At 38.5% G+C, this 144,179-nt stretch overlaps 1 protein-coding gene across 2 annotated transcripts; it reads right to left on the bottom strand.

Moving 5' to 3' along the window:
• Nucleotides 1-1,552: 1,552 nt before the first annotated feature.
• PLPPR4 (phospholipid phosphatase related 4) lies at nucleotides 1,553-56,714 on the bottom strand. Of its 2 annotated transcripts, XM_061411104.1 has the most exons (7): nucleotides 56,392-56,714; nucleotides 25,214-25,399; nucleotides 17,541-17,670; nucleotides 15,214-15,409; nucleotides 13,096-13,153; nucleotides 12,195-12,368; nucleotides 1,553-5,429 (listed from the first exon to the last, which is right to left on the bottom strand). In XM_061411104.1, the coding sequence occupies exons 1-7, from the start codon at nucleotides 56,467-56,469 to the stop codon at nucleotides 4,101-4,103; spliced, it is 2,151 nt and encodes a 716-aa protein (XP_061267088.1). In that variant the 5' UTR covers nucleotides 56,470-56,714; the 3' UTR covers nucleotides 1,553-4,100. The 2 variants fall into 2 exon arrangements, with proteins under 2 accessions (XP_061267088.1, XP_061267089.1); XM_061411105.1 differs by lacking the exons at nucleotides 17,541-17,670; nucleotides 25,214-25,399; nucleotides 56,392-56,714 and adding an exon at nucleotides 16,076-16,313.
• Nucleotides 56,715-144,179: the final 87,465 nt, after the last annotated feature.

Consider the following 144,179-nt stretch of genomic DNA (forward strand, 5'->3'; position numbering starts at 1 on the left):
AGGAGGTGATTGAGAGAAAGGGAGATTATACATGAATATGATTTCATATTTTTTTTCTTCTTTAAACTCAATCACCTACTTGTCAACTGTACTATTTTTAAAATCTAACCCTAGAGTTTAGATAGGTTTTTCTCTTAGGCTATGACTGAAAATCTTAATGAAGAAGGAGTAAAGGAGACAAAATGAACACTCAATAAGTCTGTTAAATAGAATTGGCGGCAGAACTATAGCTTTGCTCAGTTTGCCCCTCCTTCTCATTGATGATAGTGAATAAACACTAGCAGTTAGGGACTTTTATTGACCATCGTTTGGCCAGTGAAATGAGAATCATTTCTGTATCAGAGGACTCATCTAGACATTTTGTTTTCTTCTTTTTTTTTTTTCTTCTTTTTAACTATTAGGAAGCATTGTCCCTGGGAATCTCCCATTATTGGGTCTCATCTGTAATATCATATGTGCTGTGCTTAGTCACTCTGCTGCTGCTGCTAAGTCGCTTCAGTCATGTCTGACTCTGTGTGACCCCATAGATGGCAGCCCACCAGGCTCCTCTGTCCCTGGGATTCTCCAGGCAAAAACACTGGAATGGGTTGCCATTTCCTTCTCCAATGCATGAAAGTGAAAAGTGAAAGTGAAGTCGCTCAGTCACGTCCAACTCTTTGCGACCCCATGGACTATAGCCCACCAGGTTCCTCTGTCCATGGGGATTCTCCAGGTAAGAATACTAAAGTGGGTTGCCATGCCTTCCTCCAGGGGATCTTCCCAACCCAGGGATGGAACCCAGGTCTCCCGCATTGCAGGCAGATTCTTTACCATGAATCACCAAGGAAGCCTACAATATCATATACTATGACTGAAATCTATATTTCCTTCAAACTGTAGCATTTGATCTTAGAGCATAGTAGAAACTTTCTACAGAATAAAGACAGGAGACATTTAATAAGCAGAGAAAATTAAACACTCAATCACAAACAAACCATTACCCATTTTCCAGGCCACATTTCCCTTTTAGATTAAACCATTTCAATTCCTTTTGATTTCCTTCAATTATTTTAATTAAATTACTTTCTGAATAATGAATTTCCATATTCAATTTGAATTTGAATATGAAATAACCCATAGATATCAAGTAAAGACTTGACCTGTAAAAGGCATAAATGATATGGCTTTAATGATAACTTCTTACGTGTATAACCCAGAAACCACTCACCTGATACCTCATGAGAAATGTATTAGGATCAGGGTTACTTATCCAATCATAGTATAAGGGGTACTTACACAAATGATTCTTTCCCATTTTCTTTTTCAATACTCTGTAACATTGATATGTGAAAAATCTAGGTCTAAATAAATTTAAAAGAACTTCTTTAATAAGCATAAAACCAAAATTCTAAACGATAAGGAAACATTATGTCATAGTTTGAGAAGCTTTTCCTTCTTAGTGCAATACTTTCTTCTAATTATAATCAGTTCTGGGTCATTCTAATTTTTTCAGCTGTTTTCCTATAAAGTATTATCAATTCATACTCTGAAGTAAAAGACCAAAATGCTCCAATTTTGATGAAGAAATCTAATCTTTATTTCTATGATGTTAGCACAATATACTCACACAATAGCTCTGATCTGTACTTAACAAAATACATTATAGCACTTTACAAACTTTATCAGTTTGGAAAACATTGCATAACATTTTATTAAACACAATACTTTATATATATCATATATATCTTCATAATTTTATTTACTTTAAAAAGATAATTAACTCTCTTTATTCAATACTTGGTTTTATCAATAAAGCACAGCCTAACAAAGGAAGAAGTGCTCTCATTAGCAAATAAGATAAATAGAACACTAAGAAGAGATACCACCTGTTAGTCTCATTTGTTTTAAATTAAGGTACCAGTGGAATGTAAACAAATAATTCTTTGTAATCTTTTGTTTACAAAAGATGTGTTATCAAATACACATGCAGAGGTCTGAGTTCTAGCGACCATCATTATATATTTCCTTAACAATGTGGTACAATTTAAGTCATTAAAAACTGTAGCCTTTGGCACTTTGAGTAGAAAAAGAATATATCAATATTCATGTAAAGAAAAAAAAAACTTCAGTGACTAGAGAAGTACTTTAAAATCTTTTGTTAAGAAATAGGAAAGATTAGCAAATATCATACTGCACCTGAAATGCTGCAGCTTTTTTTTTTTTTCTTCAGAGCACTAAAACCAATCCACCTTTCTCTCTATAATTGGCAAAAGCCAGTAGGAGTGTCATAATGGTGGTGGTGGTGAGAAGTGGGGAAGGCAACATTTTACTCCCACTCCCCTCTCTGAGAAGGAAATTACCAGAAGGGATATAGTTGAATCTGTATTTTATTGCCAGAGTTTTCAGTTCTGATGGTTTCAGCTAAATCCCTAATGCCGTAGGAGGTTGGTTACTCTAGAAAGCTCTGCCCTTTTCCAGTAGAAGTTGATTAAGAATGTGGTACTTACTCATCTCTAAACAACTACTTCTGCTCTCAGTGAAAACTGAACTAAGATTAACCAGCATTGTTGTTACCTTTTGTCCCCGTGGCAATCATGAGATGTACATCAGAATTCTTAGGAAATGGTGTAAAAAGGTTAAATGTGAAATTACAAGAACCAAATATTTCTTCATACTTAAAGTTTTATGTTGGAAAAACACCTCAAAATGTTTTGCTTTCACTTTCTTCTTATTGACAATATTGGTTTCCATTGATTTAAGTTGAAGGCTTAATTCAAGATAGGTAGCAAAAACTGTTATTTGTATGTTGAGCACAAAAACTGTGCCTATCTATTTTGAAGAAATACATTCTTAATGTACACTGTGAGATATTTTTACTTATCAATTTTCTTTTTTTTTTTTTTCAGATTCATCCTGTTAGTATACAAATAACAAAATATTTTAGAGAAGATGGCAAAACCCAATCACTGTGACTCTAACTGGTTATCAGGATATCAAAAAATGTTAATAATCTGGAACAAAATGAAAATTTTGGATTACTTAAGTTAGAAGTTTAAGCCAGCTGGCTGGAAACATCTAAGGTTAACATATGATCAACACTGCTGGCAGTGTAACCCACAATGTCAAGTTTCGGTTCATATTTCTTGTTTATAAATTCACAGCAGTATATTTTGCTCAAGGAATATCAACTGTTATTTCTGCATTAAAAATAGAATGTATCTATAACATAAAAATTTAAGTCAATAAATAAAGGAGAAGCCATAAAATGCAAAATATGATCACATCAATTTCAAAAAACTCTAAAATAATATTTTAAATTATGCAAATTTACTCACTAAAAACTGATTTTTCATTAGCAGTAACTTGAAATAAAAAGTAAACAGCAAAAAGCTATGCAGAAAAGTACTGGTTATTCCCTTTCACTGAAAATATCCTTATAAATTTTTGTTGTTGAAGAAAGCAAACTTTTGAAGAAATGCACAATACCTTTTCATTTTTTGACTGTGACTGAGCCACTACAGAGAAGCTGCAGGGTGTCCTATTCTAACACAAAGAAGCCAACATCTTCTTAATAACAGTAGCATTTCTTTGACAAGGAATTGCACACCACTATTTCACAGCTAAATAGAAATTGAGAGTTTACACCATATATGTACTATAATAATCAGCACCACCCATATTGAGCTTTTGGTGCAGATTCTGCAAAATGAATATATAATACTGCATGGCCTCTGCTGCAGGGAAAACGTGTGTTCTGGATTCCCACAGCTAATTATAAAGAAAGAACCCTAAAGTTGGCACATTCAGGAAGTACAATAGTATACACTGAAGGAAACCGCTTTCTTTTGATATTGCCCTCTGCAAACGTTTTGCGCTTGAAGGTAGGTCTTAGGAAGAGTCTTCACATTATCGCATGAGTTAGGTTCTTGCATTGTGCTTTTCCCTTCCCTTGATGTGAAGTCTACAAGCTTGGGTGGAATAGTTCTCGAGAGTCAGTGAATCGCGGGCTGATGGTGGATACTCTAGTTTGGTGAGAAGGTTCCCGATTTGCTGGAACAGAGCACTGGTAGAATCAACACGTTGTCTCTTGGGGTGACTCAAGTGATTTGAATGATTATCACTCAATCCTTATAAGCCCGTGTTGGGGAGGTTCCCTTGTAGAAGATATTCCTCGTGTTTTCGGGGCTGTTGCTCCTTTCAGGGATTAAAATGATGTTGCCCTTTCTCCGCAGGGTGGAGTCGCGGGAGGAAGAAACGGACAGAGTCTCTGAACCGATTTCGCTGCCCTCTACCGGGGTGACGCGGATGGTGGTGATTCCGTGGTGGTGATGCTCACTGTTGTCAATGTTGCTTCTCTTTCGATCTCCGGAACCAAAACTGTCTTTCAGGGACTCACAGCTTTCTGAGTCCCTGTTGAGATCGTTGAGCTCGTACGTTTGGCGAAGGCTGCCCTTTTCAGGGGCTTTCCATTTCCAGGAGCCACTGCCTTCGCCTTCGGTGGACGGGATCTGTATGATGGGCCTGTTGTTCTCCGGGTGGGCCTCAACCCTCACGATCCCACTGGGTTCGTGGTCTGTTAGGGTTTTGTAGCGGATGGAGCCGGTGCAGGAGACTGTGCTGCCTTCAGTGTTCTTGGGGCTGCTTTGGAGGACACCCTGCTGCTTGGACATGGCTATGACTTGCATGATGCGAGGCTGGCTGTTGCTTCTATTACAAGCCACAGTCTTCTCCGCAGCTTTCAGCCACTTGGCCCGAGCAGAGCTGCTTTTGGGGGAGGTGCTTATGTTTTCCTGCGTCTCTTCAGGGATGTGTACTAACTGTGAGGACCCGGGGCGGGATTGAATGGACACTCTTGGTCCCCCAGGCATGCTATTGTTACACCCAGGGACGGTGCCAGGCTGGATCTTGAGATACTGATTGCTGCTGGGAGCGTGGTGGTCTCCATTGACCCCCACCCTGGACGGCTCCGAGCTTGATCTCATTTCAATGGATCTGGGTGGTGACTGTCCCGGCTCGGTCTCTATAACCTGCAGAGACAGCTTGCGGCTTTCATTCTTGTTCTTCCACTGGGTGAGGAGCTGCTTGGATCTAGCAGAATCCATCGAGGCATGAATGCTGGCGTTTCTTCTCACAGGGTCTTCCACGGATGGGGTGTTGGCTCTAGGCAAGGTATTGCTGAAGGTAACCATGTTCTCCTTCCCCATGGGGCTCCGTGGAGTGATGATTTCTACATCTGCATTTGCCCTTTTGAGGTTGGTCAAGGAGCTAGCATCTCTATGGTTTCGGTTCAGGATGCCTTCAGTGTGAGCAATTCCGTCAGTGCTGCTACCATTTTTAGCAGCTAAAACTCGGCTGGGGTCTTGATTGAGGTCTGTCAGAGACCTGAGGGCTTCTCTGTGCTGAAACACACTCTCTTCGCTAGGCAGAAAATTCCCCACAGCATACAGACCCTAGTGTTGGGAGAAACAATAAACATCAGGCACCAGACGACATGGTTACTGAGAGTTTGCATTGGAGGATGTAGTGAGGCACATAAAGATGTGTTCGCTATACCCCACTGACACAAACAACCAAAACTAAAAGTACAGTTACTCAGGAAATAGTTGTAAGTTATATCATCAGCCACTGAACTAACTCTTCAGAACTATAAAGTCCATTATTTTTCATTATTAGTTGGGTTTTCTCTTTCTCCATCCCACCAGATGTTTTGGACAGTCTTATCCTCTGTATTGAGAAGAGAAGTCAGACAATGAGAGAAATAAGGGCATTCTTCTGTTTTTCTTTTTAAAATTTATTTTTCAATTAGATGGAAATTGCTTTACAATGTTGTGTTGGTGTCTGCCATGCAACAACGTGAATCAACCATCTTCTGTTTTTTCAAAGCAATTCATTTTCCTGGATTTATGAACTGCTTGTTGAGTGACACCTCAGATGGCTTAACTGATGTACTTTACCTTCCATTTTCAGTCATACCTCATGATGGTACGATTGAAATCATACCATTCAATCATACCTGCATGTGGAAATGCAGAACAACAAATCATTCATAAAATATGACATAGGTTTTGTATTGAGGTCAGAGACACACATCCTCGCAGCTGACATGGAGCTCAGCACTATGTGTGCAGCATTTTACAGAATGTTCTGGGAAAAGAGGGCAGAAACTGTCCCTATATTGGGTTCTTAGTTTTTTTCCACCTAAAACCTGATCTTAAATTTTGAAAGTTATATTTGATAAGCTCAGTATTATTACACTAAACTTAAGCTGAATTTTATTTAATCTTGTCTTCACACTCAGGTGATCAAAATTTTTTTTTTTTTTAGATTTTGGGGATAAAAATCTGATAAAGGCTAAAGATAAGATTCAGAATTTTTTAACCTTTTGACATGCAAAAGATCTAATACCTGCTGAATTTTCAGTTTTTGAGATGCTTAGTTTAGAGATAAGAGCAAGAAGCAGATAACTATTTGCATGTTAAGCTCAACAGAAGGGAGCCACTGTCTAATTTTCAGACCAAACCAAAGGAATTCCACAGATGTGATATTTTGTAGAGTGCCTAACAATGAACAAGGGCATAGGCTTAAAATAGATAAATTAATAATTTCAAGGCAGAGTGTAAACAGGAACAGAATAAAGTCAGGCTTCTCCCTCTCCAAGTATTTCAATTCCTGGCTAAAATCTTCTTCTAAACAATACCTATCTATGTTCTCACTACAAAAGTTTTCAGGGTAAACAATCTCTACCTCATGTTCCATTAATAATTGTATTTAAATTCATACATCTAGGACCATCTTCCACCAGACTGTACATCAGTTCAGTTCAGTTCAGTTGCTCAGTCGTGTCTGACTCTTAGCAACCCCATGGACTGCAGCACGCCAGGCTACCGTGTACATCACCAACTCCCAGAGTTTACTCAAACTCATGTCCAATGAGTCAGTGATGCCATCCAACCATCTCCTCCTCTATTGTCCCCTTCTCCTCCTGCCTTAAATCTTTTCCACCATCAGGGTCTTCTCTAATGAGTCAGTTTTTCCCATCAGGTGGCCAAAGTATTGAAGTTTCAGCTTTAGCATCAGTCCTTCCAATGAACACTCAGGACTGATTTCCTTTAGGATGGACTGGTTGGATCTCCTTGCTGATCAAGGGACTCTCAAGAGTCTTCTCCAACAACACAGTTCAAAAGCATCAATTCTTCAGTGCTCAGCTTTCTTTATAGACCTATTCTCACATCCATACATGACTACTGGAAAAACTATAGCCTTGACTAGACGGACCTTTGTTAGCAAAGTAACGTCTCTGCTTTTTAATATGCTGTCTAGGTTGGTCATAACTTTTCTTCCAAGGAGCAAGCGTCTTTATTTTCGTGGCTGCAGTCACCATCTGAAGTAATTTTCAGATCAGATCAGATTTTGGAGCCCCCTAAAATAAAGTCTGCCACTGTTTCCACTGTTTCCCCATCTATTTCCCATGAAGTGATGGGACCGGATGCAATGATCTTAGTTTTCTGAATGTTGAGTTTTAAGCCAACTTTTTCACTTTCCTCTTTCACTTTCATCAAGAAGCTATTTAGGTCTTCTTCATTTTCTGCCATAAGGGTGGTGTCATCTGCATATCTGAGGTTATTGATATTTCTCCAGGCAATCTTGATTCCAGCTTGTGTTTCTTCCAGCCCAGCATTTCTCATGATGTACTCTGCATAGGAGTTAAATAAGCAGGGTGACAATATATAGCCTTGATGTACTCCTTTCCTAATTTGGAACCAGTCTGTTGTTCTATGTCCAGTTCTAACTGTTGCTTCCTGACCTGCATATAGGTTTCTCAAGAAGCAGGTCAGGTGGTCTGGTATTCCCATCTCTTGAAGAATTTTTCACAGTTTATTGTGATCCACACAGTCAAAGGCTTTGGCATAGTCAATAAAGCAGAATAGATGTTTTTCTGAAACTCTCTTGCTTTTTCCATGATCCAGCAGATGTTGGCAATTTGATCTCTGGTTCCTCTGCCTTTTCTAAAACCAGCTTGAACACCTCGAAATTCACAGTTCACATATTGCTGAAGCCTGGCTTGGAGAATTTTGAGCATTACTTTACTAGCATGTGAGATGAGTGCAGTAGTTTGAGCATTATTTTGCATTGCCTTTCTTTGGGATTCGGAGAAGGCGATGGCACCCCACTCCAGTACTCTTGCCTGGAAAATCCCATGGATGGAGGAGCCTGGTAGGCTGCAGTCCATGGGGTCGCGAAGAGTCGGACATGACTGAGCGACTTCCCTTTCCCTTTCTTTGGGATTGGAATGAAAACTGACTTTTTCCAGTCCTGTGGCCACTGCTGAGTTTTCCAAATTTGCTGGCATATTGAGTGTAGCACTTTTACACCATCATCTTTTAGGATTTGAAGTAGCTCAACTGGAATTCCATCACCTCCACTAGCTTTGTTCATAGTGATGCTTCCTAAAGCCCACTTGACTTCACATTCCAGGATGTCTGGCTCTAGGTGAGTGATCACACCATTGTGATTATATGGGTCGTAAAGATCTTTTTTGTACAGTTCTTCTGTGTATTCTTGCCACCTCTTCTTAATATCTTCTGCTTGTTAGGTCCATACCATTTCTGTCCTTTATGGAGCCCATCTTTGCATGAAATATTCCTTTGGTATCTCTAATTTTCTTGAAGAGATCTCTAGTCTTTCCCATTCTGTTGTTTTCCTCTATTTCTTTGCATCAATCACTGAGGAAGGCTTTCTTATCTCTCCTTGCTCTTTGGAACTCTGCATTCAGATGGGTGTATCTTTCCTTTTCTCCTTTGCTTTTCACTTCTCTTCTTTTCAGAGCTATAACCTCTACCTACATTGTTCAGAATTCAGTGCCCAGAACTCGGCTTAATAAATATAGTGTTTGAGTCCTTGTTATGATATGAGGCAAATAGTTATTATCCCCATTTTATAGATGAAGAATCAGGCTTCTGAATGGCTACAAAATTGGCCAAATAGCAGAAAAACTGAGATTCGAGCCCAAACCCTTGGGACTCTAAGACACCATGAAAATAAGACATATACAGACAGTGCATGAACTGGAGAGTGACAGTTCTCAGTCTTATTCTCTAACACTTGTTGCCAAAGAACACTCCCAGGACAACCCAGGCTTATGCACAGTTCCTGGCACACATTTTCATTCGATGGCTTTCTCCTTCACTGAAGAAAGTATGAGTAGGAAGTATGAGATCTGAAGTGACAGTCCTGACTATGCTACTAGTATATAAAAATGAAAAAAATAAATCATTGCTCACTTTAATATGTTTCCTTTTTTTAATTAATGCTTTTCACAAGTATTCCAAGATCACAAGATTTAGAACTGCTCCAATAGGCAGTTAATTTTTATTTCTCTGTAGATCCTCTTAGTTTCTTTCATTATGGCCTTTTCCTCTGCATGCTACTTGCATATTGGTGATTTCCTGGCTTCTTTTATTCTTCAGTTCAGTTCATTTCAGTCGCTCAGTCGTGTCTGACTCTTTGCAACCCCATGAATCGCAGCATGCCAGGCCTCCCTGTCCATCACCAACTCCTGGAGTTCACTGAAACTCATGTCCATCGAGTCGGTGATGCCATCCAGCCATCTCATCCTCTGTCGTCCCCTTCTCCTCCTGCCCCCAATCCCTCCCAGCATCAGAGTCTTTTCCAATGAGTCAACTCTTCGCATGAGGTGGCCAAAGTATTGGAGTTTCAGCTTCAGCATCAGTCCTTCCAATGGACATCCACGACCGATCTCCTTTACAATGGACTCTTTGGATCTCCTTGCAGTCCAAGGGACTCTCAAGAGTCTTTTCCAACACCACAGTTCAAAAGCATCAATTCTTCTGCACTCAGCTTTCTTTATAGTCCAACTGTCACATCCATACATGACCACTGGAAAAACCATAGCCTTGACTAGATGGACCTTTGTTGGCAAAGTAATGTCTCTGCTTTTGAATGTGCTATCTAGGTTGATCATAACTTTCCTTCCAAGGAGTAAGCATCTTTTAATTTCATGGCTGTAATCACTATCTGTAGTGATTTTGGAGCCCAAAATAATAAAGTCAACCACTGTTTCCCCATCTATTTCCCATGAAGCGATGGGACCAGATGCCATGCTCTTAGTTTGGAAATTTGGAAGACTCAGCAGTGGCCACAGGACTGGGAAAAGTCAGTTTTCATTCCAAAGAAAGACAATGTCAAAGAATGCTCAAACCACCACACAAATGCACTCATCTCACACGCTAGTAAAATAATGCTCAAAATTCTCCAAGCCAGGCTTCAGTAATATGTGAACTGTGAACTTCCAGATGTTCAAGCTGGTTTTAGAAAAGGCAGAGGAACCAGAGATCAAATTGCCAACATCTGCTGGATCATGGAAAAAGCAAGAGAGTTCCAGAAAAACATCTATTTCTGCTTTATTGACTATGCCAAAGCCTTTGACTGTGTGGATCACAATAAACTGTGGAAAATTCTTCAATAGATGGGAATACCAGACCACCTGACCTGCTTCTTGAGAAACCTATATGCAGGTCAGGAAGCAACAGTTAGAACTGGACATGGAACAACAGACTGGTTCCAAATTGGGAAAGGAGTATGTTAAGGCTATATATTGTCACCCTGCTTATTTAACTTCTATGCAGAGTACATCATGAGAAACGCTGGGCTGGAAGAAACACAAGCTGGAATCAAGATTGCCTGGAGAAATATCAATAACCTCAGATATGCAGATGATACCACCCTTATGGCAGAAAGTGAAGAGGAACTCAAAAGCCTCTTGATGAAAGTGAAAGAGGAGAGTGAAAGAGTTGGGTTAAAGCTCAACATTCAGAAAACTAAGATCATGGCATCTGGTCCCATCACTTCATGGGAAACAGATGGGGAAACAGTAGAAACACTGTCAGACTTTTATTCTTAGGACCTGGCAATTTTATATATTCCCATAACTATAATGGTATTTCCACCTATAATGTTCGTGATTTCCAAATCTATCTTCCACCAGTCATTGCTCCTTTAAGTTCCAGACCCAACTATTCAACTGCCTATTGATCTTTAAATTCAGCTTGTACAAATCCATTCAGTCAGCTCATGAAGTCACCATCTGCCGGTCTTCCAAACTAGAAACGTGGCCATTATCTCTCATTCCTTCTGTTCCCTCACCCTCCACAAAGACTTGATCATTCATATGTCCATCTTTTTTCATATGTAGTTTCTTCAGCTTGAATGCCCTCCTCCTTTCTTAACCCTAAGAAACTCTCATGTTTTAAAAACATGAGTATAACTGTGAAGCCTTCCTTAGCTTTCTTAGGCAGTTTGCTATCCTCAAAGTACTCTGTTTATACCCTATTTTGTCATTTAACATATTGTAACCATTTATACTTTTCTTAATCTTTGCACTATAAACTTATAAATGATAAATCTTATTTATCAGTGCTGTGATGCTCAGTATAGTACCTGGCACAGATCAGATTTTGAATAAATGTTAAGGTAATGAATGCATGAATGAAATGGACAATTTCAGTTCCCTTATGCTGAAGATATTTCCCTTAAAGGAAGATCAGGTTTGGAAATGAAGGTTGCTAAAGAATTCAATGGGACTTCTCAGGTGGCACAGTGGTAAAGAATCCACCTGCCAATACAGGTGGCAAGAGACATGGGTTCAATTCCTGGGTTGGGAAGATACCCTGGAGAAGGAAATGGCAACTCAAGCCAGTATTCTTGCCTAAGAAATCCCATGGACAGAGGAGCCTAGCAGGCTATAGTTCACTGGGTTGCAAAGAGTCAGACATGACTGAGCACAAACACACACAAAGAATTAAATATTAGCTGGATTACAGTTATGTCCAGGTGCCACATTTGTGTTATTGGGCAAAGTATATAATTTTTTCATTATACTTCTACTCTCTTTAACTTACTTTCCTCATCTATAAAATTATACTAGTAATAGCAGTCCTTGACTTTTTTTTTTTGTGGGAGAGTGATAAGGGAAAATGTGATAATCTTTCTAAAATCACCTTTTCTGGCCCAATGTATGAGTTTAACAAATGATTTTACTGAAAGTAGAATATATGTTTTGGCTTAGAATGGAGAAGGAGCCAGGGATTTTCTCATAGATATAAACTACATTGGAAGTAAATTATTATAGTGCAAGACATTTTGTGCATGTTTTCCTTTTTAAACTGTGCTTTGTTGAATAATAGTAAATTATTTACCAAGTACAGAGCAATTCCTCCTCCTATTAAAAAGCCACAGTAGACATCAACTGGGTGATTCTTATACTGAGTTATCCGTGTTAGCCCACAGATGATTCCACAGATGATAAAGGTGAAGACCAAGAGAGGTTTCAGAAGCTTAGAGGAATCCGTTAGTGTGGAATTGAAGTACATCTTTAAAAAATGAAAGGACCAGGGTAAGTATGTTTAAAAGGTCATTTTTTCCATTCCATTTTAATCAAACAAAAAGGTAAACTCAAATCTCTGATACACTTGATGTCAATTTTACTATTCCTTTCCCCCTGCTCTGGCTAATTTCTGTACCTGAAAAAAAAGAGATGCCTGACAAAATCCATCAAATAAATAACAGACCACTTATGTGATTACACAAAAGTCTGGAAAAAAATTAAAGCAGTAGAATTAGCCAGATAACTGGTTAGTCTCCATGTTACTTGTCATTTAATTTCAATCCATTTTTTCACATAAAATCTAATAAACTATTATATTAATAAGATATAGTGACAATTCATTGCAGAGCATTTATCAACTTACACTTACTTAGAATTTGCTGTTACATAATGATTGAAACGAAAGTGTATGCTGTGTGTATATACTTAACGCAATTCTTTCAGTTTTACAGTTTTTAACATTCATGTACTTCACAGTACTCTCTCATGAAGTATAATATCACATTAAAAGAGATACAAGGCTAAATGAATACTATGACTATTTCAAAAATTATCTTACTGTTATATTGTTTATACTAAATTCTATTTTTTATGCCATTATACTCTTCTGTTATTACCCAGCTGTAATATAATCTAATTGGTGTTTGGAGACAACACTCATTTCTCTGATTTTCTCTAGGACACAGTTTGATGAAAAAGACCCAGTTACTTACCGAAACGTACACAGCTGCAAAGGCAGCAAGGGTCGCATGTTGAGAAGGGAATGATTTTCTGCCAAAGGAAGAAGTCAAATTATGCCTTCTATTTCTGATACACTGCTAACAATTATCTCAAGAACACTGAGTGGTTAAAATGTTCAACTAAAAAGCTGCAAGGTAATAAGCAATAACTTTAATTTCTGTTTGATTTTCTGCAGAAAGATCTGAGTGATAAAATAAACACTGTTAATCACCATTAGTATTAAAGAAGGGTAGTGATACACTTTCCAGTATAAAGTGTTAGCTTTCTAAGGGATCACTTCTCTACACTATTGGAATGCTGGTTGAAAGCAGAAATGGGGTGGAAAGCATTATAACTGTTTATTGGTGTTATAATTATGTCAGGTTAAAGTAAAAGCCTATAAAACCTAAGATTTTAATGCTTTTAAACTTTCTCTATGCTCCTAAATATATGGTTTCATTTACATAAATATTTAAAAGAATAATTACATTCTCACAGTAGTGGGTCTAGAAGTGTTTTTTACACTTTAGAAAGCATAGGGAAAAAAATCTAATTTTAGCAAAATGTTTCTCTATCCCACTTTAAAATGACTATTATCTCAAGAATCGCAAAGTATATTGTTTAGTTAAATAAGAAGCAAGGTGCGAGAGGTAGAACAGAGGACTGTGAAAGACAGAAGGAGAACAGAGATCTTTTAATGAATAAAAAATGGGAAAAAATTCAGTTTTATTAATGACCTCCTAATTATTTGATACCCAATAAAATAGATTACTATTCAACACAGACAAGATAATGTAGAAAAATTGAGAAAGAATATAGAATACAAGTCTTAAATGTAAGTTCAAAATTAATTGAATTGAATGGACCATATGTATATAATTATATAATATCAGGTTCTGATTCTTCAAGTGTATTTAAATTATTTTTGACCCTTAAATCAATCTTTGGGAACTGACTGAATGAAAAATAAAATTCTTATATCAGTCTTTTGCTGCCTTCACCCTTCCGTAATTTATTTCTTTAGAACTTCTCTTGCCATCTAAGTTTCTGTCTTTTTTTTTATTGATTAAAAACAGTTTAATGCTTTGGTAATTTCTTAAGCTTTTCAGTTTTTATTTTCTGAAATGCAAGGTCAGGAGCTGTACAGACTTTCTGGGTTTATTCAGAGGAGACACATGCAAATGTAGATGCTATTTCTTTTAAAACTCTACCAAAAGGAAATTCATATGATTTCTTTTTTAATAAAATATGTAACGGAGCTGGAAATATCATATATAGTCTTCTACTTAAGTCACTACATGACACACACTGATTATAAGCCATGACTAACTATAAATATCTAAAATAAACCAATTTGTGATAACCTAAACCCATAATTCAGAGAAGGCAATGGCACCCCACTCCAATACTCTTGCCTGGAAAGTCCCATGGATGCAGGAGCCTGGTAGGCTTCAGTCCATGGGGTCGTGAAGAGTCAGACACGACTGAGCGACTTCACTTTCACTCTTCACTTTCATGCATTGGAGAAGGACATGGCAACCCACTCCAGTGTTCTTGCCTTGAGAATCCCAGGGATGGGGGAGCCTGGTGGGCTGCTGTCTATGGGGTCGCAGAGAGTCGGACACGACTGAAGCGACTTAGCAGCAGCAGCAGCAAACCCATAATTCAATCCCTGGGTTGGGAAGAAAGAGCCCCTGGAGAAGGAAATGGCAACCCACTCCAGTACTCTTGCCTAGAAAATTCCATGGATGGAGGAGCCTGGTGGGCTACAGTCCATGGGGTCGCAAAGAGTCAGACACAACTGAGTGACTTCACTTTCTTTCTTTCTAAACCCATAATTAGTATAGAGGAGATTATAGAACATGACTGGGGTTTGGTGATATGAAGTTGAGTGGAATGAATATTTGGCTGAAATTTGGAGAGACAGGAGGAGTTGGAAGGAGCCACCAATGGGTTTCTATGGTATCATCCCTAAAGAGAGCACAGAATTGCAAAGAAAAATAAAATCTAAGTCATTGTGATTGAAAAGAGTATGCCTATGATGATACCCCAAGCTATTAATGAACAATAAAAACACCAACATGGAAGTTTTCATAATCTCCATTTCTAACCTGCCGCTGTTGATAACTGTAAGGTCAGATCCTGAGCAAATGTCTTCTACAATGTAGGAATTCTCTTTGCAAGACACATTCAGAGAGGTGTAGTTTGGCTTGCACACAGTCAGAAAGTACGGTGCCTGGTAGCCTGTGGAGAGCTGGATGATGTCTGTGATAAGAGCTGTAGAGCAGAGTCCAAAGATATGAACACCTATAAGGAAAAGGAAAGAACCTGTTACCAAGCTAGCACTTGATGCCAGTGTGGTGCCATCATCAGTCTTGCGTATTACACATTAACATAACAACCTTGACATCTACTGTGATCATTTTCTCTGAGTTTATTTCAGGAAGATAGTGAAGAAAATTTCTAAACTTCCAAACAGATGCTGAAGGCAATGAGTATCTCCAAAGTTGTCATTTGAAGGATTTTTGTCTGTTTGGTTATATCAGGCCAATTCTTAATATTATTAACTGTAGGTCACTTGACAGATACCTGGAACATGTTAAGATGACAACTGTGTGATTTGAAAAGGATTCAATACGGGGAATGAAGCAAAATTCAAAATCACTACAAACTGCTTAGCAGAATTGTACTCCCAGGTCTCTCTCCCCAGTAGTTCCTCACCCCAGACACAGTAGGCAAACCCTACTGGATTGGTTCCTGGTATGACTACGTACAGATGACTAGCATACCAGGAATGCTAATTAAAACAGAGAAGACAGCAAGCCAGCCCTATGGTGAAAAAAATAATCATACAAGTACCGGGCTGTGGGAGGCTTCCTTCATTTTGGAATACAGAAATGGCATTCTTAAATCTCTTGATTAAGTTCTTTCTTTTCTCTTCTGGGACCAGTTTGAAATCATAAACTGACAAACCCTGATGCAGGCTTGTACATTCGAACTCCATTCTTGCTTCAAGTTCCTTGCCTGGTCTTATCCTTGGGAGTCTAGCCTACCTGCTCCCTCTACACCCTGGAGTCATTCTGACTTGAGATTCTGATTCACGATTTGCTCATAGAAATCACTGTGACAGGCAGCCAGGTAACCCGACAGTGTTCTCCTTCTGGCCTGGCCCCTTTTGCATTTTCCTTCTCTGCCTGTTGTCACCTAACAACCGCTCTCCCAGTTCTTTCTCCACTTATTCACCTCAGATTCGTGACCTTGGACCTTTATTTCTATATTGTGATTCCTAGCAGCATGTAAGATCTTGGGGAGGGGTATGAGTAAGTGAGGAAACCTACCCATCTCTAGGCCCCCAGGGCATGGGCGTGGTTGACTCTGGGACTGGGCTCTCCAGGATAAGATGGAGCATCCTCATAGTCGTGAGGTTTTTCAGAGAGGTTACGTGCCCCTTTGCCACGGCATTGTGTTACATTAGGAAAACTTCCTCTGAGATCAGCTAGATGTCCTAAAGTTTTACTTCGTGGTCTTAGTTCATGATCCTGGTAAGGGGATTATTCTTGCCGTACAGTCTTTGTGGAGCAAAAATGTGCCTTTCTTAGTGGGGCAGAGTCTAGGGCATGATTTAGACCAGATTTTTTTTTTTCTCCAGTGGAAGAGATGATGGTACTTAATTTTCTATTAGGTATTAAATGAAGCTACCTCTTTGAACTGAGAGGTTACAGGTGAAAATAACTTTTTGCTGATTTACTAGGAATGAATTAAAACATTCACAGTGGTGTGATGTAATGTGGCTTGACTTTTCAATTCAGTTAAAAAGAAACGTCTGTGACTCAAATAATATTAAGACAGTCACATGCTAATCAGAAGAGATGAAGGTTTAGATGCTCATTTGACTCTGATACAGGCCTATGGATATTCTGTAGGTCTCATAAAAATAGGAGGTAGAGTTAGATGATATAACCAAGGAAAAATAGCCTTGATGCTGTGCTGCATGGTGACATTTCCATGGACAGTAACTTCTGGATGAAAACACCGCAGGACAATTGAAATGGAATCACTGATGTGGCTAAAGTAATTTCTGAAGGGTTATCCATTTATATGGGTCTGCTGATATTTACTCTCCATTTTAAAAAATGAACCCAGATCCAAGAAACCATTTTAAAGTAAATTCATGATTCTACCAGAGCTAAGACAAAAATAAACTGAAATGCATGGCATACTGGCTCTCAAAACAAGGACCTTAACTATAACACATTGTGGATACAAAACTTAAATTAGGGTGTTTTTAACAGTTTTTTTTTTTTTTTCGTATAATGTAAAATTCATCATGTACCTGACACTGTACATCTAAATTACAGCTTTAAAGATAATATCTGTAATTAAATATAACATTTCTATTTGAAAAACATTTTCTTTCTTTGTGGTTTCCCACACCCACCAACAAATCTGACGGCTCTTCTAAGGAACGAGTTGAAGTTGCAGCCTCCAGCATTAATGTTGGGCTCCAGGCCAACCCCATTCCTTCTTTTGGACAGGCAACAGTAGAGGATTCCTTCCCCTACCATAATCTGTGAAGACAAGAGGGTATTCAAAATGGATTCAACGGGTGCAGATGAATTATATAAGTTATCTCTTACATATGTATGCTCAGTTGCTCAGTCGTGTCTGACTCCTTTGAGACCCCATGTACTGTAGCCGCTAGGCTCCTCTGTCCATGGGATTTTCCAGGCAAGAATACTGGAGTGAGTTGCCATGCCCTCCTGCAGGGGAAGTTATCTCTTAACATGCCATCAATTAAATTAAGTAAAGATGTACCTTTTGTAGGCACTTTAGAGATGGGAGGATTTCTCCTGAGTATTTGCAGAAGCAGTGAAAAGTAATCAGGGCATCGTAACTAGCGTAGTTGGATCTTCTGTGCTCCTACATACTGGTCAAAATTGTGATAGCATCCTGGCATTGCAATGTGGTTGCAGCATCCAGACTTTGGCCCTATGCCCAACAATACCCAGTGTTACTTAGCTGATTAATCACATGGTGACTGATTCTGCTCTGACGCCTAGAATCTTAACATTTTATCCTTAAAACTATGAAAACAAGATGCCCAAGGAGAGAATAAAATAAGTACCAGAGTTAGAATCAGGAATATTTTATTAGCATATTATTTCAATAAAATTTGGAATTGGGCAGAAGGATCACCCATGTAAAGCAGACATGAAAGTAGAAAGATTCAATCTAAAGCAGAGCTATCTGCTAAAATTTTCTGTGATGATGGACATATTTTCTGCTTTGTCCAATATGGCAGCCACTATTGAGCACTTGAAATAGCACTGTTGGCTATTGAGCACTTGAAATTTTTTTGCTACTGCAATCGAGGAGCTGAAGTTTTAATTTCATTTTATTGTACTTAGTTAATTATTTAAAATGTAAATCAATCAGATTTAAAATGAAATAGTCACATGTGGCTAGTAACTATCCTATTGGAGAATGTAGATTATAAGAGAATCTATCTAGGTAAGCAGTAACATTTGGATGAAAATGCTCCAGGACAACTGAAATAGAATTTGATAAGGTTGATTTCTGAAGAGTTATCCATTCATACTGAGTAATGTTGAGTAATAGTGGTTCGGCAGTAAAAAATACTCCTGCAATGCAGGAGACTGCCTACAATGTAGGAGACATGGGTTCAATCCCTGGGTAGGGAAGGTCCCCTGGAGAAGGAAATGGCAACCCACTCCAGTTGCCTGGGAAATCCCATGGACAAAGGAGTCTGGTGGGCTATAATCCATGGGGCCCAAGAATCAGACACATCTTAGCAACTATACCAACTACCACTACCAGTGAGTAATGTGTCTTAAGAATGAAATATTTAGCAAATGTGTTTTCAGTAAACAGAGGACCATACTTATGATAAGGAACAGCACACTTGCTGTCGGATTCTAAGACGCAGGACATCAGTGACAAACTCAATACATTTAGGCATCATTTCCGTCAAGAACTTTCCCTTGAAATCCCTTACTATATCCTAAACTGAAGGATGCCCCTTCTGTGTGGCTCCCTTAGTATCTTGTCCTTCCCTCTAGCATAGCTGGATTATTTCTCACTTGACTGTGACCCTCTGCGGGGAAATCATCTTTTTGTTTTACCTTTTATTCTCACTATCTAGCACAGTGCCCTGCATTGCAGGGTTTGCTTTTGTTACCTTCACTGTGGGATTCTCATTGGCTAATTACCTTGGGCATTTGGGCTGGTAGTTATTAAGAAAAGTAAGACTTGAAATAATGTGGCTTTTTAAATGCAAAAAATCAAATATTGGGGGTTACTGTGCCTCAGAGATTATTGTGAAATTAGAATCAGTATGGCTAAAAATGTGGAAGTGAGAAACTGGGAACAGGCAGTCCCTTAGGTATAAGTGATCATGTCACTTTAAAGATTATCACCGTGACTGGGAACTGAAATATATTTTCCAAGGAATAGTTCCCAGTTCTCAACACCTACTTAACATTTATTTTATAAAGTACTTAAATTTATGATTTTTAAAACTCATGACTAAATCTATGACCTTATGCTTCAAATGTTCTGTCTGATCTATTTAGTTCCATATGGTGTATGTACAATTATAAGGAACCTTTATGTGTATAAAAACAATTTTCTTAATAAAATTCTACCAATAACCTTACAAGCATGAAAATCTTGTGGTATACACTGATAAACTCCTTTATGGATAACTATATAAATAATCAGAAGGGATTTTTTTTCAAATCATTGAATACTAAGTTAATTATACTGTTTGAAAAATACCATACTACATTATCACTTCAAGTTAGACATAGAAACACAAAAGATTCTATAATATTCTGCACAGATAGATGTGACATGTTGCACCATGCAAGTAGAATAATATCATAATTATCCCAAATTCATCATTTCAAGAAAATTAACCACTCATTTCTGAAATGTGTCCTGAAATGCATTGAGAGGCTCATTTCATTTTCATTTCTTTAATAATAATTCTGTGAATAATTTTGATTCTTTTTAATTATACATGTAAATAGTGATTCACATATTATCCTTGAATGCTAAAGTATGCAAGAATTTATTTGTTTAGTGTCATTAGGGAAATGCTTCTTGTCATGTAACACAGCAGTCATTATCTCAAGTGACCTTGAAATTTCAAGAGTTTTCATTTATTTGCTTAATAAGCTAAAAACTCATATGTCAGGAGAGTGCTTTCATACCCTGGCTTGATTATGGATGGAAGTTTCTTGTCAGTATTTTGACATTATCCAACTCTCCCACTCTTGAAGGAGCACATTAATTTTCTCTTCACACTACTATTCATTTAACCTTGACCTACATGTCACTGTATGCATTTTCACAATGATTTAATTTGCTTTAAAGATAGAATTGTCCTCAGGGAAAGGATAGATGTTTCCTGATGTATTTTCAAATATGCCTGCTTGTCTCCCCATTCTGAATGACATGCTGTTGTGATGCAATATGGTTTCAAGGATTAGGTGTTGACAACAGAATTATTTGTTGCTGTTGTCATTTGGAAATAGAAAACAGTATATGACAAGTATCTTCTCACAATATTCTGTTTATGCCGTACACAATCCTGAAAAAAACAATACCATTTTGTGCATGTCAGATATCATGGACAGGTTTTTGAAAGAGATTCTAAAGTGACTGTTTCAGGGGAGATGCAGAGAGGAAATACATTGCTTATTATTATACGGACACTGCCCTTGGAAAAGCCACTTAAAGGAGAGTATATACTCTCCTAAAGCTAAGGTTACCTCCCAGAAACAATAATAAATTTCAATACAATTCTTCTATAAAACTGGATATGCTTACTCTTTAATCCCTTTACTTCCAGGGAAGAGAACATACACATGTTTTCTATTCATATAGATTTCGGAAAGATTTATGAAATGCCTTAATATTCTGTGCTATTTTCCTTGAGAATCTCCAAAGGACTAAACAAAATGCTTGTTTCATTATCACTTAAAAGTAAGTTAAAAGTTAATGTTAAAGATGAAAATTTAAAGACAGTTTCAAAAAATAAGAATATACATTTCACAGACACAAAAGAAGTTTTATAATTTTCTGTGTAACAATACAAAGGCAGGTAATTTTTAAAATATCTTTCACAGCATTAAAAAAAAATCTGAGGGGCTTCCTTGGTCCAGTGGTTATGAGTCCACCTTGCAATTCAGGGGACACTGGTTTGATCCCTGGTCTGGGAAGATCCCATATGCCATGAAGCAACTAAGCCCATGTCCCACAGCTACTGAAGTTCGTGCACTCTAGAGCCTGTGCTCTGCGATAAGAGAAGCCACCACAAGGAGAAGCCTGCATACCACAATGAAGAGTAGCCCCCTGCTTGCTTGCTCCAACTAAAGAAAGCCAGCACACAGCAACAAAGACCAAGCACAGCCAAAAATAACTAAATAAATTAAAAAAAAAATTTAAACCTGAGCAGCAAACATCACATGAGTTATATGTAAATGCCTGTATAAAAAATATCAGTTGATCTTCCTTTTGTAAAGAATATAAACCTCCTTTTAAAGAATACTACCCATGTGTGGTCTTTTGTTTTGCTTTGCCTTCTCTTCATATGAATGGGTGAAAATAAGAAGCACCTCTGCTTACACCAATGGACTATGAAAGTGATTTTCAAAGGAGAATTCATCCTGCCTCTCTGGCTCCCCCACCATTCCATTTTGGAACAGATTAATACTGCCAAAAAAGAAAAAAAAAGAAAATGGCATCCTTGAACATAGGGAATTAGAGTCTGTTATTTTCACTTTCAGGAAGAGTAGGGAAAGAAGTTGGAGCAGTAACATACGTAGTAAGTTTAGAGACAGAATCATGGCTCTGGCATAGCAGTCCCCAACCTTCTTGGCACCACAGACTGGTTTTGTGGAAGACACTTTTTCCACAGATGGGGGGAGGGATGGTTCCAAGAGGATTCAAGCACACTACATTTATTGTGCACTTTATTTCTATTATTGTTACACTGTGGTATATAAGGAAATCACTATATACCTCACCATGATGTAGAATCCGTGGGGGCCCTGAGCTTGTTTTCCTGCAACTAGGTTTGGGGGTGATGAGAGACAAGTGGCAGCCACTCCCACCCAGCTTGCCTCACCACCTCAGCTCCACCTCAGATCATCAGGCATTAGATTCTCATAAGAAGCGAGCAACCTAGATCCCTCACGTGCACAGTTCACAGTAGGGTCCATACTCCTATGAGAACCTAATGTTGCCAATGATCTGCCAGGAGGTGAAGCTCAGGGGGTAATGTGAGTGATGGGGAGTAGCTGTAAATACAGATGAAGCTTCGCTTGGTTCCTAACGGGCCATGGATTGGTACTGGTCCATGGCCCTGGAGTTGGTGACCCCTATTTTACGACTATAGTGACATACAGACACAATAAAAACCAATGTTTTGGGAAAAGGCTTTAAAACAAGGGAAAATGAAATTAGAAATTTAGAGAAGATATATGTTTAGAGAGTAAGATGTAAAAGACAGTTATTTGATGTCCATGAAGTCAAGATTAATTTTACCATCAAGTTGTTTACTCAAAATCCATGAAGGAAGTGTGGAAGAAAAGAATCACTGACATCTTGGAATATCCTGAATGATAAGGGGAAGATCAGGGACCTAGCAGTGTAAATATTTCCCTAGTTTGCCTCTCCTCCCATAAAGAGGCATGCAACAGCTTATGGAGGAGGCCCAGGGGCAACCTGGGAATTCAGGCAGTCTTTGCCGAAGGAGTTGGCACTGGGTTCCCCAGGTCAACTTGGTAGAGGTAGTCAGAGCAAACTTGTTCTTCCACTTCTCAAGGCTCAAGAAAGAAAGTGTTGACTCAGAATCTCCCAGAAAGCATCCTTAATTGCATTTCGAGAATTTATTACTGGAAATGAGGGAGTCAGAAAAGCAGGAACACAATAATGAGGCCAAGGTCATTGACAGGACCTGTAACAGTGTCAGCAAAGGGATCAGTGTGAAATAAATGACGCTGGCAGGAAAAGCCACAATTAGATGTGTTCTCCTAGCCACTTAGTCTAAGACCCAGGGAAGAAAGACGTCTGGGTATATAAAGAAGAAATTATGTAACTGATGAAATGTCATCATAGTCTCTTCAGTAGAGTCACAAGCATTTGTATTTTACAATTGTACTTCAAATATATTAATTACAATAAATTTCTGCATTATATTCCAATTAGGAGAAATGCTTTCTGGTCTACTAGATTTAAAACATGTATATTTTTTGCTTTTGTCAAATAACTGGATGATAATAGATTTTTTGGTAAGTCATTAGAGAAATGACCAGAAAATACTGTTACTCTGAACAATAGCGAAAGTGAAGTCATTCAGTCATGTCTGATTTTGTGACTCCACAGACTGTAGCCCACCAGGTTCCTTGTCCATGGGATTTTCCTGGTAAGAGTATTGGAGTGGGTTGCCATTTCCTTCTCCAGGGGATCTTCTCAACCCAGGGATCAAACCTGGGTCTCCGGCATTGCAGGCAGACGCTTTACCGTCTGAGCCACCAAAGAAGCCCACTCTGAACAATATTGCATGTTAAATATGCTTTTAGTCAGAGTCTCAGCTACTTCCAAGTACATCATTAACAGTTCCAATCATCCTGGAGTTACTGAAGTTCAGATAACTCATTTCTTAAAACTTACAAAGTGTTTTGAGACCAAAAGGTCTCAAAATTCATCTTTTAAGTATGATGAAGTTCTAGGAAAATTTAAATTTCAGTTTTATCTTCTGATAATATTTCATGTAATTTATAGTGTAAATAGAATGCTGTTGTTTAATGTGAGGAAATTAAAAAAGAAACAAATCCAAGGGTATACAAAAGGTCAATGCAGAGACTTTTCTAAAACTGCCATATAATGAACCAGAATAGACCAGTTCTTTAGGGGATCCTATAAAAACTTCACTCAAATACAACCTTTTATTTAATGACCACTTCCTCTGACATTCATTAGCATCATAAAAGTAAAGAGTTCCTGCTGTTAGAAATAAATATTATTAACCCTGAAACATGATTCTTGTCCTTTTAGGTAGGTTTTGGGGGCCAAAGAGACGCTATAAAGACTATGTTTGTGTTATTTATTAATAAATTTATTGAAAAATATCTAATTCCCAATTTGTATGTTAGCAAACTAAAAATAACTAGATTTCTAATTCAATTTCAATAGGTTACATCATTTCTTTAGGTTAAACATTTTAAAATCCAAATGCTTATTCTGAATCTAAATTATTTTATTTTGTGGTGGACAGGAATGTGAGTTGTACCCTCTTTTCTGTACAGTTGTGCATGCTCAGGGCTAAGAATCAATAAAAAGTGCTAATCTGCTAAAATTGATAGCAACATGCACTTTGGAGAACAAAGTCTGTTGGCTATAGAATTATTTGTTTCTTTCCCATAGTTTCTAAGACTTGAGACATGGTATGAATGCATGCTGCTGCTGCTGCTAAGTTGCTTCAGTCGTGCCCAACTCTGTGCGACCCCACAGACAGCAGCCCCCAGGCTCTTCTGTCCATGGGATTCTCTAGGCAATGAATACTGGAGTGGGTTACCATTTCCTTCTCCAATGCATGCATGCATGCTAAGTCGCTTCAGTCGTGTCCAACTCTGTGCAACCCCATGGACAGTAGCCCACCAGGCCCCTTTGGCCATGGGATTCTCCAGGCAAGAACACTGGAGTGGGTTGCCATTTCCTTCTCCATGAATGCATGAGAAATACATTAATGAGGAAGTGTATCAGAAACTTATTGTTTGTTTTTAACCCATTTATTACATGAAAGTGAAAATTAGTTGCTCAGTCCTTCCGACTCTGTGCGACCCCATGGACAGCGGCCCACCAGGCCCCTCTGTCTAGGGAATTCTCCAGGTGAGAATACTGGAATGGGTTGCCATTCCCGACTCCAGGGGATCTTCTCAACCCAGGGATCAAACCCAGGTCTCCCGCATTGTAGACAGATTCTTCACCATCTGAGCCACCAGGGACACCTCATTTATTACATAAATGTGGTCATTCTTAGTCTTCTGGGGCTGACAAACACAATTTGGGGGCAATTCTTACCGTAATTGCAGGTCCAGCAAAAGCCAAGCTAAGCAACATGAGGAAAGGAATTGCCTCCTGGGTGGGTTCAATGTATGGCATGCTAAGACTCCGGTCATAGCAGCTGAATCCAGAGTGCACGGGTTTGAAGACATCCGTGAGTTCAAGGAAATACAGGCTAACCACCGATGATGCCAATATAGGCAACTGAGAATGAAGGACAGAGAAGATAAATTTATTTTTCTACACAGGTCATACATAGAATCAGTACATATTGAAATTAGAAACACAAATGTTTTCCATTTTCTCTTACCACTCCTCTCTGATCTCAGAATTAAAGTCATTCGTACTTACTATTGCTTCTGCCTTCAAAATAAACTCTAATTCATCCACCTCTGTCACCAGCCTTCTCTGAACCCACGGCATGCCTCACCTTTGCTCTTGGATTACTCCTAAATGCTGCTCCACTTTCACACTTACCCTCCCCATCCCATCTATCCAATTTCTACCCAGCATCCTAAATATTCTGAAAATATTTTATTTTAGGTCATATTGCTTCTGATTTTAACTACTCCAGTGGGTCCCATTTTGCTTGAATAAAATTCAAATTTTACACCATTGAATGCATGACCTGGCTCTTGCTTCAGTTTCTTACATCTTTTTATACCATATTTATACTATTCCCCAGCCCCCCACTGTAGAATCTGCCTACAATGCAGGAGACCTGGGTTTGATTCCTGGGTCAGGAAGATCCCCTGGAGAAGGAAATGGCAACCCACTCCAGTATTCTTGCCTTGAGAATCCCATGGACAGAGGAGCCTGGCAGGCTACCGTCCATCGGGTTGCAAGAGTTGGACACAACTTAGTGACTAAACCACCACTACCAGTCCCCTTGGGCTTTACAGGTGGATCTGTGGTAAAGATCTGTGCCTGTCAGGCAGGAGAGGTGGGTTCCATCCCTGGGTCAGGAAGATCCCCTGGAGAAGCAAATGGCAACTCATTCCAGTATTCTTGCCTGGAGAACCCCATGGACAGAGGAGACTGAAGGGCTACAGACTATGGGATAGCACATAGTTGGACACAACTTAGTGACTAAACAGCAGCAGTAGCAACCAGCCCCCTAAGCACTATAAGCCAATGGGTCGCCCCTTTTGATTGAGACATAATTGACATATATCAACATATAACATTATATTAATTTCAGGTATGCAACATAAGATTTAATATTTTTATATATATTACAAAATGATCACCACAATAAATTTAGTCAACATCCCACTACACATACTTAACAATTTCTTTTTTATGATTAGTACTTTTAAAATCAACTCTTTTAGCAACTTTTAAACATAGAATACAGTATTATTACCTATAGTGTCTATATGAACATCACAACCCCAGGACTTACTTGCCTTATAACTGAGCATCTGTGACTTTCAACCCCCTTTACCCATCTTGCCCACTGTCATTCCCCACCTCTGGCAACCACCAATCTGTTCTCTATTTCTATGAATTTGATTTTTTATTGCTGTTGTTTCTTTGATTCTACATATAGATGAAATCATATGATATTTATCTTTCTCTGGCTGACTTATTTCACTTGGCATAATGCCTTAAAAATCCATCCATGTTGTCTCAAATGTCAGTATTTCCTTCTTTTTGAAGGCTGAATAATATTCCATAGTATATATGTACCACATTTTCTTTACTTCTTCATCCATCAGTGGACACTTAGGTTGAATCCATGTCTTGATTACTGAAAACTATGCTGCAATGAATACAGTGGGGCATATATCTTTTCCAGTTGGTGTTTTAGTTTTCTTTAGATAAATACCTGGAAGTGGAACCATGGGATCATATGGCACTCTTATTTTTAATTTTTTTAAGAAAACTACTGTTTTCCACAGTGGATGCACAGGTTTCCATACCCAAACAGAGCACAATGGTTCCCTTTCCACCACATCCATGTCAACACTTGTTATTTCTTGTCTTTTTGAGGATAATCATTCTAATAGGTGTCAGGTGATACCTCATGTGGTCTTGATTTACATTTCCTTCATGATTAGTGATATGAGCATCTTTTCCTATATCTATTGCCCATTGTATATCTTCTTTGGAAAACTGTCTATTCAGATCCTCTGCTCATTTTATAATCAAATTGCTTGGGTTTGCTTGTTTTGGGGGAGGTTTTTGTTTTTTTTTTCTGGCTATTAAGGTGGTGTTGTTGTTTAGTCAGTAAATCGTCCCTGACTCTTTGCAACCCCATGGACCATAGCCCACCATGTTAGCCTCTGTCCATGGGATTTCCCAGGCTAGAATACTAAAGTGGGTTGCCATTTCCTTCTCCAGGGGATCTTCCCAACCCAAAGATCAAACACACGTATCCTGTATTGCAGGTGGATTCTTTACCACTGAGTCACTGAAGAAGGCCCTATTAAGCAGTATGAGTCCCTTATATGTACTTTGGACATTGGCCCTAATTATAATAGATTTTGTTGTTCAGTCGCTAAGTCATTTCTGACTCTTTGCAACCCCATGGACTGCAGCACAACACTATCTCCTGGAGTTTGCCCAAGTTCATGTCCACTGAGTTGGTGATGCCATTATAATAGATAAATGATTTATAAATACTTTTTTACATCTGATTGGGCTTCCCTCATAGCTCAGTTGGTTAAGAATCTGACTGCAATGTGGGAGACCTGGGTTCAATCTCTGGGTTGGGAAGATCCCCTGGAGAAAGGAAAGGCTACCCACTCCAGTATTCTGGCCTGGAGAATTCCATGGACTTAGTCCACGGGGTAGCAAAAAGTCGGACACGACTGAGCAACTTTCGCTTTCACTACATCTGATTGGCTGTCTTTTCATTTTTTGATGGTTTCCTTTGCTGTGTAGAAGCTTTTTAGTTTGCTATAGTCCTATGATTTTCACTCTTACCCTGCAGCAGTCAAATTCATTTCTACCTAGGGTTTTTCCATGTGCCATTTCTTCTTTCTTTTGTGCTCTCCCCCAGCTCTTTGTCTGAATGGCTTTTCCTTATCATTTAATGATGACTTCTGTATCATCATTAAGAAGGTAGTCATTGATCCATCTTTCCCTCTACCCCCATCATCATCTTTTCATTTCTTCATGACGTTTATCATTAACTGAAATTGTCTTGTTGATTTAACACTTCACTTATTTATTTTTCTTCTCCCCTCATCTCCCACTGAAATACATGCTCCATGAAGTGAGTCTGCCAGTGTTATTTATTGCTGAGTCCCCAAGGTATAGAATTATTCCTGGCACATGGTAGGCATGCAATATATCATTTCATAATTTAATAAAACAATAAATGCCTGTTGATAAATGACTAATTGAATAAACAAGCAAATATTAATTCATTACAATAACTAGACTAGAGTTACCAGATTTAGCAAATGAAAATACATCACTCAGTGAAATTAGAATTTCAGATAAGCAATAAATCACTTTTAGAGTGGTACCCATGTAATATTTGGGAAATACCAACGTTAAAAATTGTTAAAATTTTACTGGATGTCCTCCAGTTTGTCTGCTAAACCTAAACTAGGCACAATTTACTTTCTACACTTTGTGTCATAGATTGAATTATTCATTCGTTCAACCTACAATGTGCCAGGTACTATGTGGGTCCTTACTATGATATGGCAAACAAGACATGGGCTTGGTGATTAAGGATCATAAGCTTACTTAGACACCTGTTCTCAGCTAGAGAAAACTACTTCAAGTACAATGTCCAATGCTAGGTCTTTCAGAATCTGAAGACACAGATTTCTACAACATTGAAAAAATTATCTATCTTAAGGCTTACTTACTAGTGGAGGATACAATATTTATTTAACAAAGCAGACCAAGTTTTGTTTAAAAAAATATTATTGACCATCCACAATATCTGGTCATCTGGTTTAAAAATAAATAAATTTACAAGACAGTATTATGTCTTCTATTCCCAATATAGTTTTTGTAATGAGGTGAGAATTAAGTTTATTGGAAAAATTAATAATGTATGAAACTAATCTGGCATTGTCTTTCTGTTTTTCAGATGGGTGTTTTTCAATAGAGAGAACAAAAGCCTGTAAAAACCCTTACATTTTTCTTATTAAAATCCATGACCATTTGACCACTCTAACTATCTGGTCATTCCTCCTCACCATTTCCCTCTCCTGTAAGAAGTAGTAGCTTCCAGACTCAACCAATAAATCAACACTTTATGGTCTATGTGCACAATTAAGGTTTTTCCATTTAAATTAAGTTAAATATATTCTATCTTTAATTCAACAAATACTTTAAATATCACTCAATATGACAGATAATTTTCTGTTTTTGAAATTTTAATTAATTTTATTAATTTTAATTCATCTAATTAAAAACTTTCAATTATGACATAAGTGCTATTTGGGAGGTATGTATGCTAAACAATTATTTATACTTTTCGGATAGATAAGCTCAGTATCCTCTAGCAAGTAGAAGTGGTTGGATTTCGAATCCACAAATTGTAGCCACAAGGTCTTCTTTCTTAAACATAGCTCTGTGCTTCATTTCCAAAAATGGGAGTAGAGTTTTAGGATCAGTTCAGTTCAGTTCAGTCATTCAGTCCTGTCCAACTCTTTGCGACCCCATGCACACCAGGCCTCTCTGTCCATCACCGACACCTGGAGTTAACTCAATTTACTAAAACTCATGTCCATTGAATCGATGATGCCATCCAACCATCTCACCTTCTGTCGTCCCCTTCTCCTCCCGTTTTTAATCTTTCCCAGCATCAGGGATTTTTTTATTATTATTATTTTTTTAATTTTATTTTATTTTTAAACTTTACATAATTGTATTAGTTTTGCCAAATATCAAAATGAATCCGCCACAGGCATACATGTGTTCCCCATCCTGAACCCTCCTCCCTCCTCCCTCCCCACACCATCCCTCTGGGTCGTCCCAGTGCACCAGCCCCAAGCATCCAGTATCGCGCATCGAACCTGGACTGGCAACTCGTTTCTTACATGATATTCTACATGTTTCAATGTCACTCTCCCAAATCTTCCCACCCTCTCCCTCTCCCACAGAGTCCATAAGACTGTTCTATACATCAGTGTCTCTTTTGCTGTCTCGTACACAAGGTTATTGTTACCATCTTTCTAAATTCCATATATATGCGTTAGTATACTGTATTTATGTTTTTCCTTCTGGCTTACTTCACTCTGTATAATAGGCTCCAGTTTCATCCACCTCATTAGAACTGATTCAAATGTATTCTTTTTAATGGCTGAGTAATACTCCATTGTGTATATGTACCACAGCTTTAATGAGTCAGTTCTTTGCATCAGGTAGCATCAGGTAGCCAAAGTATTGGAGTTTCAGTTTCAACATCAGTCCTTCCAATGAACACCCAGGACTGATCTCCTTTAGGATGGACTGGCTGGATCTCCTTGCAGTCCAAGGGACTCTCAAGAGTCTTTTCCAACACCACAGTTCAAAAGCATCAATTCTTCAGCACTCAGCTTTCTTTATAGTCCAACTCTCACATCCATACATGACTACTGGAAAAACTATACCTTGACTACATGGACCTTTGTTGACAAAGTAATGTCTCTGCTTTTTAATATGCTGTCTAGGTTGGTCATAACTTTCCTTCCAAGGAGTAAATGTCTTTTAATTTCATGGCTGCAGTCACCATCTGGAATGATTTTGGAGCCCAGAAAAATAAAGTCAGCCACTGTTTCCACTGTTTCTCCATCTATTTGCCAAGAAGTGATGGGACCAATTGCCATGATCTTAGTTTTCTGAATGTTGAGCTTTAAGACAACTTTTCCACTTTCCTCTTTCACTTTCATCAAGAGGCTCTTTAGTTCTTCTTCACTTTCTGCCTTAAGCATGGTGTCATCTGCATATCTGAGGTTATTGATATTTCTCCCGGAAATCTTGATTCTAGCTTATGCTTCCTCCAGCCCTGTGTTTCTTATAATGTACTCTGCATATAAGTTAAATAAGCAGGCTGACAATATACAGCCTTGACGTACTCCTTTTCCTATTTGGAACCAGTCTGTTGTTCCATGTCCAGTTCTAACTGTTGCTTCCTGACCTGCATATAGATTTCTCAAGAGGCAGGTCAGGTGGTCTGGTATTCCCATCTTTTGAAGAGTTTTCCACAGTTTATTGTGATCCACACAGTCAAAGGCTTTGGCATAGTCAATAAAGCAGAAATAGATGTTTTTTCTGGAACTCTCTTGGTTTTTCAGTGATCCAGCAGATATTGGCAATTTGATCTCTGGTTCCTCTGCCTTTTCTAAAACCAGCTTGAACATCTGGAATTTCATGGTTCACGTATTGCTGATGCCTGGCTTGGAGAATTTTGAGCATTACTGTACTAGCGTGTGAGATGAGCATTTTTTGGCATTGCCTTTCTTTGGGATTGGAAAAAGCAGCATATCTGCTTTTTAATATGCTGTCTCGGTTGGTCATTGCTTTTCTTCCAAGGAGTAAGCGTCTTTTAATTTCATGGCTGCAGTCACCATCTGAAGCGATTTTGGAGCCCCCCAAAATAAAGTCTGCCACTGTTTCCACTGTTTCCCCACCTATTTGTCATAAAGTGATGGGACCAGATGCCATGATCTTCGTTTTCTGAATGTTGAGCTTTAAGCCAACTTTTTCACTCTCCTCTTTCACTTTCATCAAGAGGCTCTTTAGTTCTTCTTTGCTTTCTACCCTAAGGGTGGTATCATCTGCATATCTGAGGTTATTGATACTTCTCCCGGCAATCTTGATTCCAGCTTGTGTTTCAGCTCACCGTTTCTCATGATGTACTCTGCATATAAGTAAAACAAGCAGGGTGACAATATACATCCTTGATATAATCCTTTTCCTATTTGGAACCAGTCAGCTGTTCCATGTCTAGTTCTAACTGTTGCTTCCTGACCTGCATACAGATTTCTCAAGAGGCAGGTCAGGTGGTCTGGTGTTCTAAAATACAATTAGCATCAATGAATGGGGGTACTGTTTAATCTGCAGTTCTGTTTAAATAAGAGTTTATATTTGCAAATCTGTAGTTAACAGTAAGTTTCACTTAGCATAAACATTATCTTAGAAATGTGGTTTCAATAAATTTATAAAAAATTTTCCTCCATTAATTTGAATGTCAAATATTTAACCAGATTTGATGATCCACATTCTTCCCTTGATGCCATTAGTTCATATTTTAGGCCTTCACATGTGTTTTAAACAGGAGTCATGTTTGAGATGGTCGTTGCTGTTATACATATTAATAATAATACACTCCTCAAATGTCACCTTTCCCACTTGCCTTACTTGGTAATCCTTTTTGAGAGTAATTTCCTCTTTCTTAATTTCCCACTACTTTGTTTTGGAAATTTCTACACACTGTTCTTTATTACAGTGATCTGGTATAGATTAGTTATAGCCTTTCTCTGCTTCTCCAATGAAAATATCCTTAAGATGGGGCCTAAGCTTATTTTCTTTAATATTTAAACTAATAATATAATATCATAATGTCTTTCAAATATATATGCATATATATTATAAATAAATATATGTGAAAATAATTTCCTTCATTGTTAATATTATGCAGTTTAGCCTTTTAAGACATTAGCCTCCTTGAAATGGCTAATATTTCCAGTTTTTATAATCTGTATATCTTTCTATCCATATGTTAATATCTTTTATATAGTTCTATTGAAGCATGTTTCAAGACTTTCATCTGTCTTCAAAATAAGAATCATATTTTCATTCCCTTTTGATATTTGTTTCTCTGACTTTTTAAAAAAGGTATCTTTTACTCTTTGCCTTTTATATCAATTTTGGTTTTTAAGAAAGATATTTGAACAAAATACTTATTAAAATATTTAGGGTAAAAGTAATTTTAGACATCATTTTCCTATACTGTATTTTACTACTGGACAGTGTAATGGATTAAATGGCAATGTTTGTTTCTAACATACTTATCTTCAAAGATTATTTTTACCTTTTTAAGTACCCAACAATAACTTTCTTTTGAATGTAAGAAATTTAACAGATAGTATGTGCTGACTTTGGCATATAGAATTGATATATATACATAAAATGATATATGTACATAAAATCACACAGACAGCTTTCGGTTGCATTTAAGATGAGATTTAAAAAGACATTTTAAAAGTCTTATACAGTTAAATATTAAGAATTTTATTCTCTAGTTATGTCAGAGCAAAGGAAAAAAGTGTGAACCACACTATTTTTATGCAGCAATATAGAGAAGGGAAATTATCTGAAGATTGGGAAAATGGTTTTCAAAAGGAAAAGATTGATTTTTATAATTATCCTCTGATACAAGTCTTGTGAGTAAAAATAATAGGGCAATTTTTAGAGAGAAAATTATAATAGTTTAGAGAACAGAGCAAACAAAAGAAATGTGTTGCAAAAGATGATGTTTACAAGATAATATTGATTTTTCTGATGCCAACTTGAAAAAGACAAATACAAGATGTACATCAATGTTACTGAAACATTTTATGGAATCTATCATGACATTTTATCTAGGTCAAATAGCTTGCTTGTTTTTAGCATCTTGATAATAACAAACTTTTCTCATTCAGGGAGTTCACTTGCTCTCAGCCTACAGACCTATCAATTCCATTCTTTTCCTTTTACACGGACATGGTAAATTTGGAGTCCACTGAGATATTCATAAACTGGTGGGATTATGGTAACAAAAGGTCAGTTACATACATTGTATCCATGGCTCATTTATTTATTCATTCAACAAATATCTATTGAAGCCTACTAGTTCGAGGCATTGTTCTACATCCTGGGAATACAGCTGCAATAAAAGACAAAGTCCTTATTCTGATGAAGATTTCATTCTTTCTGAAGAATGCAGATAAAAATTAAAAATTACAATATTAGCAAGAAAACATATTATAAAGAAGACAAGACAGGGGGCTGTGGTAATTGCCTGTATTGCTATTTTAGATCAAGGAAGACCTACCTAGGTAAGTATCTTTAAAACAGAGACCTGAGTGGGCAAGAATGAACTAACCATATAAAAACCAGGTAAAAGGCATAGTCAAAAGGAAAGCTAAAGTCAGAGAGGTGGATTTGGGACCAGACTTCGCAGAACATTGACGTTCATGGCAGGCGTTCGTATTTTATTCATTTTCAAAGTACATTTGGAAATAACTTTGGAGTGTTTAAGCAGAGATGTAGTAAGACTCAAAATATATTTTAGGAAGATCACTGTGGCAGTTGAGTTGAGAATGATTGTGATGGGTCAAAGGTAAAAGCAGGGTGAAAATTAGAAGGCTCTTCAAAACCCAACAAATACTTATTGAGTGCTTAATATGTGCTAGGGCTTTCTAGGCAGCACCAGTGGTAAAGAATCCACCTGCAAATGCAGGAGACATGGGTTCTATCCCTGGGTCGGAGAGATCCCCTGGAGGAGGAAATGGCAACCTGCTCCAGTATTCTTGCCTAGGAAATCCCAGGGACAGCAGAGCCTGACGGGCTACAGTCCATGGGGTCGCACAGAGTTGGACACCACTGAAGCGACTTAGCACTACACATAGCACACAACACTGAGACAAAGAGATGCTGGCAGATTCTGGATATAACTTTAGAGACAAAAATGACAGGGCTTGTTGATGAGCTGGTTACTGAAAAGGAAACAATAAAGGTTGATTTTAAGGATTTGAGGCTTGAGTGATTGGGCTAGGGGGTGTCATTTACTAGGATAAGGAAGGCTGGGAGAAGCTTAACTAGGAGGAACCTAAGGTTTTGTTTTGGAAATATTAAAACTGAGATGCCTCTCAGGTATCAAAATACCAAGAAGAGAGTAAGATGCCAATCTGGGTCTAAAGAGAGTCCAAGGTTGCAGGGAGAAAGCTGCATATCATTGATACAGGATGATTTGAACACTATCACCTTCAGTTTTGAAAAACACCACTTGCACAGGAAACTTCAAACTTAAATTAACTTGGTTTTGATACAAATAATGTCACAAGAATCCAAGAATATAATTGAGTATATTCATACCACTTATATGCAGGAGATAATTTAAGAGAAAAAGAACATTTTTTATTTAATAACAAACTTTAAATGTTAGACTCTGAATGAATTCAAGTATCCCCCAATCATACAAAATATGAAACTTAAAACATATATTTATTCAAATGGAATTTAAACTGGAAGAAATATTAGCAGATGAAAGTAATTTTATTAAAACTGGTGGCCAATAAGAACGTGGTCATAGGTCAGCACACAGTGACAGAGTTTTCCATTTCCTATAGCGCAATCTTTAATGATATCCCTCAGAATTTTTGCTGTATAGTTAATAGAGATAAATATTTCCTTTAAATACTGAAAAATAATAATAACTAGTAATATACTATAGGGCTTTATGGTTTATTTTCAACATAGTTGTAGCATATTTAGGTTAACTATAATGAACCTTAAGAATACAGATCATGAAAAGCATACTAACACTTGTAATGTCATTAAGAGTAGGTCAGAATGTGTCTATAACGTATTCAAGGTCTAGAAATCTAAACAAGTTTTCACAAATAGAATGGATGTGGCTTATGTCAATGACATGCATTGATACAAATTAAAACAGGACAGTGTGACTGAGGGAAATTGATGCTGACCGCAGGACCAGAAAAATTCAGTTTCTTCCCTCAATTATTCCACTAGCTTTTGGACTTCCCTGGTGGCTCAGTGGTAAAGAATCCACCTGCAATGCAGGAGACGAAGTTTTGGTCCCTGGGTTGGGAAGATCCCGTGGGGAAGGAAATGGCACCCACTCCAGTATTCCTGTTGGGACAATCACATGAACAGAGGAGTCTGGTGGGCTACAGTCCATGGGGTCCCAAAGAGTCAGACACAACTGAGGAACTGAGCGCATACACAGCTTCTGGGATTTGGAGCAGGTCACTTAACCTTTCTAGGTCTTATTTGTCATCAGTGAAATGGGGGGCTTCTAATATTGTCATCTAGATCTAAAATTTTCTATGTGCTGTCATGATGTAAAAATCATCCCTCACACTTCTCTTACTATGACATATAATGTATGAGATTTTTTTACCTCTATTCTCTATAATTTGTTTCATCCTCCATAATACTTCAAGTCTAATTTTTCTGGAATTCACCTCTAATCATGACTTTCATGATGCCATACTAATTACTAAATAAAATGCAAATTTCCCAGAATAACCTTTTGTATTATACATGATCTTTCATATTACAACTTCCATCTGCCTTCCTTGTTTAATTGTGCTCTGTACCTACTCTTCACTTGCTCAACCACAAACACTTATGACCCCCTTACATTTATGTCCCAGACAGACATGTTCAGGTCTCTGATTTACATTTTCACATTTGCTTCCCATAAAAACTATCCTCGTAGAGGTTGAGATCACGTAATTTTTTCCCCCTGAAACCTCCCTCATAGTCTCCAGCCAGAACTGAAGAGTTTGCCTCATGTGCTCATATATAGCTTTATTGTAGGACCTGTTAGTCTGCCTTGGATTGTAGTTATTTGTATATTATCAGCCTTTGGTAGGCTGCAGTCCATGGGGTCGCTGGAAGTCAGATATGACTGAGCAACTTCACTTTCACTTTTCACTTTCATGCATTGGAGAAGGAAATGGCAACCCACTCCAGTGTTCTTGACTGGAGAATCCCAGGGACGGGGAGCCTGGTGGGCTGCCGTCTATGGGGTTGCACAGAGTCAGATACAACTAAAGCGACTTAGCGGCAGCAGCAGCCTTTGTCTTAAGATCTGGTACTACAAAGTAAGACCTTTGTAATTCACACAGTGCCTTGAAAATTTTGGGTGTCCAATAAAATGCTTGCCGAATTTAATTGAAAGAAATCAGGATATTACTATTAAATAAACAGAAAACATGGGCAGTTTGTTAGTAGTACATAGACTGTGTTGAGGACCTAGGTGAAAGATACTAGGCTAGTTCTATAATAGAGTGCTGCATTCAGTTCTACAGCCCTATATACCATCTATTGGTATTCCCAATTTACAGATGAGAGAACTGAGAGAGGTCACATAAATTGGCCAATGGTCACAAAGCAGGTAAAGGGCATCACCCAGATTCCTACCTAAGTGCCTAGGTGTAGGAAAAATGCTCTAAACTGCTTTGTTCCTAGGTCTCAAACTGCTTTTCTTCTGGATATTGCTGCTGCTGCTGCTGCTGCTGCTGCTAAGTCGCTTCAGTCGTGTCCGACTCTGTGCGACTCCATTGACGGCAGCCCACCAGGCCCTGCCGTCCCTGGTATTCTCCAGGCAAGAACACTGGAGTGGGTTGCCATTTCCTTCTCCAATGAATGAAAGTGAAAAGTGAAAGTGAAGTCACTCAGTCGTGTCTGACTCTTAGCAACCCCATGGAGTGCAGCCTACCAGGCTCCTCCATCCATGGGATTTTCCAGGCAAGAGTACTGGAGTGGGTTGCCATTGCTTTCTCCGCTTGATATTGCTACAATGGCTGAAATTCTCAAATGGGAAGAGGGTGTTGCAGAGGAAATGTGCAGTATGAAAAAGCTCCCCCTTCCTCTTAACTCTTAAATACTCCTAACAGTTTCTCTGTGGACTTTTTATCACTCAAACATGAAAACTGCTTCTTTTGGGCAAATCTAGTATCTATCTTTACTAGAGCTCTCTTCATTTTGTTTCAGAAAGAATATATTGAGCACTTCTTCCTAAAAAAAAAAAAAAAGAAAGACTATATTGACTTTTTATTTAAACATTTCCCCATAAGTTTTCTGGGAACTTAAGATAAACTTTAAGATGAAGACCCTGCTCAAGATAAGGTGAACAGCATGCCTGGATTCTAAGTACAGGCCAATTGTAAGAACCCAATCTGTTAAATTCCTGGAAGCATGAGTCCCATTACACCCTGCTGCCGCTTTGGTATATGTCACCACGGCCATCTGGCACTAGTCTGGTGCTTTTCAGGAAAGAATAGCCCCAGGCTTCAGTGGAAATGCCAAATCAGAGGACAGAAGTTCAAGATGGCCATGTATACAAGAGGTTTAATGACACCCAGAGCAAAGGGGTGCCAGGCACTTTTGAATCATGCTCTTAATTATATGGTATTCTAAGGTCTTGATTATTTTTTTTCCTGTGCTGTTTTCTCCAATGTTATTATTTTTTTAATATTTAAAGAACTTTAATTATATCTTGGACATGGTTGACTTTCATCTTCACTTCTATTTTCCATAGCAAATGACTTCAAGTACAAAATATCAGGAATTGGCACATCTCAAGCTCCCCAGATGCTTTCCTATCGTGTTGCCTTTGGATCACTTTCTCTATCTGCACAGAGATGGCCCGATGAATGCCTCTGACATAGCAATTGTCATTGGGATGGCAGTTGTTCCTTTACTTTTCTCTCTTACTCAATGAAGAGATCTGAGAGCAGGGAAATGATCCCATTCACTTCTCTATCCAAAGGGCCTAGTATTAGGGGAGGACCTGCCCTACTGGGTAAACTTGATGTACAAAATTAATGCATATATGGATGATTTGAATAGAAATGTCAATGTTTACATGGTTCTTATAAATGTAGTTAACTTGACTAAAGAAAAATCCCCAAGTTAAAAGACCCTTGTTTACTTCTACTGTAGAAAATGCTCCTACTGTGAATTTCTAGGATTCTAATAATTTTGTTCAACATTACAGAACACAAGAAGCTCAAATTGAGTGCTTCAAATAGTAATGGTAATTAATAGGAAAGAGAGAACAAACCTAATATATATGTTACGTTTGAGGAGGAAAATGTTTTGTATGTCTTTATGAAAAGTGAAAGTCTGTCACTAAGTTGTGTCTGACTGTTTTCAATCCAATGGACTGTAGCCCGCCAGGCTCCTCTGTCCATGGGATTCTCCAGGCAAGAGTACTGGAGTGGGTTGCCATTTCCTTCTCCAGGGGATCTTCCCGACAGTGACTGAACCTGGGTCTCCTGCTTGGCGGGTGGATTCTTTACCACTCAGCCACCAGGGAAGACCCCTTATATCTTCATGCCCAAATATAAATTACATCTGTACAGATCTAAAAAGACTAGTTAAAATCACCGTGATCTAACAGTGAAGTTTAAATAATGGTATGTGGTTGTTTTATTGGGGTTCCCTGATAGCTCAGTTGGTAAAGAATCTGCCTGCAATGCAGGACACCCCGGTTTGATTCCTGGGTCAGGAAGATCCACTGCAGAGGGATAGGCTATCCACTCCAGTATTCTTGGGCTTCTCTTGTGGCTCAGCTGGTAAAGAATCAGCCTGCAAAGCAGGATTCTTTTATTATGTGGGTTGTTTTATCACCTGAATATTGATCTAGCATTAAGCTTGGAGTACTAAGCTTTGTAGTCATCAGCTTTAACCCAGGGACGGGGGAGCCTGGTGGGCTGCCATTTATGGGGTCGCACAGAGTTGGACACGACTGAAGCAACTTAGCAGCAGCTTTAACCTGAGGTTCTGATTTGCTCCTCTCACATAATTACACAAGTATATGTACCGTCTTGGAAAGCATTTTGTTCTTTAAAGCTAATTTGAGACTAAGATCTGAGGCTGGAGACCTGTCTTTCAATTCTTAAAAGTAATTGCTTTGAAATATTTTCTTCAGTTCAGTTCAGTCGCTCAGTCGTGTCCGACCTCTTGAGACCCCATGAACCGCAGCACGCCAGGCCTCCCTGTCCATCACCAACTCCCGGAGTCCACCCAAACCCATGTCCATTGAGTCGGTGATGCCATCCAACCCATCTCATCCTCTGTCATCCCCTTCTCCTCCTGCCCTCAATCTTTCCCAGCATCAGGGTCTTTTCCAATGAGTCAGCTCTTCACATCAGGTGGCCAAGGTATTGGAGTTTCACTTTCAATATCAGTCCTTCCAGTGAACACCCAGGACTGATCTCCTTTAGGATGGACTGGTTGGATCTCCTTGCAGTCCAAGGGACTCTCAAGAGTCTTCTCCAACACCACAGTTCAAAAGCATCAATTCTTCAGCGCTCAGCTTTCTTCACAGTCCAACTCTCACATCCATACATGACCACAGGAAAAACCACAGCCTTGACAGCTGTAATTTCTTTGCCCATAGAACATATACCTATCTTTTAAAAACATGGGTACAAATCACAACTTAGTGCTACTAATATGTACCAGGTATCATTTAAAGTTCATACTTTTACATTTCTGAATTCATCTGAGCTTCACAACACCTGTCTGATGAAGGTACTATTACTATCCCCATCTTACAGATGAGGTAACTGCAACACAGAAGTATCACATGGTTTATACAATGTTATACAGTTTGTTAACTAGATTATAAAATCAAGAAATTTAGTATTTGAGTTCATGTTTGTATGCCAACTACCTTTTGCTAAAAATGTTTACCACTGACCTTACTCTCCAGCAGAAATTGAGAAATAGCAGAAAATAATATAATGCACATTTTTTCTTTGTATACTATGAATGTCATCCTACAATTTCTGCTGTGAGTGGTACTCCTAAAAAAAGTAAGATATTAATAAACACAGATTAAATAGTAATTTTTTATCAAATAGTATTTTTTGATTCCCTGGTGGCTCAAACGGTAAAGAGTCTGTCTGCAATGTGGGAGACCTGGGTTCGATCCCTGGGTCAGGAAGATCCCCTGGAGAAAGAAATGGCAACCCACTCCAGTTCGTGCTTGGGAAACCCCATGGACGGAGAAGCCTGGCAGGCTATAGTCCATGGGGTCACAAAGAGTCAGACACAACTGACCGACTTCACCTTCACTTTCAAATAGTATTTTAACTATTAGTGTAATTATTTTATTCATATAGAAAAAACATATATATTTGGACCTGAATAGTTTAATAAAAGAACACAGTATTTTGGGATTCAACACATATGTCTTAATATCAAATAAAATAGGAAGTAATGAAAAAGTGGAAAAATATTAAATATGTCAGAGTAATAAAAGTAACTAAAAGTTCTGTATTTGAGATATGGAATAAGAGAAACAAATTTCTGATTTTAATATTTACTGTGACAATCTTAAATTATATACACATAAATTATTGACTTTGAGACATCAATATTTGTAAACTACTTCTTTTGAGTTGTGTACTAAGTTAAGTATCAAATTTATCCTTAAAACATTTTATTTTATGTCATACTAACTTCAAAGTTTATTCAAAATGTAGTTTTTACCACGTTCTTTAACCATTTTTAAAATTGAAGTATAGGTTGTTTATAATATTGTGTTAGTTTCAGATGTACAGCAAAGCGACTCAATTATATATGTGTGTGTGTGTTCTTTTTCAGATTACTTTCCATGCTGAAGAAGCTGAAGTTGAACAAGACCTTTTAAAACTAACACCCAAAAAAAGCCTCTTGATGAAAGTGAAAGAGGAGAGTGAAAAAGTTGGCTTAAAGCTCAACATTCAGAAAACGAAGATCATGGCATCCGGTCCCATCACTTCATGGCAAATAGATGGGGAAACAGAGGAAACAGTGTCAGACTTTATTTTTGGGGCTCCAAAATCACTGCAGATTGTGATTGCAGCCATGAAATTAAAAGACGCTTACTCTGTGGAAGGAAAGTTATGACCAACCTAGATAGCATGTTAAAAAGCAGAGACATTACTTTGCCAACAAAGGTCCATCTAGTCAAGGCCATGGTTTTTCCAGTGGTGATGTATGGATGTGAGAGTTGGACTGTGAAGAAAGCTGAGCACCGAAGAATTGATGCTTGTTAACTGTGGCATTGGAGAAGACTCTTGAAAATCCCTTGGCCTGCAAGGAGATCCAACCAGTCCATTCTAAAGGAGATCAGTCCTGGGTGTTCTTATAATATAATATTATATTATATTATATAATTATATATATAATATATATATATATATAGTGTGTGTGCATCTAATAATCCCAAACTCCTAGTTTATCTCCCTTCACTCAGCTATCCCCTTTGGTAACCATAAGTTTGTTGTCTAAGTCTATGAATCTATTTCTGTTTTGTAAATTAGTCCATTTGTACATTTTTTTAGACTCCACAAATGAATGATGTCATATGGTATTTATCTTTCATTACTTACTTCACTTAAAATGATAATGTCTAGGTACATCCACACTGTTGCAAATAAACCATTTTATTTAAGGACTATAAAAGTTTATGTTTTGTATTATGTAATAACTAATTAGTTTATCTAGCAAATGGTTATTGAGTGTTTACCATGCGCCTGATATATTTCATTCAATCCATAAATTTTCCAGAGAAGGGATCTAATCTACTATGGGAGATGATAATTCAGCAATATATCATTAGCCACTGTCTTTTCAACCTTGTCTCCTATATAATTGTTGTTGTTGCTCAGTTGCTAAGTCGTATCTGACTCTTAGATCATATTTAAATGCACATTATAGGCCCACCTTCAAGATTAAAATCTTTCCAAGGCTGCTTAAGACCTTATTTACTTGAATATATCTATAAAAGGGATTGATGAATAAGATATTGAAGGGGGGCTGTTAATGTGGGGCATTAATAACTTTTTCCAACATCCTAAGGGTATGATTAAATTAAGTATGATTGTTATGTGTTTCATTGTGAGATGCACCAAAAAGTCAAATTATGAACAAAATATATAAAAGAAATAAAACCTAATATGGGATACAAATATATCTCACAAACACATTTTATTACTAACAAATCAAATAATTTATTCTACCATAGCAACAATAAAAAAATGTCTTTGCTGGCATGTGTACTTTATATCAAATAATTTTCTATGAAAATTAAAACTACAAGTTCTTTGTTTAAATATGCCTCTCTTTGAAGTTGCAAATCTCAAATAATTCATAGGTATGCTCCAGATCATAAATGAGCATAAATGTAATTAAGAATGAGGACTTATATATCTTAGAGATTGATTCAATCTTAATCTTCATCACAACTTGTTTTTCATATATAAATGTCTCCACTGGCTGAGAAAAAAAGTTAAGAAAAACAATTATGTTCATAACTGTTAGTCTTATTTTACTCCATCCATTCAATAGAACTTTATTGAAATTCTACCATAGATTAGAAGGTATTCCAGTAATGATTCCATACTATTTCCATTAATTTAACCAAAAGGCATATAATCATCAATATTTATTAAATGAATAAATGAATTTTCATAAAAGTACAAACAGAATACACTCTGCTATTTTACTTTGGCACCCATTTTGGAGTATATTTAATATAAGATTGGTCTCTTTTAGACCATTCATGACGGCCCAGTTTCTGAGGCATGAATAGAACTTAATTAAATGAGGATTTTACCATCAAAGCAGTCCTACAGCATAGGCTTTGGTGAGGACATTAAATTGTAGACAATACATCCATACATATTTCCATGGTTATTACTCACAAACAACTGTCCACTAAATGTACTGATAACTTGTTCACCTTTTCCTGAAAATACATCGATTTTTATTACCTTCATTTCTACTTCTCTTTAATTTGTACCTAAATGGCCTAATGTCAGTTTTAGCAGAATGTACAGAAGCCATCTTGATTTCAAAACCAAGCCCAGGGTGTCCCTGGGAGGCGAGAGCAGGAAGTGTTCCTTGTTGGCATTCAGTTTTTTTGTGGCATAAGATGGCAGAGTAGAAGGGACTGCGCTCATCTTCTGCGAGAACTCCAAAACTACAACTCACTGCTGAACAACCCTCAAATGGAGAATGTTAGATCCCATCAAAAAAAAAAAAAAAAAAAATACTCCACATCCAACGGCAAAGGAATAGCCCCAGAAAGACGATAGGAGGGGCAAAATCGAGTTTAGAATCAAACCCCTTACCCACCAGAGATGCTCAGAGGGCTCAAACAATGCTTATGAGCACAAGGACCAAGAGACCCCACAGAGACTGAGCCAGAACTGTGTTTGAGTGTCTCCTGAGAAGGTCAGCAGTGGCCTGCCACAGGGGCAGGGACTCTGGGTGCAGCAGACCTGGGTATGATATAAGCCTTCTTGGAGGAGGTTGCCATTAAACCCACCATAGAGCTGCCAGAACTTATACAGGACTGGGAAACAGACTCTTGGAGGGCATAAACAGAAACTTGGGTGCACCAGAACTCAGGAAAAAGAAGCAGTGATCCCACATGAGATTGACCCAGACTTGCCCGTGATTGTCCACGAGTCTCTGGTGGAGGTGTGGGTCAACAGTGGCCTGCTGCAGGGCTGACCCTGCACTGAGTGTGACATGCCTCCATGGGACCTTTTCAAGGAGGTAGCCATTATCTTCATTAACTCCACCATAGTTTGGCCTCAGGTCAAACAACAGGGAGGGAACATAGCCCCGCCCAGGAAGCTTCCATAAGCCTCTTATCCTTATCCATCAGAGGGCAGACATATGAAAACCACAATCACAGAAAACTAACCAAATTGATCACATGGACCACAGCCTTGTCTACCTCAATGAAACTATGAGCTATGAAGTGTAGGGTCACCCAAGATGGACAGGTCTTGGTGGAGAGTTCTGACAAAACAAGGTCCACTGGAGAAGGGAATGGCAAACCACTTCAGTATTCTTGCCTTGAGAACCTCATGAACAGCATGAAAAGGCAAAAAGATAGGACAATGAAAGATGAACTCCCCAGGTCAGTAGGTGCCCAGTATGCTACAGGAGATAAGTGGAGAAATCACTCCAGAAAGAATGAAGAGATGGAGCCAAAGCAAAAACAAAACCCAGTTATGGATGTGACTGGTGATGGAAGTAAAGTCCAATGCTGTAAAGAGCAATACTGCATAGGAACCTGGAATGTTAGATCCATGAATCAAGGCAAATTGGAAGTGGTCAAACAGGAGATGGCAAGAGTGAATATCGACATTTTAGGACTCAGTGAACTAAAATGGACTGGAATGGGTGAATTTAACTCAGATGACCATTATATCTACTGCTGTGGTCAAGAATCCCTTAGGAAAAATGGAGTAGCCATCATAGTAAACAAAAGAGTCTGAAATGCAGTACTTGGATGCAGTCTCCAAAATGACAGAATGATCTCTGTTCGTTTCCAAGGCAAACCATTCAGTATCTCAGTAAGCCAAGTCTATGTCCAAAACCAGTAATGGTGAAGAAGCTGAAGTTGAATGGTTCTATGAAGACCTACAAGACCTTCTAGAACTAACACCCCAAAAAGATGTCCTTTTCATTATAGGGGACTGGAATGCAAAAGTAGGGAGTCAAGAGATACCTGGAGTAACAAGCAAATTTGGCCTTGGAGTACAAAATGAAGCAGGGCAAAGGCTAACAGAGTTTTGCCAAGAGAACGCACTTGTCACCGTAAACACCCTCTTCCAACAACACAAGAGAAGACTCTATACATGGACATCACCAGATGGTCAATACCAAAATCAGACTGATTATATTCTTTGCAGCCAAAGATGGAGAACCTCTACACAGCAAAAATAAGACCGGGAGCTCACTGTGGCTCAAATCATGAACTCCTTATTGCCAAATTCAGACTTAAATTGAAGAAAGTAGGGAAAACCACTAGACCATACAGGTATGACCTAAATCATATCCCTTACAATTATACAGTGGAAGCGACAAATAGATTCAAGGGATTATATCTGATAGACAGAGTGCCTGAAGAACTATAGATGGAGGTTTGTGACATTGTACAGGAGGCAGTGATCAAGACCATCCCCAAGAAAAAGAACCACAAAAAGGCAAAGTGGTTGTCTGAGGAGGCCTTAATAGTTCTGAAAAGAAGAGAAGTGAAAGGCAAAGGAGAAAAGGAAAGATATACCCATCTGAATGCAGAGTTCCAAATACTAGCAAGGAGAGATAAGAAAGCCTTTCTCAGCGATCAAAGCAAAGAAACAGAGGAAAACAATAGAATGGGAAAGACTAGACATCTCTTGTGGAGAAGGCAATGGCACCCCACTCCAGTACTCTTGCCTGGAAAATCCCATGGGCGGAGGAGCCTGGTAGGCTGCAGTCCATGGGGTCTCGAAGAGTCGGATACGACTGAGCGACTTACCTTTCACTTTTCACTCTCATGCACTGGAGAAGGAAATGGCAACCCACTCCAGTGTTCTTGCCTGGAGAATCCCAGGGACGGGGAGCCTGGTGGGCTGCCGTCTATGGGGTCGCACAGAGTCAGACACGACTGAAGCGACTTAGCAGCAGCAGCAGCAGCAGCAGACATCTCTTGAAGAAAGTGAGAGATACCAAAGGACTATTTCATGCAAAGATGGGCATAATAAAGGACAGAAATGGTATGGACCTAGCAGAAGCAGAAGTTATTAAGATGAGGTGGCAAGAATATACAGACAAACTATACAAAAAAGATCTCCATGACCCAGATAACCATGATGGTGTGATCATTCACCTAGAGCCAGCCATCCTGAAATGCAAAGTCAAGTGGGCTTTAGGAAGCATCACTTACGAACAAAGCTAGTGGAGGTGATGGAATTCCAGTTGAGATATTTCAAATTCTAAAACATGACACTGTGAAAGTGCTGCATTCAATATGCCAGCAAACTTGAAAAATTCAGCAGTGGCCATAGAAGTGGAAAAGGTTAGTTTTCATTCCAATCCCAAAGAAAGGCAATGCCAAAGAATGCTCTGACTACCACACAATTGCACTCATCTCACATGCTAGCAAAGTAATGCTCAAAATTCTCCAAGGCAGGCTTCCAGAGTACGTGAACAGAGAACTTCCAGATGTTCAAGCTGGATTTAGAAAAAGCAGAGGAACCAGAGATCAAATTGCCAACATCCACTGGATCATCAAAAAAGCAAGAGAGTGCCAGAAAAAAACATCTGCTTTATTGACTACGCCAAAGCCTTTGACTGTGGATCACAACAAACTAGAAAACTTAAAGAGGTAGGAATACCAGACAACCTTACCTGCCTCCTGAGAAATCTGTATGCAGGTCAGGAAGCAACAGTTAGAACTGGACATGGAACAACAGACTGTTACAAATGGAAAGGAGAACATCAAGGCTGTTTATTATCACCCTACTTATTTAACTTATATGCAGAGTACATCATGCAAAATGCCAGGCCAGATGAAGCACAAGTTGGAATCAAGATTGCTGGGAGAAATATCAATAACCATAGATATGCAGATGACACCACCCTTACGGAAGAAAGCGAAGAAGAACTAAAGAGCCTCTTGATGAAAGTGAAAGAGGAAAGTGAAAAAGTTGGCTTAAAGCTCAACATTCAGAAAACTAAGATCATGGCATCTGTACCGTCACTGCAAGGCAAATAGATGGGGAAACAATGAAACAGTGAGAGACTTTATTTTCTTGGGCTCCAAAGTCACTGCAGATGGTGACTGCAGCCATGAACTTAAAGATGCTTGCTGTTTGGAAGAAAAGCTATGACCAACCCAGACATTAAAAAGCAGAGACATTACTTTGCCAACAAAGGTCTGTCTAGTCAAAGCTATGGTTGGATGTAAGAATTGGACTATAAAGAAAGCTGAGCACCGAAGAATTGGTGCTTTTGAACTACGGTGTTGGAGAAGACTCTTGACAGTCCCTTGGACTGCAAGTCCAGGGACCAAACCAGTCAATCTTAAAGGAAATCAGTCCTGAATATTTATTGGAAAGACTCATGCTGAAGGTGAAACTCAAATACTTTGGACCCTTAATGAGAAGAACTGACTCATTTGAAAAGACCCTGATGCTGGGAAAGATTGAAGGTGGGAGGAGAAGGGGGTGACAGAGGATGAGATGGTTGGTTGGCATCACTTCTCAATGGAAATGAATTTGAGTATGTTCCGGGAGTTAGTGATGGACAGGGAAGCCTGGCTTGCTGCAGTCCATGGGGTTGCAAAGAGTCAGCGACGACTGAGCAACGAAACTGAACTGAATTGAATAGAAACCATCTGATGATAAAAAATAAGAAAGCAGTTATCGTCCCCAAAACAACCAAACAACCGACTATATAGCAAAGGAAACTCTACTCAAGCTCTATGGTGACCTAAACGGAAGGAAATCCGAAAGAGAGGTGATATATGTATATATGTATATGTATATACATATACATATATATGTATATATGTATATGTGATATATGTATATATGTATATGTATATACATATACATATGTATATGTATATATGTATATGTATGTATAGCTAATTCATTTTGCTTTACAGAGGAAACTAACACAACATTGTAAAGCAAACACACTCCAATAACAACTAAAAAAACAAAACAAAACAAAATAAAACAAAGACCCAGTGATGGACCTAAGAAGTGATTGATTCAGCGCCTAATTAAAGACTGGAAAAACACATTTACATCACTTTTGTCCAAAGAAAAGACAGCTCATTCCAGTATTCTTGTCTGGGAAATCCCATAGACAGAGGAACCTGAGGGATCACAGACCGTCGAGTCGCAAAAGAGTCAGACACAACTTAGCAACCAATAATAACCTTGGCTTTCACATTCCAAAACCCAGCTCACTGTAAGGAAATGACTCTATTCCATAGTTACATGGAAGTACATGTCTCAATTAATTAATTCTAGAAGAAACTAAAGAAAGCTGAGATGTTTCTTATTAGACATTTTACAGTAAATACAACCATTTTTCTTCTTGTGGTCAACAGAGGAAGATAGCACTACTTGGGCTTTAGACAATTCCTGTACCTGCATGAGTCTCTTAATTTGTTACTTAATTTGTAAAACAGACAATATCTACTCCTCTGTTGTATTAAAAGGATCACATGAAATAATATATGTGAAAAAGTAACATTAAACTATAATGTAAATGGTTTTACCAAAGTGGGCTTCCCTGGTGGCTCAGTGGTAAGGAATTTGCCTGCCAATGCAAGGAGACCTGGGTTCGATTCCTGGGTCAGGAATATCCCCTGGAGAAGAAAATGGCAACCCATTCTGGTATTCTTGCCTGTGAAATCCCATGGACAGAGGAGCCTGATGGGCTACAGTTCATGGGGTCGCAAAGAATCAGACACGTCTTAGAGACAAAAAAACAACAAACTGTAAACAAAACTCAGTTATTTTGTCACTGATATTGTCAATTATATCCTCACTCCTTTCAATGTTTCCACTTTCCTTTCCTGTCTGTCAGAGACCTCATCGTGTCCCAAGAAGTCATTGTGAAATGATAAGTAGACAGTTAGGCAACGAGAAAGAAAAGTATCACTTACAATTTTATGATTTTTAGCTGTAAACATGCTTTTCAACAAGCCTTACAATTTGGAAAAGCAGAAGATCCATTCATAATTGCTCTAACTTGCTAATGCAATGTGACATGAAATATATAAAGGTATTTAGACATAAAGTTCAAAAAGTGAACACAATTTGTTCATGTGTAGAATTATAATGACCTATATTGTATTATAATCCAGAGGGAAACCCTGTAATGTAAGGAATTCTAGAAATAGTATAATTAGAGAGGAGCACTAGAACAGCAGTGGGGAGACAGGCTGTATTCTTGTCTGATATTAACCATAGTGTGTTTTTAGGTAACTCAGTTAACCTTTTCAAGCCACAGTTTTCTTATTTGTGATAGGGGAATCAAACCAAGTGTTCTGGGAGTACATGACTTTATTACACCTAATTCAGCAACGAGACATTTCCTCACATTTTGTTGTTAATACGTTGCATGAGAAATAGCCTGTGATGTATACAAATGCAGGGAAGAAATCTTTGTGATAATATCCGTAACAGATTCCCAAAGTAAATGCTAAAAATTGCACCCTTAATGCTTTTTATTTAACAAGCCAATTTAGACAACTCACATCCCTAGAGGAATGGCCATGGCTTGCTCACAGATTCGATGTCCATTGCCTTCACATGCCTTTTCTCCTAATCCTCCTTGGTCTAACCTCCCTCCATTTCTGTTCTATTAGGAATTCTTTCCTCTGTGCTCTATCATTCTCATAGACATTCACAATCTATTTTTCTAAATTTTTTAAAATTCTGACTCTGCCCTCTCAGTCTACCCAAAGCTCCATGTTCACTCTTTGTTCACAGGACTCTCAAGGGTACCACCTGTGCTTTCCCAAAGGAAGCATCTTTTTGGGTAGAGCCCCTGTGCCGTCTACACATCTGTGTTAGAATTAAACCAGTTGCTCTCAGCAGAAGATAGCACTATCAAAGCCAAATTCAGTAGCTAAATGAAGAGAAAACTCTGTTCCACAGAGTAGAACCCCCACAAGACATCACCCACACACATGACTTCCAAAACCACAAAGCTAGCCAAGTCACGGGAGAGGTCTCCCCAACCCACTCCCTCGTTAAGGTTAGCATTATTCGAGTCATTGTGAGGTAGACTGGGGTAATGGTAATTCAAGAGGGAGATGGACAAGCACCCGAATTGTGGCTCTTCACTTAACTGCTGTGTCCCCAGAAAGACATTTAGCTCTTTGAGTTACAACTTATTGATTTAAAAAATACAGATAATAATGCCTTCTTGATAGTGTGCTGTGCTGTGCTTCATCGCTCAGTCATGTCCGACCCTCTGTGACCTTACAGACTGTAGCCCGCCAGGCTCCTCTATCCATGGGGATTCTCCAGGCAAGAATACTGGAGTGGGTTGTCATGCCCTCCTCCAGGGGATCTTCCCGACTGAGGGATCAAACCCAGGTCTCCTGGATTGCAGGCATATTCTTTACTGTCTGAGCCACCAGGGAAGCCCATGAACACTGGAATGGGTAGCCTATCCCTTCTCCAGGGGATCTTCCTGACCCAGGAATCGAACTGGGGTTTCCTGCATTGCAGGCAGACTCTTTACCAGCTGAGCTACCAGGGAAGCCCCTTCTTGATACTACCTTAATACAAATAATACTACCATTTAAAGTAGTTCTCAGGATTAAAGATAATGTATACATAGTCTGTAATATAAAGGAGGCTTGAAATCGTCTATTCTTTATTATTATTATCATTAACACCCTTTAAGGTTGGTAGAATGCACCCATTTTTTTCCCTACTAGGACAGGGATCACTATGAGTGACTTGACCATGGAGACACAGTAAGACAGTGGAGCAACCTAGGAATAGTATAGAATTCCCTAACAGCTGGTTCTATGTTCAAGACCCGGTTTCAGTATTTGTGGAAATGTCCTCATTTAGTGTCTCTAGAACCCAGGACTCTATTATTGTCTCTATTTCCTTTTTGTTTTTCACCAAAGGACTCTGCACTGTAACTTTAAAACAAGAAGAAAGATTTGTCAGCTTGTCTCTCTAGGTAGGGTTTGGACTTCTTTGAGTGGACCACCTATGCCATGCTGAAAAGGGAAAAACCCTACAACCACTATTTTGGTATGTGCGATGCAGAAATGTTGTCATTTTGTACTTCCTGCTGATGCTAAAATTTATGTAAATGGCAATCAGGTAGATTTCCCAGGAAGATCGTGTGAGTTATAAAATTTTCACATAGATCTTGAGCTAAACAGAAATCTTATGAATTAATGTTTGCTAAAATTAAGATACAGTGGACACTTTCCAGTGAGGAAAAACATAAAAACATATTAAGGTTCTGTCAAGACACAATAATGTACGGGCATGATGTTCAGACTGAACTAACCAGAGTATCTTTGCTTCCTTAAACAAAGGCCTTTTGAACTTCTTCAGGCAAGTCAGTAACAGAGAAATGATGGCTTTTACTCCTGAACGCAATGTCTAGATATTGATTTAAACTATAGTAACTAACCTGCATTAACAAAATCCTGAAACATATCCATTAAGTACAATATTCAATTAGTGAAAATTTTCTATATGATTTCAAGCCTGTCATGTTTAAAATATTTTGAACTGGCTTCAGGTAGTTATTTCACATTCAAAGGCTAGAGAATCTTTTCCCCATTTATTTATTAAGAACTTGCAACTTTTGGTTTCAAGGTTAATTTGTCATTTGTTTATAGTAGATACTGAGTCAGTGTGAACTCATATCTTGGAAAAGGATGACTAATGAGAACAAAATTGTGAGTCTGAGCACAGGTGGAACCATTGTTAAGCTTTGCATAAAGGAAATGTATTAGGCACAGAACCAGCCTTCTCATGGATAATATTGGGTTCTTAGGCTACAACACCTTTTATTAATTTGAGGTGTGCTGCCGGCTGCAATTGCACTGTAAGTGATACAACCATCACTTGGAGAGGGTTTTGGAACTTTAAAGGCAAGAGAAACCTTTTCTTCAGTGGAATGTTCCTTTTCACCCGCTTTTCTGTTTAACCTGATAAGGCCTAGGGTATGCTTGTTTTAAAGTTCCTTTCATAACTCGACTTTTCTCTTCCCAAATTAAACAGTGCAAAATTGAATTGTTGAACATGTTCATAAAGTGAGGTACCATGTTGGAAATCATTTGTGTTTTTCAAATTAACATGTAATATTGATATATTTAATTACTGTCAACCATAAACCCCTTTATCAGCATAAACAATTGGCAGCATAAAGCAAAAATGTAAGAAAAAATTAATTTTATCCATTAATTTACCATTTGTTTATCATCGAGTTTGGACATCACCTAGGACATGATTACTTGATTTTAGTGACTGAGTACCTCAGCCTATATATAGGATATAATTTCTATACCCTGACACCATGCAAAAGCACCTGATACATCCTGAGTGCATATTCTAGCTCAGGTATGATAGCTGGTATATTTCATGCTTTAACTGCATAATATTTTCTAAGATACATGGATATTATAATTGCTAGTACATATGAATAAATATATTTATGTCATATCATATAATTTTTATCACATATGTAGAAATTGAGGATGAGAGAAGTACCTTGGCCAGAATTATCCAAGTAGTATGAAGAACAGGTGGTATATGAACCAGGTCAATCTGTCTATCAGACCAGGTTTTCTGGCCATAATTCAATTTAGCCTGATTTCAGCCCCATCTGGTTGGAATGAATGTTGTTCTTCACTTTCCTAGTTAGTTTCTTCATGTGTTATGCTGTGCTTAGTTGCTCAGTCATGTCTGACTCTTTGTGACCCCATGGACAGTAGCCCACCAGGCTCCTCTGTCCATGGGGATTCTCCAGGCAAAAATACTGGAGTGTGTTGTCATGCCCTCCTCCATGGGATCTTTCCAGCCTAGGGATTGAACCCAGGTCTCCTGCATTTCAGGCAGATTCTTTACCATGTGAGCCACCAGGGAAGCCTGAGAATACTGGAGTGTGTAGCCTTTCCCTTCTCCAGGGGATTTTCCTGACCCAGGAATTGAACCCGGGTCTCCTGCATTGCAGGTGGATTCTTTACCAGCTGAGCTACCAAGGAAGATGTAGTTTCTTCATATTTAATGCCTATCATGAATAGCAATTTTAAACAGCCTGAACTCCAAGAAGAAAGGCAAAGTTTAAATTGTCCGTGGTATCACTGACTTGAGACCCAGAGACTTTTTCTCTAAAATTTCTTTAGAGTATCTTCTGTTATAGAGAAACTTTATTTGGGATGATAGGAAAATGTGTTAGTCTTTTCCTATATTATTTCTGACTTTAGTTATATGTTAAGAAAGGTCTTTCATACTGTAAAATCTAAAAATATATATGGTTATGCTGTTATTACTGTTTCATTTTTAACCATTTCTTAAAATTTAAATTATTGGTCTGTCTGGAATTTATTTTTGTATGGGATATGGTACATGGTTATGGAACCTAACATAGTTACGGAACCTAATTAACTAACTAACAATTCTTAGATCCCATTTTTCTCTTCAAATTCTGGTCTTTTTAACCTTTTTGCTCCTTACATTACTGTCTGACGTAACAGAAAAGACTTGAAGTATGTGCTTTGGGTTGATATGTGGTGAAAGACTCACTCATGTTTCGTTCTTCCATTTTAATTACTAAGGTCTGGGGAAACTATGCTGGAAAGCAAAGTGCCATTAGTCTAGAGCATTTTACTGACATGTTAATTCATGCTATATTTGTTCATCCTCCAAAAGAGATACAAAGCTCATTCTCACTGCCTACAAAATGAGCTATTCCAAAGGAGTACAGTAGTGCATTCTGTCAACTCTTTAAATAATCGGTGTACTAATGTCTCCTCCCATTTTTGAGAGGCTCTTTAGTGGTTCATCATGAATATAAATTTCAGAGAGACCATCTGCAATCCAGTTTTGTGGCTCTTCCCTTGAAGTCTGTTACTCTCAAGACATAATGTCATAAGTGCACATGCAGACTCCATGAATTGTTTTCAAGCAATTGTTCTATAGCTTGCCCTACTAGGGAATCCATAGAGGGTATGTGAATGGGTCAAAGTGAAGGTAATGATTTTGGGCTGTTTCCACTCATGGAAAAGAACAAACATTTGTGAGATGTTTGTTCCTAGAGAACATATTTCAAATGAATTTTAAGGCATTTTTACTTTTAAAATTTTAAATTAAAAGATAATGTACTCCTATTAAAGGCACCTCAAAAGTGCACACATAGATTCTTTTAAGGTGGATCCTTAATTCTCTGGTTTGCATCCTCTTTCATGAAAGTGTTTTCCTCGAAGTCATACAGCTACAATCTAAATGTGGTCAGATTCTAGCTGACTTCAGGTGCACTCTGTTCTGGAGGCAGAAGCCAGCAATTAACTGATTTCTCCTGGACAGATGTAATAGATCCAGAAGGGAATGAACATGCTTTTGCACAAAACCACAGCGGATTAGCAATGCGACAAGTGGCCTGACAGGATTTAACTTGAAGGCAGGGATCTCATCTCTCTATCCCTTAACCCTGTTCATCATGGAATCTTCTGTGCCCACATTTTTTTCCTCTGGAAAACTCTTCATAAGCTTTCAACAAAATTATCTAAACCATGGCCTCAAAATCCCTTGTGAAAAGAGAAAGGACAAAAATAAATGAATCAATTAATTACTTTAAATAAACAGGTCAGTTTTTTCCCTTCTTTTCTATGGGTCATGGATGAAGGAATCACCCATCATTTCTCTGAGACTTATGCAAATCACGTACATCTTTTTTTAACCCTGAAACCATTTTTTTTTTTTAATTTGCAAGACCTAAGGGAAACTTGCAGGTATACTGTTATCTATAAAAACAATCTGACAATGTCACTTCTCCCAAGTTTCAAAACAGTGACTATACCTCAACACAGATAAGCCTCACAATCATCAGATACAGAATCTACTATCTGTACTTGTAAGTGCTAAACCTCCATATTTGGCTGAAAAGACAACCAAGGAAGGATATTTATAATTCAGCAATGGTCTTATACTTCTCTCTGCAATCCAGGCTCTAATTACACAGAATATAGTTTTATGCTTAAAAACCATATGATTTCACTAAACATATCCAACACATCTCTTCTCTACCTATGATTTAATAAACCTCTTGCTTAAAAATGTCTTCCTAATGCAATGGACCACAGTGCATGGAATCACCGGACCTGTCAATCTTTATAACCCTCCCATAAATTGTTCCTCCCTTAAATACCGCATTTTGGTAACTTAGACGCTCATTATGATTATATCTGCATGTTAACTGCTTATCTGTGATACTGCTCAGCGCAGAATAAATGCACATGTACAAACCATGTAAAATCAGATGATGTCATTTATTTTAAAAATATTATACATACATATACATATGTATACATATACATGTATATATGCATTTAATTTTTGTTAACCATGGAAAAAAGCCAATAGATTGATACCTAGAGATGTGGACCCAATTTTAGAAGCAGATGTGAACATCATAGTAATTTTAGTAGGGGAGGGGCTTTTTGTTTTTGTTTTTGTGTAATAAAGCAATCGATATTCCTAATCCTATATAAATATCCCCAGCCCTCAAACACCCAGGGCATGACTGTGTTTATTTGAACTCCCTTAGAAAGCTCACAGAGTTCTAGACAGGTATTTGTAGATTGAGGACACAAATCCTAAAATATCAGCATCATGGCCCTTCCAGGCCAGGGACGACGCTGTGCACACAGGCAGTCCAGGAGGGCCAGGGAACTAGCCCCACACTCACTCACACAGGTACCTCCCCGTCTGCAGGCCACCTAGCAGTGGCAACGCTACTGGCAACCAGCCTGGCTGGCGGGCACTCACAGGCACACTCCGGGGAGATCCCGAGAAACCTAGGGGGGAAAGGGGAGCGTGGGGGCATTTGGGGGCAGCAGCGCGCACCCAGCACGGTCTCTGCGCCTCCAGCATCTTCCGGGACCCGAACTGGCTCCAGAGCCGCCCGGAGGATCTGCATTATGCCAAGGCGCTGGGCCAACTCACCTCCACGAAATAAAAGCAGGGCAGGAGGGTCACGCTGTCCTTGATCACTTTGCCCTTTGGCCTCTCCTTCGCCGACATCCCTGCCGCCTGTCCGGGATGCGTCCTCCCCGGGGCGAGGTGTGCACAGCGCAGCCAAGGCGAGATGCCTCCTCCAGCCGCAAGCGCCCGGCGCCGCTGATGTCACGTTCCCCGCGGGCACCGCTGGAGCCAGAGCGGTGCAGGCAGCGCCCCCGCCTCTCCCCGCCCCTTTTTGCAGCAACCCAGCGGCTCCCAGAGCGAGCAGGTCCTCCGCCTCCCCTACTCTGGCTGCCACCCCCAGTTTTTCTCGGCGGAGACGTCCAGCTCCTTCCTCCAAGCTGTTGCTGCAATGGCTTCCCCTCCCCGCCACCCTCCCTCCGCTCTCCACAGCCCTGGCGAGGCTTCGTGGCGGTCGGGGCTTGACGTCAAGAATCGGCAAAGGGGGACGCACCCCTGGATGCTGCAGCAGCGAGGCTGAGGAGACCAGGCACCCACGGGCCCCCGGGAAGCCTCCTGGATCCGTCTAGGAACTCTAACTTCAGGATTGCTGGAGAGCGGAAGCTCAGCTCTTGCGCACTGACCCGCAGCGCGAAAACCGACCTCCACCTGCGCGAAATTAAAACTTAGATCCCATACTGAAAAGTAGGCCGTGGTGGGAACTCACTGAGAGCTGGCTGCCATCCAGGAATGACTTCCCCGACTGAGGATTCTCTGCCTAGGAGACTCCCTGGCTCCCTAGGACACTGACTTAACCTGCTGATAAACTTTCACTATTGTCTGTCTGGGTATGGTGAGGCACTGGTGGAGGCGGATGTGTGGGCATCCTCATATAGCCCCAAAGCCACGGTATTATGCTCTTACCTCATCATCGCACCCCCGGAACCACGTCAGTATTACAGTCATAACCGTAAAAGGAGGCACTTCTCAGCCATTAACAATCTAAATTAAGTCCTTCACTTTGTTGTTGATGTTCTTGGCTTGTCTCAACTTTATGATGATTTTGGCAACCCAGAGGTGTCAAATGACATAGAGGAAAAAAAAACCTAAAAAATATAAAATACTGTGTTATGCTAAGTAAGATAACCCACTTCTAGGATTACATCGCCCTGGTCATTTCAAAGTCTCCACATTAAGCATCTGAGAGCCAATTCGCACCGAACTTTTCAACTCACTTCAATTGCTAGCCTGTCTTAGTTTGGGCTTCTATAAAACAAACAAACAAGCAAACACATAGACTGGGTAGTTTAGACAACAGATTAGTTTCTCACCATTCTGAAAGCTAGAAGTGCCAGTTCAGGCTGCCAGCAAGATCAGGCTGTGGTGAGGATTCTCTTCTTGGCTGTATGCTTACATAGAGGAAAAAGAGAGCTACTTTTCTGGTCTCTCCTTATGAGGGCACTAATCCCATCATGAGGGAACCACCCTCATTTGTTGTTATTTTTCAGTTGTTCAGTTGTGTCAGACTCTCTGTGACCCCATGGATGCAGCACACCAAGCTTCCCTGTCCTTCACCATCTTCCTGGAGCTTGCTCAAACTCATGTCCATTGAGTCAGTGATGCCATCCAACCCATCTCATCCTCTGTCACCCGCTTCTCTTCCTGCCTCAGTCTTTCCCAGCATCAGGGTCTTTTCAAATGAGTCAGCTCTTTGCATCAGGTGGCCTAATATCGGAGCTTCAGCTTCAATATCAGTCCTTCCAATGAATATTAAGGGTTTATTTCCTTTAGGATTGACTGGTTTGATCTCCTTGAAGTCCAAGGAACTCTCAAGAGTCTTCTCCAACACCACAGTTCTAAAGCATTAATTCTTTAGTGCTTAGCCTTCTTATGGTCCAACTCTCATATCCATACATGACTACTAGAAAAACCATCCTCATGACCTCATCTAAATCTGATTGCCCCTCAAAGATCTCACCTCCAAATACTGTCATCTTGGGGGTTAGGGTTTCAATATATGAATTTTGAGGAGCCACAAATACTCAGTCCATCACATACTCCAGTCGATCTTTGGCAGCATCAAGATAGTCTGATCTACCAATGTCCATATTTCTGATCTACCACTGCCACTACCATCTCATACCGTTACCTTCTACTGGTTTAGGTTCCAGAATTCAACAGTATTATCTCTCAGTTCCTACTTCTTGTTCACCACACTCACCTGGCAAAACCCCAGCTCAGTTAAACCCAATTCTCTGCCTTTACCAGAAGGTGGATGGAGAAGAACTCACAACTATGTGGTTCTGTGCCACATCAGACTCAGGACTACAAACTTCAAATAGTCCCTACTACTTCTCACATAGTCTTACTCTGTTCACTTTCTTATTCTCTAAGGACAAACTCACACCTCTTTTAGTCTCTTCAAACCTTGACATTTTCAGCTAATGACTTTAACTTGTTTTCATTCAGTTCTTTGTTGTTCAGTTGCTCAGTCGTGTCTGACTCTCTGTGACCCCATGGACTGCAGCATGCCAGGCTTCCCTGTCCTTCACCATCTCCCAGAGCTTGCTCAAACTCATGTCCATTGAGTCAGTGATGCCATCCATCTCATCCTCTGTTGTCGCCTCCTCCTCCCACCTTCAATCTTTCCCAGCATCAGGGTCTTTTCCAATGAGTCAGTTCTTTGCATCAGGTGGCCCAAGTATTGGAGTTTCAGCTTCAGTATCAGTCCTTCCAATGAATATTCAGGACTGATTTCCTTTAGGATTGACTGGTTTGTTCCCTGGACTTGCAGTCTAAGGGACTCACAAGAGTCTTCTCCAAATCCATAGTTCAAAAGCATCAATTCTTCAGTGTTTAGCCTTCTTTATGGTCCATCTCTCACATATATACATAACTACTGGAAACACATAGCTTTGACTAGATAGATCTTTGTTGGCAAAGTAGTGTCTCTGCTTTTTAATACACAATCAAGTTTTGTCATGGCTTTTCTTCCAAGGAGCAAGCGACTTTTAATTTCATGGCTGCAGTCACCACCATCTGCAGTGATTTTCGAACCCAAGAAAATAAAGTCTCTCACTGTTTCCATTGTTTTCCCATCTATTTGCCCTGAAGTGATGGGACAGGGTGCCATGATCTTAGTTTTCTGAATGTTGAGTTTTAAACCAGCTTTTTCACTCTCCTCTTTCACTTTCATCAACAGGTTCTTTAGTTCCTCTCCGCTCTCTGCTATTAGGGTGGTGTCATCTGCATATCTGAGGTTATTGATATTTCCCCTCTCAATCTTGATTCCAGGTTATGCTTCATCTAGCCAGGCATTTCACATGATGTACTATGCATATAAGTTAAACAAACAGGTTGACAATATACAGCCTTGATGTTCTACTTTCCCAATTTTGAACCAGTCTGTTTTTCCATATCCAGTTCTAGCTGTTGCTTTTAGACCTGCATCCAGATTTCTCAGGAGGCAGGTGAGGTGGTCTGGTATTCCCATCACTTGAAGAATTTCCCACAGTTTGTTGTGATCCACACAATCAAAGGCTTTAGTGTAGTCAATGAAGCGAAAGTAGATGTTTTCCTGAAATTCTCTTGCTTTTTCTATGATCCAACAGATGTTGGCAATTTGATCTCTGATTCCTGTCTTTTCTAAATCTAACTTGAACATCTGGAAGTTCTTGGTTTACGTACTGTTGTAGTCTCTCTTGGAGAATTTTGAGCATTACTTTGATAGCATATGAAGTGACTACAATTGTGCTACAGTTTGAACATTCTTTGGCACTGCCCTTCTTTGGGATTAGAATGAAAACTGACCTTTTCCAGTCCTGTGGCCACTGCTGAGTTTTCCAAGTTTGCTGGCATATTGAATGCAGCACTTTAACAGCATCATCTTTTAAGATTTGAAATAGCTCAGGTGAAATTCCATCATCCCCACTAGCTTTGTTCATAGTGATGCTTCCTAAGACCCACTTGACTTTACACTCCAAGATGTCTAGCTCTAGGTGAGTGATCACACCATCATGGTTATCTGGATCATGAAGATCTTTTTTGTATAATTTTTCTGTGTATTCTTGCCACCTCTTCTTAATATCTTCTGCTTCTCTTAGGTCCATAACATTTCTGTCCTTTATTGTGCCCATCTTTGCATGAAATGTTCCCTTAGTATCTCTAATTTTCTTGAAGAGTTTTCTAGTCTTTCCCATTCTATTGTTTTTCTCTATTTCTTTGCACTGTTCACTTAGGAATGCTTTCTCATCTCTCCTTGCTATTCTTTGGATCTCTTCATTCAGATGGGTATGTCTTTCCTTTTTTCCTTTGCCTTTTGCTTCTCTTATTTTCTCAGCTATATGTCAGGCCTCCTCAGATGGCCATTTTTTCTTTTTGCCTTTCTTTTTTTTTGGGGTATGATTTTGATTACTGCCTCCTGTACTATATCATGAGTCTCAGTCCATCATTCTTCAGGCACTCTGTCTATCAGATCTAATCCCTTGAATCTATTTCTCACTTCCACTGTACAACCATAAGGGATTTGATTTAGGTCATATCTGAATTGCCTACTGATTTCCCCTACTTTCTTCAATTTAAGTCTGAATTTGGCAATAAACAATTCATGATCTGAGTCATAATCAGCTCCCTGTCTTGTTTTTGCTGACTGTATAGAGCTTCTCCTTCTTCGGGTGCAAAGAATATAATCAATCTGATTTGGGTATTGACCATCTGGTGATGTCCATGTGTAAAGCCATCTCTTGTGTTGTTGGAAGAGCACATTTGATATTACCAGTACATTCTCTTGGCAAAGCTCTGTTAGCCTTTGCTTTGCTTCATTTTGTACTCCAAGGCCAAACTTGCCTATTACTATAGGTATCTCTTGACTTCCTACTTTTGCAGAATGGTCTCTGTTTGCTCCAAGGCAAACCATTCAGTATCAGAGTAATCCTAATCTATGCCCCAACCACTAATGCCAAATAAGCTGGAAAGGAAAGGAAAATGAAGTTGCTCAGTCGTATCCAACTCTTTGCGACCCCATGGACTATAGCCTACCGGGCTCCTCTGTCCATGGCATTTTCCAGACAATAGTACTGGAGTGGATTGCCATTTCTTTCTCCAGGGGATCTTCCCGACCTAGGGATTGAACCTAGGTCTCCCGCATTATAGACAGATGCTTTACCGTCTGAGCCACCAGGAAGCTGGAGTTGAATTTTAATCAGAGAATGAAATTAATCAGAAGAGAATTCTGCCTTCTTCCAAACCTGACTACTTCCCTCCAACCTCCATCCTTCACAGGTACCACTGTCTCCTTCCTGGACTGGCACCATAGCTTCCAGGTGTTCTACCAGCTTCTTCCCTTGCTACCCTTATAACCTACAAACAAGTCCCTATGCAGCAACCAGAAATATTTTGACAAGTAAATCTAATTTTGTCATTCTTCCCAAACCCTGCAAGAGCTTTCCATCACATTCAGGAGAAAATCCAAACTCCCCGTCTCTTCTTCAAAGCCCAGGTACCCTGCCTGACTCATGGACCTCATTCATAGTGCTTTGTGCCTTAGTGGTTTGGCAATCCCAATCTAGCTTTGTATTATCTCAGGGACTTAGATAGTACTATCTCAGGGACTTGGACTCTTTGCAACCCCAGGGATGGTAGCCTGCTAGGCTCTTCTGTCCATGGGGTTTTCCAGGCAAGAATACTGGGGTGGGTTGCCATTTCCTTCTCCAGTTAATCATCCCAGGCCTCCATTATTCTTTACTCTTACACATTATTTTCTTTTTCTTCATAGATCTTATAATTATCTGATAGCTTATGAAGTATTGATTGGCCAGCTTTTTCATTGCCTTCTCTCCTGCTAGAACGTAAGCTCTATAAGATTGAGCACTTTTTTTTTTTTTTTAATCATTAAGTGTCTAGCTAGTGGGACTGTTTCTGGAAAATAATAGATCTTCAGTAAATATTTGTTCAAAAACATGGATGAGTCAGTTAAGTGATGCACATAAAATCATGTAGCAGCTTCTCCCACCTACTAAATGTTCAATAATTGCTAACTGATTCCATTATTAATTATCATGTTATTGACCAGATGTGTTTCTCACTACTACCTAAGCTACTTTGTGTGTGTGAGTATTTTTTCTTCAATTTTCTCAATATCTAGACAGAATTGACAATTCTTGGTAGGTATTGAAAAGTAAGTTAGAACTTTCCTGAATTTATCATCCTGGAAACTCAGCATTTATGTATAAAGGTAAATAAAACACAAGGCTAAAACTATAGCTCCCTAATGTCATTGGCCAGGAGCTGAAAATACATGTCAAAATACCAGAGATACATCCTGACTGCACCTCAATAATTTAGGAAATATATTGAGACATCAGAAAGGCACTCACCTTTCCTCTCTAGGTTATTTGACCAACTTGACCTGATCACATGGTCAGGGATCAAGAAATACTTCAGAATTCAAAGCCAATTCCTATTGCAAATTCTTTATCACTCTCTTACCCAGTTTCTCTTTCTTTCTCTCCCCGTTCTTTTAAAATACTCTTCCCTATGTAAAATCATTTCACTAAGCAATCAAGCTACTCATGCAATCCCTTAAATACTAAACAGAGTAATAATGCCTATATTAGGGTAACAGTTTAATGCATTTTACCTACTTGAACTTTTGATGCTCAAACAAAGCAATAAGCAGGGAAATTTTCCCCCTATTTTTTAGAAAAGTCTTGAAGACAAGATTCAGAGATGAAAAATAAATAAATAAAAGATTGAATCAGAGGAGAAAGAGATTTGGAGTCAGAAGAACTGAGTTCAAGCCCAGGATTTGTTACATTTGAAGTATGCTCTTGAGAAAGTCATTTAATAACTCTAAGCTTCAGTTTACTAACTTGTAAAGTGAGAAAAGTATTTGGTATCACTGACAGCACCATTCTCTAGCTCAAATGTGTGCAAATGAAATTGGTAGATGATCAAATTGGCTCATCCATTCATACATTCATCCATTCAACCTACAAATATTGATTGACCCTCAACTGTGTGAGAGGTATTTTTCCTTCTGAATATCTACTGGAGAGAAGAGATATGGTTCCTGCCCTCACAGAGCTCACAGTCTAATGCAGGTGGAGAGGAGAGAGACACAGATAACACATTAATCACAGCAATAAGAAAACACTTACATGATGCTCACCACAGATGAGGCACTGTTAAAAGTGCTTGGCACATGTTACCTCATTTAATTCTCACCACATCCTTAAGAATGGGTACCACCCTCCCACATTTTTTCAGTAAAAGAAACTGAGAGTTGGAGAGGTTAGTTATGGTTATGCAAGTGCAACGAGTATAATTACTATAATTAGTGAAGCTGAGATTTTGAACTCAGTGGATTTCTTCAGTTCTGTGATCTTAAGGGCTACACATACTGCTCTCTTAGAAAACATATAATTAGGTCTTGTGCTATACACTACTGAGTAAACATTAGAATGCAGTTATAATTACTATGAGAAACTTAAGTATGATGGCCAAGGAAGACCTTAGGAGGAGCTGACATTCAAGCCCGTTTATAGTATTGAGGTTACTACAGGATGGTCCTGAACTGAAAAATATGCTCCATCACACTTTCAAACCATGTAAATCCACCTTTAGGTCAAGGATAGAACTCATATGTTGAATATCGCTTCAGGTATGCCTGCAGGTCCTCATAATTACAGTGGCATTAGAAATAATTTAAGGTGCCTCACAAAACTTGAATATTTTCCATGAAAATCCTGTTTCAGTGCATTCAAATGAAAAATGGCTCCCACTGAAAAAGCTGCACTCTGACATTTTACAAGACAGTGTACTTCCCAGCACAAATAACTTGGAAAAATATGCCTGAAAATGCATTTGACATCATCATTAACACCGTCAGATTCCAGAGATAAGAAAGAAGCAGCTCTTCTATATATCTTTTTTGGTTGCCCACAGCCAAATACAAACCCTTCTTCAGCTTCCTGGCAACTATTCATCCTCAGAATATTTGTCTGACATTTATCTTTAAGGTTATAAAAAGGTGTATTTCATTTAGTAATGTATTTCCCAGATATCAGCTCTCTTCACGGTATTTTGAGGATACACTGTAAGATTTTATTTCATTTTTCTAAGAAACAGAGGTTTAAAAGAACTGAACATCCAGATTGTAAAGGAGGAAAAGTACCGAAATGACGAAGATTCTGGAAGATGGTAAAGGGATTTTCTGGTCCTGGCCTCATCACTGACTAACAGTGAGGTTGTGGAGAAGAACATTTTTACCTCAGGGACTCAAGTTTCCTCACCTGAAAAATGGAGTAGACTTGGTAAATTGAACATCTGTTGTTTCTGTTTGTTCAAGATCTGTCGTTCATTCTTCTTGAGCTTGTTTCTTGAATTTTCCTGATGGACTGTCCTGCTGGTCACAGTCAGGACTGGGCCTGGAATAAAGGTGCTCAGCTCTCTCTGGAGCTGGGAAGGGGGTGGTGAGCCAAGGTAAACAACTGGGCTCTGCTCGCAGGAACTTGAATCTTGAGGAGAGTGGTCCTGAGACAGAAAAGTCTTGGTATCGATTCATGGCAAAAGCAGAGAGAACAGTGATTAATGTTGGTCTTTCAATTTTCAGAATGGCCCTTGACCCATTTCTTTCAGAAGTCTGGCTTTTCTCCTTTTGGTACATCCCATATTCTTTCAAATAAATTCTTCTCTCTGTCTCTATCTCTCTCTTCCTCTCCCCATCTCTCATTTTTCCATTAATTTAGCCAGAGCCCACTTCTGTGACCCCAAACACCTAACTATTACAAAGAATCACAAGACATTCATTTGCTAAATGATTAACTTAAGATCTAAAAAAAAAAAAAAAAAGGCAAACAAATAAAACAAACAGAAAAACCCTTAACAGTATCCTCTGGCAAGAGACATAGGACAGAATTTAAAATTAAATTTTGTATTTACTATCAATGACTTTGGCCCACCGTGGTCTCCTGTGATTCCCTATCAGGGCAGGGTAGAAGGTGATCTGCACAATTCTAGTGAATGTCATTCCCCAGAATATGCCTTTCCTCTGGGGGTAGGGGCTACCCCGAGAAAGTGAAAGTGGCTCAGTTGTGTCCGACTCTTTGCAACCCCACAGACTATACACTCCATGAAATTCTCCAGGCCTGAATACTAGAGAGGGTAGCCTTTCCCTTCTCCAGGGGATCTTCCCAACCCAGGGATCGAACCCAGGTCTCCAGCATTGCAGGTGGATTTGTTACTGGCTGAGCCACAAGGGAAGCCCAAATTCCATAGCAATGATTCGAAGAACAGAACAAAAGTTTGCATTACAGAGCTTTGCTGTGAGTGTGCATTGGCATATTAGTGTGCTGGGAATGGATTACATCTGTCCCACAAAATATTTGTCTCTTCAGGTTGCTTCTGGTTGTGAGCATCCTGGTGGGGAGGTGGAGTATCCTCTGTTAGTATGCCCTGAGGGCTGCTAGCAAGAAAACCAGAGGACTTATATCAGAACTTGCTATTCCAGTGCACTGAACAGAGCCAGGAAGGAGCCCCACCACCTGGAAACCCACTGAGGAGAGCCTGGAATCACTGAACATGCATCTGGACAGCCAGCTGCAGAACATGTTACTGTCACAGCCTCAGGTGTGGCCTGTTGGGGTTGATGAGAGAATGGGCAGATCCAGAAGTCTCCTCGTGGGTATAACTGATATCCCTCTTAGATCTGTTAAGTCTGTCCATGTTTTTTATGGAGTGTCCAACCCACTATGTAGCAACTGCCCCCAAATACATACACTTTCTGCAAATAAGAACATCATTTTTGTTTTGAAACACTTGACATAAAAATACATAATTGGATTTAAAAACATCCAAGTTATCGCAGAAATATAAAGGTTACTTTTATCAATGAAGGCAAATTTATTGGATTTTTTCAATGTAATTTCAAGGGTTGCTGTATTTTTAATGATTACAAAGCAACGATTTTAGATTTTTATTAGCTATGTGTACAGTTTCTCTTTAGTTATGACTATCAAGAAAAAGAATTCAAGTTTTTCTGCCATACAACACCCCTCTGGATAAATATGCCACTCGACTTTCCTTGTCTCAGCTAAACAGCCTTGTTCCCTGCTCTGCAGACTGTCCTCTCCTCTGATGAGCTCGTTTGACCCATACTTGGACCGTGTTCGTTGTTCTGTCCCTGTGCCTCCTCGTATGTGTTCCCCTACCCTGAAATGCATTAACATCTCTCCTTTCTGAATTGTATTCATGCGGCTCCAACGTTCAGTGACCTCTCTCTGAACACCAGTGGTCCTTGTTTTGCACTCTACATTCTAGCTCCTGATTATGAACTCTTTTATTTGATACATTCTAATCTTGTCCTCCCAACTGTAGGAGTGAACTGGGGGAGAGATACTTGCATTTTTCCTTCTGTCCATCTCCCTCCCTTCCACCTCTGCTCTCCCCATTTTGTTCAGCTCTTCATTAGTTCTATGACATTAGAATAGGCTCCAGGCCAGTCTCCCTGGATTCATCTCTTTGTTTTCTGATCAGTTCTTTAATTTTGTAGCAGGATAATTCTCCTAAGCACAATTTTGATTATGCCACTTATCTGCTCAAAATGCTCCATAATTTTCCAGTCTTTATATTGATGTTTATTTAAGGGCTTCCTTGGTCTGGCCTCCACCAATCTGTCTCACTCCTTATTCTCCCCTATTCAGAGCCTACACTCAAGATACCCCAAACTACATGGTATTGCATAAACTATACTCTTCTGCAATGAAGGTTTTTATGTTTGCTTCCTTTTCCACCCTCAAAATTCACAGACAAAAAACAATTTCCTGATGAATCTTACTCAATCTTTTCCAAGTCTAAAAGTCTTTTAAGACTTTCTTTGGACACTGTTTGTAGATCATGTTATTTTCAGCATCAATTGTCTTATTTTTCCTCAAAGATATTTTGCTTCTTGTAAGTATGGGTCATATCTAACTCATCATTCTTTTTCTCTTGAACCTTCAGCATAGTACACATAAAAAGTTCAGTAAATATTTATTGAATGAATGAATGAATTCTATTATTTCTACTCTCCCCGCAGTAGCTAGCACAGCTCTAGAACAATGCAGAGATTCTGAGTACATACTTATTAATTAATTTAGGGTTTTATGAGCCGTGATTCTGTAGGAATAAACACTCTCTCATTCTTTCTCCTTCTCTCTCCCCAACACTTTGAAAATACTGACAATTCTCACAAGAAGTGCAAAAGGACTCTGACACACACCAATGAAAACTTGTTTTAATTAGTCCAGAGTGACTCCTGTTCTCTCAATACTTCAATAATTATTCATTGATTGCACAGTCTGTCTAATGATTAATTCAACACGAGGATGTTGAGTATCTGTCTGGAGCTCCTAAAAAGTGTGCTCCAGTCACCAGATTTTCATCCTCTTCTCTTCTCTGCCCAGTGTCTAGCCAACCAACAGTGATCTCTCTTAAATATTATAGACCAAATTCTCCTAGAGAGACAAGTCCCTTAGGAAGCTACTTTAGGCTGGTCTTCAGGCTCTAACAGATCCAAACATGTTCCATCGTCCATGTGCTAGCTGTCTTCTTTCTCTGAGCACCTGTTCAGTTATGTGGCCCTTGTGTAGATCCTCTGGCCTATTCGGGTCTCCGTAGCTGTTGAACTCCTCTGTGGGCCAAAACTTCTGCTGTGTTTGTCATGCTAAACTACATTTATCTTTATGCTGTCTTAATTTGACTGTCATAATGATAAATATTATGTTTTATTTTTATTGAGGTATAATCAACATGTAATATTACATTGGTTATAGATGTATAACATAAAGATTTGGTATTTGTATACACTGTGAAATGATCACCACAATAAGTCTAGTTCATGCTTGTACCCATGCATAGTTACAGGTTTTTCTTATAATGAGTGTTTTATTATCTACTCTCTTAGCAACTTTCAAATATGCAATATTTCAAATATACCATTCAACACTGTTAACTATAGTCACCATGCTATGTTTCAGAACCAACTATAAGAAAAATTAGAGCAGGAGTTCAGATGATTTTAGAAGGATTTATTGAAGGGAAACATCTTCCTTTATTTATTTATTGAAAGGCACTGTAAAATGATGTAGAAAAGTGGCTCTGAACCTTTGACACCACTCACACCACGTTTATTGTCACAGTATGTGCTCAAAGCACTTATGGAAAGATCAAAAGCAAGACAGCTCTTAAATTAAGATATCTCGTGACTTTAAAATAAAATAGAATTATAGTTTAATTTCTTAGTAATATATAAACTACATGAAAGTTACATATTTAAAACAAACTTTACTCCTTTAGTTATATTTTTGATAAATATTTGTTCACTGATATTTGAAAAATAACCATATTCATGTTGAACTTTATTTTAATGTGCTAAATTAATACAAATTTGATTTCACATAAGTATGGAATCACAAATGGGAGAGGATCTCTTCTGTCTTTGCAGATATATAGATATTGCTCGCTCAAACTCTGGAATTCTCAGATTCATTGACTCAAGTTTTACATGAACTTGTATGTCATTGATTTCTAATCTAGTGAAATATTTTCTCACCCAATTTTATTTTTTATAGGTTCCAGGCATAGGAAACATGTGCTGCTTGGTTTAAAATCACTCCTTCTTCTGAGATAGGACATCTTCTCCATATACAAATTGATATATTATTCTGAAGCATGAGGGCATTTATTGTCATAGAATTCACCATAGTGGTCATGGAGGGAGCACACAACTGAAGTGAAGCCTACCATATGTGACACTCTATCCTCTGGTCTTGAAGATTTACCCAGAGATGGTCATAAAACCAGTGGAAGCCTATCAGAACGTTCTCCCAGGAGTTTTCTAACTAGAGACAGGAAGGAAGGATGCCCTTCCCTTTTTGGTGATAAGACTAAACAAGTGTTAAATCCCAAATTGCCTGTGGTCATGTTTCCTCAACTAAATGAAGAAAGGCTCATAGTAGTAGAAGAGAATAAGGCTGAATCAAGAGAGAATAAAATATCAAAGATAGAGAGAGATTTCTGGGAGTCTTGAGTCCTTGAATTCAATTACCCACAAGATCAGTTGCATAAAAATCTGAGATATTCAATGACATGATTCAATAATCGGACCCTTCCCCAACCACCTGTGCCTGAATTACTTTCCTTTGAATTCCAGTCATTTGTAACCAAAAATCTCTGTGCAATACACACTCTACAAGAATAATACTACTAATGATATTTTAAGAGTTCTTCTCTGGGAATAAAGTATGAGGTGTTCGCAATCAGTGTCTAAATGATGTCAAGCTACAATCTTACAGTGCTGTCATGCTGCAATGTATCACAACAGACTACAAAGTAAACCTCAACACAAGTTATTCATCACTGTATAACTTGTTGGAAGGGATGATGATAAGAGTCTGTGAACCATCATAGGAAGTGATTCTGGTGCTTCATTACTTGTGGGCACACATAGCTTACCCATGTATATAACTCACTGGGACTAACTGAAGTTGGCAAATTTTGATTGGAGGATTGTGCAAGTTGTGTAATGGGCCAGCATGTGTGAGGTGATGACAGAATAAAGATAAGCAGAGTACCAGCAATTTAAAATAACTAAAATATGCAGTGTTCTTGAATTTGCATTTTGGATAATTAACTTTTATTCAATTTAGAAAGCCTAGTCCTTCCAGAAGGAATGACCCAGGAAAATGACCTCACACCGAAATAAGAACTTCTTTTAAATAGGGGTAAACTTTCTTTTTATGATGACAAACTGCTAGTTTATTCTACAGGCAAAGAGAAAAGTCACCTTGGATCAGATCTTTGCTTTGAAAGGTTTCAGTTCAGTTCAGTCGCTCAGTCGTGTCCGACTCTTTGCAACCCCATGAATCGCAGCACGCCAGGCCTCCCTGTTCATCACCAACTCCCGGAGTTCACTCAGACTCACTTCCATCGAGTCAGTGATGCCACCCAGCCATCTCATCCTCTGTTGTCCCCTTCTCCTCCTGCCCCCAATCCCTCCCAGCATCAGAGTCTTTTCCAATGAGTCAACTCTTCACATGAGGTGGCCAGAATACTGGAGTTTCAGCTTTAGCATCGTTCCTTCCAAAGAAATTCCAGGACTGATCTCCTTTAGAATGGACTGGTTGGATCTCCTTGCAGTCCAAGGGATTCTCAAGAGTCTTCTCCAACACCACAGTTCAAAAGTATCAATTCTTTGGTGCTCAGCTTTCTTCACAGTCCAACTCTCACATCCATACATGACCACTGGAAAAACCATAGCCTTGACTAGACGGACATTTGTTGGCAAAGTAATGTCTCTGCTTTTGAATATGCTATCTAGGTTGGTCATACCTTTCCTTCCAAGGAATAAACGTCTTTTAATTTCATGGCTGCAGTCACCGTCTGCAGTGATTTTGTAGCCCAAAAAAATAAAGTCTGACACTGTTTCCACTGTTTCCCCATCTATTTCCCATGAAGTGATGGGACCAGATGCCATGATCTTAGTATTCTGAATGTTGAGCATGAAGGCAACTTTTTCACTCTCCACTTTCACTTTCATCAAGAGGCTTTGTAGTTCCTCTTCACTTTCTGCCATAAGGGTGGTGTCATCTGCATATCTGAGGTTATTGGTGAACTTATTTTATAAAATTTTTTATTGAAAAAAGAGACCCAGACTCTGACACCTATTTAACTGGGTACAGACTACAGGTGACCTAGGATAGCCCTAAACAAGTGGTCTCCTGGTAGGAGGAGACATAGAGACACAAGACGAACACGCTGTAAGGAAAGAGTTTCTGATTCAGTGACCCTGGTCCAAAATAATAGGGCCCAAGCAATGTCAAAGACCAGCTCCCTTTTGGAGGGATATGTAACTAAGCTGGGAAGTCCCTCTGGACTTGACTCTGACATGGTGTGGTGTTTAGAGGAACAATGATGAGCATTTGCAAAACAAGACAGTTCTGACCACGGTATTGTTACAGCCTGTGTGAGATGACACCACCCTTATGGCAGAAAGTGAAGAGGAACTCAAAAGCCTCTTGATGAAAGTGAAAGAGGAGAGTGAAAAAGTTGGCTTAAAGCTCAACATTCAAAAAACTAAGATCATGGCATCTGGTCCCTTCACTTCATGGCAAATAGATTGGGAAACAATGGAAACAGTGGCTGACTTTATTTTTCTGGGCTCCAAAATCACTGCAGATGGTGACTGCAGTTATGAAATTAAAAGACATTTGCTCCTTGGAAGAAAAGTTATAACCAACCTAGACAGCTTATTAAAAAGCAGACAACTTTTACTTTGTTACTTTGCCAACAAAGGTCTGTCTTGTCAAAGCTGTGGTTTTTCCAGTGGTCATGTATGGATGTGAGAGTTGGACTATAAAGAAAGCTAAGTGCCGAAGAATTGATGCTTTTGACTGTGGTGTTGGAGAAGACTCTTGAGAGTCCCTTAGACAGCAAGGAGATCCAACCAGTCAATCCTAAAGGAAATCAGTCCTGAATATTCATAGGAAGGACTGATGCTGAAGCTGAAACTCCAGTACTTTGGCCACCTGATGTGAAGAACTGACTCATTTGAAAAGACCCTGATGCTGGGAAAGATTGAAGGCAGGAGGAGATGGGAACAACAGAGGATGAGATGGTTGGATGGCATCACCGACTCAATGGACATGAGTTTGAGTAAACTCTGGGAGTTGGTGATGGATGGGGAGGCCTGAAATGCTGCAGTCCATGGGGTCATAAAGAGTCGGACATGACTGAGCAACTGAACTGAACTGAGACTCTGAGTCACTGAGGGAATCTGAGCAGCCTTAGACTAACCTGAGTTGGACTGTGGATGATGAAGGTATGGCAGCAAATGGAGCAAAATGTCAGAGGAAGAGTTAGATTTGTGATTCTCTCTTCTGGAGTTGGCAGTGGACTCAGCCTTTTGAGCAACTAATCAGCCCCCTGTGGTCCTTGGTCTCTCCAGAGCAGGGCTCTCACTGACAAGCTCACAGACCAAAGCTAGCCTTCTTTTCTAGTGTCATAGGACACAACTGCCCCCATTCCTTTCTGTATTGTCTGTTACTGCTTTGGTGCTCCTGTGGCAGAGTTGAGGACTTGTGACATAGATTATATCCCCTCACAAAACCTGAAATATTTATTCTTAGGCCCTTTACAGAAACCATTGCTGACTCCTGATATTCAACAACTTTCACAATTTCGCTTTACCTCACCTATTCTTATTCCCAAATTTTGTCTCTGAGTTGACTCTGAGCCCACAAGTTTGCTCTTATCATCTTCAGAATGAACCATGACTTCTTTACGTATCATTTTCACCCATCTCGCTCATGGCTGAGTTCTCAAACAACACCCTGTGTGTGCATGCTGTTGCTTCAGTTTTGTCTGAGTCACTGCAACCCTATGGACTTTAGCCCATCAGGCACCTCTGTCCATGAGATTCTCCAGGCAAGAATGCTGGAGTGCTTTGTTGTGCCCACCTCCAGGAGATTTCCCGACTCAGGAATCCAACCCACATCTCTCGAGTCTCCTGCATTGGCAGGCTAGTTCTTTACCACTAGTGCTATCTGGGAAGCCCAAACAACATCCTACTCCACTACAATATCAAAGTGTTTGATTCTTCAATGTCACATTCTAGGGACATGAAATCACTGAGCGCAGTGAACTTCTGACATGACTTCAAATACACAGAAAAATTTGAACACAAATTTGAGTTTAAAGCTTATGTTTAAAGATTTAAGGGAAATAAAAAATATTTCCTAATATATCACAAAATATAGTCAAGTACTAGTCTTTATAATATATTTAAATTTCAGACATCCATTTGCCTTTGCAGATATTATTCAGAGAAAATGTTAAGCTTTAAATGTCGTAAAATGGCAAGGGCCAAATCAAACGAATATCATTAATTTATTCAATCTGTGCTGAATTCTTTCAGAGGTATTTAATATGGCTTGCAAATTAGAGTAAATCCACCAATTTTTCAGGAAAAACAGATGGGAACTTGGTTTTACTGTCATTTGAACACTGAAACCAATAGTTGTATTGACTAGAAAGGAATATGACTAGATTTAATGGAAATAATATTACAGTTCATTGACTCATTATATTCCAGTTACTTATTGTCATCATACACAATACAATTTTTTAAAGTATATATATTGACTACATACATAGTGAATGTGAAGAAGTAGCTACTCCTGGCATATATCGGCCTCTCTATAATTAACCAAATCAAAATTTAATAATTCAATAACTGCTTATTAAAGAACAACCTTGTTCAAGGTACAGAGATAAATGAACACATTTGTGTTCTCAACAAGTTCATATTATGCTAAGGAAAGTTATGCAAAATCAAATGCTCAGAAAACAGATACTAGTTTTCTAAATTTTTTCTCATCTACCCCTTAAAATGATACAAAAAAAATGCTTTTCCTTGTCCAATTTGTGTTAGTATCAATTTTAAACATATGTTTAAATGATTGCAAAAGATATAATTTTAGCATGTTGTAAATATTTACAACATTGGATAAATCTGTTATATCATTTTAGAACATGTATCCCATGGAACCTAAATGCCATTATGATTTGATACCTACCTTCATTTGCTGGTGGCTCAGACAGTAAAGCATCTGCCTACAGTGTAGAAGACCTGGGTTTGATCCCTGGGTTGGAAAGATCCCCTGGGAAGGAAATAGCAACCCACTCCAGTTCTCTTGCCTGGAAAATCCCATGGATGGAGGAGCCTGGTAGGCTACAGTCCATGGAGTTGCAAAGAGCTGGACATGACTGAGTGATTTCACTTTCTTTCTTTTATTTTCATTCACTAATGATAATAAATGAAAAAGAAATGTTTCCTGTAATGGCAATTTAGGTAGTTGAGACTAACACTCTTGGTAAATGCAACAGACAATATTGAGAAATATCTTCATAACAGCATCAGATACCCAACAAGTCCATGAAGAATAACCAATCTTAGGCCAGTGAGAGTGAATACTACAAAGAGGTGAACTGGAGATGTTGACCTTGGGGACATTTGTCCATGGAGAGCAGGCAACTCATACTTAAGTAAGGAACTAGCGCAACTAGGAGGGAATTCCCCATAGACAGCTTTGGGGCTGGTTTTTGGAGATGAGGGGACTGACCTTAAGCTCAGTGACTGCCAAAGGCAGGAGCCTAACATAACTCACTCTTGTTATGGGCAAATACCTCATAGAGACAACCTGGGTAACTCAAGAGAAACCTCATACCTTGATCCTGTAACTGCAAGTGTCCATGGGTAACTGGGAACAGGAAATAAAATTCTTTCTGAAGAAGATAATAGCAAAAGTGATACATTTTATCACTAATTTTTTCATTTTATTTAACTTTACAATATTGTATTGGTTTTGCCATATATCAAAATGAATCCACCAAAGGTATACATGTTTAAAATTGGCCAGCAAATCATTTAAAATTACAAAGCACATGAGTTTACAAGAATCAGAATGAGCAGCAGTAGACAGAAACTGACCCAAAAGAACTTCAAATACTGGACTTATCAGACATATATGGGAATAAAACAGATACATTCTTTTCATGGACATAAAATTGAAACTCAAAATGTTCATAGAATGTAGTTTTGCAGATTTGAAGAGGAACTATCTAAAAACTATATAATTCAAAATTATATAGATAGATTTAATAGGAGATTAGATCCTTATTAAAGTGTAAAGTGGAGAAGGCAATGGCACCCCACTCCAATACTCTTGCCTGGAAAATCCCATGGATGGAGGAGCCTGGTGGGCTGCAGTCCATGGGGTCGCTAGGAGTCAGACATGACTGAGCGACTTCACTTTCACTTTTCACTTTGATGCATTGGAGAAGGAAATGGCAACCCACTCCAGTGTTCTTTCCCAGAGAATCCCAGGGATGGGGGAGCCTGGTGGGCTCCGTCTATGGGGTCGCACAGAGTCGGACACGACTGAAGCGACTTAGCAGCAGCAGCAGCAGCAGCAAAGTGTAAAGATGAAAAATAAACATGATCAAGAGAGGATCAAATCTATAGTATTTTAAACTTTTAGTTTGTATTACAAGAGAAGAAAAAGAGGAAATAAAGACATATCAGGTGAAGAAAAAATTTTCAGGTAGAACAAGAAAAGCACATAGGAGAATGGAAGATATAAGCATATGATTCATAATGTGAGTGTATAATTCATGGGCTTCCCCAGTGACTCAGTGGTAAGGAATCCACCTGCAATGCAGGAGACATGGATTCGATTCCTGGATTGGGAAGATCCCCTGGAAAAGGAAATGGCAACCCACTCCAGTATTCTTGACTGGACAGAAGAACCTGTAGGGGTACAATCCATGGGATTGCAAAGATCACAACCTAAGTGATTAGACAATAACAACATATAGTACATAATTACATATGTAATTACATGACTTCAAATTGATTAATTTAGCTAAAATATGAGAACTAGCACACAAATTTAAAAATTAATTATACTGTATTTACAGAAGATATTGAAAATTAAAGTATAAAGAAAGGAAATATTACACCATATAAAAACAACCAGAAGAAACTGATGTAGCTCTATTAATTTATAATGGAATAAAAAGTTATCAAGTTGCTGTAGGAATTAATCAAAGGCTTTTCAAGACATCTAGAGTAAAAGTTAAAAAAATTTAATGGTAGAAATTATAGGCCTAAATAAATGGAGAATTATACCATGTTTGTGAAGTAAGACACAATACAAAATTGTCAATTCTGTCTAAAGCCACCCATAAATTCAAAGCAGTCCCAATAAAAATTCCAAAATATTTTTAAAAGGAACTTGATAATCTGATTATAAAATTCATATGGAAAGATTTTGCCTGTCTTGAAAAATAATTTGTTAACTAGGCATTATAATAATTTGTTTTCTCAATTTATTACAGGTACATGAAAATATAGTTCTAAGACATAAATAATCATTCACTTAGAAGCACTCTGTTTATCAAGTGAAATTTATATGATATAGGAAGTTAAAAAAAAACCTGTAAAATCAGAAATTGTTTGTTTTTGGAATTTGCCTTTAACTTCAAGTAAAAACTTATATTTGTGCCAAATCTATTTCAAGTATCACTCAAAGTACTAAAATACAAAACAAATGAACAGAGATAGACAAAAGAATTATTACACATAAATTGACATATTTATGGTTAATAATTATTACATTTACAATTATGAATTGGGCCAGCACATTTGCATTTTCAGAGGATTAATTGATATTAATTAATTAAATTGAGTTGCTTAAATTCAACATATTAAAACCAAGATTGCATTTTCGGGATCTGCTACACTACAATAAGAGTCATAGTGGGTGAGAATTATATCTGTCTTCTGTAAAGTCAAAAGAATGTCACATTCTCATTCCCTTGGAACAATGTGTGGCAAGTATATAGATGAACCCAGGCTAGTCTGCGGGTTGATGGGAATCACACAGCCCTATTGTGTCCTCCATCCATCAGACAACCATCAGAAGCAGAGCCATTTAGCTCATTGGCAATTGATAACAGACCCATAAAGGAACCAGTCTAATTGTCAAACTGCAAAGCTGTAAACTAAACAAATGGTTCCCACTAAAATTTTGGAATGATTTATCACAAGCAAAAGCTATTTCAGCTGGAATGATTTTGCCTCAGTTTTGGGCTGCAAAAGCTTTCTTTTTTCTTTCCCAAGCCTGGTTTTCAGCTTATCTGGTGATGCTGAGATAAGTTCCTTTTCTGCTTAAATCAGCTAGAGACGGTTTCTGTTGCTTGCAACTGAGAACTCTGACAGATACACTTGTAATGAGATAGAATTTGATATTCCAATGCATTTTTATTGCACTGGCAGTAATTTATATCACTTTATAATATTTTTTTTACTCAAAATAGATAATATATATTACATCCTAACTTACTTGGAGAATAGATGAAATATATTGCAGTGAACCAAAAAGGTAGCTCTTGGTATAGAAAAAAACTTAGAATGAAAAAAAAATGTTTATCATTTTCCTTTTCTATTCTACCAGCCTTGGCACCCCACCAACTCTAGAGCAAGATACCACTGTCTTGGAAAAAGAGAACAAATTGTAAGAGGACCAAGTGAGCTTTAAGAAAGGTGGGTTTAAAAAGTAGCATGAATACCAATAATATACTGATATAGATTAGATATAGATCTAAACATAAACATAGACATAAAGATTGATGATATATACACAGACTTAGTGATAGATGATGTAGATATAAATGTAAGGCAATATTTTATGTTTGTAAAACATCTTTTCTTTGAATCCGTTTCAGAGGTGTTTACTGTCAATGGAATATAATAGTTGGAAGAATATTTAAGTTTTACCTAATTCAACCTAAGGATTATTTTTTCTTTAACATCACTAACAGATGTTTACTAGCTTCTGTCTGATCATTTTTCACTTCAGGGTTAGAAAATCTTAAGGTTAATGGATTGCAACATAGCATATTTTCCAGAAAACACACCTGTGAAAAAAAGAACAATGAATTATGGAATAATAAAACCATAAAACATTGAAAAATTTAACAGTGAATCTTTCATTACAACCAGGGATGACTTTCAATTAGTTAAAAAATGTAATCAATGTCTTATTCTTTGTCTCAGGAAATCAAATAATTCTTCTAACCTGAAAGAAGATAGGAAGAAGTTAAATTCCTCTTCAATCAAACGGCCCCTGGCTCAAGCAATAGTTTTCTACAAGCCAGTAAACAGTGCATATTCCTTTTCTTTGAAATTTCTGTTGTTTCTAAAACTATCCCCATATTCCTACTTCATTCAGAGCCTATAATTCCCAAAAACCAGCAGGGAGAGACTTGCAGTGGAACACTGCTTGCTGGGAAGTTAATTCCCCAGAGTAAAATAATTTGAGTTGAAGCAGATGATGTCTGAAAAGCCTTGTAAGAGTGCAAGCCAAGCACTGCAGTTTTTCCTAGATTCCATTACTTTATTAAGAATCAGATAGCAGTCCATGGGGTCACAAAGAGTCAGACACGACTGAGCGACTTCACTTTCACTTTTCACTTTCATGCACTGGAGAAGGAAATGGCAACCCACTCCAATATTCTTGCCTGGAGAATCCCAGGGATAGGAGCCCGGTGGGCTGCCATCTATAGGGTCACACAGAGTCGGACACGACTGATGTGACTTAGCAGCAGCAGCAGCAGGAGTTCAAGAAGTCCCACTTCAGGACAGCAGAACTGCACAAAATGCATGCCTTGTACACACGCGTTGAAAATGATAGAGTAGCCATGTCCCTGTACTACCTTTGCATTCATTCACTCACTCAGCAAATTATTTATACTTGAACAGTCCAGGCATGAAGAATAGAGCAGTAAATGAAAAAGACCAAGTCCCTGCCCTTTAAGGAACTGCATTCTAACAGAAGGGAACAAAGAAATAAAATACGTCTGTGGCTCAGCAGTAAAGAATCCACCTGCAATGCAGGAGACCCAGAGACACAGGTTCAATCCCTGGGTCAGGAAGATCCCCTGAAGGAGAAAATGGCAACCCACTCCAGTATTCTTGCCTAGGAAACCCCATGGACAGAGGGGCCTGGCATGCTACCTTACATGGGGTCGCAAGAGAATCAGGCATGACTTAGCAGCTAAACAACAAACAAAAGTGAACTTAATGAATGAAAAATAAAGAAAGTTAAGCCATATAGGCAAGGTTGTGTGAGGAGTGCTCACTGTTACATACATGAGGTCAGGGAAGGCTATTTGATAAAGTCAGTCTGAAAAGGTGGTCTGTAGGAAGACACCAAGCAGCCCATGTTAGCTTGTGTGCTGAGAGGAAGTCTGAGCATCTGCAGCTGGCATGCCCTTCCTTAAGTTACTTGCATTGTCTCTCCTTCACCTTCTTCAGTATTCTGAAAGAATAGATTATCCATGACAACAAAGAATTAGAGAGCTGCCAATAGACTTCTCAAGGAGAAAGAGTGTCTAATGTCAGTTTTTGTATTTTGAGATAATAATGTCTTTCATAATCATACACTAAGCTTTTGCAACCCAAAGCATTATTGACAGGCCTAAGAAGTGGTAGATCTAAGCCACCACATGGAGGTGTTTGTAAAGGATGGTTTATTTTCTAGGGCTGCCGTGATGCATAACTGCAGAGGACACTCTTCATAGCATATTCTATATCCTGATTAGAATTGTACAGTTGACTACTTTCTGCCCATTGCATCATCTACACAAAGAAAGAAAGAAGAATCCATGGACAATTTGTCTTAAGTTTATGGTTTGCCACTCTCCCCCTTCTCTTCCCATTGCATTGGTATTTATTTCATGGTTTACTCCAGCATCTATTTCATTGTTGTTTTTTATATGCATACTGGTACTTCTCATTAGCTGGTAGATTACTTGAGGACATACATACATATGGGTCAGCTTTGCCTCCTTAGTCTAATATAAATAATTGCTAGATAAATGATTCAGGAAATTAAAAAATATAGAAACTTGTTAAGCTTGTATTCCCTTTTTTGTCTGTGTGTTATTTTCCTCAAATATTTCTGAATCTAAAACATGCAAGGGAATATAATTTAGCGTCAATAGCCAAAACAGCTTCAAAACAGTTGTGTCCACTTATTTAGGGCATGCTTGTGAATGGCCTTTCATCTGGGTTAAGTAGCCATTCTTTTAAGAGAAGATGGCATTGTAATCATAACCATACATCTGGCCAGACACAGATAGTCCATTGTTTTCCTAAGTCCAAATAAAGAGCTTTTCAAGCTGTTTGTCAGATCCATCGGAGGCAGAGTATTTTTAACTGAGTTTTGGCAACAGGAGGGACGTGATAAAGAAAAATTCACCCCAAATTGTAATGATTATTTTCTAGGCATCTTAGCATATAAATTTTGGAGTCAACATATAAATGTTTCAGTCTGATGCATTTGGGTTCACCACAAAGGGTTTACCAACATTAAAAAAAAAGAGAGAGAGAGAGAGCTAGAAAGATATTATCTTTTGGGCCAGTGGGTAGAATTAAGTCAATGCAATTATTATAATCACCGATAGACTGTTAAGGAATATAACAGACTGTAGTTTGAACAGTGTCAGTAAGAATCCAGTTTGATTATGTTACCTAAGGGAAATTTCAAAGTAAAGTTTGAAATTAGAGCAAGGACAGAAATGGAAGAATAAAAGGCAAATAGTTTCCTTCCTAAAAGATTAAAATTTTAGTGACAAGTTTAGAAACTTAGGAGTGACAAGGCTACACAGTCATGAAAGGCAAAAGAAGATGAATTCAAATCTAATAGTTCTTAAAGATGAGACTTCAATAAATGGCAAACTGTGTTCATTAATAAATTGGAAAGGATGGCTAGAATTAAGTATGGCCTAACCTAAGGGAAAAAAGGCAACACTTCAAAGAGTAAATGTCTTTCAAGAGGAACCAGATACAGGAAATTATTGGAGGGTGTAGAATCAATGATAAGAGTGATTGAGGAATTGCCTTTTTTTATTGGAAAACACGGCTGAGAAAAATTTTACGTGGAAAAAAAAATGTTGAATGAATTTTCAGTGTAATTGCAGCATGATTTGGAGTTAATTTTAATAATTTTTTGCCCAATAAGAATTTCTGGAACATATTGTTTTCTCAGAAGGACATAGAATTTTTGCATTTAAGGAGTGGATTTATGAAGATGGACACTGAGCTGCCCTCAGTAAATTTATGAGGTCGAGCACTTTCATTTTTATTTCCATTGATGAAATCTAATTTCCAGAGGAATAGTTCCAGTTCTGAAACATTTCTCTAACTCTGAGTGAGATAAAAAGTGATACCTCTGATGAGACAAGGAGGAAAATACTGAGTGCATATTTTTCTCTCTTTCTCTTTGTCTCTTTCAGATCTTGTAAAGTCACAAGGATAAACTGTATCCCTGGTTACGCAGTTTCCCTGCCAGTGTAATGACTGTGCATGAGGGAAGGGAGCGAAGAATGGAGAAATGGGAAACCCAGTATATCCACATGTCTGCATTCTCTGATTCAGTTTCATCAGCAATAAAGCTAGTATTTCATTTCTCAGTTGATTCTGAGAGGGGGACTGAGCTAAAGCTAACCAACATGCTCAAAGCCCTCAAAGTTCAAAAGCACCCAGAATGAAAAGCAGCAGCTCTCCACCCTGCACCCCACTTCAGCTCCAGAGTTAACCATTTCAGCTTTTAAAATCCTTCTGAGGGTTACTGACATAACCTATGTATCTACTTCTTGATTCACCAACTTTGAATAACATTACTGACCCTTGCTCTTTTCTCTTTTTATTAGTTTTATGTCCATTTCTAGTTCACCTAGTGGTTTTATTTATAAATGATACACTATGTGTCCATTTCTTGAACTATCAAGTTTGTTGTTCTTCAGTCACCAAGTCCTTGGGACCCCATGGACTGCAGCATGCCAGGCCCCTCTGTCCTCCACTATCTCCCGGAGTTTGCTCAGATTCACGCCCTTTGGGTCAGTGATGCTATCCAACCATCTAATCTTCTGCTGTCCTCTTCTCCTTTTGCCTTCAACATTTCTCAGCATCAGGGTCTGGTGGTTTTTGGTTTTTCATCTAGTTTTATTTATAAATGATGCACTTAAATCTCTACTTCTTGAACTACCAAATACAGATAGTATAAAATTGACCTATAATCCTGATTTCATCTTTCATCTTCTGTAACTCTCTTCCCCTTCCAAATTCTGTCAGTTCTATTATTATTGCTTTTACAATGTCAATGTTTACACTATTTATATTTGCATTCTTTTCTAACACTATACCTAAAATGTCAGTTTTTTGTTTATATCTTGATTGCAAAAATTGAACCAGACAGTCCAATGTTATAAACACATAAATCATTATTCAGTGAAGAATAAATAATGTGATTGTGCTTATAAAGCAGAAAATATTACTTTATTTATACTGCTTTAAATTTGCTAATAAAAGGAAAATATTCCAAAGAGCAGTTTCATATGGATTATTTTTTTCTCATTCCCCATTATTTATTCAAAATGTATCCAAAATCTTTATTTTGGTTTTGAGCAGTGGTTACGGTTAGAGCTGTCATTTCCCCCAGCATTTATTTCATATTTTATTAGCTGATAGAATTTAATATATTCCACAGAAAATATATTTTTGTCTTGTCATTAAGAAATTTAAGATTTTTAATTGAATATACTGTTTACATTTTCAAATCTACTTCCTTCTCTATGTCATTCTTCTGAAGATTTTCTGACTTTCTGTTATAATCTAAACTGGCTTCTAGCCTAGCTTCAGAGCTGCTTCTGGGATTTCTTTTTCTCACATTCCTAGGTTATTCCTACTGTTTCTTGTAGTGTACATCCTGCTTTCCAAAAAAGAACAGTTCCCATTTTGTTAGAGCACATCCTTAAATAATTTTTTCTCAGAAAGTGTGTTTCAGAGGTAAACTTTCTATGTAAAATCTTCCAGTAGCTTTCCCCCCCATATTTGAGTTATAGTCTGATTGGATTTAAATTCTAATTTTAAGGGGAAAGTGGCCAAGATGGCAGAGTAGGAAGACCCTGAGCTTACCTCCTCTTATGAGCACACCGAAATTACAATTATTTACAGAGCAACTATGGATGAGAACAAAATGAAGACTAGTTGAAAAGATTTTCCACATCAAAGGATATAAAGAAGAAATCACAATAAAGCAGGTAGGGGGTGGAGACCCACAGCCCTGCATAGGCAACACAAAAATGGGAGGGAAATCACAACTGCCGAGGTTCTCCCCAAGAAGCAAGGGGTCCAAGCCCACAGGGCTAAAAGAAATATAATTTGATAAATGTTATACCTGAGGTTTTGATTCAACAAATATTAATTGAACTATATACTCTGCATTCTAGAGCTGTGTTAAAGAGCTTAAAAGCATTATCTCATTCAATCTTCAATCTCATGATATGAGAAAGGTATTATTAATATTCCTTTTTTAATAGATGAAGCAACTAAACCTAAATACCTAACTCTAAAACTCTTTCTTTTAATTGTGAATTCCTGAGAAATGAAGTGACATTTCCACTGCTCTTTGGAGAATGAATGGCATTTGCAGCATATATTGGGAGTACTAATCTCATTCTGCCTTCAATTTTCTCACATTGTCTTAATTCTCTTTCCTTGTTCTAAACAATGTTTTCATATTTTAGTATGGTTATCATTGCAAACTATGTCAGATATCTTTTTGGAATGAGTGAATAATAATAATCATAGTGTCTGATAAAAATTTTGTCTATATTTTCAAACCTAGGTGTGAATGATTTCCCTAGGTGACATAAATCTATTTCCTTGATAATAATAATTATTATTACCAATAATTACCATAATAATTAATCCATTATGTATCATCATAACTCTAATATTATTTGCTTTTGTTCTTCTGTGTTATTATATCACAGAAAACTGTCCAATGCTTTGCTGACATCTAAAAGTATTAATAATTCCTGCAACATTTCCCTAATCAACAACTTTACTCTTTAGAGAAGAAAAGATATTAGTGTTAAATTGTTTTCTAATAATTCCACAAAGAAAAAAACTATCATTCTATGTGTTTCTAAGATACACAAACCATCTGTTTGTGTTTTAGAGCTTCTTTCAGAAGCATTCATTTGTATGATGATAGTTTTATTTTCAGAATATATGGGATTTTATGCTGCTTTGCACACAATGAACTAGATTATTCTTCCTGGTGAACTTCCCTGAGGACCAAAAGGGGCCTTTTGAGAAGCTCCACTAACTGTCAAGTCCTGTTAGGGCACCACTGATGAACTTGCTTCTCAGATGCTCAGAAATAAAGTCTTAATGACTTACAAAATGATTTCTCGGTAATCCAGAAGTCTTTAACTTTCAGGCAGGGTCAAACTTGCCTACAAGCTCCCAATCTAGGAGTCAACCTTCATGATTTCTAAGCCAGACACTGCTGTTAACTAATTGTTTGCTGTGGCAAATATTTAACCTCTCAAGTTCTCAGTTTCTGTATCTGAAAATAAAAGGGTTGGATTGCATTGACCCCAGGAATACCTTCCTGCTCTGAAAGGAATGGTTCACAAGAAGGGACTCAGCTTTATTATGTAGCAAGATCAAAAGGGTTGCATGGCAGTGCATGACTATGTCTTTGTGTGTGTGTGTAAGGTCCGTCTAGTCAAGGCTATGGTTTTTCCTGTAGTCATGTATGGATGTGAGAGTTGGACTATAAAGAAAGCTGAGCACCGAACAATTGATGCTTTTGAACTGTGGTGTTGGAGAAGACTCTTGAGAGTCCCTTGGACAGCAAGGAGATCCAACCAGTCCATTCTGAAGGAGATCAGCCCTGGGATTTCTTTGGAAGGAATGATGCTAAAGCTGAAACTCCAGTACTTTGGCCACCTCCATGCGAAGAGTTGATTCATTGGAAAAGACTCTGATGCTGAGAGGGATTGAGGGCAGGAGAAGGGGACGACAGAGGATGAGATGGCTGGATGGCATCACTGACTCGGTGGAGATGAGTCTGAGTGAACTCTGGGAGTTGGTGATGAACAGGGAGGCCTGGCGTGCTGCGATTCATGGGGTCGCAAAGACTAGGACATGACTGAGCAACTGAACTGAACTGAAGGTAAAAATAGATCCACAGAAGGAGATTGTAAGAAAGGAACACCTTTCAAAAGGTCTGTCTCAAATAATAATCCACAAATTATGACAATTTATTCCATTATACATATACTGCATTGTACATTACAGCATAATAACATACAAAAGCAACATACTGCGATATATGTATGGCAGTATGTGTGCACTTAGTCATTCGGTCATGTCCGACTCTTTGTGACCCCATGGACTGTAGCCTGCCAGGCTCCTCTATCCATGGGATTTTTCAGTCAAGAATACATGAGTAGGTTGCCATTTTCTTCTCCAGGGGATCTTCCTGACTCAGGGATGTTTGAACCCATGTCTCCTGTGTCTTCTACATTGCAGGCAGATTCATTATCTGCTGAGCCATTGAGGAAGCCATATATATTATATGAGAGAGAGAGAGATGTCTCTCTATATACGGAAATACAATATATTGTATAATACAAAACATACACAACAAAATAAGCACTTCCCAGGTGGTGCTAGTGGTAAAGAACCCAACTGCCAATGCAGAACATATAAGAAACATGGGTTGGATCTCTGGGTCAGGAAGGTCCCCTGGAGGAGGGCATGGCAACCCACTTCAGTAATCTTGCCTGGAGAATCCCATGGACAGAGGTGCGGGCTACAGTCCAAAGGGCCGCAAAGAGTTGGACATGACTGAAGTGACTTAGCATGCACGCACACACACATAACAAAATAAATGCGTCACAATCTGTGGGTTATTGAGGCAGATCCTCTGAAAAGAAAGTCCTTTTTCACAGTATCCCTCCATAGATCTGTTCCCTACTTCTCTGCTTCTTGCCTCTCTAAAGTTCTTTCTACTAAAATTTGCTCTATTGGCTGCAGTGGTAAAACAACTATGCCCAGAAAGTGCTTACGTAGAATCTTTAAAAGAAGAAGGGTTCTTTTTTTCATCATGAGTTTGTTTATTCTGTTTGTTATCACTGATCAAAGACTTGGAAGTTGCAAATGGCAAACAGATTTGAGATCCATGAGATGGGTATAATATATGTAAAAAAAGTGTGGTACAGTCAAGAAATAATCCTATATCTGAACGTAGGGAGTAACTTTAGACTCCTAGGTTTTGAGGACCTCAAGTTGAAGTTCTGAAAAGATTGTCCACACCGAATTTCACTGACATCAAAATTTGTCCTAAGACTCCCATCCAGGAAGTTTCTTGTAAGAGAGTTTAAGTCATTTTGTATACACTCAGGGGACTCCACTACTGGCCTCTCATGCCAGTGAGAGGCCAGTGCAATGCAGTGTGCTTTGCATTGGTCTGTACAGCTGCTGTAATGCAATTGTCCTTCCCTGGATGACTTCTCAGTAACATTAGCTCTGCATGAAAATGTAATGATGCTACTCTGTTCTACAGGTTACCAGAGATATTTTTCAGAAAAGCTAGACTTGACTTTTTTTCCTATTCTTTCTATCACAGGGCAAGGACATCTGAGAATATACCAATCGGGGGATGCTACAAAACTCCTCTTCCCCAAGAGGATACCCCAAGGACTGAATCAGTAAGGGCTTTGCAGAGATTGGCCTTAGTGCTAAACTATTTTCCTGATGTCTCACAGATCAAGTCACATTGCATATAAAGGACCTACGGATTACAGGATGTGTGAAAACACGAAGATGATAATTTTGGGATGAAAAAGTGTGTTTATATGCTTAAACGCTTTATAAAAAGCCTCAGGAATCTCTCAGGTAGTAATTTACAGTAGAAATGTAATAATGGCTTCATGCTTAAATTATTTCCTGCATTTGCTGCTGTTGTTTTTAATATTGAAGGGAAAGATGCTTAAAGTATTTTGCATCAACCATAGCTGAGAACTAATACTGAGGTTAAAATTGTATCTTTCTCTAAGAAGAGATAATACAGACTAGATTTCTTTCTAACCTAGTTTTAAAAAACAATGCATTATTTACGAATGAATTGGAATAAAAGACATTCTTACTGTTTAATTAATGGCTTTAGATTAAAAATATAAGAGAAGGTACCATACAAGCAGAATAACATTTTAACAACATCCCGAAGAGTTGCATAAAACTACAACTTTGGAGAAAATCTATGGTGCTGTGTGAGCTTTTATTCCAAGAGCATAAACTAATGAGTCAACAAGCATATGTGTAGCAAGAATTCCATTAAGCCCTTCCTGTTTTCATGTCAAACTAAAGTTTTCCAAAATGATAATAATCAATCATTGGGTTTTTAATAATATAAAATAAAAGATTTGTCCGAATTCATTCAAATTAGCACTCTGAGAATCCTGGCTCAGTGTCAGTAGATTTGTTGCTGTTGTAATAAAAGTTACCAACCATTACGTTTGCTGGCAATGGGTTAATTCCATAATGGTATTGACTATGATGTCGCTTAAGGGAAATTATGGAGTAAAATCTGTCGGAACAAATCTTGAGTAGGAGGAGTAAATGCTCCACAGCACACTGTGCTTCCACGTCCATCTGGTGTTCTGAAATAAGAAAAGCCAGAGAGGTCTACCAAATGCGCTCCATGGCACATGTGAAAAAGCAAATATCAGAAGAAAATGCAGGTCCATGTTTTTGTTTTATTACAATACCTATTAGCAAAGGACACCAGACTGAATAGGCCATAACTGTGTTTTGCCTGAAACAGAGTTTAGAGATGCTTTCCTTCTCGCTTGATGAAGCAAACATTGCTTCCAGATACATTTTACTTTTTAATGACAAAAAATTTCCAATTCCAAATGAAATTATGACACTAAAGGTGTCCGGTGACCACTTTTCCATACCATTGCCAAAATTCAGATACATGCTTCTCGTGTATATTATACCAGTACTGAATTGTTTAATTCTATCAAATTATTTGTGTATATGGCATTCTGGTGTTAAATATCCTCAATGCAACAACAAAAACCACTTGAAAACAGAAAATCACGAAGGAAAGGTACTTTTATTCCTATTGTCACAAGATTACCACTTTAAACATTTTGATGAGTCCTTCCACAATTAAAAAAAAATGCTACTGACATTTTACTTTGTAGGCTGCTCTCTGTTCATTGAGTAATCTAGCATGAGCATTTTCCCATGACTATAACCATTTAGGTATAGGTTTTAAATTAAATATGTTTAACAATTAACTTTATTTATAACTAGATGTTATAATCCTGATACTCATCCAGTTGTTTGTAAAAAATCATGGGCTTCTTTGCGGGGTGCGATCCTACTGTTTCATCTTTGGATTAGAATAAAGAGATTTAACTTCACGAGATCTCCTTCAGAGATGTCTGATGACATCATATCTCATGGCACCTGATGCACATCAAGAGGGTCTTCTTCTCCATTGTGTCCATTGGCTAACTGATTGGCAGCATGTGGGCAAAACCCTTGTCAAATACTATCCCCTGGGACAAGCTGCTAGAGATTGAAATGTACCCAGAAGCAGTAACAAAATTAGTGGGTTAGGGCTGTATTCATGTCAGGGCTATTAAGGATCAACCAACAGTAGCTGGGAATAGATAGCAATAACACATGCCTATCTGATGCAGCAGGAGTTTGTGTGGAGTATTATGTTTTCATTTCCTCAACAATTCACCACTAGAAATGGTTTTCTCTCAAAAAAGACTGTTTCTGAACTAGCTGACAGCACCTGCAATTTTCACTGCAAGGCTTTTACCCTAATTTTAGTGACTATTCCTTTCCTCCATCAAGCTCAAATTCTGAATGTGATTTGGCTGCCCTAGACTCTCTGGCCACTAGGCACAGGCCGTCTGATGCTTTCATGCCTATAGGAGTAAGACATGAAATATATTGTCTGGCCCAAACACTTTTTAAGTCTCAGCTTAATCACAGTCTTTATCATGTCTTCCCACTTCATTCCTCAGTACCATGAGATCTTTTACCTCTTATTTCAACTAAAGTGCCTAGCTCACAGTAGGATATCAATAAATGTTTGTGGGACTATGCTTAAATGAATGAAAGTGTGACATTTAAAAAGTTGAATTTCCAGTGCTGTGACAGCAGATTTTTTGGTTCAAGTTTCTTTCTGAAATCTGTCAAATCCAACACAGAGTTTGTGTTTTTTTCTAAAATCAGACCTGAGTGGGAAACAAGTTTTGCAATATCACAGATTTGGCAAAAGACCTCAGACAGTTTCTGGGGTATGTTATTGCTTCTGAAGGCTTAAGAAAATCAACTTCATTTTGACTCTTTTTTTTTTTTTAATGTAGGAATTAAAAATCTAAGGCTATTTCACTATTATCTGTCCCATTTCATCTAAGCATGTTAAAATTTGAAGCTCTTGTTCATCTACTAGACAGGAATTCTCAAGGCTTAAGAGCATAGAAATATCCCTAGATTTTCAAATTGCACAAAGCAATGTGATGGCCACATGATGTGAAAAACCAACTCACTGGAAAAGACCCTGATGCTGGGGAAGATTGAGTTCATGAGGAGAAGGGGGTGACAGAGGAGGATGAGATGGTTGGATGGCATCCCTGACTCAATGGATAGAAGTTTGAGCAAACTCCAGGAGATAGTGGAGAACAGGGAAGCCTGGTGTACTGCAGTCCATGGAGTTGCAAAGAGTCAGACATGACTGAGCAACTGAACTGACTAACTGACAGTCACTATGATAGCTCCAAGGCAGACCATAAAGACTTAAAAGTGGGCAGAGGTCCAATTCCTGTAAATCTTTGCCCCTTCCCCAAAATAGTTGGAATAAATCCCCCCACTCATTAGCCTATGAAATCACCCACTTGTATAAAAACTAACCATGCCATGTTTTGAGGCTGTGATCTCCTCCTGAGATGGTCCACACTCTGCCTGTGGAGTGTTTCTCTCTAAATAAATCCAGTTCTTATCTATCACTTTGTCTCTCACTGATCAAGAAATTAAGGTTCATCAAGTGCTGAGGCCTTCTGTAATCTGTCTCATGTCAATTTAATTTCTAGACCAGCCAGAAGAACCTAGAAGGGTAAAGGAAAATTTCTTCCTTCCTGACCCTACTAATACAAATAAGCCATAGTTAGGACTGTGTCTTATTCAGCATTATTCCAACTGATCCTAGAAAAGTACCCAGAATATTCATTGTTACTGTTAGTCGCTAAGTCGTATCCAGCTCTTCTGTGACCCCATGGACTGTAGTCCGCCAGACTCCTTCGTCCATGGGATTTCCCAGGCAAGAATACTGGAGTGGGTTGCCATTTTCTTCTCCAGGGGATCTTTCAAACCCAGAGATCGAACCCAGGTCTCCTGCACTGGAGGCAGATTCTTTACCATCTGACTACCAGGGAAGCCCTAGGTCACCTGGGAATGAGTTAAATAATTTATTTTCCTTAAAAAGTTTGCAGCCTATCTATTTTCTCCACATAAAAGAAGATATCAACTCCAGGGCACTTCTATCAAAAAAATTGCATTTCCTTAGTAGACAAAGAAATTATTCCTGATGTTGCAATATTGTTTTCTAGAAAGAGCTATTATTCTGTTTTAAGAAAATAAACATCATGGCATTCTTTAATAAAAATAACCATTTCATAGTCTTTGTAAAAATGACATTATTATGAGTATAGATCAACCTAACCTCCTTAAAAGAATATTTAGTTATCATTTATATCTGTCTTCTTCCACCCTGAAAATTTTTGCAGATTGTATCTTGTAATTTTTGGACTTTGAAAACATGAGTGAGTAATTATGGATCTAGATCAGACTTCAAGATACAACATGGCAAGAGCTCTGGAGAGGCTCTTGAAGATTCTAGGTTAATGTGTAATCCTAGCAAGGTCTCTTCTGAAGACAGCCAGAAAGGCTGAATGTCTGGGCAAAGTCACAGATTAAGTGGGATAATGGCTACAAAACTAAAGCAGTAGAAAGTATTTTGTAAAATTTGGAAAAAGTGTCATTGGTAGAAAAGTGAAAGAGATGAAGGTAGAAAGGTCTTTTCTTCAATACAACTCAACTCTCACAGAAAACGACGTGTGGAAAACAGCAAAGTTGCCAGAATATCCATGATGATGTGGATTAATCTAGTTTGGCCACCTCATGGGAAGAGTTGACTCACTGAAAAAGACTCTGATGCTGGGAGGGATTGGGGGCAGGAGGAGAAGGGGACGACAGAGGATGAGATGGCTGGATGGCATCACTGACTCAATGGACGTGAGTCTGAGTGAACTCCGGGAGTTGGTGATGGACAGGGAGGCCTGGCGTGCTGCGATTCATGGGGTCGCAAAGAGTTGGACATGACTGAGCGACTGATCTGATCTGATCTGATCTGATACTAATCATCATGCACTTTATAAATAAGATCATCAGTTTGGGTGTCAGAAATACAAATGTAGAAAGAAGCAGACAGATTGAATCCTGGAATCAGAAAATATGACTTTTATTGAAGATGGTAGCTTTCAGTGGTATAGTTACTCTTTAACCTGAAAATTTTCAGCAACTAACATTAATAAGACCTTAGGCACTGTCTCACAAGTTATCACAGCATATGAATAGCTGTTTATCTGATGACAATACTCCTTTATGGTTAGCATTTATGTGAGTGAATTATATCTCTTGAAACAGGTAAATCTCATTGCTTTGTATTTCACTTTGGTGAAAAAAAAATGTTCTTCCTCTCCTGGATTTCATATCTGTCCTCCTAACACGGGAGAAGCCTATATTTCTTTTTGGATTTCTCAATATGCTGCTGTTTTTTCATGAAGAGCTATAAAATTAAAAAAACAAATGATGAAAAATGTTTGAGTGTTAAAGACCACAGGAGACATTTTTGCATTCAATTAACATCCAGATGATGCAATCACATGGACTTTTCTGTGTAATTTTCATGTTGAAGAGTTTACTCAAGCTGATTAGAGAGGATTTTATATAAAAGTTGGAGGGCTTTCATAACAAAGCATTTTATTTTGAATAACACCTTAAGAGCATTCATTAGCAGTACTGATCTCTCAAATGTTTCTTTAACTCAAAGATTTCTGACAAATAGGAAAATCAAACCTTTTTAAAACCCAAGTGGACAATAATCTCCTTATTGCAGCATTGTGTTCACAATTCTTTTATCTAATGAATTGCATGTAAAGAAATTCCCTCCGCAGTAACAATATGTACTCATGGCTTCCTTATTATTGTGTAGGGAATAAATTTAAAATGACTACTGTTTCTATAAAGATGCATTTATTTGTTATAAAAATACAAATGAACAGGGCATTTTGAAGTTATTTGGAAATTCAGGAATGTGTGACTAGAAACAGGTCAGTAGATAAAATCTCTCTTTTTAGTAGATTTCAGATGCTGGCAATTCATAAACACATATCAAGCCAAGCCCATTATAATTTTGGACCCCAGATGGAAGTTGTTTATGAACAACTAGAGAGCATCCAGTTATTTATAGTACAGAAAATCACTAACACTTGAAAAACAAAAAAGCAATTACTGTATGTCTAACCACGTAATGACCATGTTAGAAAGAAGAATCACAAATTTAGCTTCTTCATTCTTGAATCAAAAGCTGGATTGTAGAGATTTTGGCTGTGTTTGGAAAATTATAGAAAAATAACACTTTCAGAATTATAACACAAAAGATAATTAAGTTGCTACCATTATTCTCCAGAACAATAAAGTTCTATTTTGAGAAAGATATAAAAGTCATCAGAGAAATATTAAAATAAAATTAATTAGAAGACAAAACACTCTTCTCTGTTTCTATCTCTCCTTCAATGGCAGATACCTTCATACAGCCTCCCTTTATTTTCAATTTTCCTTTTTCTTCAGTCAAAATTTCCCTCTTTTTAATATTTTTCATTTTTCCTTATACATTCTTTTTAGTTAGCATATGATCTTCCACTATACTTTCTCTCACTTTCTTCTTTTTTTTGTATTTTTTTTCTATTTTCTTTGTTTGTGTCTACAGAAGTACACCATTGGAAGTATTGAAGAGGAAGACATTTTTCCTCTGCCCTTCTAAGTTCTTCTGGTTGCTCTAAGAATTAAACTGACATGATACAGATTAACAGAAAAAAATCAAACGAAAGCTTAGGGGACTTCCCTGGTGATCCAGTGAAGACTTCACCTTCCAATGCAGGGGTTGCTGGTGGATCCCTGGTCAGTAAGCTAAGATCCCACATGCCTCGTGGCCAAAAAAGCCAAAACATAAAACAGAAGCAATATTGTAACAAATTCAATAAAGACTTTAAAAATGGTCCACATCAAAAAACAAAAATCTTGGGGAAAAAATGTTTAATAACGTGTATACATGGGAGAGACCCAGGAAAACTGAGTAACTTTCCAAAGAGCAGAAATCCTTACCTTAAATATCATCTTCAGCTACTGAGGAGGTTAGGAGTAGTGGTTTGGAACTTCAGAGGAGAAGATAATTCACATTGAGATGGAAAAACAAATGTTTGGTAAATAAATGTTTGCTGGGCCCTGCAGAGACAATGGGACAGAGAGAGGACTCTGATGTCTAGACTCTACTGAATGTTCCCTGACAACCAAGCCCAGATTCTTTACTTACATCTGACGGTAATAGCTCTATTCTTGCAACAAGTCCTTTACCTAAATTCTTTTAGGCATTTAAGGAGGAGGTAGCAAGAAAAACTTCCTGAGCCTTTTGCTTCTTAAAAATAATAGCCATTAATTTTCATGCCAAAGAGATGCAGTTTGCAGTGAAAAAACTTTTGGAAATTTTTGGAAGAATTTTTTTTGTTCAAAAGATGGAAGGTCTTTCTAAATCTGAGCATTATCTACAATGGACACAACAACTTGTTAAACAATGACTCCTCACTTTAAATGACCTACCAGAAGACGGTGGAGAGCTACTTATGAAAAGTTGTAGTGAAATCTTATATCAAATAGGAGATTGAATTAAATGCCCTCTAACATCTATTTCTGCTTTATTGACTATGCCAAAGCCTTTGACTGTATGGATCACAATAAACTGTGGAAAATTCTGAAAGAGACGGGAATACCAGAGCACCTGTCCTGCCTCTTGAGAAACCTATATGCAGGTCAGGAAGCAACAGTTAGAACTGGACATGGAACAACAGACTGGTTCCAAATAGGAAAAGGAGCACATCAAGGCTGTATATTGTCACCCTGCTTATTTAACTTCTATGCAGAGTATATCATGAGAAACGCTGGGCTGGAAGAAGCACAAGCTGGAATCAAGATTGCCAGGAGAAATATCAATAACCTCAGATATGCAGATGACACCACACTTATGGCAGAAAGTGAAGAGGAACTCAAAAGCCTCTTGATGAAAGTGAAAGTGGAGAGTGAAAAAGTTGGCTTAAAGCTCAACATTCAGAAAACATAGATCATGGCATCTGGTCCCATCACTTCATGGGAAATAGATGGGGAAACAGTTGAAACAGTGTGAGACTTTATTTTTGGGGCTCCAAAATCACAGCAGACGGTGACTGCAGCCATGAAATTAAAAGACGCTTACTCCTTGGAAGAAAAGTTATGGCCAACCTAAATAGCATATTGAAAAGCAGAGACATTACTTTGCCAACAAAGGTCCATCTAGTCAAGGCTATGGTTTTTCCTGTAGTCATGTATGGATGTGAGAGTTGGACTGTGAAGAAAGCTGAGTGCCGAAGAATTGATGCTTTTGAACTGTGGTGTTGGAGAAGACTCTTGAGAGTCCCTTGGACTGCAAGGAGATCCAACCAGTCCATTGTGAAGGTGATAAGCCCTGGGATTTCTTTGGAAGGAATGATGCTAAAGCTGAAACTCCAGTACTTTGGCCACCTCATGCGAAGAGTTGACTGATGCTGGGAGGGATTGGGGGCAGGAGGAGAAGGGGATGACAGAGGATGAGATGGCTGGATGGCATCACTGACTCAATGGACATGAGTCTGAGTGAACTCTGGGAGTTGGTGATGGACAGAGAGGCCTGGCATGATGCGATTCATGGGGTCGCAAAGAGTCGGACACGACTGAGTGACTGAACTGAAATTCCCTTTCAGGCTTCCCTCGTGACTCAGTGGTAAAGAATCTGCCTGCCAATGCAAAAAAACATGAGTTTGATCCCTGGGTTGGGAAGAACCCCTGGAGAAGAAATGGCAACCTTCTCCCGTATTCTTGCCTGGGAAATCTCATGGACAGAGGAGCCTGGTGGGCTATATACATACAGTCCATGGGGTCGCAGAAGAGTTGGACACAACTTAGCAACTAAACAACAACAAAATTCCCTTTCAGCCCTTGAATAATATGTTCTGATAATTCTTCCCTTGGCCAAAGCAGATCAGGGTACTTCCTATGATGATGTACCACTTGGCAGTGTTCACAGAGATAAATGCTCTTTCATGTCTGTTTTTTTCCCGTTTGGGAAAATCTTCCTCTGAGATTCCTGAACAAGCGCTTGATTATGTTTAGATCAACTCAGTTCCGTTTTCTTACTGTTTTGCTTTTCCATTTGATCATCCTCTTTGTTCTTTCCCTTGCTTTATTCTTTTTCTTGCCATGTGCCCATCTCTCTTGCTTCCTTTTTTTTCTCCTCACTCTGTTCTCTTTTTCATTTTTTTTTCTTTGTTCTTTGTCTCAGTCTTTTTGCATTCCTATTCTTGCCCAGGAAAGGCTTGCTTTAGGCTGTGGCATTCAGTCCCAATGCTCAAAAGCAACTAGTCATGATAGAAGGAAAGATGATACTCTCTGGCCTCTTTCAGAAATGAAATTGACTTCTCAAGCCTCCCTCCCTCTCTCTACCTGTCCCTTTCCCCCTTTAAATATTGATGATATCACACTAGCAGCCTGCTAATGTAACTGTGGTTGGCACTCTGCAGAGGCAAGGGGAGCTGTATGTACAGTCGCAGGTAAGAGACTTTAGCCATCTTTTTCTTCTGTTACTTGTTCTTCCAGCCCTGTGCTGCAGGTTTGCCAAGGGTAAAAAAACCCATGCGCCTGTCAGTAGATTTGCTGCCCAGGGAGAAGTTCTACTTCTCGCCTGAGCTGTAACATTTTCTGATGCTTATCAGCAGATGCACAGGCTACTATGGCAGCAGGAAGAAAGGTCAGGCCTTGTCCATCAGGAGGGGCAGCCAAGATTCTAGGTACTGTACTGATGTGATGCTTCTGTGTAGAGAAAGAAAACACATTTGGTGTAGGGTCCCCTGCTTCTAAATGTTACTTATGCAACGACATCCTGATGAACTAAATCTGTGGCTGCCTTTCTCACTGGTTTGATGGTGCCCAGAATAAGGGCAGTGTATTTTCTGGATTTTCAATGCCGCACCATCAGGTCCTAGAGAATTATGAAACAGCTGAGTGCTTAAATGCGTACCACTTAATTATGTGCCACATGTAATTTCAGAACAGTTCTATTTATAGTGGAACTTTATTTTTAAAAAGCTTATATTTCAGAGTGGGAGGTGATGCAAATCATTTTAGGCCCAGTAATGAAGCTTAAAATGTGACTCAACGGAGCTGTAAAATTGGCCAGCGCTTCAAATGGGTCACATTCAGATCAAGATGGCACGGAGGACATTAATGGCATAACAACAAGCTTGGGATTTGAAAATGTGGTACTCTTCTTGGCCTGTGTATGTGTGTGTGTGTCTGTGTGCCATTTCATGGTGTTTGTATTTCACAGAAAGGTAGTTATTTATTAGTAGTAAAAATAAGGAAGTCAAAAGAAATTCAGGACATCTGATAGAAACTCAAAATTTATGGAAATATCACACAAGGTCATGTATGCATGTGTGCTCCATCATGTCTGACTTTGCGACCCCATGAACTGTAGCCCACCAGGCTCCTCTGTCCATGAAATTTTCCAGGCAAGAATACTGGAGTGGGTTGCCATTTCCTACTCCAGGGGAGCTTCCGACCCAGGGATCGAACCCATGTCTCCTACATTAGCAAGCAGATTCTTTACCATTGAACCACCTTGGAAGCCCCATCAAACAAGGTCAGATTGAGTCAAATGCATATCCAGGGTGCAGTTCCACAAGGGAAGGACAGAAGTGAGACAGGCCAGGGCAGGAGCAGCAAAGCCCAGAGAGCTGAAGTGCTTAGGGGAGGGGCTTGTCTGAGTTGTTATTCATGACACAGCAGCCAGGGCAGAGAGGAGATCCTGATCCTTCTTCTCCACTAAGGCCAAAGTGTGTGTGTATGTGCCTGTGTGTGTGTGTGTGTGTGTGTGTGTATGTGTGTGTTGTAGGGAAACATGACTGCTGGCTTATTAGACGGCTCCTAATCTCTTATAGGCACAGTGACCTAGCTTCTCTGCTTTGATGTGGTGTGGAGAGTGATCAAAACGCAATTTCTTTTTTTTTCCCCTCCACTAAATGAAGACAAGAATGATAGAAGCTTGCAAATAATTTGGTGGGGGTGGGGGGCGGTGGGTAGAAGGGCACCAGAAAGTACATGGGCCTGGTCTAAAAGTGTTGACTAATGAAGCACTGTCCCTCTTTCCCCTTCTGTGTCCCCTCCTGCCCTGCCCTCTGCCCATGGAGACTGATCTGTCTTCAGCAACTCAGCTAGAAATGCAGAGGCAGTGCACAGATTTAGCTTTGGCAGATTGCTTCAAATACCAGGTCTGTGGGGCAAGTGGTGAGCAAAGTTCATTGGTAAAAACAGTCCCAACAGCATGATAATTAGTGGACTGACAGTTTCTAGTTTTCTGGGACTGATTGCCGCACTGAGGAAATACAGCTGCCATATTTCTCATCGTCACCAAGCAGTTCTCCCTTATACTTGTATCCTGCTTGCTTGTGCTTCTCCATTCAGACTTTTCTTATAACAACTTTTAGGCACAAGCACATCTATTTTTGGCTGCACTGGTGCTTCAGTTGCTACTCAAAGGCTTTCTCTAGTTGCAGCGAGGGGGGTCTGTTTTCTGGTTGCAGTTTTGAACTTCTTAGTGTGGCAGGTTCTCTTGCTGCTGAGCACAAGCTCTAGGGCATGTGGGCTCAGCAGCTGTGGCACAAGGGCTTAGTTACCTCTCGGCATGTGGAATCTTCCAAGACCAGGGATCAAGCCCATGTTCTCCGCATTGGCAGGCAGAGTCTTAACCACTGGATCACCAGGGAAGTCCACAGGTACATCTTCTAACCAAGGTTGAAGTAGAACTCTAGCATCTCACCCAGTCTCCACTCCTCTGGTCACTATTCTTCACTCAGACCCTCATCTGCATGTTTGACGAAGCAAATACATGTTCATAGCAAGGGAAATAAATCTCTTGCTACCAAACAATAGCCAAGAGATTAAATAAACATATTTTTAATATCTAGCACAATACACTATGAAAATAATAATGTGAAGATTGAATTTAATCCAAGACTTCACTGCAAAATATCCCCTTTTGAATTAAAAACCCAAAAGCCAGTACCTTTAAATGTGGTTTCAAGGCATAGGGTAATACTTCAAAAAGATCAAATTAAGTCTTGTGGATTGTTATTAACTAGTTAGTTCTTACCGCTGTTTAATACAGATGAAAAAGAATATTAATCTGAATATGAATTTATAAATCAGATTATTGTGATAAATATCACTATTAGCAGTAAATGATAATATGGTAATAATAAGAATTGCTAAAAATTATAATAGTAGCATTTTGCTTATTTAGGGCTTTTAAATTCTATGAGAGCAGGAATTGTGTTCTTGGGCTCCAAAATCACTGCAGATGATGACTGCAGCCATCAAATTAAAAGATGCTTGCTCCTTGGAAGAAAAGCTATGACCAAATTAGACAGCATATTAAAAAGTACTTTGCCAACAAAGGTCCATCTTGTCAAAGCTATGGTTTTTCCAGTAGTCATTATGGATGTGAGAGTTGGACTATAAAGAAAGCTGAGCTCCGAACAATTGATGCTTTTGAACTGTGGTGTTGGAGAAGACTCTTGAGAGTCCCTTGAACTGCAAGAAGATCCAACCAGTCAATCCTAAAGGAAATCAGTCCTGAATAATCACTGGAAGGACTGATGTTGAAGCTGAAACTCTAATACTTTGGTCACCTGATGTGAAGAACTGACTCATTGGAAAAGACCTTTATACTGGGAAAGATTGAAGGAGGGAGGAGAAGGGGACAACAGAGGATGAGGTGGTTGGATGGCATCACTGACTCAATGGACATGAGTTTGCATAAACTCCTGGAGTTGGTGATGGACAAGAAGGCCTGGCATGCTGCAGTCCATGGGGTTGCGAAGAGTCAGACATGACTGAGTGACTGAACTGAACTGAATAAATATTCCTGGGATGCTAAATGATTTTCATATATATGCTCTTTTGGTATTCTTAACAATTAAAGGGTCCTGTTTAATACATGCTTAAATCTTTCACATGCTTGGTACTGCAACTGGTAAATATGGGAGTTTAGCAAATTTTTGTTGATTGAGAGATTGGTGGGGCAGGTGTTAACATCTGCTTTGTGAATTTAGAACATACATCTATGGCCTGACCATCAGCTGACATTACTACAGACTTCCACAGGAAGCAAATATCTCCACACCTAAAGTGAACAGATATAAGATTACGTATTTTACATTAAATACATGTAAACAAGCCAATCTTGGACCATGCTATTGATAAGCCTTTATCTGAAGATTGCTGTAAAGGCAGAGTTTTCCTGTTCTGTCTATGTATTTATGAAGCATTGAGACTGGAGAAGCAATAGTTGGCTGCCAAGAGGAATTCTGCCTAAGGATTGACATCTGACAAATTTGGCATTCACATTTGGCATGGTTAATCGATCTTACCATGGGTTAGTGGGACATTACTTGGTGTTTCTGATATATGCTTAACTAAAGAGTTTCACAGAGAAGGCGATGGCACCCCACTCCAGTACTCTTGCCTGGAAAATCCCATGGATGGAGGAGCCTGGTAGGCTGCAGTCCATGGGGTCGCTAAGAGTCAGACATGACTGAGCGACTTCCCTTTCACTTTTCTCTTTCCTGCATTGGAGAAGGAAATGGCAACCCACTCCAGTGTTCTTGCCTGGAGAATCCTAGGGACGGGGGAGCCTGGTGGGCTGCCGTCTATGGGTTGCACAGAGTGGGACACAACTGATGTAACTTAGCAGCAGCAGCAAAGAGTTTCAAATGCAGTTGAAGTTACCTAAACTATTGTTGATAAACATTTCTCTCATCCTTCAGAGAATTCCTAGAGGAAATAACAGTACACCTGTACGGACAGTGATGGGGCTTTCCAGGTAGCGCTAATGGTAAAAAATCCACCTGCCAATGCAGGAGATGCAAGAGACGGGGTTCGATCTCTGGGTCAAGAAGATCCCCTAGAGGAGAAAACGGGAACTTACTCCAATATTCTTGCCTGGAAAAATCCATGGACAGAGGAATCTGAGGGGCTACAGACCATGAGGTTGCAAAGAGTTGGACATGACTGAGTGCGCGCGCACACACACACACACACACACACACACACAATTGTTGATAAACATTCTTGCATTCTTCAAAGAATTCCTAGAAGGGATAATAGTACACTTGTAGGAGCAGTGACAGAGACAAGTACTTGGGGACTTGCTGTATGAGCAACCTTTTAAGCCCTGGAGTCTTCATCACCAAATCTGAGAAAATAACAAGAGTTCCACCTACCTCAAATGTAACTGTGGAAGACTGTGAAAACACTCTTATTATTTTAATCTATAAAATTGAGGTCACAATTGCTATTCTATCTTAAAATGGTAGTTTGAGAATTAAATAAGATAGTGCGAGAAAATATTTGAGGTGAACAGGATGATTTTCAACTGTATAATGCAACCATTATTAAAATGTCCTCTTCAAGGGCATCAATATCTTTTCCTCATGACTAAAAATGAGGTTTTTCTTTCTACAAAGATTCATGGCATGGGCATCAGTGAAACAGTTATCACTATTATATGCTCTTTGATTGAGTGATACATGCTGAATCTTCAGTGTCAATTCTCTGTGAAGCAATGGACATGATACAAAAAATGCCATCAGAGTCATAAAACCCACATGCCAAAGAAGTTACCTGTTGGCTCAGCATCACTGATGCTTTTTAAAGAGTTGTTAACTGTAAAAGCTGTCTCCTTAGAGCATAAATCATTGTAATTGGAGCTTTGGAAATAGCAAGGTAGCTAGAAGGATGAATAAAGCACAGTCGGAATGTTTCAAGCATGGCAGTTTGTGTTTTCTCTAAGGCCTTTCTTATGAGAAATTGGGAAGCCAGACAATATCTATAGCAAACATAGGTCATAAGAAATCCAATTCCATATCAGAGGGCTTTTTTTTTTTTAGCAGCTAGAAAGATCTTTCATGAATAGATTTCAATTTGCCACAAACATAAACAACAAATTTGGTTTGATTATATGGTATTTTTCCTAAGTCAGACGAACCCTCCAATTTTGAGAAGCAAATATTTGCCACTGTTTTTGTTAAGTAGTGCCTCCATTATCCTCACTGACCCTAAGCATGCCAGCAGTTCTTGCTTTTCTTTTTTACTTTTAATTTCATATTGCAGTACAGTTGATTAACAATATTATGTGAGTTTCTGCTGTACAACAAACTGGTTCAGTTTTATATATATATGCTAAGTCACTTCAGTCGTGTCCGACTCTGTGCAACCCCATAGACGGCAGCCTACCAGGCTCCGCCGTCCCTGGGATTCTCCAGGCAAGAACACTGGAGTGGGTTGCCATTTCCTTCTCCAATGCAGGAAAGTGAAAAGTGAAAGTGAAGTCGCTCAGTCGCGTCCAACTCTTCACGACCGCATGGACTGTAGCCTACCAGGCTCCTTTGTCCATTGGATTTTCCAAGCAAGAGTACTGGAGTGGGGTTATATATATATATATATACACATATACACACACACATTCATACACGTATCTATTCTTTTTCAAATTCTTTTCACAATTAGGGTGTTACAGAATATAGAGTCGAGTTCCCTATGCTAAACAGTAGGTCCTTCTGGTTATTCATTTTTAAATGTAATGTTGTGTACATATCAATCCCACACTCTTTAACTCATTCTGAGGTCTTTGGAAAGAGCCCTTGAAGAATCAAAACCTGTTTTGTTTACTTATTAAGAGGTTCTGCAAGGGATAAAGGGAGAAACAATGTTGCTGACTGCAGCTATAGATCCCTTATGTTACTTTTGCTCATACAGTGTCCCCTCCTTATCAAACTTCTCAATGGAAGAGGTTGACTTTCATACTTTCTTCCTGACACACTCAGTTTTATGGGGAACAATAAAATCTCTTTTGTAAAGGATGGAAATTCTGAAGACAAATGTGGCATAATAAATAATGAGGTCAAGTGTCTGAAAACACTTAAAAAAAGAAACAAAAACAAAACCCTCCAACTCTTGTACTAGTCTCTTCTAAAAGCATCACTGAAGGGACTAAAGACACTTTGCTTCTTCAGATCCCAGGAACAGGGCCTGGATTTTCCTTTTCAATGACTTTTGGGAATCAGCACAATCTTGATTAATTGTATAGTGTACAGAAATTACTTTACAATTGAATAAAGATTCTTTGTGCATAAAATATATGGAAGCAGGCAAAGTTTAGATTGGCAGTATCACTGTAGTCAGTATTACTATGTAAGATTGATTTTCTTTCCTAGGGTTTTACTCTGTTAGGTAATAACTGTTACTGCTCCTTCCCTTCCTCAGGACCCTTGCTGAGTTGCTTCCAGTGGTAACACTTGGTTCGAGGAATAGATAAATCTCATAACCTACCCTTGATATCTCTGCATGGCTATTTTGAATTTAAATCCTTGTTCTGAAAATTTTACTTTTCTGTAGGTATTTCATTGGGTTCAGCAAGATAAACTTTATCAATTCTTTCTTTTCCTTAATTTCAGTTCTTTCCCCAGATTCTTTACTTTCCAGTCCCTTTATCATTTTTCTCCACTGTATCTCTTCAGGTCCTCTGTTTTATATCAAGCCACCCACATAACCTCCTTCATCTAATTCCGAGGTTGCATTTTTACCCACTGACTTTTGTAAAGTGATTCCATTAACATGTAGATGACTGTGGTCAGAGCTGGACGGGCCAAACACTTGTTTGAATATAAGAATTAACCAACATATAGGGTACCAACATGTACCACACAAAAGGGAGAACATTTCTGTCCACTTATTTGTGTCCTCTTTAATTTCTTTCAGCAATGTTTTGTAGTTTTTATTGTACAAGTCTTTCTCTCCCTTAAGTTTATTCCTATATATTTTATTCTATTTGATGCTATTGTAAATGGATTGTTTTCTTCATTTCCCTTTAGGATGGCTTGTTGTTAGTGTAATATAAACACAACTGATTTTTGTATGTTGATTTTGTATCATGCAAATTTTGCTGAGTTCATTTCTTAGTTCCAATGATTTTTTTTTTCTTGATGTAATCTTTACAGTTTTCCACATGTAAAATTTTATGCTATTTACAAACAGAGATAATTTTAATTCTTTTTTTCTGATTTGGATGGCTATTATTTTTTTCCTTGCATAGTTGCTCTAGCTTCGGCTTCCAATATTATGTTGAATACAAGTGGTCCAAGTCAGCATCCTTGACTTGTTCCTGGTTTTAGAGGCAAAACTTTGTTTTTCACTGTTTAGTATCATACTACCTGTATGCTTTTCATAAATGACTCTAATTATGTTGAGGTAATTTCCTCTATTCCAAGTTTGCTGAGTGTTCTTTATCATAAAATAGTGTCAAATTTTATCAAATGCTTTTTCTCCATTTATTAAAATGATCATGTGATTTTTAGCCTTCATTCTGTTAATGTGATGTAACACATGGATTGATTTGCATATGTGAAAACATCCTTGCATCCCAGTGATAAATTTTATTAGACAAGGTGTATGATCCTTTTAATGTGTTGTTGAACTTAAGTTTGTTAGTATTTTACTGAGGATTTTCACATATATTTTCATCAGGAATTTTGGCCAAGAGTTATCTTTTCTTGTAGTGTCTTTGTCTGGCTTTGGGTAATACTGTCCTTACAAAATGAGATTGAAAGTGTTCCCTCCTTTTCAGTTTTTCAGAAAGTGTTTGAGGAGTATTAAATGTCCATATTACCCAAAACAGTCTACACAGTAAATGTAATTTCTATAAGAATTCCAGCAGCATTATTTGAAGAAATAGACAAAACATTTGTAAAATTGATACGAAACTACAAAGGGTCCTGAATAGCCAAGAAATCTTGAAAAACAGAACAAAGCTGAAGATCTCATGCTTCCTAACTGAAAAACATATTACAAAGCTAGAGTAGCCAAAGCAGTATGATATCAGTAAAAAGATATAGACCAATGAAATAGAATTGAGATCCCAGATATAAACTCATGCATTTACAGCTAATGATCTTTGATAAATGGGGACAGAATAATCTTTTCAACAAATTAGATTGGGAATATTCAATGTAAAATAGTTAAATTGGACTCTTACACTATATACAAAAATAAATCCAAAATGGATTAAAGATTTAACAGGAAGACCTGAAACTATAATATTTGAAGAAAACATAAGGGAAACACTTTGTGACAAATTTATTGGTTATGACACAAAAAGTCCAAGCAACAAAAGCAAAAATAAGCAAGTGAAACTTCAGCAACCTATAATTCTTCTGCATAAAGGAAAAGAAAATTAACAGAGTAAAAAGGCAATCTGGTAAGGGGTCAATATTTTAAAAAATGTGAGGAACTCCTACAATTCAGTATCAATCCACCACAAATAACCTAATTTAAAAATAATCAAAACTTGAATAAACATTTCTCAAAGAAGACATACAAGTTGCCACCATGTATATGAAAAGGTAAGCAACATCACCAGTCATCAGGGAAATACAAATCAGAAGCACAATCAGATATTAACTCACAGCTGTTAGGATGACCATTATCAAATCACAGAAATTAAGTGTTAGAAAGGATGTAGAGAAGTTGAAACCCCTGTGCACAGTTGTTAGGAATGTAAAATGTGCAGTCACTATGGAAAACATGATGGAGTTTCCTCAACAAACTAAAAAAATGATCCAACAATCTCACTTGAACACAGGGTCTCAAAGTGCAAAGAGATATTTGCACTTCCATGGGTCATTGCAGCATTTATTTGCAATAGCCAAAAGGTGGAAAAAAACTTAGATGTTCATTTATGGATAAATGGATAAAGAAAATGTGGCATATAAATACAATGGAATATTATTCATGGCTAACAAAGTAGAAAATCTGTCTTATGCTACAACATGGATGAAACTTGAGGACATTATGCTAAATGAAACTAATCAGCAGCAAAAAGACAAATGCTCCATGATTATGCTTATATGGGTGGCTCAGATGGTAAAGAATCCACAGTTACCTACTATGCAGGAAACTCAGGTTCAATTCCTGGGTAGGGAAGATCCGCTGGAGAAGGGAATGTCTACCCACTCCAGTATTCTTGCCTAGAGAATTCCATGGGCAGAGGAGCCTGGAAGGCTATAGTCCATGGGGTTGCAAAGAGTCGGACACTACTAAGTAACTAACATTTTCACTCTCACACTTACATGATCTAAGTAAAGTAGTCATATTATAGAAGCAGAGAGTAGAATAGTGGCCAGAGGTTGAGGGGGAGGGGAGTGGGAAGTTATTGTTTATTGGATATAAAGTTCGTGTCATATAGAATGAAAATATTCTAGAGATCTGCTGTACAACAATATACATGTAGTTAACAACATTGCACTATACACTTAAAAATTATTGTGAGTAGATCTCATTATATATATATATATATATATATATATATATATATATATATATTTAAAACTACAATTAAAAAATAAAGAGAAGGGAGAAAATTTGTCCCCTCATGTGACCAGAAGAATAGATCTGAAACTGGTTGAGGTAGTGGTGGTTGTTGGTATACTTGCTCTGCTGAAAAAATCTGGGGTATTTTAGGATTTATCAAGTATAAAAATTCTATTTTCAAAATCTTTTTAACATTATCAAAGTTTTACTTCAGTTTTTTGAGGGGGCTCATAAATGACTCTGAAAAACCTAACATGTAAGAGGCTAACAGAGTTACTGTCAAAGGGCAGGACCAAGGCCACTGAATATTTGTGTGATTGTAAGATAAAAAAAATAGCTCAAATCTCCTTCACACTGAGGAAGGGAAGATAAGGTGGGTTCAGAAGAGATGAGTAAGTAAACACAGTAGCTCTGTCATCCAGGCTGAGGGCTCCCTGCTGAAACTCCACTTCCCTAGGTGGTCGATTGGACTCTATGTGTGTTTAGGGAAATAAAATCAAAAGCAGATCTCCTCTCAATCCAGAAATCCTCTTCACAAAGATATCTGAGAAAGAAAATACATTTATTATTGAATAAGCATTACACCAGAATGTAATGTGCACCACAGGCAACCTGCTAAAAGATGGCAAAGATAAAAATCTTGCCCCTTTTATACACAACCACATGCAATTCATCACATATATATTTTCAAGATAAACAGTAACTAGTCTTCAAGTAAGAGGATTTAATAGCACAGTTTGTCATGTATAGTTTATCCTAAACTGTCCTAGTAATTGGGGGTGCTGTTAGCTAACTGGCTTTATCCAGAGGAAAAACAAATCTCGTGGTTTTATGACTGTAGGTCGTTTTGCAGCTTCGAGCAAGGGACCCCCTGAAGTTAGATCCCAACAATTCCACAGAAACTGGGAAACAGGGGTGCTAGCTCCCTTGATGTTAACATTTCAAAGAAAAGGTTCCTAGGTCCTTGAGAAAGATGATCTTGGGTTAAAAAGCTGGCAAGAGACCTAACTAGTCTTCAAAAGAATTTTTATTCATTTCAAAGGAATGAGAAAGTATTGATACTTACAACAAAAAAAATTTAAGGTAAATGCTGTAAGAAAAATAAAGGGATGGAACTCTTCCCCATTTTCAAAGGGGAGCATGATGCCTCTTATTTTTAATTTGCATTTGTTGTTTCACTGGAGCTGACAGCTTGGAACTCTCAAGGCAACCTCAGTGTGTGTGGGGTGTCGGGGGGCTGCGGTGGGTGGTGTTGGGAGGACATACTGAGCCTGAGGTTTATGGAGGACCATGTGCCTGAAAGGGTTGGGTGCTAGGTGTCCATGGGGAAGAACCATGCTGAAATGCTGGGTCCTGGGGTGAGAGGAGGCAGCACACCCTCACCTTCACAGCCCATACCTCTCCAAGATGGCTTGTTTGAATCTTATATAGTATCAAGTGCTGAGGTTTGGCTATGCTCGAACAGATTTTTAAATAATAAGTTAATGGTGTGTGTGTGTGTGAGAGAGAGAGAGAGAGAGAGAGTGTGTGTGTGTGTGTGTGTGATTTATATGGGGATAACCCTAGTAGGTCTTTGGTGGACTTTCTATGGACTTTACCTTTGGTTTTGTTTTTTATTTCTGTGGTAGAAATAAAAATATTCTCACCATAGCTTTACATCAAGCCAGTAATGTGAAGGTCTTTTTTAGTGTTTTAATTGTATTGGGTTATAGTTGATTTCCAGTGTTGCGTTAGTTTCAGATGTACAGCAGAGTGATCCAATTACACACATGCATACATTCATTCTTTCTCAGACTATCTCCTCCTGTGGGTTATCACAGGATATTGTGTGGTTCCCTGTGCTATACAGTAGGTCCTTGGTGATTATGTATATTATATATAGTAGTGTGTATATGGTATTATTAAGCTCCTGATTTATCCCTCCCCCCAAAATTTCCCCTTTGGCAACCATAAGTTTGTTTCCAATCTCTCTAAGTGTCTGTTTTGTAAATAAACTCATTCGTATCATTTTTTTTAATTAGATAAATCAGGCAGAGAAAGACAAGTAATGATATCAGCTTTAGCTTTTGATGCATGTGCATCGTGAGTTAATATTTTCATTTCAAAAGGACTAGGTGTAAGTTCTGTGAAGCTATCTTTATCAGAAATTTGCTTTTCCCCCACCAAAGTTATATTTTTTCTAACTGGTTTCTTTTTTAAACTCAATTTAATTAAGCAACTGAGTCTTAGCCAGTAGGTTTTTAAATCACCACTTATTAGAACAGAATCTATTGCTTTTCCAGTTGGTCTGTGAGAATAAACCTAGCTGTCATTTGAAATGAGGGCATATAATGGCCTCGCTCCAGAGATAACTTTCTCTGTTACACAACACTGCACCACCAGATGGGTTGCTCAGTTAAAAGCATTTAACCCAGGCCAAGTGATAATAGCAGGTGTGTGTACCATAAGACAAGATCAAGTTACATCACCCCCATCTCAAACTCTGCTTTACTCTGGCTATCGCCACTATTGATTCTTGATTTTCCACAGATCAGGTGAAGCTGGAGGACAACTGTGTTGGAATTACAATGTACATTGCAATGTGCAAAGCCTACCTGAACAGGAAAAGCTGATGTGAAGGGGACACCCATGATGAAAGCCTCTGCTCTGAACTCGTTTGAATTTCTTAGCATGAAATTAATACATGTTAGTGTAAAAATGCTTAGGGTCTTAACTAGTTTGTACTATCATGTATCAAATTTATTTAGCAAAAGCTTCAAACAGTGAACAGGTATTTAGTTACCAACAGTCTTAAAAGACGATATTGCATTTGCAAATTACTTTAGGTTGGGTCTCAGGAAATGTAATTATATGCTTTACATTATTTCTCTACTGTGAACTCCTTGCATTCTTATTCATTTATAAACTCCATCAATTATTCATTTGCATTTGCTCCCTTTTTAGATATTAATTCTCTCTTCTCAATACCAACTGTGCTTTTTAATCAAGGTACCTTTGACTTCTTACATTATTGAAGAGAAGTTTTAGCAATCTATAGCCTTTAGACACATCTCACTGAACTGGTCTTCTATATTTTATTTCCCTACCTAATAGAGAGTAATAGTTAATTATCAAGTGACGAACCAATACTTTGGTTATTCTCAGACAAGAAATAAAATGTGAAATATGCTTATTATAGGTCCTTCTCTACATTTTGTATCCCCAGATACATTTTAAATTTCCTAAGAAGACATCTTTGTTTTCCACATCCCTCTATCTCTTACAGTGACTAGTGCCTCTTTCAATTTCTTACAGAAACATGGCTTTGTATGGGTATTCACTTCAGTCAGTTCAGTTTAGTCGCTCAGTCGTGTCCAACTCTTTGTGACCCCATGGACTGTAGCATGCTGGGCTTTCCTGTCCGTTACCACTTCCCAGAGCTTGCTCAAACTCATGTCCATCGAATTGGTGATGCCATCCAACTGTCTCAGCCTCTGTCATCCCTTTCTCCTCCTGCCTTGTATGAGTATAAGAACACTTACTCACGCTCAGTCATGTCTCTTTCTTTGTGACCCCGTGGACTGTAGCCCCTCAGACTCCTCTGTCCATGGATTTCCCAGGCAAGAATACTTGAGTGGGTTGCCATTTCCTATTCCAGGGGATCTTCTCGACCCAGGGATCAAACCTGGCAGATTCTTTACCAGTGAACCACCTGGGAAGCCTCAAAAAATATGTGTAGATACTCAGTAAATGCCGTGTTGACTTGAAGAAGAAAAGCATCAGAAGCAGAGGCTCAGCCTAACCCTTCCTTATAAAAGGACGTGACTCTGAATATCAAGGAAATTGAGATGGAAGGTATTGAGATAATTCAATAAGGTTTTTAGAGCCCCTGGCAATGTATTCTATTATGGACATAATACATTTAGTAAATACATCTATTGTCTTGCTTTCTGGGAAGGGTACACATATTTGAATTTTACTCAGCGGATTCTCTGTTTTTGACCCTGTGTTAATGTAGTACTAAAGAGGCGATGGAAATATTCTCATGTGTCTTTTGAGGATAGAAAACATTCAGTTTTTAGGAGAGAAATTGTTTTGTTTTAGATTTAAGGAAGAGTTGAATTACCACTTGGAACTTCTAAAAACTGATGTCCTTATCACATGAGTGATATAACAGATAACCAAGTTTCTTCCTCCACATACTTGCACCAAGGGAAATGCCCATACTATTTATGTGTGACATTTATCTTTATCAGAGAGTGGAAATGAATCTACAAGCCCTTTTGGCTTCCATGAACTTAAAGAAATTGATTTAACTGGTTTTTAAGGGAGATTGAATGAAAAATGTTTTTTCTAGCATCCATTTAAAATCAGTCACATCAAATCATAATTTGGTTTCCAACATTGCTGCCTTATTATTCTAATAAATTAAATGATTGATCAGTATTTCCGGATCTTCACGATATATTATATGACTTTAATGTGGTGTTCATTGCCATCAGTAAAATGGTAGCTCAAAAGCTGTATGTGTTGGTGAATTATTTTTCTCCCTTCTCAGATAGGAGAGTCAGTGGCCAGTGTGCTAGGTGAAAGTTAAGTAGGCCATTGTGAAAAGGAAGGTGAAGGGCACTTGTATTTCTTAGACATCTGCTTTGTGCTCAGGGCTTCCTTTGTGGCTTAGCTGGTAAGGAATCCACCTGCAGTGAGGAGACCTGGGTTCAATTCCTAGGTTCGGAAGATCCCCTGGAGGTGGGAAAGGCTACCCACTCCAGTATTCTGGCCTGGAGAATTCCATGGACTATATAGTCCATGGGGTCACAAAGAGTTAAACACGACTGAGCGATTTTCACTTCACTCACTTGTGCTCGACACTTGCCTCATTTAATTTTCCTCTCTCAAAATAAGTTTTATTGACTACGATGAGGAGACTGGTATTCCAAAACTGTGTCCCAGGCTCCCTACTGTCAACTTTAAAAAATGTACAAAGTGAGGGTTGTTTTATTTGGGGCAAAGTGAGGATAATAGCCTCATTATCTGAGAGCATCTCTGATAGCTCTGAGAAACTGTTCCAAAGAAGCCGAGGGGAAAGTTAGTATTTATGTGATTTTGGTGAAGGGAGAGTACATGAAATCAAGCACATATATTTTGCAAAAGGTTTCTTCTAGTCACAGAGAGCAGCTGTCACATGAAGAATTTTAATGTTTTTCTAGATGTAAGGAGATATAAGAATCGGGCTCATAAAATCAGCTCCTGAAAGTATGTAACTATCTGAAGACCTGTTTTGCCAGTTTTTCCCAGAGCGCACCCTGAACTCCTTTAAGTGGGTTGTTGAAAGTCAGCAGCTGCAGCAGCACATGATTTAATTCTTGGAGGTAGATGGCAAGTGCCAGCAGCAAGTGCCAATTTGTAGGTGACATTACCTAGAAATGTGGGAGACCCAGGATTAGAAACTCGATTTCTCTGGTTCCAAATATTTCTGCTAACTTATGATGGTACAAACATGATTCAACTACGGAAAAGCCATAAGACAGGATTGAAGTAATTTAGGCTGAAAAAGCGAATACAGTGGGAGAAAATCATATTTGACCTAGACAAAGGATACTTAGCGACTGAACCACAGCAACAACGATAGTAGCGCAGAGGGGGAGAAAGAGATGATCGCCAAGGGCAGATTGGAGAACGTTAAAATAGGACGTGAGAATTTTAATTCAATTTATGAAACAAAGGCTTGCATGTGAGGGCTGCTGACACAGTAGTAGATAACTGAGAAGGCAGACTGCCTTATTGGAAGTTCTAAGAACAGAAAAGATTCTCTCCTATTAAATTACATGAAAAAACATGTCAAGGTGTTTACTCCATTGTGAGTCCCTCTGTGTTTAATTGAGCCTCATCCCTGCCTCAGTTGAACTGTCAGTTGGAATAAAAGAGAATAACTTGAAATCTGGGGCAAAACTAGAGTCTACTATTGGTGAAAGGGCGATTCGACATGCGTGCCATGCTCAGTCGTGTCTGACTCTTTGTGACCCCAGGGACTGTAGACCGCCAGGCTCCTCTGTCCTTCAGATTCTCCAGGCAAGAATACCGGAGTAGGTTGCCATTTCCTCCTCCAAGGAAAGAACGACAGATTAGTTCAAATACATGTGTGTGAATATAGATTTGGTAAGATGAAAACAGCCTTAACCTTCCTCACAGCTTGACTCAACTTGAGACAGATTTCTTCCTGACTGAGGCCCTTGACCTTTCTTTTCTTAGATTTTTTTTTTTTAACTACTTTAAAGAAAACCTATAAATTCTTTATTTGCCCCCTCTGAGATTTTGCCAGTTTTATTTCCTAAGGTTGTCTTTCTCAAAGACCTGGGAATCATACCTTTGCAATGTAATTATCATGGCAAAAAGCACCCCGTCTCCTATAGCTTCCAGAGGGTAGAAACCTAACTTTAGTAGGTAGCTTGCATAAAGTTGTACAACTACCTCCTGTCATGAAGATCAGAGGATGTTTACTCTTAGGTAAAGTTTATATTCTAGGTAAAGATAATTAGCAGACACAGATGGCCTACAATTCCTCTTCCAGCTCTTAAAAACTCTCCAGTCCTTTGTTTTATTAATAGTAGATTGAGCTTAGATTTTCTTGCCTCTCTCCTGTATTGCATTCAGTAGCCTTGAATAAAGTCTTCCTTGCCTGTTTAAATTTTTCCAGTGCAATTTTTGCTTTGGCAGATAATTTTTAGAGTGCATATTTATATGTATTAGAGTGTATGTATATATATATATATATAAAAATTTTTTTTAGACTAGCAACACGTGGGATTTTAGTTCCTGACCAAGGATCAAACACACACCCCCCCACACTGGAAGTGAGGAGTCTTAACTGGACCTTTGGCAGATAGAATAAGCATATTCTCAGTCTCACACATGAAGAACTTCTGCAAAAGTGAAAAAAAGTGGCAAATCAAGACAGAAACCATAGTAATTTTCAGCTGATGCAGAGAACATAGTTAAAAATACTTATGTGATTTCTTGGGTCATCTTCACTGACAAATCATTGATATATTCTTCATTACCTGTATTTTATTTTGATTTAGATTTTAAACAGTTAAGTTTATGTGTATTTTAAAAACGTTACCTTGCCATTTTGTCCTGGTTTTGTGCTAAAGATGCATAATTCCATCATGCTTAACATGAGTGGGTTTTTGAGAAATGATGATCTGTTTTCATGCTTTTAAGTTTCTTATATAGTAAGTGGTCTCTTTGGGGGGAGAAAAATCATTGTAGCAGTTAGGTTCACTTATAATGTTAAATATTAATTTATCATTAATCTTTCATGTGATTTACTAATGTAGACATGAGATTAGTTTTGAACTCAGAATCTCCTTGTGAGTTATAGTTTTCAGTATATTATCAGTTTTTCTATTTTAAAGCAAGGAATCAGAATATATTTAAGAATTTCTTTATACGTTATTTAGCTAAATGTCTTGAGTTAAATGACACAGATTATTATTTAGTTCCCTTGGGTTCTTCTCACTTGGGTTTCTAGGAATTCATGCATATTGGTATCACTAGAATATTTTGGAACATCCTTGTTTCCCCAAGTGTATGTTAAGGTAATAGTCTCATTAAATGAGAGAGTCTTTGGCCAAAACTGAGTCTCCCACGCCCCTTTGGGGACAGGGATAAGCTTTTACTAGTCCACATTTCCTAGCACCTTTCATGTATCTATTTTACCAATTACGACAACTAACAAAACTGACTTCTATAAAATAGAAGTTTATACTAGAACTGATTTTGATTTCAGACTTAACTCCCAGACTGTCTTTTCGCAAATAACTCTATTCAAACTATTGCATGTAAGTTAAAATAAATACAGTGATTTGTTGGTCAGATTTACTCAAAGGTTATTTGTTGGTCAAATGATTAACTCAGTTCAAGCCGAACAAATGTCTGTCTCTGAACCTGCACTTTCTTCCTCTGGGTATACCTTAAAACTATGAGGTTTTTAATAATAGCTGGGCATCTCAATGTTGGAATGATAGCCCATTTTAGCCATGTCATGAGACCACTCCAGCAGTCCTATGAAGAGGTTCACATGGGAGGAACTGAGGCCTCCCACCAATACCTGTGTAAGTGAGTCATCTGGGAAGTGGGTCTATCAGTTCCAGTTAAAGCTTTGATAACTGCACCCCTAACCAATATCATGACTGCAACCTTTTACAAAATCACTGAGCCAGAATCATTTGGCTAAGCTGTTTCACAAATTTCTGACTCACAGAAACTCTGAAGGAATAATATTTGTTGTTATTTTTAAGCTGCTAAGTTTATGGATTAAAGTTTTGCTGCAGTAAATGACTAACAGAGCCTGTGTGTGTATGTGTGTGTGTGTGTGTGTGTGTATTTTTCTTTCCTATGGTAGGCTGTCTCCACTACTCCTGGGGTATTTTCCAATTAACTGCCAGGTTGGAGGTGGAGACTGAATTGGGAGAGGGGGATGGGAATACAGACAGCCCAAGGGTTTAGGTTGAACCTGTCAATGAAGATACACAGAAAGTTACAAATAAGAAGAGTTTATCTGGGGCCTTAAGAATTGCAATTTGGGAGGTACAGATTGAAGCAGCAACCGGAATGTGTCCTGAGAGAAGTAAAAATAGTGCAGGTTTATAAAGACAGCAGACAAAGACATCCCAGGGAAGTTACATAGTTGTTTTGTAGAAGGATGATTGGTGCCAGCAGGCATTCAGTTATTTGTGAGCAGCTGATTGGTTGCTAAGCTGCGGTTTCCAGTGAGTGAAGAAAATGAGTTTGGGTAGTTGTGGTTTGCCAAGTCAGAATTTTATGTTGCATTCGGGTGTAGACATATGGAAGTTCTCCTTCCTTAATGGCCTCTTGGCTCCACTTGATCCGTTTGACGTGAGTGACTCCATTTTGTTGTTCATGGTCCACAAAGCACATTTCATTGTCATGTTGTCACAGAAAATGATACCTCCGAAGAGGTGAAGATAATGGTTTCCAATTTAATAGTCATGACACACTCAAATTATTTTTCCATATTGCAGCCAAATAGCTCTTTCCAAAGGGGAAATTCAGCTAACTAATTTCATCGCTTAAAAGCCTTGAAAGGTTAGGGTCAATATTCCATAAATGATTGACAAGACTTTTCCTAATCTGGGCTCTGCTGACTCCTCCAGCCACTCCTACCTACCAAGAACTCTCACCTCTAGACATATGGGGCTTCCTAGGTGGTGCTAGTCATAAAGAACCTGCCTGCCAGTGCAGGAGATATGAGACTCCAGTTCTATCCCTGGGTCGGGAAGACCCCTTGGAGGAGGGCAGGGAAACCCACTCCCGTATTCTTGCCTGGAGAATCCCCATGGACAGAGGAGCCTGGCAGGCTACTGTCCATAGAATAGCAAAAAGTCGGACATGACTGAAGTGACTTAGCACGCATGCATGCACTAGGCATACTGAAAGATGCTCTCTCTGTGACCGCTGCTGCTCTCGCCTGCCAGCTTGGCTTATGTGGTGTTCCCCTCTGCATGGAACTCCACACTCTTTACTCTGATCATTTTTTGACTCCATAAACCACATCCAGCCCTTTGATATTTACTTTATCTTCACAGCATTTTTTATTTGAATTTGAATGAACATTTTAAAAACAGATTTCTTCTTCAGAAAAAATCTGAAGTAGGGCAAAGTGGAATTATCCTCCGGCCCTGGAGATACATAAGTCTTTTTTTTTTTTTTTTAAGTATTTTAAAAATATCATTTTTAGGAACTTCCCTGGTGGTCCAGTGGTTGAGAGTCCACCTTGCAATACAGGAGACAAGGGTTTGATTCCTGGTCCAGGAACTAAGATCCCACATGCCGGGGAGCAACTGAACCAGGTACTGCCACAACTAGAGAATCCATGCATGGCAATGAAAGATCCCCAAAGATCCCAAGGGTCGCAACTAAGACCCAAACCAGCCAAATAAAAAAGTAAATAAACATTTTTTAAAATAAATAAAAACACCAATTTTAGCAAGCAGTTTGATTTAGTCTGGATTTTCAGATATATGGATGCCAAGAGGGGATTAAATATGCAAGGATATTATTAAGGAGATGCCTGTGTGAAGGGAAATGGGAAGATGTTTTAAGAAAACCTGGGATTTATTTTAATCAGGAATGGTAAGACATGCAAAAATGTAAACAATACTTATAATTCTCTAGGAAGAAGAGGTGCATCATGCCACACAGGTGAGCACCAGGGTTGGTCGGAAGACAAAAGGAATGGAGGAATGTGGGCAAAATCCTTGACTGTGGTTTCTATGGGAAAGAATAGGCAGAAGCAATCCTAAATGACTGACTAGTTTGAATAATTTTAGCAGCCTAGAGTTGCCTGGTACCTGGCCTTGGGATAATTAGAGCAAGTAGACAGTGGCCTGGAAGGATCCTTCCTTCCAGGCTTAGCATTAGAATAAAAAGACACAGATGTCAAAGTATTAGAATAAAAATACACAGATAATACAGAAGAGACCTAGCAAAGGCAGGCAAACAGTGGACTGCAATGAGAATATGATCATGAAAGGAGAAAGTAGAAAAGGTTAGATGGAAGTGTCCATGAGTGCCAAGCAGTTTGGGGAAGATTTAGCAAGGCATCTGGGAGTAGAAGATTTGGGCAAGGCATCTGCCCAAGTTTGCCAGCAAAGAGTCCCTAGTCTCCCAGAAACAAGACTCAGTACTGGGTCAGAACACATTTGTTCATTGAATGTTGCTGACCCATGGAAGCACAGACTCCAGGGAAACACAGCCCTGGATATCAAAGCAGGGCAGCAGGACCCTCAGTCTAGTGTGCTTCTTGGGAAGCACATTTTCATGATCATCATAGAGTTCATCCTTATTCAGAGGTGAGGAAATTGCATTTCAGAAAGTTTAGGAAATATTCCAGAGTTACAATGAAATAAATGAAAGAGTTAGATTTCAGCATTAAAAACCTTGCTCATGCTCCCATGCAACACATCCCCCAATCCACAGACAAGCTATCTGCTTTTCAGGCAGGGCTTTTTAAAAGCTGTAGAGACGTGCTGTCTCTGGTAACTTCAGCCAGTTCCTTTTATTAGTGTCAATAATCCTTATATTGTCAATTGGATTCATCACGGAATTGATGAACAGCTTTGAATGATGATTTCCATTTATCAGACAATTAGAATTTAGGTGTGCAACAGATCCCAGAAAACTTTAATATAGTAGGTTTAGGAAATACCTCCCTGAAAGAAAAATTATTGTAAGCTATGTTCTTTATCATTTCTGTATTTTTCAGTCCTTGATGATATATTTTAGTCCTTCCAGTCCATTGACCTGGAAACTGTACAATCATGATGTACTCAGGCATTGTTAGTATTAGGACCAAGCACTCATTTGATCAGGGTTAATGAGGCCAAGGTCATTGGTTTAACCACCCTGAGGTCAAATTAGCTTTAACTAGTCCCAAGGTCATAGACTGCAACTTTTCAGCTAAGTCAATTATACTGCAAAGGTATATACAGGAATATCACTTCTTAGCATCGTATCAAGATAGATTAGCTTCTACCTACCTGCCCACTCAAGCTCAGGATGTAAGCATTTACTACTGACTGAATTTCACACATGTTTATTTCATCTACTGGCAAAAATGTCATCAGACTTTGCTATGGTAAATTTTTTCTACAATACTTTGAAAAATGCAAATTGCAGTTGAAGTATAAGTTATTAACATTCTTGCATGACTATAATAATAATATTTTTTCTTAAATTTGATTTTTATTTTGTCTTGGAAAATAGTTGATTTACAGTACTGTGTTAGTTTCCCAAACTCTTAATTTATGCCCTCGCTCACCTTTCCCCTTTCATAACTATGAGTTTGTTTTCAAAGTTTGTGAGCCTGTTTTTATTCCATAAATAAGTTCATTTGTATCATGATATCTGTTTTTCTCTGTCTGACTTACTTCACTTAGTGTGATCATCTTTAGATCCATGTTTGTTTTATAAGCTAGTGAGTGTACATTTGTGCAGTAGACTACCTCTGCCTCTAAAAAGACCCTGAATGATCTCTGCCTCCTGGTGTTCACAGCTTTATATAATTGCTTCTCCTTGAGTATGCACTGGACCTAGTGACTCAATTTTAAGAAACAAGAGAGATGCGGTAAAACTTTCAATATTAGTTTTCAAAAAGACTGAACTTTCTATCTCACTTGCCATCTTGCACTCTCTCTGGCTTAGTTTGAAAGCCAGAGAAGGTCTGAGTGAAACAAGCTGTCTTGTGGTGGAGAGGACCATGTGGGAAGGAAATGATGCCTCCTTCTAAAAGCCAGTGAGGTTATCAGGCCTGACCAGAGCCACGAGAGTGGCCTTGGAGGTGGATCATATCAGGTCTGCCAACAACCCAGCAATAGAGCTTGAAAAACAGTTCTGTCCAGGGCAAGACTTGAGATGATCATGGTCCTGACCAACACTTTGATCACCCATGGAGAGAGACCCTGAACCAGAGAGCCCAGGCAGCCCAGGTTCCTGACCCACAGAAACTATGAGACATGTGTTGCTTTAGGAGATTTTGCGGTAACTTACTATGCAACAATAGACAACTCATCTATCTGGGAAGGCACATAAAACATTTTGGGTGTGAAGATTTCCTAGAAGTTCCAAAAAAAAAAAAAACTGATGTGAACAGCCTACTCATTGGAAAAGACCCTGATGCTGGGAAAGATTGAAGGTAAAAGGAGAAGAGGGAGACAGAGGATGAGATGGTTGGATGGCATCACCAATTCAATGGACATGAACTTAGATGGACTGTGGGAGAGGGTGCGTGACAGGTAGGTCTGGCATGCTGAAGTCCATGGAGTCACAAAGAGTCAGATATGACTGAGCGGCTGAACGACAACAACAACAAAAATGCAGTTACATTTTCATGGTGCTGCCCTTTCTCAGCATCTCAAGGATTTGCATAGCCGAAGAAGTAGGAACAGATACTGTTCTTCCTTTCGTGTGTTGGTCACTCAGTCGTGTATGACTCCTTGTGACCCCATGTTCTGCAGCCCACCAGGTTCCCCTGTCCACGGGATTCTCCAGGCAAGAATACTGGATTAGGTTGCCATTTTATTCTCCAGTTCTTCCTCATAACTTTTAAAATATTTAGTAACAATTCTCTGAACATTTCATACTAAATTACTCCCATTATTATGTAGTCTTAACTTATGCCATAAATTATTTATGTCAGATAAAACTAGAAAAACTTGAAAAAGGTAAGTGTGTTTATGTTGCTACTGCTAAGTCGCTTCAGTCATGTCCGACTCCATGCGACCCCATAGATGGCAGCCCTCAGGCTCCCTGTCCCTGGGATTCTCCAGGCAAGAATACTGGAGTGGGTTGCCATTTCCTTCTCCAATGCATGAAAGTAAAAAGTGAAAGTGAAGTCGCTCAGTCATGTCTGACTCTTCACAACCCCATGGACTGCAACCTACCAGGTTCCTCCGTCCATGGGAGTTTCCAGGCAAGAGTACTGCAGTGGGGTGCCATTGCCTTCTCCAAGTGTGTTTATGCTCCTATGCAAATCAATAAAAAGTATAAACCACTATTTTAGAGTCACCCATGAAAACATAGGAATAGTTTGGAATTTCATTTGCCTTTGGAGTGTCCAATAAATATTTTTCATGGGAATACATTTGCTCTGTCCCAAAGCATGGCATGGCATAATGCTATGCAAATACTAAATATAGCACCTTGTAAGAAGCCATTAGTGAAATATTCATTCAAAATTCATTGATTTTAACATAAATCAATTTGCACATTTAATGATCTGTTCCACATCTTCTAGGCCCAGAAAAAATAGTTTCCACATTGCTGAAAAAACCTAGGAAAGTTGTAAATCTTCAGTAAGGAGGCAATGTTGTTATTGTTTAGTCCAATTCTTTTGCGACCCCATGGACTGTAGCCCACCAGGCTCCTCTGTCCTTGGGATTTCCCAGTCAAGAATACAACCCAAGGAGTGGGTTGCCATTTCCTTCTCCAGCAGATCTTCCCAACCCAGGGATCAAACCCACATCTCTTGCATTTGGCAGACAGCTTCTTTGCCTCTGGGAAAGAGCCTTTGGGAAAGCCCATGGAGGCAATGAGATATACCAAAAAGACCTTGGAGTCAGATGGACATAAGTTTGAACCCTGGTTCTTCCATTTGACGAGATGTGTGACACTGGGCATGCCACTTCCCTCTCTGAGTCTCAGTTCTATATTTGTAAAGTGGAGATAGTGATTCTGACCCCATGGGGTAGTTAAGAAGTTTGAATAAGACATTTGTGAAGCACAGGACCAGGCACATTGCAAGAATATAAGAAATGGAAGCTAATATTGTGCTATTATTATTCAAAAACTTTCTCAGTATGAAAACTCTCCTAAATTTTTTTTTGAAAATAGTCATCATCCAGCTCAGTCACCTTCACATTTGCACCATTATCTCATTCCTCCTGTCTGTCTATCACTTTTTGTCCACTATTTTAGCCCCTTTTCCACATGTATTACTTGTCAAACTTAAAGGGAATATGAATATCTATCTAGGCTTAACATTCCCATATTGGCCCAGCCTTTTCTATGGAGAGCTTAATTGTCCACCAGAAGACAGAAAAGAAAGATATTTGGCCAGATAATTTCTACACATAGCTTTAGGGTAAGATTTATATACCACTTTAATTTATAAGACATTAATGTACCTATAACTGTGATTAGTACTATTTTACCTCATATTACTAATTAACTACAGATGTGTCATATGTTCCAATTCATATTATTAATTAGAAAGGGGTAGAAATTTTAAATGGCCAAATCATCTTTGGTCTGATTATTATGACATGTATAAGATTTTAAGGTGATTTAAAGAGTGAAACATAATTGGAGTGTCACACATAGAAGTCATAACTAGATGATGGAGTGTCATACATAGAAGTCATAACTAGATGATAATGTCAACATGATAAATCCCAACCAGAGTTTTATTAGAAATCTCTTACTACAAAGATGGGTCAGACAAAACTCTTAAGTCTCCTATGACCACCTCCTGCAATCTAAACTAGGCCTTACTGTGATTCTTTGCAATTGCAGTCTGTTTATTTGCACAACTAATGGTAGAATATAAAATTTTGTGTTTACTCATTGATTTACAATTTTTTATTCTGATCTCCTCCACTAAGCTGTAAAGATAGGGAGTATTTTGTTTAACACACTATAGTCAGCCTTTAGCACAATACTCAAAAAATAGTTGTTAAATGTGGAATTAAAGGGTCAACATATGTGTTCATGGATTAGTTTTTGCTAATTTACTTTTCCATATATTTGACATACTGATGGTGAACATTTTAAAACATTTCCTTACCATAGCCTCTGATAACTACATGTGATTATTATATATGTTAGAATTATAGTTACTATACATATATGTATACACATATACTATATATATATATATATATATATATATATATAATGTTACTGCTAAGTCACTTCAGTCGTGTCCAACTCTGTGCAACCCCATAGACGGCAGCCCACCAGCTCCCCCGTCCCTGGGATTCTCCAGGAAAGAATATTGGAGTGGGTTGCCATTTCCTTCTCCAATGCATGAAAGTGAAAAGTGAAAGGAAAGTCGCTCAGTCGTGTCCGACTCTTAGCGACCCCATGGACTGCAGCCTACCAGACTCCTTCGTCCATGGGATTTTCCAGGCGAGAGTACTGGAGTGGGGTGCCATTGCCTTCTTTGATAATGTTACTATACATATATAATATGTAACTATAACTCTATATAGAGCTTCCCAGGTGGCGCTAGTGGTAAAGAATCAGCCTGTCAATGCAGGAGACACAAGAGATGCAGGTATGCAGGTTCAATCCCTGGGTCGGGAAGATCTCCTGGAAAGGAAATGGCAATTCTCTCCAGTATTCTTGCCTGGGAAATCCCATGGACAGAGGAGCTTGGTGGACTACAGTCCATGGGGTGACAAAGAGTGGGACAGGACTTAGTAACTGAACAACAAAAACAACTCTATAAATTGTGTAAACATATGAAACTATACAATTCTTCCTCTATATTCCACTTTACTGGGGGGAATAACGTCTTGATCCAAAGTCTGAAAAGCTTTCATATTAAGATGCAGACTCCAAAAAGGAAGTCAGATGAGATTAACATTTAAACCTAGTAAAAGGCACTTGAGGTAGTTTTTCTGCATAATTATTAAATGAGTCAAGCCAGAGTCCATCCCTGCAATGCTTTTGGCTCTCTAGCATTATACACTAGAGAGCCATCTCCTTTTCTACTTTAATTTCATAGCAGATTTAGAAAATTTTATAGAAGATTGATGCCTTCAAAACAAAAGAAAATGTCTGAATCCCAGTTTAAATTTTTACAATTCACTTTCTTTTTTAATTCATTCATTTACACCTTCATTTAACATTAATCAAGCTAACTCTAGGTATAGAAGAAGCTATAAGAGCTAAGAATAAGAAAATAAATACCAAGATTCCTAATCCAAAAGAGGTCATAAATTACTACACGAAAATATCTAAATAACAAATAAATTCAAGACAGTGTTTTAAGTACTGCAATAGAAGAATGAACAGTGCTTTAGCTACACTGAGGATAGAGAATATTTTAGACAATCAACAACATTTACTGTTCACCTATATGTACTAAGCACCATGCCAGCTGCTAACAACATGAAGACCATTTTTCTTTTGTAACAGTAGAGTGTTTACCTAAATATCTTTTAATCCAAAAGCTTTTCTGAGTATATTAAAAAGATGTGATTCACTGGATAAGAGCACATGCTCTGTTGCTGAGCTATCTACATTCAAATCCTTGTTCTGCTGTTTCCTAACTTAGTGATCTTGAACTTGACCTCTTAGTTGCATTATCTACAAAATATGAAGATTAATAATATCTGACCCATAAGATTGCAATGAGAATTAATACACATGAAGCACTTAGGCCAATGTCTGATGTGAAGTCATTACTCTTCATGTATTCACTTCTATTATGTCATCTTTAGTGGTTTCAAAGATCTCATCAGGCATTTTTTTTTTTTTTGTCTTTAGTTCCAGACATCCAATCTTCTTTCTTAAGGTGGGCTTTCATGGCATACCATGCAGTCTCTCAACTGTACTTACTCATTCATGACTTAGAGATAGACAGGTTTCACTTAGATATCTTCAGGATGAAGGGAAGCGGTCATAATGTGAAAAGGGCTCCACTCCAGGTACACTATAATGAGAATCAGACATATTTCTAGGATATACTGATAAATATAATTTCTTTTGTACAAAGAAAATAAAGTAGAATTCAGAATAACATACACACTTGTGATTTAAATTTTGAACACTTTTTCGAGAAACTTCCTGGTACAGACATTATAAAAGCAACATTTTTTTTTTTTAATCTAGTACTTTAATCTCTCCCAGTGGTGATGTTGCTGTGTGATTCTACTCCTTGGCAAAACTGACTATAAACCATTTTTATTGGCAGAGGAGCAATAGGGCTGCCAGATAGAGGAAATAAAGCTGCACGACACCCAGTTAAATTTGAATTTCAGATAAAGAACAAATACTTTTTTAGTGTAATTATATCCCATGAGATATTTGGGACATATTTATGTAAAATTTTGCTCATTACTTATTTGAAATTCAAATGTACCTGGGCATTATATGTTTTATAATGGCAACCCTAGGGGAGAACCACAAAAAAATCTGTTGTTAAAAATGGAATGTCTTCACTTTTGTTAAGATTTCTTTGTCCTTACTTCCCCCTACCCTTTTCCCTCCATCTCTTTATAAATATCCCTGGAAACCCACTCACGAATAACCATTTTTCAAGATGTTTAAATTTAATGAAGCAAATGACACAGCCACAATCATAATCCAAGACTATCAGACTTGTCAGTCTCCTCTGGCCCTTAATTCTATGCCCTCTGCAACCCATCCCTTTTCTTCCTTCCCTTGGCTTCCTTTTGGAAGCTTTCATTTCATGACTGTTTTTCTTCCTTGGACAGCATGACATATTTGTTCCGATTAGGTACTGGAGTACAGGGATAAAAAATAAATATTAAAAAAAACCTTATCGAGCCCAGAAATATGTCTATTATTTCAACTCTTCTCTTGCTATTGTTTCTGATCATCAAGTTGTCTTTCCATTAACCCCAACTGAGAAAATACAAACACTAGATCAATCCAAAATGCCTCTTTTTTCCCTGTAATCTGAGCATTGTAGCAGGAACCTTTACTATGTACAGATTGGTGCCACTATAAATTGATAATTTTCAAGCAAAAATTTATATCAGCATTGTGAAGAAATATCCAATTGTTCTTTTTCTAACTAGCTTTCTCTTCCGCTATCCAGATTGGCTATTTAAAAAAAAAACAAAACTTTTTTTTTTTTTTAATTTCAGAACTTTCTAATTCCAGGGTTTGCCCTTCACTTTTAGTAAATAACTTCACCTTCAACTTGCAGAGAAAATAGAAAATAGGGACCATCACACAAAATATTCCACAGCTTCTGTAAATCCCATCTTCAATTTGTCTGAACTCATTCCTCCCTGATGTTTACAGTGGAAAAGGTACTATCTTTCTTGCCTGAAGTCTTGTGTTATAAACCTGCCTGTTTACTCAGGGATTGGGTTTTATCAATTTCTTCCTCTTCTATTTACACTAACTTTTTTTCTCTGCTATTTCACAGGTTGAAGAGGATTTAAACAGTTGGTAGCCTTTTCTGTCTTAAACAATGGAGCAGTCACCCTGCTTATCTCTTTAATGACAGTAGTATTACTTCTTCCCTCTTCAAACTCAAGAATTTTGAAAAAAAGAAACAAAAAAGGGATCTAGAATTACCATTTGTAAGTCCTCATTTAACCTGTAACCATTCTGCATGTTAAAGTGTGCTTTTTGTTTTTAAAATGGAACTGTTTTCAAAAAGATTCTCATCGCTGTTTGTTGCTAAATCTAATACAATCTTTTAATCTTTATCTTGCTTGCTCTTTCTTTTGCATTCCATAATCTTGAAACATGCTTTCTCTTGCATTTCTGTTACATGACATCTTTTGTCTTATTCGTCTTCTCCCTTCTATTTTTGTCCATGATTCCTAAATCTATAGCTCCAAGCCACCTGTATCAGTTTCTCTGGCCAGTCTAGCAAATTACTGCAAACTTGGTGGCTTAAAGCAACAGAAACTCATTTTCTCACAGTTTAGGAGGCTAGAAGTATGACATTCAGGTGTCAGCAGAACATTACCTCCAGAGGACCAAGGGGAAAGTCCATTCTTTGTTTCCCACAGCTTCTGATGGCTTTTATCATTTCTTGGCATGACAATTTTTTTTGTCAACATGACCAAGATGTAGTAAACAGTGAATTAATCAATAGCTGTGTTTGTATATGTGGTTAACATCTATAGTTAGTGACTCTAAGGGGATTGTTATGCTAGCTAGTATAGTATTATCTTTGAGTAGAAAAAGTATACTTGTTAACGTTAATGGAGCTTGAGAAGAAGGAATGTAAATTCCCAGGTGACCTAGTTTTCTTGCAGTTCACTGATAACTCACTGACTCTGGTCTCCTCCCTGCCCTAAGGTCCTTCTCTGCTGAGTTGTTCTGTGTACTCTCCATCTCTAGCAGGCTAGTAGCTAGATCTGTACACTAAAAATTACAAAATATTGCTTAGAGAAATTATAGAAGGGTCAAATAAATAGATAAATCGTGTTCATGACTGATACACAGGCTGATAAAATCACAATAAAAATTCTAGCAGACTTCTTTTGGAGTAAATTGATAAGTTGGTTTTGCAGTCTACACAAAGCAGCAATGGTTATAAAAGGACGTATATAATCTTGAAGGAGTAAAATAAATTTGGAGGACTATCAATAATTAAAATGCAGCTAATAAGATAGTCAAGTATGGGGCAAGGATAGACAAAGAGATTGATGGAATGGATAAAGGATACAAAGACATATATTTCTGGTCACCTGATAGAAAAGTAAAGCATCAGTACTTTCAATGGAGAAATGATGTTCTTATCAACAAGTACAGCTGGACCAACTAGATACTTAAATTGTTTGGAAATGAACTTTGAACTCTAATTCAAAAATTAATTTGAGATATAGTATGTGCCTAACTATAAAAGGTAAAATTTAATTCATTAAAAATCACCATTAAAGGGAAACATTATGCTACAGAATGTAAAGACTATATTAACAACACATACATCTGACAAATGCTCAGAACATATAAAGAATCCCTGAAATCAACAAGCAAAAAACAAACCATGCATTTGGCAAAAAAGGATAGCTAATGATTAAAAAGCATAGAAAAAGGTGATCAACAAAGTCACTCACCATAGAAATGCAAATTAAAATAATTAAAATGTGATACTCTTACCCTCCTCAAACAGCTAAAGTTAAAAAGACTGACCATACCAACTGTTGGTAAGAATAACAAACAACTGGAATGTTCATATTTTGCTATGGGAGTATAAATTTTTCTCTAAATGTAAACATAAACATCCGCTATAATCAAAGAGTTTGGGCTTCCCAGGCGGCACAGTAGTAAAGAACCCACCTGCCAATGCAGGAGACTCAGAGACATGGGTCCTATTCTTGGGTCAGGAAGATCCCCTAGAGTATGAAATGGCAACCTGCTCCAACATCCTTCCCTGGAAAATTTCATGGACAGAGGATTCTGGCAGGCTACAGTCCATGGGGCCACAGAGAGTCGGACAAAATAAGACTAAGAACCATAACAAACAGCTTAACTCATGGGTACTTCCTTAAGTGAAATAAGTAGATACATTTATGCATACGCACACACACAAGAATATTTGAAGCAACTTTATTCATGACAGCTAAAAATTGGAAACCACCCAAGGGCCCATCAATAGGATGGATATTAATAAATAAACTATGATGTGTTCATATAATGGAATTTTACCCAGCAGCACCCAATAGTAAAAATGAATGAAATAATGGTATGTGAAACCATATGGATCAATCTCATGGACATTATGTGGAATGAGAAAGGTCAGCTATGTTGTATAATTCTATTCACTATGTGAACTTTAAGAACAGGCAAAATAATCAATGATGACAGCAGTCAGAATATTATTTACTTCTGGAAACTGGGAATAGATCAGGCAGAGGCAAAAATAGAGCCTTGATTTGTATCTTGTTCTAAGTCAGGGTACATTTATATATATGCATATATATAAATGCAAGCTTTTCATTTTAAGAACATATACTTTTTATTTATGCTATTAAGTCACGACAATTAAAAATGTAAATACAAATATTTAAAATTATTCAAGGTGTTGCTTCTTTCCATTCGGTATCACCTTTCCAAACAGGCAGCATTACCATTCCTGCTTCTGCACTGGCTTCTCCAATCTCTGCCACTTCAGTAGGCACCAGTGCTGCTGGTTTTCCTGGGAACCATTGTATCACCATCTTAGCTAAGCAATATCACCAGTTTCATTGGTTGCTGCTGGTGATGCACTGGGCAAATACAGGCAGATAATAGATCATTAGAGTGAAATGTTTCTTTTATATTTGAATTGCTGTCATCTGTAATTCAAACAGAAACTCAGAGGCAACTAAGAGCACCATTTGTTCTAAGAAACATTTCCTCACCCAAATTTAAAGTTGTTATTAGGTGCGTGTGCCTGTTTTTTTTTTTTTTTTTTTGTCTTTTAACATGAGTTTCTATGGGAAGTTTCTGTCTTTTATATAGTTTAATCTCCAAAATTCTATTTGGCAAATTGACCAAATACACTAGTTTCTGCCCAAATCCCACAATGGATGTAGATTAGTCTCAAGCCAGATCTTTTCATCAACATCTATAGAATACTGGCTTCCTGGATAGAGTGGTGTGTGCGTGCTCACTTGTGTCTGATTCTGTGTGACCTTATAGACTGTACTGTAGCCCTCCAGGCTCCTCTGTCCATGGAATTTTCCAAGCAAGAATAATAGATAAGGTTGTCATTTTCTACTCCAGAGGATTTCCCAACCCATGGAGGGAAACTACTTTTTTTGTGTTTCCTTCACCAATAGGCAGACTCTTTAAAATTGTGCCACCAGGGAAGCCCAGATAGAGTGGTAGCTCTTTTCAAAGTTAACTTTGTATTAGAATCATCTGCTGCTGCTGCTGCTAAGTCACTTCACACTCTGTGTGACCCCACAGACGGCAGCCCACCAGGCTTCCCCGTCCTTGGGATTCTCCAGGCAAGAACACTGGAGTGGGTTGCCATTTCCTTCTCCAATTAGAATAATCTAAGGAGCTTAAAGTATTCCCCGGTGGCTCAATGGTAAAGAATCTGCCTGCCAATGCAGAAGACGTAGGTTTGATCCCTGGGTTAGGAAGATCTACTGGAGAAGGAAACAGTGACCCACTCTAGTATTCTTCCCTGGAAAATCCTATGGACAGAGGAGTCTGATGGGCTACAGCCCATGGAGACACAGTCAGACTTGACCTAACATGAACACACTTACAAGGGGCTTAGAAGAAAGCATAAGAGAAAAGCTTTGGGACCTGGGGTAAGGCAAAGTTTGTAGGCATGACACCAAAATTACAATTCATAAAAGAAAAAAAATGATAAATGCAATGTCATCAAAATTAAAAACTTTTGTTCTGTGAAAGAAAATCTTAAGAGAATGAAAAGACAAGCTAAAAACTGGAGGGAAATGCAAGTCATATATCCTGAGTATATGAAGAAACCTTAACATTCAACATTAAGAAATTAAGACTAATTTTGAAAATAGTCAAAAGTCTGGACATTCACCAAAGAGGTAATAAGGATGGCAATCAATACATTTAAAAAATGTTAAACATCATTAAAGTGAAAGTGAAGTCACTCAGTCACGTCCGACTCTTTGCGAACACATGGACTGTAGCCCACCGAGCTCCTCCATCCATGAGAATCTCCAGGCAAGAATACTAGAGTGGGTTGCCATTTCCTTCTCCAGGGAATCTTCCCGACCCAGGGATCGAACCTGGGTGTCCTGCATTGTAGGCAGATGCTTTACCATCTGAGCTACCAGGGAAGCCCAACATCATTAAACATAGTGAAATGCTACATCAAACCATAATGAGATACAACTACGACTTTATTTGGAAACCCAGCTGATCCAGAAGATGGCAGAATAATGTCTCAAAATAACCATCTTACTGGGGTCTGGATGCCAGGTTATTTTATAGAAAAGAGATGGAGAGGAGGTGAGGAAGAAAAAGACCATGAATCTTTCAACTGTCTCCTAGAATGGTAAGCCTTTGAGAAGGGATGTATTAACTTCTTCCTTCCTATAGTCATCCAGAAACAGGGTCCTGAACGCGTTTTGGTTTAACATTCAGCCAGAAGGGCAGGGTTCCCTGAGGCAGGCCGTTATGTATGCTTTAAGTAAACAAAAACAATGGGAGGCAAAGGTTAAAGTAAAAGAGACAGATCCAACAAGTAGTCAGATTTTGTTCTTCTCTGTTAACAAAAGTGTATTGACAATACTAAGAGCTGAGGAGGAAGCAGAGGAACTACAACTCTCCTACCTTAATATTGGTGATCAGTTCAGTTCAGTTCAGTCACTCAGTCATGTCCAACTCTTTGCAATCCCATGGACTGCAGCACGCCAGGCCTCCCTGTCCATCACCAACTCCCGGAGTTCACTCAAACTCATGTCCATTGAGTCAGTGATGCCATCCAACCATTTCATCCTCTGTTGTCCCTTTCTTCTTCTGCCTTTAATCTTTCCCAGCATCAGGGTCTTTTCCAGTGAGTTAGTTCTTCTCAAAAGTTGACCAAAGTATTGGAGTTTCAGCTTTAACATCAGTCCTTCGAATGAGCACTCAGGACTGATCTCCTTTAGGATGGACTGGTTGGATCTCCTTGCTGTCCAAGGGACCCTCAAGAGTCTTCTCCAACACCACAGTTCAAAAGCATCAATTCTTCGGCGCTCAGCTTTCTTTATAGTCCAACTCTCACATCCATACATGACTACTGGAAAAACCATAGCCTTGACTAGATGGACCTTTTTTGACAAAGTAATGTCTCTGTTTCTTAATATGCTGTCTAGGTTCATCATAACTTGGTGATGAAAATATGTAAAACATTTGGGTGGTTTTTAATAAGGTTAAACATATGTTCCATGACTCAGCAACTCCCATGTGTGTTGGAGGGATGAAAACTATGTTCATAAAAATCACCCGTACATACATGCTTATGTAGTGGTCCGTCCAAAAGTAGAAAGATTCCAAAGTTTTTCAGTGAGTGAATGGATAACTGTGATACTTCTGTGCAATGAAATACCATTCAACAATAGAAAGGAACAAGCTATTGATACACACAACAGTTTGGATGAATCTCAAATGCATTGTGTTGAGGAAAATGAGCCTGTTTCAAAAGGTTGTGTACCATGTGATTCTACTTATAGGACATTCTCAAAAAGATGATGGGCTTCCCAGATGGCTCGGTGGTAAAGAATCTGCCCGCCAATGCAGGAGATGCAGAAAACACACATTCGATCCCTAGGTGGGGAAGATCCCCTGCTGGAGGAAATGGCAACCCATTCCAGTATTCTTGCTGGGTAATCCCACAGACAAAGGATGGGCCACAGTCCATGGGGTCACAAAGAGTCGGAGACAACTAAACGTGAACACACATAGCATAGCTCGAAAAGATAAATCTATAGACGTGCAAAATTCATGGTTACCAAGGGTTAGGAGTAAAAGAGGTATAGCTAAAAGTAATGGCATGATGAAGTTGTTCGAAGTAATAGAAGGAACTCTTTTCATATTCTAATAATGGCAGTTGTTACTTGAATCTGTGCAGTGCCAAAATTCATAGAACTGTACATGAAAAAGAAATCTACTTGACTACATGATAATTTAAAAAGTAAAACTTAAAAACAAACAAACAAAAAAAACAACTCCTCATGCTTACAGGTTATAAGGATCCAGGCGAGTTTGTCAGGCTCTAGTTATAAGAGCTCATTAGATAGCATCATTCAACATATTTTCTCTTTCTTTCTTCACCTCATAGTTAAAATCTAACCAGGCATCTATGTCTCCATATGTTAAAATCAATGTGTTAAAAAATATTCATGTGTAGAAGGGTATATTTTCCTTGCTTTAATTGTATTGGCTTCATTTTAAGACAAGTTCTCCCTATAAGATGGAAAAAAAGACCACCAATATTTCCAGATTTACATTAGCCCCACAACCAAAAAGAAATGTTTACTTTCTCAGGCTATAAACAATTTCCATTGGCAAAGTTTATGTCCCATGTCCATTCCAGGATTCGTCTTTGTCCATGTCTGCTGTTGGGTCAGGGATAGGGGCAGCCTCTGTTCACTTTTAGAAAAGACTGAAGTGAGTGTAGTTAACCAAAGCATACTGGACACACAAATATATTTAATCTTCAGTGGACTTAGTCTTGGAAAAGACATATAATTACTCTTTGTCTCAACTTGTCTATGAAAAAAGGGGTTAAAAATAGTGCCTTTAAAAAGCAATGACAGCATCTACCCACAAGTGACCTGGATCACAGTCTGCTGCTCTATTGCTCCCAGCCAGTTTTATAAGATGTATGGTTGCCTGGAGAATCCCAGGGATGGGGGAGCCTGGTGGGCTGCCATCTATGGGGTCTCACAGAGTCGGACACGACTGAAGCGACTTAGCAGCAGCAGCAGCAACTGTGGTTGAAGAGAATGAAGCAACGGTGCCATAGTACCTATATTTCATACTGGTAAAAACATAGGATACTGGGACAAAAAGGGTCCATGAGAAATCTCCTTTCCCATCTTTCTGATTTCAGAAATTACTATATCTGTGCATTTCTAAAGGAAAGAAAAAAATACATAAATATGTTTATGATTTTCATGGAAAAACATTCTATTATAAACTTTCTCAGGAATCTCAGAAATGTCTTCAATTCAACAAAATCTGTCATGTTATTGCTTTCATGAAATAATATGAAAGCTCAGGACCCATTAGTATCTTATTCTTTATTTTTACAGGAACGAGTGATCTGGTCTTCACTCTATTTCAAATGTCATTTTATATGCTATTGAAAAGTCATTAAGCCACAAAATCCTCTAGCAATCATTTGTTCCTCATATACTAAATTCTTGTTCAACTAAACTTTGTTTTACTTTTTAATCCTATAAGTGTTTTCTTGGTAATCCTTCAGAAATTCTGAACAGTTCCCTTTAGGACAAAGGGAATATGAACTCTATAGCTTTCTCACTGACAATAAAAACCCAGAAATACCTTCAGAAGGGGAAAAGAGCACAAGGCCTAGAGTTGAGGTTATTCCAGGATTCTGAGGGAGTCCCAACACTTTCCAGACCATCTGGTCTATATTTAATTGCTAATGGATTGAACAGATTTATTCACCCATAAATATAGCCTAAAGGGGAATTAAGCTGGATTTTTGAGAAAGCCTGGCACAAAAGAGCTGTTGTCAAAGAAAGCTAAAGAGGATAGTGATAATGGCAGTGCATCAAATTGCACAAAATATATATTTTCATTTGCTGATGGAAGAGAAATATAGGGCTGCTTATGTGAAGCATTTTCAAATCTATTCCTTCCTCCCTATAATTGAGCCTCACTAATTAGAATCAATTAAATTTCTCCAGTTCCTTCTAAAAAAATGAATACCAGCCAGTAGTACAATTTTTTTTTTTTCTTCCTGACAAAATGATACTGTAGCTTTAATTGTGCACGGAACTGAAAAGGTTGCCATGGAGATGAAAATCTGTGATGGGGCTGCTCCACTTCTCTGGCCTTGTTCTGAGCCTGAAGTGGAAGGTTCTATTGTTAAAAGAGCAGAATTTTAATCTCTGCCAATAAAACCTGTGTTTACATTTTAATGCAATTTTGTTCCTGTTGTTTTCTTTTATTTCATAAGAACAGTAAAGGTGGTCAATATGACAATAACGAGAATATTTCAGATTATTCGGTTTGTGATTGCTGCAGTTAACCACCAAAAGAAGTCCCAACAGGCTCTGACGTTCAGTACAGGCGCCTGCCATAGTTTGGAAACGTTTGCCACCTAGTGGCGGAGGTTGAGAAATGCCTAATGACGCGATACACGTTTCATGTTTTCCAAATTAGGAAGCAGAAAGAAAAGAGAATTGTCTCCAAAAATAGATTCTTCAAAGATTTAATAGATTTATGATCGCTATTTATACTTCATGCATCTTTTTATACTCTTGTATAGAATTCCTTTAAATTTCAGCTCAAATTTTAATTACTGAATATGGAGCCTCTACAATTTGTTCCTCCTTGACTGAGCAGGCACTCACAAGATTGCACTCCCACAGTACTGACAACATCGTGTTTAGCGGTTCGTGCTTGCCTATGTGTCCATGTTTTTCTAGATTCAGTAGTTCCTTGAGAGAAAAATGCTTTAACACTTTGATTTCTCTGTACCCTGAGCTTCCCTGGTAGCTCAGGAAAGATGCGTGGTACCATTTCAATTTCCTTAAATTTACTGAGGTTTGATCTGTGACCCAGGTGTGGTCTATCCTGGAGAATGTTCCATGTGCACTTGATAAGAAGGTGTATTCTGCATTTCAATGGAATGTCCTGAGGTTATCAATGAGATCTATCAACAATACATGTCTAATGTATCATTTAAGACTTGTGTTTCCTTATTAATTTTCTGTTTTCATGATCTGTCCATTGGTGTGACTGAGGTGTTAAAGTCTCCTACTACTATTGTGTTACTGTCAATTCCTCCTTTTATGTCTGTTAGTGTCTGTCTTATGATTGAGGTGCTCCTACATTCAGTTCAGTTCAGTTCAGTCGCTCAGTCGTGTCCGACTCTTTGCAACCCCATGAATCGCAGCACGCCAGGCTTCCCTGTCCATCACCAACTCCCGGAGTTCACTCAGACTCAGGTCCATCGAGTCAGTGAGGCCATCCAGCCATCTCATCCTCTGTCGTCCCCTTCTCCTCCTGCCCTCAATCCCTCCCAGCGTCAGTCTTTTCCAATGATTCAACTCTTCACATGAGGTGGCCAAAGTACTAGAGTTTCAGCTTTAGCATCATTCCTTCCAAAGAAATCCCAGGGCTGATCTCCTTCACAATGGACTGGTTGGATCTCCTTGCAGTCCAAGGGACTCTCAAGAGTCTTCTCCAACACCACAGTTCAAAAGCATCAATTCTTCAGCGCTCAGCTTTCTTCACAGTCCAACTCTCACATCCATACCTGACCACTGGAAAAACCATAGCCTTGACTAGACAGACCTTTGTTGGCAAAGTAATGACTCTGCTTTTCAATATGCTATCTAGGTTGGTCATAACTTTTCTTCCAAGGAGTAAGCGTCTTTTAATTTCATGGCAGCAGTCACTGTCTGCAGTGATTTTGGAGAATTTTCCACAGTTTATTGTGATCCACAAGGCTTTGACTGTGGAAAATTCTTCAGGAGATGGGAATATCAGACCACCTGACCTGCCTCCTGAGAAACCTGTATGCAGGTCAGGAAGCAACCGTTAGAACTGGACATGGAACAACAGACTGGTTCCAAATAGGAAAAGGAGTCAAGGCTGTATATTGTCACCTTGCTTATTTAACTTATATGCAGAGTACATCATGAGAAACGCTGGGCTGGAAGAAACACAAGCTGGAATCAAAGACTGCCGGGAGAAATATCAATAACCTCAGATATGCAGATGACACCATCCTTATGGCAGAAAGTGAAGAGGGAACTCAAAAGCCTCTTGATGAAAGTGAAAGAGGAGAGTGAAAAAGTTGGCTTAAAGCTCAACATTCAGAAAACGAAGATCATGGCATCCGGTCCCATCACTTCATGGGAAATAGATGGGGAAACAGTGGAAACAGTGTCAGACTTTATTTTTTGGGGCTCCAAAATCACTGCAGATGGTTGAGTGCATAAAAGTGAAAATGAAAGTGAAAGTCATTCAGTGGTGTCCAACTCTTTGCAACCGCATGGACTGTAGAGAATCCCCCTGGAATTCTCCAGGCCAGAATACTGGAGTGGGTAGCCTTTCCCTTCTCCAGGGAATCTTCCAAACCTAGGGATTGAACCCAGGTCTCCTGCATTGCGGGCGGATTCTTTACCAGCTGAACACGATATTTACAATTGTTAAGTCTTCCTCTTGGATTGATCCCTTGATCATTATGTAGTGTCCTTCTTATCTCTTGTAATATTCTTTATTTTAAGGTCTACTTTGTCCTGGTAGCTTAGCCGTAAAGAAAATGCCTGCTAACGCAGGAGAAACTGGATTCCATCCCTGGGTTGGGAAGATCCCCTGGAAAAGGAAATGGCAACCCACTCCAGTATTCTTGCCTGAAGAATTCCATGGACAAACCTGGCAGGCTACAATTCATAGGGGCACAAAGAATCAGACAGGACTTTGTGATTAAACAACATCAACAACATGGTAATAGTAAGGATATAGCATGTTCCCAGTAAATGTTTTCTAAACTAAGTGCCTTCTACCCTCAGCCTCTTCTTGAACTGTACTCCTCCTTAATTTCCTTATTCTATTGACTTTTTTGTTAGCTCTATCTCAGCACATGCTGTGTCTTGCCACAAGACCTTTGCACACTTGTTTGCTTTGCCTGGCATAAAATTCTTCCCTCCTCTTTTCACCTGGTTGACACCTATCCATCATTCAGCTATCAATTCACAAATCCCCCTTAGAAGGAACTTCCTGTAGCCCCTGACCTGCTGATTCTCTTTATGAAACACTCTTATTACCCAACAGTCTTTGTGTTTTTCACATTTGTGGTTTTATATTATTTGGGCAACAATTTAATTCATGTCTTCCCAATATATATGAAAGGTCTTTGAAAGCTGCAACCACACCTGCTTTGGTTCACTATAGTGTCTCTAGTGCTGAAAAAAATAAGTTTAATTATTAATTATAATTAAATTAATATTTGCTCATAATTACATGCTTATGTTTCTTTATTCTTATTGAGATATAATTGACATACAACATTGTATAAGATTTGGTCTTCCCTGTAGCTAAAACAGTAAAGAATCTGCCTGCAATGCAAGAGACCAGGGTTCAATTCCTGGGTCGGGAAGATCCTCTGGAGAGGGGAAAGGCTACCCACTCCAGTATTCTTGCTTGGAGAATCCCATGGACAGAGGAGCCTGGTGGGCTATAGTCTGTGGGATGGCAAAGAGTCGGACACGACAGAGCTACTAACACTACTACTGTTGTATAAGTATAGATCTGATACATTTATATATTGCAATATGATTACCACCCTGGCATTAGCTAACAACTCTATCACAGAATTATCATTCCTTTTTTGTAGTGGGAATAGTATGTAGTCTCTTAGCAACTTTGAAATTTGTGAAACTATTGTTGTTATCATGAGTATGCTGTACATTAGATCTCCAGGACTTATTTATTTACTAGTTGCCCACTTGTACCCTTAAAAATTATCTCTCTAATCCCTGCCCCCACTTCCCCTGGTAAGCACCAATGTATTCTGTTTTTATAGATTTGCTTTCTTTAGATTCCACGTCTCAGTGATACTATACAGTATTTGTCTTTCTCTGTCTGACTTATCTCATTTAGCATAATCCCATCCAGATTCATCTCCAGATCACATTTTTAAATGGTCCATAAAAATAATTCTGAGCTGTTATCAGTTATAGAATTTTTAACTTTGTTGAATTTTTAATCTAAATTTTTTAAATTTAAATTTATCTATTTTAATTGGAGGCTAATTACTTTACAATATCCTTTACTCCCTTTAGTCAGTAAGCTTACAAACAACCATAAGCATGTATGTGTTCTATAGCCAAAAGAACATAGGTCTGGTTTCAAATAGCTTGGCTATTTCCAAGCTATGAGATGTTGATGTAGCCTCTAAGAATTTGTTTATTCATCTGTAAAATGGGATTAAGAAAAAACAAACTGTTTTGCAGAACAGTTACAGAGATTAGCATACTTTTATTTTTAAATCATTTTTGTTAATCCTTGCTAACCAAGGTAAGTACCTACTATATCCTAGGGAAGTAAAAATAAATATGCTACTGTCCTAGGACCCAAATAATCATATGACAGAGTTCAATACATAAACCAGTGATTATGAAGAGGGTTAATCTCACATGGTAAATGTGATGGGAGGGAACAGTGAGGGGAACAGGGTAAGTCAGGAGCATACATGTTGCTGGCCGTGAGGCACCTGGCTGTGGGCTGGAATTGCCGATTGTCTCTTACTATAAAGCCATATTAGTTAGTATATGCTCTCACCCGCTGGTTGAGCCACTAGCCGAGTGACTTGTTTAATCTGTGTGCCTCCGTTTTGTCCTCCATTATAACAGTAGCAGCAAGAACTTCCAAAGTACTTACTATGTGCCAGGTATTCCTCTAAATGCTTTACACATCTTAACTTCCTTAATGCTTATAAACAATCTCATTTTATAGAAAAGGAACAGAGGATGAAGTTAAGTGACAAATATCTTGCTCAAAGTCACAGAAATAATAAAAATAGCAGAGCTGAGATTCAGAGCTGGCTTCTGAGTTCCACACTTACAGTAACCCTCTAAAGTACAATTAATAATAATAATTACTTCATCTTCAGCACTTTAGATATTGTCCACCACATAGGAAGTACTTGATAAATTTTAACTTTTATTACTGTTAGATAATTCTAGTTAGTGGAAATATTCATTTAATTCAAAGTGATTTTTTTAATTTTGTAAATTTTTAGGGAAATATTTAAAAATCTTGTTTCTCTAATTCTTACCAATAGATGTAGGCAGATCACTAATCATGGGCAGTGTTTTTGCTTTTCAAGTGCCCTCTTGTGGAAAAGTATAATAATTCAGGGTAATATTTTTATTAATCTGAGAATTGTCATATACTGGGAAGAAATGCTAAATGTAAAGAAAATCCATTAATTTTTTAAAAATGTAATATCACATTTCATTTCACTGAATGTAGCAAATATATTTCATTATTGATGACTTACATTATAAAATTAAGTAGGTAAAGCATTGCAGTGCTATGAAAACTAAAAAGCAATTCCAGAGAAAAATAGAAATCTATTTACTTAATGTCACAGTAGAAGGTACTTTCTATGACTTCAAAAGTAGTTTTTATTAACCTTTTAAATTGTCAAAAATTTTCTAAGGTAAACATTGCAAGTAAGAAGTTACTTATCTAAAGAAACCTTGATTAGGAGACAATAGTATGGTATCCTTTTGTGTCATTTATTCATTTTAAAACAAGTTTGACTAAGGAATTAATCTTGAACAAAAAATAACCCTGAATATGTTTAAATATGCTACAGTGTTTAAAAGGTTTTTAGAGCAATGAAAGGTATGAACTGATTAAATATTAGTTTCTGGATGAATCATATATTATACAACTCTACTGTGAGAGCTACTGCATACCTTTATTGGAGAAAATGTTCCCCTGGTAACAGGTATTTATTTGTCTCTGATGTTCTCTGCTTTGTTATTGTAGAAATGTTTATTACAGTAACTTTATCTCTACTTTTATTTACAAAAATGATGCTGTTATCTGCTCTCAAAGCAGAGAGACAGCTGCAGTTTCTAACTCATGTTTCTGAAACATAATGAGTGGTGATAGCTCTGTGTGGTGTCTTGGGTTTTCACCATCTCCTCTCTGAAAATAGAGATTCTATGAGGAGCTTACAGTTTTTATGCAATGAAAATAAATATGGTTCATGGACATTTTAGGTACAACTTTACTGTTTAAGCAATCTCTAAACCCCATCAAGTTAACTTATTAGAAAGTGCTCAATGTTAACTTCTATTGAGTTTTTTCCCAAGAAAGATGTTTATTGAGCATCTCTTCCCTGGATGGCTCAGAGGTAAAGAATCCGTCTGCCAATGCAGGAGATGTAGGTTCTATCCTTGGACCCCGAAGATCCCCTGGAGAAGGAAATGGCAACCCACTCCAGTATTCTTGCCTGGGAAATCCCATGGACAGAAGAGCCTGGCAGGCTACAGTCCATGAGAAACCAAAGAGTTGGACATTACTTAGCGACTGAACAACAACAACAGCAGCATATTATTACTCAGATAATATGATAACATTTTATGACTGTTAACTCGTATAACCTTCACAGTAAGGAAACTTCATCAATCAGAACTAGTTTGCTCAAGTCCTAGAACAAGTAGATGCAGAGCTGAGACTGGAACCCATATCTGTCTAAACGTGCTTTCCCAGTTCTTTTAGGTTCCACACCCAATTTCAACATTGAGGGGACAGATATCCTCCCACCAAGCAATTCTCAGACACTAGCAGGGCATCCGAGAATTCAACTAAATTCTTACACTACCTGTCTGGATGTAGAATCAGATTCCACAGGTAAAGGGTTCAGTCCCACAAAACCACCTTCCGCTTTAGACACCAGTGGCAAGTCCAGGTTGTTACTTGGACTTCTGACGCAACTGGCTATAAATCAGATGTTCCCACAGCATCCTCCTTGGGTTTGATTAGTTTGCTAGAGTGGTTCAGAAAACTCAGGAAACCTGTTTACTCATTAGACTACCAATCATTATAAAGGATATTGAAGGATACAAATCAACAGCCAGATGAAGAGACAGATGCGTAGAACAAGGTTTCAAATGAAGGAGCTTCTGACCACATGGAGTTTGGGGCCTGGCATGGTTGTTAATCAGAGAAGGCTATGGCACTCCACTCTAGTACTCTTGCCTGGAAAATCTCATGGATGGAGGAGCTTGGTGGTCTGCAGTCCATGGGGTCGCTAAGAGTCAGACATGACTGAATGACTTCACTTTCACTTTTCATTTTCATGCATTGGAGAAGGAAATGGCAACCCATTTCCCAGAGAATCCTAGGGATGGGGGGGCCTAGTGGGCTGCTGGCTATGGGGTCGCACAGAGTCGAACACAACTGAAGCAACTTAGCAGCAGCAGCAGCATGGTGGTTAATGGAAGTGTTCTGATTCCTCAGCCTGGAAGCTCTCCAAATAACCTCCTTTTGGGTTTTTATGGAAATTTCATTGCATAGGTATGATTGATAAATTCACAGGCCATTGGTAATTGATTCATTTCTATCCCCCTCTGCCCACCCTGGAAATCAGAGGATAGGACTTAAAGTTCCACCCCTCTTTTCAAGGTTGGTGCTCCTGGCAACCAGCCCCCATCCGTAGATGCTTTCCAAAATTCTCATTAACATAAATCCAGTTATGGTAGAAAGGCTTGTTATGAATAGAAAGACATCCATTTCACCTTGATGGTTTTGAATCATTTTCAAGAACTGGGAACAAGACATAAAATATTATAACAGAAGTTAGTCCCATGGCTCTATTGCCAGGAAATTCCAAGGGTTTTAGGAACTGTGGGCCAGGAACCATGGAGGAAGACCAACTACATATTTCTGAGTTTGATTATCTGAATGATCACATTTATTATAAGTCACAATTTTGCACCAGCTGCTTCCCATTGGATTTCTTAGTGCCATAGTGTAACCAGGAAGTATCTCAGGTGCTGCCGAGTTTGGAATGAAAGGATATGAGAGGTGTTTGAGATGGCGTGACGTGGCTTCTGAGCATGTTCCAGAGAACTTCCCCTCTTATATTTTGTACCTTGCAGTTCTCTGAAATATATTATTTGACAAAAGGGTTCTACAACTCAAAAACACTTGCCATAGACAGAATGTTTGTGTTCTCCCAAATTCATGTGTTGAAATTCATGTGTAATCCCCATGGGATGGTACTAGAAGGTGAGTTTTGGGGGAGGTGGTTAGATCATGAGGGCAGAACTTTCATAAATGGAATTAATGCCCTTAGGAAAGAGACTGGAGAAAACTCCTTTACCCCTTCATCATGTGAAGTTATAGTCAGAAGACAGCTGTCAATGAGAACAGGGAGCTCACCAGATACCAAATCTGTTACAGTCATGACCTCAGACTTCCCAGCCTCCAGAATTATGAGAAACAGATACTTATTTTTTATGAGCCACCCAGTTAATGGCATTTTTTGATAGTAGCCCAAGTGAACTAAGACAGCACACTAACTATATATGCTGCCTTTTGATTTCTATCCCTTTGAATAGACAGGGTCTCTTCGGTAACTTCATTTACTACCACCACCACATGTTTTCCCTCCAATACTGATTTTGTATTTCATCAGTGGACAAATGGTTTAATGAAGATCCAATTGTTATTCATGGGAATTTTAGGTTCTGTGGCAGGACTGGGTTGTTATTTAGTCCAAACCAGAGCTATATCTTTGTATCAGACCAACAGTTCTTGAGTTTCCAATCTTGTTTTTCCTCTTCTGCAGCCAATTGTTGGCTTTTGTAGCCGGTTTTTCTGAGTTATCATTTGATAAAATATCCCTTTGGACCATGAAAGAGGCTTGACTGCTCTAGTTTCCTTTAAGGGCAGCATTCCTTGCAGAAATGTCAGCAAGGTGATTGCCTTAACTTCCAGAGCATCAAGTTTAGAATATCCAGGAATCTTAGTAATAGCTAAAGTGGCAAGTAAATCTATTGTACCCAGTAATTTCTGAACATAAGGGCCATTTTAGATTTTATTTCCATTGACAGTAAGGAAGTCATGTTGCTTAAACAACATTCCAAAATGATGAGCTACTCCAAAAGCGTATCTACTACCAAGCATATCTATCTACTTGAACTTGGCTAAAATACAGGTTATGTAAGATCATATATTCATCCTGTTGGGCCAAAGTAGCCATATGTAACGGTGCTGCCTCATCAATATCAAAAGGAGTTGCACAAGCATACTCAGCACAGTATTTGCCATTGTCATCTTTTAAATAAGAACCATCAGTGAACCAAGAGAAGTCAGCATTATTCAAAGAAATTTCCTTCAGATCATCATGAGGAGTTAGGAGACAATCCATCAGTGTTAAAGAGTTATGACAGGCTTTGTCAGAGATGGAGGGGAGAAGAGTAGCTGAGTTAAGGTTATTAAAACATAAAAGAGTTATATAAGGAGCAGTTAGCAAAAGGACTTCACAAGAGGTGAGGCAGCTGACCGAGAAGTATTGACCGATGAGAATTCAGGAGAACTTCTACTGAACAAGGTACAAAAGTAGTTAAAGAGAATCCACAATAATTTTCCTAATGGCCTTAACCAAAATATCAGTAGCCATAGTGGCTCATTTCAAAAGACCGTGATGCTGGGAAAGATTGAGAGCAGGAGGAGAAGGGGACGACAGAGGATGAGATGGTTGGATGGCCTCAGTGGACATGAGTTTGGGTAAACTCTGGGAGCTGGTGATGGCAGGGAGGCCTGGTGTGCTGTGGTTCATGGGGTCACAAAGAGTTGGACACGACTGAGAGACTGAACTGATAGTGGCTCCAAGGCAAGGGGGTGGGGGTGACTCCATGACACAAGATCCACTTCTGACTATAATATGCTATGGGTCAATTGTGGTGCCCACATTTGGAGTGAGCACCCCAAGGGTGTTCCCTTCTTTTTCATATACAAACAGAGAAAAGGGAATATGATCATTTGAGATGCCCAAGGAAGAGTGAGTTCATCAAACTCTCCTTTAAGACCTCCTTTATGTTGTCTGGTTCTTCCCATAAAATCAGATCAGGGTTGGTGTATTTTAGTAAAACATACAGAAGTTTGGCCACTTGAATCCAATTTTGGCAATAATCAACCAGTCTGAGAAAACCTCACAATTGGCACTTAGCTTTGGGTTTTAGAAAACTTAAGACACCATGAAGTCTTTGTGGATGCAGGTGTAGCTCTTGTTCTGATATCAGATGATCTAACTATCAAACCTGGGTTTGGGTGAAATGCAGTTTTTCTCCGTTGACCTTATGTCCCTTTAACACTAAAACATTAGCAAGTGGATGATGCCATTTTCCTATAAGGAAGCTTGAGAACAAAGAAGCAGATAATCCACATACTGCAACAGAGTAGAAACCCTAGGGAATTGTAATATCATTCAGATCAGCCTTGGGGATTTATGAGAAATAAGGACTCTCAGGAAAATCCTGAGACATCACTGTCCAGGTGAATTGTTTTTCTCCCCAAGTGAAAGTCAGAAGGTTTTAGCTGGTTTCATCATTTGGAATACTAAAGAATACACTGACTAAATCAATTATAATAAAGAATTTGCTTTCAGAGGACATGGATATTAGTAGTGAATCAGGGTTAGAAGTAATGGTGTCGAAGGATAACACTGTTGCTTATTGCTCAGAGGTTCTAGACAAGATTTACTCTTGGCCCTGAGATTTTCTCATGAGTAAAACCGGGGTGTCACAGGGACTAGTACCAGGGACAATGAAGCAGGATTAAACAACTTGGTGGAGTAGCAAGTCTCTGAGCTCCCCTCCTCCCACGGGCATACCAAAATTACAATTATTTACAGAGCAAGTATTGATAAGAATGACCTGGGTATTTCCCTGGTAGCCCAGTGGTTAAGACTTCACCTTCCAATGCAAGGAGTGTGGGTTTGATCCCTGGTTGGAGCACTAAGGTCCATGTGTCTTGTGGCCGAAAACCTAAAACATTAAAAAGAACCAATATTGTAACAAATTTAATAAAGACTTTAAAAATGGTCCACATCACAATAAATCTTTTAAAAAAATTACTTGAAGACTAGCAGCAATGATTTTCCACAGCTAGAGATACAAAGAAGAAATCACAATGAGACAAGAGGGGCAGAGAGTACAGTCAAGACACACACCTGTTCCTAAGAGGAAGGAAAATCCTAAACCCAACTAACTCAGTAATGTAAAAATGGAAATTCAGGGAGGCTGAGAGACCTGCTCAGGGCTATCTTCCAAGCCAGCAGCATTGCTCAGAAAGCCCCAGCAGCCTCATCTGTCCTTTCCCGTGCTCTAGGATACAAAGTATGATTCCATGGTTAAGTACCCAGTTACACTCATAGAAAAACACCACAGAAGCATAGCTCAATATTGCCCTAAAAACAATTACACTGAAATTCACTTAGGAAGTGTATTGTATTTCTTGAAGGGAATAGTCTTTGTTATCAGAGGCTTGTCACTTTCTTCTAATAATCGAGTCCCTAAACATTTTCAAGTAGAATTTCTTTTAAAGAAGCCTTGTGCACGGCAGCTTTATTGCTTGGAAGCTCAATTTGTTCCAGGGATAAACCTCTGAGTAAAACAAATGGTATGTTCTGTGCAAAACCTCACAGCTCTAGTTTTCCTTCTGGCTTATGTCAAAAGAAAAACAAGCAGGAAGATAATATAGTTAAGATGGATTGGAAATCTCAACATTCAATGTCATTTACTACTAGCAACGGGATGAAAAAGTGAAGTTGCTCAGTTGTGTCCGACACTTTGCGACCCCCGTGGACTATAGCCTACCAGGCTTCTCCGGGATGAAAAAGTGAAGTTGCTCAGTTGTGTCCGACACTTTGCGACCCCCGTGGACTATAGCCTACCAGGCTTCTCCGTACATGGGATTTTCCAGGCAAGACTACTGGAGTGCATTGCCATTTCCTTCTCCGTGGGATCTTCCCAACCCAGGGATCGAACTCAGGTCTCCCACATTGCAGGCAGACGCTTTACCCTCTGAGCCACCAGGGAAGAAACGG

Source organism: Bos javanicus, chromosome 3, assembly GCF_032452875.1.
Source record: "Bos javanicus breed banteng chromosome 3, ARS-OSU_banteng_1.0, whole genome shotgun sequence".
NCBI classification, from domain to species: Eukaryota; Metazoa; Chordata; class Mammalia; order Artiodactyla; family Bovidae; genus Bos; species Bos javanicus.

Coding starts and splice junctions, on each gene's coding strand:
- PLPPR4 (XM_061411104.1), bottom strand. CDS start 56,469: ATGTCGGCGAAGGAGAGGCCAAAGGGCAAAGTGATCAAGGACAGCGTG. Junction 25,400..56,391: donor CCTGCTTTTATTTCGTGGAG/GTGAGTTGGCCC, acceptor CTTCATTCTCAG/TTGCCTATATTGGCATCATC. Junction 17,671..25,213: donor TTGCTGGACCTGCAATTACG/GTAAGAATTGCC, acceptor TTGTCTTCACAG/ATTATGGTAGGGGAAGGAAT.